The following is a 140,823-nucleotide window of genomic DNA, read 5'->3' as shown; positions in this document are numbered from 1 at the left end:
ATATTGCTGCTGCTGCTGTTGCTACTGTTGCTGCTGCTATTGCATTCAGCAGCAACACCTGCTGGCCAAGCATTTACTGATTACAGTTATTACCAAACGTGGCATTGATAAATTTATTTAAACGTTTTATGCCAGCTATGATGCGGATGCTGCTGCTGTTGCTGTTGCTGCTGCTGCTGCTACTGCTGCTGCTGCTGCTGCTATTGCTACTGCTGCTGCGGATGCACACAGACAATTTCATTAAAATGTTGCACAGAGCTTATGTTGTATTTGCTGCTGCTCCTGCTGCTGCTATTGCTACTGCTGCTGCAGCTGCAGCGACGACAGGCAAAGCAAAACCAATATCAAATATTTAAGCACTTCAAATTGCTCGTTTGCACTTACGAAAATAACTACGCAAAATTGAGGAAGGCAAAGCCGTTGGTACAGGCGATGAAGATGCTGCCGTTGCGCCCGCTGTCAGTGACAGTGGCAGATGCTGCTGCTGCTACTTCTACTGCTGCTGCTGCTGCTGCTGCTGGTTAGATAGATGGCATAGATAGAGATAGATGTGCATGCATACGCAGCATGCCATGCATTTTATATATCTTATATCTAACATATAGATAGATGTGTCTGTGCATCTTCAGATAAGAGTTGCAGCTGTATTTAACCTTTTGTATTTGGCTTTTGTTGCTGCTGCTGCTGCTGCCTCTGCTGCTGATGTTGCCGTTGCCATTGCCATTGCTGCTGCTGTTGGCGTAATCAAAATTTAAAGTTTGTCATCATTACATACATTGCCTTGACTTGCAAATTAAATGCCCATGAGAATCGAGACAGTGTTCCCTTGGCGCTGTCTATGCACACTTCAGATGCATATGTGTGTGTATGTGTGTATGTCTATTCCATAGTAGATGTATGCATGTGTGTGGCACATAGCAATTGTGCGCAGCATGGTTTATTTAACAAGAACAACAACAACAGATGAGTAGCGCACACGCACAGTGCCTTTTAGCGTACCATTGGCGACGGCGACGTCGACGTCGACGGCGACGGCACGTAAATTGACCCACTTTTGGTCTTTGGCGTGGGCCAAGCGCTGTCGCCGGCTGCTGCTGTTGCTGCTAAAAAAAGAATCAAAGAAATCAAATGGAAGAGTTGCCGCTGAAGAGCAGCTAAAAATAAGAAATAACCCAGACATACGCATACACGCACACTCACACACACGCACGCTAGGACTCGGCTCAATGGGCCCGAGTCGAGCGACAAAATGCACTCAAAGCAAAAGCGCTCAAAAGTAGGCAATAAATTCTTTGCAGCCAAAGCTCACGTCTCGTGTGTGAAGCTCGCTCTCACGCTCGCTGCGCTCTCTCCTCTCTCAGCAGTGCTCTGTCCACAAAACTCAACTCAACTCAACTTGTGTGTGTGCGGGGCGGTGCGGGGCGGAGTCGAGCCGGCGTTTCAGCTTTGGCGCGCCAAGTTAATGTCGCCTTCGTCTCGCTGCAAGCGTTTTGATACGGCTCGCCAGCGAGCCTGGACTTGGACTAGGGGACTAACGATGGGTTTAGCTCGCTAGGTATGGTGGGATACAGATTGCCTTAAGTTGTGCGTAAATACCCTAACCTAGGTCATTGTTATTCATGTCAGACTGTTGCCACTCCAGCTAGCCAGCTTCAGTCAGCGGAATACGATAAAAAAAAGAGAAAATAAATTCATATAATTAATATTTATAATTTATATAATATATACAATTTATTTAAACGTATGTTTCTCCGCCGTTTTAGATCTTTGCTTTACGAGAAACGACTATTTTCTATCGATATTGAGACTGGTTTTCCAGGGCTGCGACCTATCGATCATTCAATCCGGTGCTGCCTAAATTTAAATTCGAAGTATTTGGAATCTATAAAACAGAAAATTTGCATATGGCCTGAGGCAAAGACAACAGCGAGGTGTGCACGTGTATGAATCGAAAGTAAGCTTCGATTTCGCTATGAACTTCGTATATATATGTATGTATGTATGTATGTATCTATGTTAGGGCATTCGCATTTCGCTCTGTTGCCGTTAACTCTTGCTTTATTTTTGGGTAGGTTAAGGCACATCATAATGTATGTGAGAGTGTGCGCGTGTGTGTCTATGTGTAGCGCGTGTGTGCGTATGTGTGTGTGGCGCGTGTTGTGTTGCTAAGTTCGTTTGCTATTGCCGCTGCTGCTAACAACTCAGCGTTAAAGTTTTGCGGTAATGGCGCTCAGGGACAGCGCGCTGCCTGTCAGCCGCTGATGGACTGTCCTGGCGTCGTCCTTACGGAGGAGTTGCTGACTTTGTCGTTGGCGTCTGGGCACTGCCAGTGGCCCCTCCCCCAGCTCGGCTAGGGGGAGTCCATGACTGCGGTCCATGCAGTGCCGGACCATTAGCCGACGAGTGCGTATTACTTAGCTGTTAACTTGCCCCTCAATCGCTCCCGCTGGCTTTCGCCCCACGACGCGCCCCGCCCACTCTGTCGACGCGTTGTACTTACAAACCAGGCGCATGTAATACGGCGACTAGAATAATTTTAATTGAAATTACGAGCAGGAAGGAGAGAAAAAAATGCCGCTAAATTACATTCAGTCTAGCTTCGGGTCTGGGGCGGGGGCGTGGCTTGCATTTATTATGCTTCCTCTTCATTTCTGTTTGTTTTATTTCTATCATTTTTTTTTATCATTATTATTTTTTTCTCTTGCTTTCTCTTTCTCTCTCGCTCTCTCATTCTCTCTCTCTCTCTCTCTCTCGGTTTTCGTTGCTCTTCTCTTTTTCTTTTATTTCGTATCTTTTGTCTATATATACGCCGAAATTATCATTTTAAATCATTTTGTGGGCGCACGAAAAAAGTGTGCGAATAAAATTCGTAATACAATTGTGTTTTCGCTTTTCGCATTTGTTGTTATTATTTTCAGCGGTTATTGTTGTTGTTGCTATTATTGTTGGCATCGCAGTGTTTTAATACTCTAACATCGTAGGTAATTGAAGTATCTAGCAAATATTGCTTACACATTTTGCAAATTAATTAAATTACATAGTCAAACTGCATTTTCCATATCTCCTCAGCTCTTCTTTCAGCTGTGAATAATTTAAAAATTCGCATTTTTCGCTGAAGCACGTTTCATATAATTGCAAATTAGTTTAATTACATTTTGATAAGAAAAAAAAACACATTTAATTGCTTTGCGCCCAGTTGTCCGAGGCGTCGCGTCGGGTCATTGCAGGAACTATAAAAACTGTAAAACACGTCTTCATTTTTAGACCCCGCACACACACTGCCCACTGTTCAAGTGGTTTAATGGGGTATATCGGCTTTGTGGCAATGGCATGACCTGAGCAGCTGAGATGACACACGCCTATCTGTTGGAGTGGACTACGAACTCGAACTGGAACTTCGAGCTTCGAACTCTCTATCTTACTTTTTCCATGTGTCGACAAAGATCTCTCTTTCAGAGTTGATCTCGAGCTCGAACTGGAACTTAGAGCAGTCTAAGCTCGAACTGAGCCGACATAGATCTCTCCGTCGAATCGATCTTCAACTGGATGGCGAACTTTCAATACTAATATGTTCTGTTAGTTATTTAGCGCGAATAGAGTCCTTAAAGACCTCTCTGTCGATTTCGAACTCGAAATCGAACTCTATACTTGAGCTGAGTCGACACTGATCTCTCTATCGAATCTATCTTGAACTGGAAGTCGAACTTAGAGCACTCATGCTCGAGGTGGGTCAAGAAGATTCTCTCTATCGGAATTGATCTCGAACTCGAACTGGAACTTGAGCACTCTATGCTCGAACGGAGTCGACAAATATATCTTTACCGAATCGACCTTGAACTTTTTGTTCTGTTAGTTTTTTCATGCTCGAATTGGGTCGACAAAGATCTCCCTGTCGCTCTGTTCTGATAGTGCTTGAGATATGCTTACTTAAATCACTTAAACTAACATAAATCTAGCCACTGCAATGAAATCAATACACACATTTTCTCTGCCTATATTTCATAGCTCCAGGCTGAGCACTGCCCCGCCGTCTAGCATTTCATGTCTCAAGTATCGAGCTCTCCTTCTTTTTGCGTCACATTTATATTGCGCATTTTTTTCTGAAATTAATCTCTCGCTTTTGTCTCTAAGGGGAAATCAATTAATTCAACTTGATGCCCTACAAGGCATTACCAAAAAAAAAAAAAAAAAAAAAAAACGAATTCAAAGAAAAATCTATCTTTTGTGTCATCAAGTCGGTGTTAGGGTATTCGGGTGTCGGCGTACCTCGCTGCTGCGAACTGCGCAAACTTGTTGTTTTGACTGCTTTGCGGACTCTGCTGGCTGTTATGCTCTGTTGTATCATTGTGTAGGAGCTGGTTGGGCTTGTGTGAGTCTATGCCCGTAGTTCCGTTGTGCTAGTGTCTGTTTCAGTTTCAGTTTTTGTTGTTTTGTGTGCTCTGTTTTCTGTTTTTTGCATTTTATTTTTTATGTATACATATTTTTTTTTTTTTTTTTTGGTGTGCTTTGTTTTTATTGTAAAAATTATGCCATGCATTTGGCCCATAAAGAAGAGCGGAGCCGTAAAACCAGCGCTTAAAATGAAAATCGCATAGCAACCGTCAAGTGGAGCAACAATAATAAAATAAAATTAAAAACAAAATAGAGAAAAAAGCAAAGCAGAACCGAGAGCCCAGAAACAACTGTATTATAATATAGAAAGCAAACTGTATTAAAATATAAAACGCAAACAAAAAAATGAAAAAATAGAATCAAATTTGCAAAAAAAAAAAAAAAAAAAAACAAAAGAATATTTTTAATAAAGTCAAAACCACAGGAAGCCGGTCGCCCATCAAGTGAGGAACTACAATGGGTCCTCAATTGCAGCAGCAAATGCATAACAATCCGAATTAAATAAAATGGGACAGCAGGGCGCTTCAAACATCCTTAAATAGAGTCCACTTGAAGTTGCATCAAGCCAGTCCCAAGCCAGGCGGAATAACTGCTAAAGTTGCGATGCCTGTCAACAGTTGATTCGCTTATCAAGTGCAAAAACTTTCCAAGTGCAACTGGCCACTCAATTAGAAATTTAGCCATTTGACTATCGCCTGACTTATCAGCAGTCAAATTAAAAACACATTTAAGTTTTGCCCCCTCGAATCGATATTGAGTTGATGGCTTCAAAGTGAACGTTCGAGAGCTATGCTATCTCTCTCTCTCTCTCTCTCTCTCACTCTCTCTCACAGCTATTAATGGAAAGCTATCGATTTATAATTGCTGCTAAAAATGTATCAATTAAAAAACTTTTGATGGATAATGGATCAAGACTTACTGTTATGGGTTAGTAACCAGTGTTATCGATGTGAAGCTATCGAGTTTTAATCTCTATACATTAATACTGTTGATTATGTTAAAATAAATCAGCAGCTATCGATTAGTTGCTATCGATATATCCCAAGTGGCTAAATTCATAATTATCGGCTAGTACCAGCAGCGAAAAATAATAAAATTCTAAAATCTATAACAGCTATCGATTAACAACTATCGATCAACAGCTTTCGATGGAAAACTATATATATAGCTATCGAGAGTGACAGTTATCGATGATGATTAGGAGACATAGTTGAAAAATTCCATCAACTTTTATCGAATAAACTTCACGGACGTTACTTGCCAATTATCGATATCGATAAAAATAATAAGGTCAACAGCTATTGATGCGCAGTTATTTGTGAGTCACCAGTCATTGTTATAGCTACAGCATGAAATCTATGAGGATATCGATACACCGTTATCGACGTACAACTGTCGATAACTTTACAATAGATTGTTGCAAATGCCAGCAATGAATAAACTTTATACCCTTTACATCATGGGCACAGCTTTCGAGTAGCTACGATACAGTTGCTAGGCAAATGTCTAGTCATGGTCAAATAATTTGCCTTGCCCAATGACTGTGAAAACTAACCTTACAATTAGTTATCGATGGCACATTATCTGTTTGCAACAGGCCTGCTATTAGTGGATTTGTGTATTCAACTTGGCATTCAATCTGTCAATTCCCAGCTCACTTCACTCGGCACACCTCAGCTCGCCCCGCCTCGCCCCGCCTGAACTCGACTCCACTGCCACTGCCGACGGATGCTCGAATGCTTGAGCGACCCTCTGCTGCCGCCTGCCGCCTGCCAACTGCCAACTGCCAACTGCCAGCTACCAGCTGCCTGCCGCCTCCTGCTGCCTGCTGCCCTCTGACTTTCCGACTCTGACCCCGCTCCTCTTGAAACGGGGCTGTGCTTCTGGCCAGCCACTTGTACACATATTTGTATATAACTAACTAACTTTACAGATACTGGACGAGAGTTTCTATCACTGTGGATGTATGTGTGTGCTTGCCTGTGTGTGTGTGTGTGTGTGTGTGTGTGGATATAAAGTGCTTTGTACACATGTAGAGTAGCGTTGACCCTTGTTGCCTTTGTTTCTTGTTGTGGTACTCATTGTTGTGCTTGTTCTTGTTGTTGCTGTTTACTTAAACTATTTGCTGTGTGTGTGTGTGTGTGTACATTGTCAATCTTTGCATTTTTCCTCCTTTTTTTGTGACATTTGTTGTGTATTGCGCAAATTGATTCGTGCCATTGGCCCAGCTTAGACTAAATTCAACCCACTGTGGCCAAATCCAGTTCCTGCGCCAACTTCAGATGCAGCCCAGCCCAGCCCAGCCCAGCCCATTGGCTTTGATAGTGAGGCACTTAGGGGCACTTAGGTGAGTTAGCTTAATAAGACATAACTGCTACAACAACAACAACAACAAGTGAGCTCATCTTTTTTTATCAGAAACATTCACAGTTCCGCGTCAACTGTTTTTCTCCGTTAGCCGCCAATGCCCTTGCCACCCACGCCACCACAGTCGCCACACCCCTTCTGCCGCCCACATAACTGTCTGCAGCTGCAACTGCATCTGATTCCGCGTTGGGTGCTTGGCATTTATGGGCATGGCTCGCTGCAAAAGTTTTGTGCAACATTTCTGAGCCAAGGCAGAGCGCAGTGTCCGTCCGTTCGTCCTTCGGTCCGTCCATCCTTTCATTCGGGCCATTTTGACTGCCTCAAGCTGGCGCTGCAATTGTTGTCGGATTTAGCACGGTTCGCTTTATGGCCCGCCAGCTGCCCGGGCGCAGGTTTGCCGCCCCGGAGCCAAACATGAAAGCAGCAGCAGCAGCAGCAGGAGGAGGAGGAGGACGAGGAGGAGGAGTGGATTGCACTGGGACAAACGACAACGAAAGCGATAAAACGAATCGAATCGGATGTGTTTAAGTTGAAACGGATTTTGCTTTACGTCGCATCCGCCATGGCCATCACCTTTCCTTTAGCTCTCCGTCTCCGTCTCTGTCTGCGTCTGTGTCTCTGTCCCTTTCTCTGTCTCCCACTCACATCAATTTTACACTTTTCTTAATTATAACAATTTCTGATATACATATAATATTTATGCCCATCCATGTGCGTATACCGAGCCGTATTGGCTGCAGGACATGTCCCCGGTTATTGGAACATCCCTAAGTACAAACGGAAGGCGCCGCATAAAACACACAACTGAAAGTTCGAGTATATTATTTAAGGCCTCTTCCCAATTCCGTTGGCCCTTGCCCTGCATACATTAAGGGCCAAATCAAAAAAGGTTTACAACTACTCAAGCTCCTCTCCGCCAGGCCTGAAACTTGTTGTGAGGTTCATAAAAATGACTCGTCGAGACTCGTCGGGTAAAACTTTTTGTTTCATCTTTCCGGGCAAAGAGATCAGTGCTCCTTCAAAATATTAGCCGTAGGAGCGCTTAAGGTAATACACTTTATATGCGTACGACATACCCAATTTTATTTCTCTAGCTCTCAAAGTTCTTGGCAAATTTAAGCCCACTAAGACACAGCTGCTGCCTGATGAGGACTTTAAATACCTTCCTGGATTACACATGCTTGGCGCATCCTCATGCACAGCTTTATTATACCTTCTGCTCCATTTTTTCCTCTCTCTCTCTCTTTTTGTTTTTGTTTGGTTTTTTTTTTTTATACCCTGAACCCATTGAAAATGGGAAATCAGGGTATAATGGTTCTGTGAAAAAGTATGTAACGGACAGAAGGAGGCGTGGCAGACCCCATAAAGTATATATATTCTTAACCAGGGCGACGAGCTGAGTCGATATAGCCCTGTCCCTTCGTCCGTCCGTCCGTCTGTATGAGTGCGTCGATCTCAGAAGATACAAAACCTAGAGAGCTGAAATTTGACATGCATACTCGTGTATACCATACGCAGTACGAATTTATCTTATTTTTTTTCGATAAATCATCCGATAACTTTTTTATCGAGAATAATCGAAAAATGGATTTTGTTTTTCAGCCTCATTTACTGTGTATATACATACGTATGATGAATACAAACATTCTGTAATTTACAGATTTTGGATACCACGCCCCTTCGCCTCAAATTTGTAAGAAACGCATTTCAAGTACTAGAGACTTGTTCTTTGGAATGTACATACATTTGAGCAAGCAGTGCAGAATGAGTAGAATATCAGCTTAGGGGGCTTAGGGTATCTCCTAGTCGAGCAGTCTCGACTAGAGCTTTCTTACTTGTTTTTGAATGGCTTAGGGCCATTAAAATGTTGCCTGGCAAACGCTTAAGGCTAACTCCCACTGACACATGTTTAGTTCAAGAGCTAACAAAAATATCCTGCTCGGCTAAGGCGTAGGGTATATTAGTAAAGGTATCAAATTTTACTAGACCAAAAAAAAAATGAGAAGTCGACCATTTAAGTCGAAGTCAGGGACATGGAATTTCTACACATTTTGACATTACTCTCTATACTGATTTCGATACATATAACGATAATAATCAATAAACGATTGTTCTGAAAGGTATTTGTAGTTTATAAGTTCTGAACAACTTAAACATGTAAGAGTGCTCTGCTCGGAACTGCCTGACTAGGAGATTCCCTGCACTCGGCGAAGACCTGATATTCAAATCAGTGTACGCTTCTTTGATATATCGATAACAAGAACAAGGATAAGGGTTGTTTATCGATCAAAACTGATTGGCTGGCATTGCGTTTGGTATAGCCGAGTAGCCGAGTACGAACGGGCAGGCATATTTAGCTGAATCGACTTAGCGCTTCATTCCGATCGAACCACGCCTCCATCTGAAAGTTACATATATTTATATATATTATATATTATAGATTTATACAAAGCCATTGTATGCTGAAATTGCATTTAATAAGTAAAATAAAAGGCTTGCGTTTATGAAAATCTTATACAAAATATTTTATAATTTCGAATTACATTCAAAAGTATTTAATATACATGTATGTCTATAAAATTACGTAAAGTGTTCAGGGTACTTACAGGTTGGTATATTCTTTGAACCGTTTTGGGGCAGTTGCTCCTTGATTTTCTGTGGCTCATTTGCATTTTGATGATAATCAGAATTTGTTTCGTCTAACAATATCTGTAGTGTAATTAATTAAAGCGTTATCCATAGAGCAGGCGCTATTTGAATATGTTTGTGTGTGTGAGTTTTTGATTTTTTTCTTTTTATCAGTCTGACATGAGGATGTTGCTTATTACAAATGACCACGAGCAATTTAATTACAGTATTTATTGAATAAAAACAATATTATTTGTGTGCAAAGGGGGTCAGAGTCTGAGCCAGAGCCGGAACCAGGGCCAACAACATTGATGCATCTCTGTATGCCCTCTGGCAGCTCTATGTGTGTGTATATCTGTGTGTGTGTGTGCCTGTATGTGTGTGTGTTTGTGTTTGGGGTGAAAATTCCTAACGGCAATTGCTTTTAACTTGTTCACTGCTCAGCCATTTAAATATATTGGCACATTGTGAGAGCGCTAACAACAAAGAGGAGGAATGCTAATGTGGCAGGTGGCGAGGCGCCCCGGCAGGCTGTGGCAGCTATTGACCCTATTACGGTTACACATTGTGGCATTTAAAGCTTAATCTATTTCCGAAATACCAGTGGCTTGGGCAGCAAAAGGGCGTGGCTAAATAAAAAAATAAAAATAAAAAACAATGAGGAAAGGAAAAGTGCTGCCATTTAGGTCGCTATCTCTGATCTATGGGAATCTTCATGGCGCATGGCTCGACCCTGAAGCCATTTCCTTTTTCTCGCTTTCTCTCACTCTCTTTTCTTTTCTTTTTTGCTGTGTTGCTTTGCTCGATCTTTCTTCTTTTTCTTTTCATTTTTTGCTGGTGTTGCTTGTTTTGTTATTTGAACTTTGCGCCAACTCGCATTATTACAACAGCCATATAATTATGTATTTTAGCTTGGCCAGCAGCGCAATGCAGGAGCCGTGTGGAAGAGGGAGGGTGAGGGGGAGGGGGTCGCCTCATTTCTAAAGTCACGCTAGGGGTCAGAAGTGTCGTCGTCTTTTTAGCAAAATGCTTATTATATTCTCTGTAGTTTTTAAGTGTAACACCCACACACACACACACACACACACACACACACACACACACACGCTCATGACTCCACAGCTGGTACGTGCTCTGTGCAATGGAATTTTTGCGCTTTGCTGGCTTTGGAAGCCAACGAAACTTTAACTGCAATGCTCGTTGAGTGTTGGGCATACAGGATACCAGAAATGGGGCAGCCAAAGGGGGCAACGAGCTGTGCGCCGCGAGCAACGGGCGCCACGGACTACGGGCAACGGACTACGGGCTACCTTAAGCCGGAGTGCCAGTTGAAGCGCATACGGAAATGGCTGCGTAGACTGCCTGGCGCTTAATGCCGCTTGTGTATATGGCTTGGCTATTAAATTTCCAGTTCAATGATTAACGAAATTTATGGTTCGGCTTATACCAACACACATACACACACATACCTATATGTGTAAGCGTGTGCGTGCGAGTGCGTGCCGCTGCCAAGGTGCGGTTGCGTCTACGACTGCGATAGCGGCAGCAGCGCTAACGATGCCATGTTGTCGGACGCGAATGAAGCTGTGGAGCAACTGGAACCACTTGCCTCCAGTCATAAGCAGCGTCTGCCACTCCAAGTCCAACTCCGACTCCATAACCAACAGCAGCAGCAGCAGCAGCAGCAGCGGCAGTGGCAGGGGCAGCAGGAGGCTGTGAGCCTGTCGCAAGACGTGTCGAGGCTCATTAAATATGTATGTCTTGTGCCGAGCAGCAGCTGGCTTGGGTTGGACTGGTCTGGGTGGGGTTTGGGTTGGGGGCTGGGGCTTGGGGCTTGAGGTCTGGGCTGGGTTCGACGGCTTGTGGCATTCAATTAAGGCGCATTTTGTTGCTCTCCTAATCTGTTTGAAATATTGACCAAGCGCAAAATGGTGTCAGGCAGGCGCCGAAAAGTGCCAAGCAGCAGCAGCGACTAAAGGCTAAAACGGCAAAGCCAGAGCCAAAGCGAAAGCCAAAGCTAAAGCCGGGCCAACAGGCATGCTCAGGCATGCAAAATAATGAAGTTGAAGCGCAATTAATTTGAAGTTGACGCACCCAGGCCTAACCAGGCACAGCAGCAGCCGTAGCCGCAGCCGGAGCAGCTGCCAAATCAACAACAACGTAAGCGCAAACGTAAGCGTAAACGTTTACGTTAACGTTAACGCTCACGTCACGTCAATGTCGACCTGCTGCCAGGCACAAGCTCGCTCAATCTCGGCCCCAGGCAGTTCCGTAGGCCACACTCACACACACACTTACACACACACGCACACATACACACACCGACACGCCTTCGCTCTTTGCTATTTTTTGTAGCTGACCAACTGTGCTGGCCCATTCACAGGGCCATGATGTGCCTTTGGCCAGTCAACTGACTTACTTTACGTTGCTCAAATGGCTAAAAGAATTTTCTTGCCAGTCGTTTTGCCGTCATCTGCTGCTTCTTTTACTGCCACCTTTTGTTGTTTTTGCTGTTGCATTGTGTGCAGAAAGAAAGCAAAAAAAAAAAAAAAAAAAAAAGAAAAGAAACCTAAGCAAAACGGAGCCAGAGACTTTATATTGAGCTGAAACCAGCTCAGGCACACTTTGTCTATATGTAAGTAACTGCCACACACACACACACACGCACACACACATGCGTGTATGTATGTATATTTATATGTATATATACATGTATTTATATTTGTGTGTGTGCTTGGCCATATAAAAAGCCGTTTTTCTATGTCAGTTGCATTTTTGTGCTACGCCTCAGTTACAGTTGTGTGTGTGTGTGTGTGTGTGTGTGTGCTTGAGAGGGGTCGCCCTTTTGGCTGGGGTCTGTCCCTGTTCCTCCATCTCCTCCTGCTGCCCGCTGCTGGCAATGTCGCCGTTTGCTGCTGGCTTGCAGCAGCCGCAACGCGATGGGAAAAGCTTTTTTCAATTGTTTCCGTTTCGAGGTCATGACAAATGCATTCATTTCTCTTTATTTTCTGGTTTTTGTGTCTCGCCCCCTCTCCCTTTGTCGCTCACTCTGTGTGTGTCTCTCTCTCACTCTGTGTATTTTGGAGCAAACAAGAAACTGGCGGCAATGAACTGTTGCCCCCGTGCTGCCCACCCACCCAACACACAATCCAACATCAACAGCAACTGCCATTTCAACCCAACGCCCCGATGCCGCCACTCGCCCCCCCTTCGCAACTGCCCTCCCCACACGTTGTAAGCTGTATGTCATTTTTGCGTTTAATGTCGAGAGCTCAACGAAAATTGCTTACCTTTGGTTGGGCGAGACGATAACAGCGCCCAACGCAAACAACAACAAACCCAAAAGCAACAATAGCAACAACAACAATATGCAATAAAAACAATAAGCAAGCTGACAAAAAAACCCCCAAAAAAACAACAAACTAAACTTAGAGTATGCAGCCTCAAGATACTCAAAATACCCAGCAAAAACAGAAGAGCAAAATTCGAAGCCCGTCAGAGCTTCATAAAATGTAAAACGTTTGCTCGAAACAGGCAAAAGTTATTGATGCTCAACGGCCCAAAACTATAAAATATTTGCCAACGATAATAATGCAAGAATTTATTTTTACTTTTATTATTTATGGTTTCGATTGAAATGCCTGTGCTTGATATGAAATACGCATGAATATTTCTCAATGAACCACAAATTTTTGGCTGTTGTAATTTTAAAAATTTCATCATAAAGAATTTTTGTTAAAACAAATAACGTGCGCGTCTAGTCGATGTTTACCTGTCTGCTCTTTAATTACAGAGTGTATAACAATAGCTAACGGCATATGGCGGCAAGTCGCCGCTCTAATACTCTAACTTGAAGCACTTTATCAACTTTGAATTCTTTCAGCTGGAGTTTCCGAGCAGGCAGTTTCACAGCAGGCAGCCGCCAGCTGTAAGCCAGACAAAAGCTGCACGCTACAAAGTTCATTCACACAAGCCGCTACAGAATGTGTAAAGAATGCCGCGACGCGGCTCAACTGCATCACTTAGCTGACATGGCCGTCTGCCAGGTTGTTCACAGACCCCTGTAACAAAATCAGGCGACGGCTGCCGGCGACGGCGACGGCGACAGCGACAGCGACAGCGATGCCAACGATGACGGTGACTATTGCAAAGTGCTTTGACTTTGGGTCTGGCTGATGCTCCTCCTCCTACTCCTACTCCTGCGCCTGCTGCTGGTGCTGCTGGTGCCGCTGCTGGTTTCTGGCTGTTGGCAGTCGTAAAAAATGTAGTTTATATTCAAAATAAATGAGGTTGACTTTATTTACGCGCTTATGCTTTTTATGCGCTTTGCAACAAATACTCGTAACAACGACAACAAAAATCATCAGCGCTGATGCTGCTTCTGTTCCCTGCTCTCCACTCACCACTCTCCACTCTCTTCTCTCTGCTGTCGGCTGCAACCGGGTGGACGTACAAATCAGCAAATGCCTTCGGTGCGGACTGAGCGTAGAGGCGCTTTGCTATTGAGCAGGACTTGCTAGGTGCTGCTGGCATGGTCGAAGTATTCTCTTTTACTTTTTGGATAAACGTAGCGTAAGTGATTTACCAACATTGTTGTTGTTGTTGCTGCTGCTGCTGCTGCTGCTGCTGCTGTGCACGCAAATCAGAGCGCTGATAATTATTTCAGTGTGCTTCAATGCAGGCGAATGGGCGACAAGCAGGAAGGGTGCCATGGAAGTGGCTCCCACTGTCAGGCCACGCCCAGCACAGTCATAGCCAACAGAGAATAGTCAAATAATAATTGTACAGTCAAAATGTTGGTGCTGCTGTTGTTGGCACAACAGATGAAACCAAAACTTTCGCTGTTTGGTTTTTGAATATTTTTCCGAAAATTAATAGCGGGCTAAAATGTGTAACGGTCTGTCATTGTCCGGATTTGTAGCAGGCGGTTCGGCGGTACAAAGCGATGTGGGACGGATAATGTGGGATGCCAGCCAGCCAGCCAGTCAGCCGGCAATTGTTTTTGGTGAGGCGCACGAATTGTCGGCCACTTTATTGTTGTTGGGCCACTCTGTCAGCAGTGGCCGGACGCATTTGTTTGTGATTAAACCGAGCATCGGGAGCCTGTTTAGTTTTTGCGGTGTGCGGCAGACGTGGCGGGCGGCTTTGTCGCCAAAACGTATCAATGGCGCGTTGTTTCCCATGAGTTATTGTAACTGTAACTGTAACTGTAGCTGTAGCAATGGCAGTAAACAGTTGCTCTTGTTGCCGCCGTCAGTGCTGCTGCTCCCGCTGCTGTCGTCGCTGCCACCGCCGTCGCCGCTGCGGTGTGAGGCGACTGAAAGGATTGCGGCGTTTATTCCTCCGCAATACAATTAGCAATGGCCGTTGTGCTGGCGGTGGGGGCAATACCATGGTCATGTGCTGGGCGTGGCGTTGCGGCTTTAACTTTATTGAATTGCGAGTGAGGGGGCCCGAGCTCTGATGGTGATGGATGGTTAAGTGGATAAGTGGACAAACTGGTGCCGTTTGTTCGGTAAGAATCCAATCAATCATTCTGGGTTGGCCAACGGCAACGGCATGTATACGCATGTACAGTGCTCCATGGTGCGGTCTGCAAAATGCTAATCAAAGTTAAAAACTTGAATTAGCGGCGAAGAATCAGGCCCCCTGATGACTCTTATCAATTGATGAGCAGCGGGTTGAAAGCACTTGACATGAATCAGTCAGCAGCATCAATATTAATCATCTTAAGCTAGTCCAAGTCACGCATTGATCATTGCATCAATGAGGACTAGGCGCGTAATTATAATCACAAATCAGACTAATCTAATGAATTAAATACAATAAATTAAGAAAATTGTCCATTTATTGAACGTGGTTAAGAATACGGTTATAAAGCCTGAAAGTCTTATATGTGTGAGGTAATACCACGAGTGGTAAAGTTGTTGAATTCAAGTTATTTGTATGTTTAAGCACATGTCATAGACATTCAAATATAAAAAATAAAAATGTTTTCCTTGAGGACTTCAAACTGAGATACTTGAGCTATGCAAGTATTGAATGAAATATATATGTTTTGATGAACTTCGAATACAGTTGACCCATTAGTTATTTTTCAATTTATCGAAGGCACTCAAATCGTTAGCAGATTTATTCTTGTTCGAAGCCTTTGAACGACTCATTTTCTTCTGTAATAGTAAAGAAATTCGTTACAAAATTGTACATTATTTATGTTATGGAAACATACCATCTTGGGAGCTGTGTCATTACGGCCTGTGTCGTTGTCTGCGTCATCTTCGGATTCAGTGTTAAAGTCAGAATTGTAGCATCTAGCATGAGTACGTTTAATTTGCCTGCGGCGTGCAGGTGTGGCTTCGTCTTTTGAAATCTCAGTGGTTCCAACTGAATTTACAGCTATTGCGTTTAATTGAGGGTTTTTGTTAGTAATCGGTTGGGTCTGGTTAGTAGTTAGCATAGCGCTCTTTACTGGAAGAACAGAAAGATTCTTAATTTGGTTGACTTTATAGGTAAGTTCCGCTATGGTGTTCTGCTAGAAGAGAGCTTTCAATTATAAAGAGTCTTCAATGTTTGCCTGCCCAATTATTGCACTCACATTTTTTTGACGTTCCAGTTCGGCAACTTTTTGTTCAAACTCCAAACGGAGCTCCTCCTTTTGCTGTATCTCGGACTCCAGAGCTATGATGTTTGACTGTAAATTCAAAAGCATTAATTTAATACCTTTGCCCATGCTGATTGGCATTTACCGCATGGAGTTCCTTCAGCGCCTGCAATTTTTCGGCCAGATCGGCCTTTTCGGCTAACAAGGTTTTGGTTGTATCCATATGCTCCTGCTGAAGTTGTTCGAACTTTTTCTTCAGATCACTGGATTCCTGGTTAACCCTAGCTACCTCATTTGCCAAGGCAGCATTAGCCTCGTTATTCATATCCTTTAAAGAGTTGTTTGCCTCAACAAGCTTGGCAATGTCGAATTGATAACGCTTTGTTTCAGACACCAATTCCATAATCTGCATATTTAATTCCCTTATCTTCTTGTTATGATCCTCTATTTCAACTTTCAGACGGTGAGAAATGTCAGACACCTCCGACGACAACTGACTATTACGATTTGACAGCTCAGTGCCAAACTCCTCAGCATGTTTCATATTAGATACGGCTAACTGCAACTCAACGTCACGCACTTCGCTGTTTTCTATAAGCTCACGAATTGTAGCCGCCTGCTCCTTCACCTCTTCCTTCAGCTGGGCGGTCTCGCGCTATAATACAAGAGTTTTGGTTTTTTATTTCTTAGAATTGTGGCCACACCCATTTGATTTCTCTCACCTCGTGTTTCTGGGACACATTCTCCTTATACTCCTCAAAAACCTCCTTCAGTTCGACATTATAGGCCTGCAGTTGATCTGCCTTCAGTTTTAGTTCGGTCAATTGTTTATCCTTCTCCGCCGACACGGCTTGGAGTTGGGCCACCACCTGCCTTTGCTGGAAGTTCTCACTCTTCAGCTAAAGAGATAAGATGATGATGATGATGAAATGATGTTCGCCTTCTATGCAGTCTGTTGGCCATTTACTCACCTGTTCATTTAGTCTGTCAACCTGTTCTAATTCACCTTTTTGTTTGATCATGTTTGCATTCAATATGGTGAGTTCCCTATCATAGGAAAGCTCTAATTCGATATACTTCGAGTGGCAAGCCATGTACTTATCCTTCAGCTCACAGTTTTCCCTAGCTAAACCATCACATATGGCCTTCACATTTTCCAGTTGCTCCCTAATATCTTGAAGCCTGTTAGCGAATGGCAAAAAGTGTCAACAAATGTCTTACTATAAATACAAATAACAATGGTTGAAATTACTGTCTCTTCAATTGAGCATTTTCCTGGTTTCTCTCAGCAATGAAAATCTCAGTTTTTTCCATTTTCACAGATATCTCATTCGATTTCTTTTTCAGTTCCTCCAGGGACATCTTGTGATGCTTCACGAAACACTTGAGCACATTTGTGGAGCTTGTCGGATCAGATTTCAGGGAGTTGCCTTTTATTATAATGGGCCTATTCATTTTGCCTTTTCCGGTCTTCGAAGAGGTCTTCGAATTTTTACACGAATTCTCCTTGGTACTTGCCGACGACATGTTTATGGAACGGTGCGATGAAGATATATTTATGCACCTTTTTAATTAAAGGCTTTAGTCTCAAAATACACATAAACGAAGGTGTTTTCACAATTTACCTGAATTAACAAACAGTCTTCTCGAAAGTTGGCCTGTATGTGAAAATTTGCAATTGGAACGCGTCAGTGAGCTCATTTGTCATTGCCAGCACAAAGAAATATCGATTAACCGATATTTTGCACGTGTTTAATGAGATTGATATATATATATATATATATATATATATATATATATATATATTTAATAATTATGTCATGACTTGCCAATAATAGTTAAAATTGAATTGATAAATAGAAAATATGCGAGTATTGCCCAGTAAATTAAGAGCACAATAATAATATAAAATATTTATACATCTAATCAATTTGCAATATTCGATAGTGGCAGCGATATTTATGCACATGTATTTTTACTACAGATGGCTACGCTGGCAGCTCGGGCTACTAATTCCAATACAGACGAAAACATTTATCTATGAAACATTTTATATGTATGTGTAAACGGCAATAATTTAAAAAGCGCGTTCATGTAAAAAACAATGATTTTTGAATAATTTACTTGATTAAAAGCAAGGAGACGATGAACATTTACATATGTGTGTATGTACGTACATACATACATACATATGAGTGTGCACATTTACGTAAATCTTTTATTAAAGGCTTTGCTATCTAAACACAAATTGCAGAGAGATTTCTGAATAACTTACCAAAAGTCGTTTTCGAAAGTTCCTTAGAACGTTGGGAAGATGATGTATTTGTGTATGTCGATTGCAATAGGTTCCAATATGATACCACAAGAAATTTGTCACGGCAGGTTTGTTGAAAGCGGAAGTGTGCAATAAGAACACGACAGTCCACTGACTTCGACAGCTATTGGTAACTGCAAGCAACAGAAAGTATCGATACTTAAGTTTTTCAGCGAAAAAATAAAGAATGTTTGTACGGGTGGCTACACTGGTCTGCAAAAACTCATACATACATGCATATGTACAGACATCTATGTATTAGATTAAAAAGTTACCTATCAAATAATGACTACTCATAAATAAAAATGCTCTTAGGTTTTACCAATGAAGCCTTTATCGGACAACATGATGAAAATATACATATTTGAGTACCTATAACATAAAAATACATACTACTAATATTAGCGAAAAATTTCCCCCCTTTTAAACAATAAATTCTTCTCGAAGGTTTCCTTGCATTTCACTTTTATTAAATATTCTTTATGTGAATAACTTACTTAATTCAAAGGGAAATAGTTCTCGAAAGCTTAATTGCACGATGCGCTGATGATATATTGACGTAGTTTGATTGTTAAAGGCTAAATAATTTCACAAGTAATCTCCCACGTGCGTTTGTCGCTCGAAAATGAGAACGTGCGATGACTAGCTGAACCAGCTTTTAGTCATTGCCAGCACAATAAAGTATCGATAGTCCCAAACTATTCACGAGCTTAGCTATTAATACTTTGATTTTAAAATGCTCTAGTATACAAATATGTCCATACATACTATGTATATACATATGTACATATTATAAAAGTTTGTGAACTTCTTTTATTAAAAAAAAAAAAAGTTCTAGAATGTCATGGAATTTCTCTATTCAAGGCTATAGCATCAAGTTACACTTTACAAAGTTTTGTGAAAAACTTACCCGATTTAACAAGAAATATGTCTCTATATGTTTTAACCAATGAAATTACGATACTTATTTATTATTATTTATTAATTATGGTATTCACGAATATTGAATAAGTTGTAGTCTGATTTTAAAATAAATTTTTCACGTCCGTTTGTTCGGAAGCTAAAATGAACAATAAGAACACGTCAGTGGACTAAATAGCTAAACTAGCTATTCATCATTGCCAGCACAGGAAAGTATCGATAGTCCCAAACTATTCACGAGCTTAGCTATCGATACTTTGAATTTTGTGCATATTTTGTACATGTGGCTACGCTAGCAGCTTCGGCCTGCGAAAAGTCTTATATGTACATACTACAAACAGGGACTTTGAAAGAAAATTAAGCCTCTTCTAGGAGATAAACACGTTCCCACATACGGACAGACGGACAGGGCTAAGTCGACTCAGCTCGTCGTCCCTATCAAGAATATATGCACTTAATGGGGTTCATTACGCCGCTTTCTGACTCTTAAATACATATGATATCCCAAAATTTACTTATTTACAAAATAATTACTATTCGTTAATGCTTACGTACCCTGACTATAAAAGGCTCTAGTATACAAATATGTCCATACATACTATGTATATACATATGTACATATTATAAAAGTTTGTGAGCTTACTTTATTAAAAAAAAACCTAAAATGTCATGGAACGATGGAAAAACATTTACGCTTTTCTCTTTTCAAGGCTATAGCATCAAGTTACACTTTACAAAGTTTTGTGAACAACTTACCCGATTTAACAAGAAATATGTCTCTATATGCTTTAACCAATGAAATTACGATACTTATTTATTATTATTTATTAATTATGGTATTCACGAATGTTGAATAGGCTATAGTCTGATTTTAAAATAAATTTTTCACGTCCGTTTGCTCGAAAGCTAAAATGAACAATAAGAACACGTCAGTGCACTAAATAGCTAAACTAGCTATTCATCATTGCCAGCACAGGAAAGTATCGATAGTCCCAAACTATTCACGAGCTTAGCTATTGATACTTTGATTTTAATGCATATTTTGTACATGTGGCTACCCTAGAAGCTTCGGCCTGCGAAAAGTCTTATAGGTACATACTACAAACAGGGACCTTGAAAGAAAATTAAGCCTCTAACTGTTTTGTTTTAGGAGATAAAAACGTTCCCACATACGGACAGACGGGTAGGGCTGAATCGACTCAGCTCGTCGTCCTTATCAAGAATACATGCACTTAATGGGGTCTATTATGCCGCTTTCTGACTCTTAAGTACATATGATATCCCAAAATTTACTTATGTACAAAATAATTACTATTCGTAAATTTTTACGTACCCTGACTATAAAATGCTCTAGTATACAAATATGTACATACATACTATGTATATATGTACATATGTACATACTATAAAAGTTTGCGAACTTACTTTATTAAAAAAAAAAAAAGTTCTAGAATGTCATGAAACGATGGAGAAACATTTACGCATTTCTCTATTCAAGGTTCTAGCATCAAGGTACACTTTACAAAGATTTGTGAAAAACTTACCCGATTTAACAAGATATATGTCTCTATATGTTTTAACCAATGGAATTACGATACTTATTTATTATTATTTATTAATTATGGTATTCACAAATATTGAATAGGTTGTAATTTGATTTTAAAATAAATTTTTCACGTCCGTTTGCTCGAAAGCTAAAATGAACAATAAGAACACGTCAGTGCACTAAATAGCTAAACTAGCTATTCATCATTGCCAGCACAATAAAGTATCGATAGTCCCAAACTATTCACGAGCTTAGCTATCGATATTTTGAATTTAGTGCATATTTTGTACATGTGGCTACGCTAGCAGCTTCGACCTGCCAAAAGTCTTATACATATGTACATACTACAAACAGGGACTTTGAACGAAAATTAAGCCTCTTTTAGGAGATAAACACGTTCCCACATACGGACAGACGAATAGGGCTAAATCGACTCAGCTCGTCGTCCTTATCAAGAATACATGCACTTAATGGGGTTCATTACGCCGCTTTCTGACTCTTAAATACATATGATATCCCAAAATTTACTTATGTACAAAATAATTACTATTCGTTAATGCTTACGTACCCTGACTATAAAATGCTCTAGTATGCAAATATGTACATACATACTATGTATGTATATGTGCATATTATAAAAGTTTGTGAACTTACTTTATTAAAAAAAAAATTCTAGAATGTCATGGAACGATGGAGAAACATTTACGCTTTTCTCTTTTCAAGGCTATAGCATCAAGTTACACTTTACAAAGTTTTGTGAACAACTTACCTGATTTAACAAGAAATGTGTCTCTGCTTTAACCAATAAAATTATGATACTTATTTATTATTAATTATTAATTATGATATTCACGAATATTGAAAAGGTTGTAATCTGATTTTAAAAGAAATTTTTCACGTCTGTTTGCTCGAAAGCTAAAATGAGCAATAAGAACACGTCAGTGGACTAAATAGCTAAACCAGCTATTGATCATTGCCAGCACAGGAAAGTATCGATAAGCCGATATTTTGCATACGTTTACTGTGAATGGCATATTGCAATAATTGTCTCGAATGCTTGGAAGTTTGAAATATTACGCTTCAATATGTTTAATTAAAAGTAAAAGGATTACATAATATATTGATACATCTATTCACATCTATTATTTACAATATCCGATAGCATAGCGATATTTGACCAAAATATTTACAGGTGGCTACGCTGGCAGCTTTGCTTGTCAAAATGTATTGGAAAACAATAAGAATTTGTAAATGGAAATCGTTAAGAATCGCCAATTAAGTACTTCGCGCCCCCTGATCGATCAGTGTATTTATGGAACTGGAAGTGAGTTGATCAAACGATGTGAGATGTGTCACACCCACGAATCAGAAATGCATCAATCAAAATTGCATTTCAATCATCAGCGACGGTCAGCTAATTTCACTGAACAGTGGTAAATCTGAATTACAAACTTGTTTTGACAATCATTAATACTTCTATATATATTTAATTAGGCTGCCAATCAAACAATTAATCACAAGGCCATTCAGTCACTGCCAAAGCAATTAAAATTAATCAACAATCAATCAAAATGTCACCGAGCGCACGCAAAAGCCCCAACTGCAGCTATTTATATACATATGTACATATATACATACACATATAGGTGTATACATATATGCATGTATGTATGTATGTGCAATCTTTGTCAGGCAATCAATTAGTTCCCGCTCAGGACCTGCTCCAAATCATCAGCATCACCAGCAACAATCGTGGGATGTATGTACATACATATGTATGTATGTATGTATGTATATTCAATCAGCTGACCTCGATGTCTGGGCTGCTCTTTGGCCATGGCCATTGCCAATATGTGCTCGTATAATCAAAAAACAAAAAGCAAACACACACACACACACACACACACACACACATACGCACCCAATCTACGCCATTAGCCATATAACCTATAAGCTCATACAGCCCATAACCCGTAACCCCAAAGCTGTAACCCAGTTTCAATTGAACGCGTTTTCACATGCCAATGCACCAGCCGCCCGCCCACTTACCTCCGCCCCCTGCCCGCCTAGCCCACGCTCCACTGCTCATCAGGATCATCATCAATTGGCATGCAATGTGTGACCGCGACCGAGACTAGGCAAATGCTTGCCGAATGCGAGGTTTTATTTTCGGCCGGATTTCCAGGGTAATTGAAGCAGAGAGAGAGAGAGAGAGGGAGACAGAGGCATGTACTCGGTCTACTTTATGCCTATTTGGCTTATATTTTTTTCCTTTTTATTTTTTGTTGTGGTAGACCAAGCAAGGCAATAGCACAACTAAATTGAAATCAAACCCAGACGCACCAGCACACGCACACACCCACACGCACGCACGCACGTGCGTGTCACGAGTCGGGCGCTAGGCTAGGCTTTACGTGGCGACTTTAATTGCTGAGGTCAGGAGCGGCAATCAAAAGGCACTGCAAAGAGCACCATCAAATCGAGCTGAAAACGCGCGCATCAAGCGTCGCTCGCCAAAAACGCCATCAATTCTGTCGCTGGGCGGGCGGGATGGAGATGGATGGAGATTAAGCTGAGTGTTAAGTGCGCCGCCATTGCGTTAACAAATCTTCACTACTCTCGCTTTAACTCTCCCCTCATACGCTCTATTCTCTTTGTGTGCGTGAGTGCGTGTTTGTGCTTGTGTATGTGTGTGCTTATGTGCTGCACTTTGTAAAAGTGTTTTGCCCATTTACGAGCCAGCGAGCTCGTCGAGCGTCGGCGCTGATTTTTATGCCATGTTTGGCGCTGACTGTCAAGCAAACGCCTGCCGCTAGCCGCCAGACGCCACCTAGTGGCAGAAGCAGTCCCTTCGCTGCCCCGCCATCTGCTTTGCCTTTGTCAATCAGTGAGCGGGAGCGTGAGTTAGTGTGCGTGTGTGTGTTCATCTCTGTCCCTGTGTATGTGTGTGTGTGTGTGTACAGTCATTTTCATATGTGAGTGGGCGTGGCCATGGCATGAGCGCACTTGCTACAAGTCTTGTTTGCCGTTTGCCACTGCCACTGCAACTGCCACTGCCGTTGCCTGCCGCAGCAACAGTGCTGCCAGAAATGCACACGCAGCAGCAGCAGCAGCAGCAGGAGCCGCCGTCAACAGTGGCGCCACCTACACGGCCCCCACCCACAACAAGATATATGTTGACAGCTTGTGAAAATATGAGCAACGTTTTGCTGCTACCAGCCAAATGTGTTGAAAAATTGAAAAATATTTCGCCATCGATGCACTAAAATATGGTCCATGACGAGAGGAGGGAGGCGAGAGAAGGCAGGCGAGAGGCGAACGCCAAATCGCAGGCGAGAAATGCAAAGCAACAACAAAAAAGCCAAAGAAAACCCAACACAGCAAAGCGAAGAAGAAGAAGAAGATGAAGCACAACGTGTTGGGTTTTGTGTGCCAAAAAAGCAACGGGAAAAAATTGTATTTGGCGGCGCGCCAGACTATAACAAGAAAAATAACAACAACAACAACAACAGCAACAACAACAACAACATGAAGCAGAAACAACACCAGCCACGCCTATAGCCAGCCATAGTCCTGATCGAGTCCTCTGAAAGTCTTCTGGCCGCGTTTACTCTTTTGTTATTTAAAAGTTTTTTTTTTTGCCTCCACTTTTTCGCTTTATTTTCTCCAGCTCCATCTTGGTCTTCTTCTTCTTGACTGCTTTTTTTTTTTGGCTGGGGGCTTTTATTTTGATTAACTGACAAGCGGCTGGCAATTGGCACAATTGAAGGCAACTCCTTGGTCCTAAGTCCTTGTTGCAGGCATTGTTGATTTAGGATAACGCCAGCCAGCTGCCAAAAGGTTAACGTTAACGAATTTATATTAAGGCCACCAACAAAACGCCCGAAATAAAAAGACAAAATATGCCAAAAAGACGAGAAAGGCTATTGTGCGGGGATCCGGGGAGCCGACGGGCCGAGGAGTCGAGGAGTGCAGGAGTCGAGGAGTCCAGGAGTCGGGTAGTCGAGGGGCCGAAAGATGAGATGAGCTCAAAAATTTGCTTGCTCGCCATTTACCGGTCGCGGCAACAAAGAGATAACAGAAATCTGCACATCGCTCCATAACTCTAAAGCCACATTGAAATGTATATATAGTAAGTACACACACCAGCACACTAACACACACACACACACTCACACAGACACACATAAATATACATACTTTATGCGTAGCACAAAAGGCAACAACTTGTTAACTTTGCTTTTTATTTTAGGGACACTCTAAGTTGGGGCAGCTTGGCCTGCGAAGTTCGGGTTTGGCTTTCATTTGCTATACGCTGTGCGTGAGGTTCAAATGGGGCATATTGGTTGCCAGCCAGCTGCGTGCGTATGAGTGATACTTAATACTGAAGCCCATGTCTGCATGTGTGTGTGTGTGTGTGCGTGTGTGTGTGACAGCAACTCCTGCACAAACTTGAGACTGACTTCGCTGCCAAGTGCAACTCAGCTCGGCATATGACGGATGAAGGTTTTTGTACTCGACTTGCCAACGTATACGTCATCATCGCACGCCCAGCTGGCTCTGGCTCTGGCTCTGGCTTTGGCTGAGGCGCTGTGCCCTTCACTCGGGACTGGGTGTTCTACAGTCGCTGCGACTCTTTGGCTGCTCGTCGGTAGCAGCTGCTTCGTCGCACAGACAAATACGAGGGCTTTGACTTGGCTGGGGAGGATGCTGCTCCCGCTGCGCCCGTTGCTCCCCCTCTGCTGCTGCTGCTGCTGTTGCTTGGCGCCTACTATGCCGGGGGGCCATAAAATTGGCGTCGGCACCGCGTGATTAGGAGCCGCGACGCGTTTCATTTAGCTTGTCCTCAAGGCTCCCGCAAACATTCAAATACACACACACACACACACACACACACACACACGCATAAACACTGAGTACTTACATCTTGTATAAGTAACGTAAATTGTTGAGGCTCTGCGCCAAATTGAGAGGCATTCTTAAAGGCCAATCTCAGGAGATGGCCATTTCTGTATGTGAAACGATACCCACCGGAGTTGTTCATTGAAAGCCTTTGCCCCCACCACGGCCCCACCACTACATCATTTATTAAAAAAAAAAAAAAAAAAACAAACAAAGCTCTTTGGCCATGGAATACATTAGAAATTAGTAATTGGTTTAACGAGAAATTATTTTAAAATTTCATAATCAATTCTTGAAAAAAAAAAACTTTAATTTTACATTTATATAAAAGCACAGATTTTGTATACACTTGTGAATATATACATTGGAAATTAAAGTTATTTTTAAGAGCTATATATGTATATGTACTATATATGTATATGTCTGACTTTAGGTTGAAGCGTATCAAGACTGCGGTGAGGAACAGCGGGCGGAACGACTACATCATCAGGAGATGCGAGCACCTACTTTCGGGCATCTGGCAGAATATTAAAGCATGATGGCCCTGTCACAAGCTCCCAAATATCCAATTTACAACTTGCGGCTTCCACGTTGTCGGAAACACCAGCACACAGCATAAGTGTTCGCGTTTGGCTTCAATTTAACAATGTATTTTTTCTTCATTTGCCCAGCTGCAGGCGGGCACAGGCAGAGCGCGCATATGGAGATCGAGTACGTGAGTGAGAGACAGGGAGAGAGAGAGACAGAAAGACAGAGAGAGAGAGAGAGAGAGAGAGAGAGACAGAGAGAGAGAGAGAGAGGCAGAGAGAGAGAGAGAGAGAGAGAGATGGAGAGAGAGAAAGAGACTCAGAGAAAGACATTTCTGTTCCACCTTTAAATGCTGTTTTAATTACTTTTAATTATTATAATATGTATAATATATAATTACTCAATAATTACCTTCACCTCCACCCTCAAAAGAACCCATCTTTAAATGCCATTTTAATTACATATAATTATAATATATATTTTCTAAATAATTACTTTTAATTACTTATAATTACTTAATAATTTATGTATACAAATCTAAAATTACTAAATAATATTCGATAACCTAAACATATATCTAGCTCTTAAGCATAATACTAAGTAATAATAAAAATATCATTCCTTCTTATATGCATAACTCTAAGTAATAATGCAAATATTATACCTCAGCTGAAATTCTCTCAAGTCGTCTCCCAATGTAAAGTGTAAGCATGTATGCCAATGAATGACTATTGTGGGGCTTCTACTTTCTGAAGGTAGTTTGAAACTGCTCCACCTACGTATATAAAAGACTAAGAAATTGGGTGAACAAATCTGTTCAAACTTTAAAGTCAATACAGCTGTAGGTGTGCACATTGGGGCTCGCTTGCAATCTTTATTAGTCACTTCCAAGAAGTGTGCGTGTATTGTTTAAGAAATCCTATAAAAATAAGCTCAACAGAGATCGAAAATTACCCAAATAAGAAAGCAGTCAACGAACCTATTGTTCTAGAGAGAAGCGTAAGACTTTTCATGCAATCGACGGTTACTTTGACATACAGCATACATACATACATACATACATGCATGCATACGTATATGTAAATACTTTTTGATTTTGTAGACGTCGCACAGTGGGGCCTTTGCTCATTTTGCGTTGCAAAAATCATAACTTTTGAATCAAGCAAGATATTTCAAAAATTTAAAAAGCATTCGACAGAGAATTCTTCAAGCTATAAATAGGCCAAAATACAGGGTGATGCGTTAACAGGGTGCTTCACAGTTTTACCTCAAACCTGAAAAATGTGATTTTTGTCCTAAAATGTATGTTTTTCTATGAAAAACTAGCATTTTTTTTGTTGAAATTGATTTTATTTAAATTATATGCAATAAATATAACAAAACAAATAAAAAAAAAATATTAAAAAATAAATTTAAAAAAATTTTTTTTTTCATTTTCTGTAAAGTAGTCATCTGCATGCAAATTTGACCTTTTTTAGTACATTTTGTGCGTTTTTATGCCGACTTTGGGTTAGTTTTTTGCTATAGAAACCCGGGGGGACACCTCGGGGCAGCAAAAGTTTTATTTATATTAAAGAGGACATATTCAGCAACACGTGTGTATAAATCGATGCTCGGAACTCGGCGGAACTCAAAAGATATAGACTACTTTAGGTAAAAAAAATGGTCAAATTTAGAGGTTTAGTAAATTTAAATCAGCTCCGCAATGAAAAGGCGTATTAACATAATTTTTTTTGTATTCTATTAGTAATAGTCCATTCTTTAAATCGCAACCAACACTGCAAAAATTGGTGCAAGATTTTTCCTACAATTCAATTGACAAGTGGGATATTTTTCACAAAAACTCGCTGCTTTTCACAACTTTGCGACTTTCCCAAATTTTGAAGGGCTATAACTACCCTAAAAATTGACCGATTTTCAAAAATCTTTCGGCTACAAACCAGTAGATCGATTTATTTTCATATGACATCAACTTTTTAAAAATCGCTTAAAGTACCTTTTTTGATTTTTGCCACGCTCTGCCGGCAGAGGCCCCACTGTGCGTCGTCTTATGTGCAGTCAAACAATTCTTGATAAAATTATAATACCCGCAACAAGGACACGCACAGCGAGGCCCAGCCACAGAGGCAGACAGGCAGACAGAGAGAGAGAGACAGACAGACAGCCGATAGGAGTGAACGACAACAGAGTCCGCAGCATATGTTCCCAAAAAAAGAGACACGCATCAGCGCTGTATGAAATATCAGCATCAAAAGCAAAGGAGGCGAGGACACCCATATGCTCGCTCCATAAATGAGGACAACAACAGTCTCGCAGAATGCATATATGTATTTACACATGAATGTATTTATGCTTAAAATCTTGTACAAGGTACCAACAAAAGAGACAGACACGCACAGAGAAAGAGAGAGAGAGAGAGAGCAAGAGAGAGAGAGAGAGTGGGTGGGACAGATTACATTACTTGAAATTTGATAATAAGCTGAAATGCGAACAGAGTTCGCTTTGATGTTCGAATTGTCGATGAATTTGTGTACGCTATTATCTGCGGTTGCTTGGCGCCACCTGTTGGCCGTCGTGGCAACTAATATGATTATTGTGCTTCATTTGCAAATTTGCCGCTATCTCACAGCACTTAAGACTCTCATCTGCTCGGCTTAGTAATTGATATTCGTAATTGTTCCAACCAACTTAGTCATTGTATTAAAATATTTGCAAGTCTTAGACACAAACTTGAGGCTTAAAAGCCGGCTTAATACTATCATTGTCTGGCCATCGGCCTGCTCTCTCGTATTGATGAATAAATGCGCCCATCTGTGGGCGTGGCATGGGCTGCTATGGTGATAATTAAAATACAAATTTGCAGCTAAATATGAGTTGAGCTAAGGCTGAAGCAAAGCCTGCATACGACACTAGCAACAAGCAGCTGCACAAGGAGCTGCAACAAACACAGCAACAACAACAACAACGACAACATCAACATGATGAGGCCAGCAACTAACTTATTGCCACATTTTAGTCTCAGCTTCTTTGCAAGGATTTGAGTTCCGTTGTCCGTTCGCATCGACTGCTTCTACCTATTTTCCTGCATTGTTGTTGCTGCTGCTGTTGTTGTTGTTGTCGTTGTTGCTGTTGTTGTTGCTCTTCGGGGTGTCATGTTCACAAATTGCTGCTTATTAATGTCAGAAATTTCTAATTGCAACGCTGCATACAAATTGTTGTGCAGCCCCGCCCACTGCCTGCTCCCTCCACACTCCGCCCATGGCTTTCTATCTGCGGCGCTCAAACTTGGCTGTGAAATATTTGCACTAATTTGAACAATAAATTTTGATTATTTGTGTGGTATGTGTGCGTGTGCATGTGTGCGCGCATGTGTGCGTGAGTGTGTGTGTGTGTGTGTGCGTGTGCGTGTGTGTGTGAAGTGATTTGCCTGGCTGGCCATAACGAGGCAAGCGAAACCAAAATTTAGCTTCAAGTTTAGCCTGACAGCAGCCGTTAGACTTGGTTGGAGAAACGGCATCCGAATCGCCGCAATTCAAACAAACGCAAACTTTCAGCCAAGCAGCCAGCCAGCTGCCCCGCCCACACAGTCACAGTCAGAGCAAGTCAAGCCCAAAATACTCATAATCAAAGCAAAAATTTGCATAGTTTTGAATACACTTTTGTCAGTCCAAATGAGAGGGAGAGCGAGCATTATGTGCTTAGAGCCGGGCTTACTCTTTCACTCACTGAGAGTGAGGTAGAAGGGGGGGGAGAGAGTATTATAGATAGGCAACAGCAGCAGCAGCAGCAGCAGCAGCTGTCGATAATGGTGGATTTATTACAGTTCGAGGCAGCATGAAAGACAATTAAAAGGGCAATTTTATAGTAGCGAATCTCCCGTGTATATTTGCCGAGGCAGGTATGCCAAATGCACACACACTCGTTTGCTCTCTTTTCCTCTATCTCTCTCTCTCTCTCCCTTATGCACACACTTCAGCCTCATCCCGCTCTGCTGCAGTCATATAAAATATGTGGCAAGCATAAAGCCCCGTGACGGCTACAGCTGAAGCAGCGAAAATAGCAAAAATGAAATGAAATAAATAAAAAAAAATAAAATAAAAAATTATATTAAGAGCGAATTGCAACAGACAGCAGACAGCAGCAGCAGCAGCAGCAGCAACAGCAGCCAACAAAAAGCGTAACCAGAACCCAATTTTGTGGCTGTTGCCAATGCGAGAGGCAATGGACGCAATGGTTGGCGCCGGCAAGCATCAGCGAGTCACAGTGGAGCCCCAAATATGGCCAACAATAGCAGCCAGCAGCAAAACGGCTTAAACGCACAGTAGACAAAAGTGTGGGTCCATTTTGCATAATGTTACAAATGCCCGATTGGAAATTGACCAAAATACAAAGTGGCTCCACAATAGCCAAAGAAATAAAACCCATTCAACGGGCTATGCTCCTATCGTCATCATTTTTCATTCCAAGAAGATTATGACAAATATATATATGTATGGATTCGTTTATATTGTGCGCGCACACACACTCACACACACAGAGAGAGGGAGAGGCAGTCAGACTCGCTTGTAGAAGTAATTTAAGTTCGATTTCGCAAAGGTCGATCAACCGATTTTAATTGAATTTGGCATTGAATCGAAAATTCAGCTAGACAACAGAGAAGCGCAGCTCGCAGCTCAGTTGCTTGGCGGCGCCATTAAAATAAAAGTCATTCAGAGCTGAGCTAAACACCTGAAGCTAACTGTGAGGGCTATCGAATTATCTGACTTGAAGAATAGTTTGAAATTGAAATTGTTTAGTTCAAGTTGACGCCGAGCTGGCGTCAATAGTGTTGGAAAGTGACTGCAAATGAAACTTGTTAAAAGCACATGGAGATGTTATACAAAAGCTTAAAAAATGCTCATGTAATTACATAGATTTATATAGAGCTGAATAGAACTTGAGCTTAAGAATCATATAAAAGTTGTGCTATCTACATATGCAAGACATAATCATATCTAGGCAAAAATCAAATTGAAAATCATGATTATCTCATAGATCTAGCCGAGCTTTTGATTTATTAATCAAATTAATTAAAATTTTAAATTAATTAAAATTCAATTAATTTAATTCAAAATCAAATTAATCAAATTAATACTTCGCATATGTCGGCAAAGCCTATAATACTTTTTAGTAATATATAAATAATAATCAAGCTCAATCAGGCTTTTGAAATTGACCAAAAGCTCGTTGAGCTCATTCTGCATTAACTTGAGCTTTCGATTAAAAGCCTCATCTCTGCATCCATATAAGCGTAGATTGACATAAATTGATGCTTCAGCTCATAAAGCACATGAAAGCTTTTTAATGGAACCTCAATACCTGAGATTATGAGGCGCATTACGGCTCTTGTATAGATTATACTCCAAAATAATCAAACTAATTCTAATGCTATGTTTGCAGCTTACAATTAAGCGGGAAAAGCAATTGAAAACAATTGTTGTAATGCTCGTATGTGTGTCTATGTGTGTGTGTGTGTTCGTGACCATCGTAGCCATTGAAAGTTGAGCCATCTAATAGGCCACTCAATACCCATTGTGCATTGCGCTGTCCAAAATATTTGCCAGCTGCATTTTACCTGCTGATATTTTTTGTGCATTGGCTTTGCCCTGTGTGTCGCTGCTCGTCGTCATCAGCAGCACACACACACACACACAGACACACACACACACACAGACACACACACATTCGCATTCACAGCCACGTTTACATGCACACACACACACACTCACACATACACAGCTACAGCCACGTTTAGGTCCTGCTCCCATACGGACGTTAGCTCGTGCTGTAGTTTGTCGTTTCTCTGCATGTTATTGCAATTGTTGTTGTTGTTGTTGTTGTTGTTGCTGGCAGCTATGGCTTTTGTTGATACTCATGTTGCTGTTGCTGCTGTTATTTTTATTGTTGCCTACATCCATATATTTAACAATCTTTGTGTGTGCGCACATTTTGGACTCTTTCTCGTTTCTTCTCTTTTTCCTCTGCTTTCTCTCTCTATTTTTTTTTTTTTTTTGGATTTCTGGTTTGCCATTTGCCGTCGCCGTTATACCCTTTGGCAAGCATCTAGTATTAAGCTGCTGTCTAGCAACGTACCGCCCCGCCTCCCCCACCCCGTTGATGGCATTATCGTTTCACGAAATTGAATAAAATTTGTAACAAGTTTATGAAATGTTGTCTACGTCCACCATAGATCACTGAGTGGCACTGCTGAGGCAGTCTCGAGATTATAGCAATTTCTCTATCATTGCAATTTGCAGTTAGTTTATCGCAATTCTCGCAGCTTTGTTCGTGGATTTCATTTCGAGTTCAGTTCATTCATTTATTGCTCTACTTCCCTAAACATGATTATCCAAAGCATCTTCCACTTGAACTGTAAACTCTAATCAACCCGCCTGAACTTAGGGTATTCGGTGTGCGGCTCCTGATGTCACGCCTGATTCTTGTTATTTGCTAGATTCTGTTTTTACTGTTTGCTGTCAGTAGGTAAAAATTCCAATAAATAATTGAAACCGGTTCGTTGCTGTTGTAGCCTTTTCCCTTTTTACCGCTTTGCACGTTTTTGGCTACCATGATTATTATTTTATTTTATTTCGTTTTATGTTATTTTATTTTATATGACTTCGCTTAATTTTCTCCATTTTTATTTTACACGATTTTTTAAAAATTTATTTCGCAGTTGTTGCAGCAACGCTTTTGGCATTTGAATTACAATGGACCAATGGAGCAGCAGCTGCTCCACGCCCCACGCTCCACGCTCTCCTCCGATGATTATTGTTCATTTTTGGCATTGCCCGAATGCAGCCGCAGAAAATTATGAAAATTTCAATATATCCGTAACAAATTGTTCAGCAGCAACTCGTTCGAATTTCGGTTCAAGGACGAGCCCGTGCCGGGCAACATTGTTAATAAAGCAAACATTTCCCGTCCATCTTCAAGGATCAGCTCCACTTTGTTCGCAGCGCTCTTGGCAGCTGTCGCTCCAGGCGGACTCGAGTCGAGCGCAAATACTCACTCGCACGTCGAATGGAATTGTCTGTCAATAAATAGTTCTCTCCATTTACATATTATTCAGATTCGAGCCTTCAGATACAACCAAACATGTTGTCCACACACACATATACATATATGTATATATATATATATATATATGTATATATAAATATATGAGGCTGCAGGCATAATTCTTTCATGAGCTGAGATAACTGGATTTATACAACTCAAAAGGCGGGAAGTAGTTTAGAGTCCTTAGTCAACACCGAATTTAAAGTATATTCCTTAAAATACTACTATTACTGCAATAACTACTCCTAAGTGACGTGAAATCGTTGTAGCTCCTACTAATATTAGGACTACTACTACTACTACTAGATATACTCCAACTAATACTACTACTTTTAAAACAACTAACACTACTACTTTTACTAGAAGTACTACTACTACTACTACTTTTACTACCACTACTAGTACTACTTTTACTACAAGTACTATTACTACTACTACTACTTTTACTGCCATTACTATACTACTACTACTAGAAGTACTACTACTTTTACTATAACTACTACTAGTACCGCTACTTTTACTACCTTTACTACTACTACTACTACTACTACTACTACTATTAAGACAACTAATACTACTACTTTTACTTTTTACTACTACTATTACTTGTAAGACAATTAATACTACTGCTTTTTTACTACTACTACTACTACTTTTAAGACAACTAATACTACTACTACTGCTACTTATAAGACAATTAATACTACTACTTTTACTAGAAGTACTACTACTACTACTTTTAAAGCAATTAATACTACTACTTTTACTACGACAACTACTACTACTACTCTCTCTACTACTATTTATACCCTGAACCCATTGAAAATGGGAAATCAGGGTATAATGGTTTTGTGAAAAGTATGTAACAGGCAGAAGGAATCATCGCAGACCCCATAAAGTATATATATTCTTGATCAGGACGACGAGCTGAGTCGATATAGCCCTGTCCGTCTGTCCGTCCGTCCGTCCGTCCGTCCGTCCGTCCGTTAGTCCGTCCGTCCGTCCGTCCGTCCGTCCGTCCGTCCGTATGAGCAAAAGGATCTCAGAAGATATAAGAGCTAGAGAGCTGAAATTTGGCAAGCATACTCGTGTATACCATAGGCAGTACAAGTTTGCTTTATTTTTTCGATAACTCATCCGATAACTTTTTTATCGAGAATAATCGAAAAATCGACAATGTTTTTTCAGCTTATTTTGAACACTTTTAGACCCGGAGACTTCAAATTTGCGTTGTATATAAAGTTAATGGATACAAAGATTTTGTAATTTACAGATTTTGGATACCACGCCCCCTTCGCCCCCAATTTGTAAAAAACGCATTTCAAGTACTAGAGACTTGTGCTTTGAAATGTACACACATTTAAGCCATATGATTACGCTCTAAAAGTTTCATTAAGATCGTATGTCTACAAAAGAAATTATTCAACAAATAAATTCTCGTTATATTGCCCACACTGCAGTGCAGCCCAAGCGCAGCCGCTGCTAGCTGCGCAGTTTGCAAAGCGCGTGCTTATACGTGCATGTGTATGTATGTGTGCATAAAAGAAGTCCAGAATGATTAGAATATCAGTTTGGAGGGTTCAGGGTATCTCCTAGTCGAGCAGTCTCGACTGGAGCCTTCTTACTTGTTTTACTATAATTTTTTATACCCTGAACCCATTGAAAATGGGAAATCAGGGTATAATGGTTTTGTGAAAAAGTATGTAACGGGCAGAAGGAGGCGTGGCAGACCCCACAAAGTATATATATTCTTGATCAGCGTGACGAGCTGAGTCGATATAGCCCTGTCCGTCTGTCCGTCCGTCCGTCCGTCCGTCCGTCCGTCCGTCCGTATGAGTGCGTCGATCTCAGAAGTTATAAGAGCTAGAGAGCTGAAATTTGGCATGCATACTCGTGTGTACCATACGCAGTACGAGTTTGCTTTATTTTTTCGATAAATCGTCCGATAACTTTTTTATCGAGAATAATCGAAAAATTGATTTTGTTTTTTTAGCCTAACTTGAACATTTTTAGACCTGGAGTCTTCAAATTTGTGTTGTATATAAAGTTAATCGATACAAAAATTTTGTAATTTACAGATTTTGGATACCACGCCCCCTTCTCCCCCAATTTGTAAAAAACGCATTTCAAGTACTAGAGACTTGTGCTTTGGAATGTACACCATATGATTACGCTCTAAAAGTTTCATTAAGATCGTATGTCTACAAAAGAAATTATTTAACAAATAAATTCTCATAATATTGCCCACACTGCAGCGCAGCCCAAGCGCAGTCGCTGCTTACTGCGCAGTTAGCAGAGCGCAGGCTTATGCGTGCTTATGGATGCATGTGTATGTATGTTGCATAAAAGAAGTGCAGAATGATTAGAATATCAGCTTGGAGGGTTCAGGGTATCTCCTAGTCGAGCAGTCTCGACTGGAGCTTTCTTACTTGTTTTTACTATTTTACTACAGCTACTATTACTACTACTACTACTATTCCACTACTACCATTACTATAACTATTTGTCTTTTGTTTACTTTACTACTGCCCTGTATTACAACTTCTGGGACAAATACTTTTTTTCTACTCTACTACTAAATTTTCTACTACTACCAATACAACTTTTACTACTCTTCCCTTCTGCTCTTCTTTTTATACAACTATTGTTAAAAAAGGACTCCTGCTCTTACAACTATTACTTTTACTTGCCCCACTGCCACTCCCACAGTGCCAGCTGTTTCCTTATATTTAAGCTAAAACTCCCTTATAGCCAACATTGTTGCATTGCATTGGTTGACTCCAATTTTTTTAATGCTATCTGCCACGGCGGACACAAACTTGGCAAGAGGGCCGCAGGGCGAGCGCGTTTGTTGTTTGTTAATTACGCAAAAAACTGGCCAAACAATGGCCGGCAGTGGCGAAACTGCAGCAGAGGCAACAACAACAACAACAACAACAGCTCCTGTCAGAGGAGCTGTTGTCCTGTCGTGAACGAAATTCAGCTGAATTTCGTTGCCTACTTTGTGGCAACTGCGCGAGCAGCACCTGCGGCTGAGTCAACTCACAAATGTGACTTATCTGACTGTCAGAGCATCGCACGCCACCCAACAACACTCGACACTAGACGAACTGTAAACTGCAAACTGCAAACTGCAAACTGCAAACTGCAAACTGTAAACAGCAAACTGTGAACTGTAAACTGTGAACTGTAAGCGGAAACTGTGAACAACAAACAGAATGCTCTTTCGCTTCTTCATACCCTCTACAAGCAGCCGGCGATGCATCAAGGTGGTCGCAATGGCGTCAGGGCCAATCCGATAGGTGGGGCCAATTAGGTTCGCTTGGCGCTTGGCGCTGGCCTGGCCCAGCCTGGCCGATGAGTTCCTTAAATTCGGGATCGTAATTTTGGAATGCGCTTAAAGTCGACCGCATCAAAGTTCTAATCAAAGTTTTGCGGTCAGCTACATTAAAGTCGAGTCAACTTTTAATGTAACGCTAAAGCGTGCAATTATTATTTTATAATGTAGAGCTTAAGCGAAAAGTTTTTTGAGGCCAAAAATGTAACTTAAGCTCGGAAAACTTTGGTTTTACCAAAGGTGTGTAATATGGAGCGAGTGAAAATGATTTCACGGCCGAGCGAACCAAGCCAAAATGTTGGCCAAAAACTATGCAACAATTTGCTTAAGCTGCGAGTGGAATTCCATCTCAGATAAGACTATTTTACAACAATGTGGTGTTTTACAACACTGGCTGCTGGTCTGGCTGGTATACGTCTATTCATAAGGCTTCGCATTCCGCTGCTCCACGAGTCCAGCGAGTCGTATCTAGAGGCTATCTAGCGTTCGATCAGCCGACTAGTCTCTAACAATCGCCAACAACTGGCAGAAGTCAGCCACGGCCATAAGGACAATAAGTATTTTTGATAGCCACGACCCCAGGAATTGCGTAAAGCTGAAAATGAAGAGCCGTAAAATGGGGCGAACGCGTTTTTAGTGCATAGCTTGTAGCTCGAATGATAAGTCGAAATGAAGCGGACGAAGGCCTTTGGCCCGGGCGCCAAGATGAGAGAAGGAAATGCAAACTGGAGCTGGAGAAAATAGAAAAATGAGAAAATGCGAAAACACGAGAATGCGAAAATGCGAAAGCAGCAGCCGTTGATTTATGATAGCATCCGTAAAAGTTTTCAACCAAAACTTGCAGTTTAGCGCCCGCCAAGTGATAAACTGCAATGTCTTCCATTTAGTTTTCCAGAATCGAGCTGAAATGCGAGTGGGTTCATCTAGTGCGGCAGCCAGCAGCAGGACATCTCAGCTGCTAGTGGGAGGGGTGATGGGGGGGGGGGGGGGGGTTGTGGAGCTGGTGCTGAAGCAACGCATTTGGATGTTAGCTAAACAGGCTAAGTGTATTCGCCAAGTTATCCGATTTCCGCAGTCGCTCAGCGACTCGCCCGATGCTATTTTCCTATTGCAGTCGCAGCGAAAGGCGAAGCATCAACAGCATAAAAAACAATTAGAGCAGAAACTTTGAAGAAAACAGGCAGCCAAATCAAGAATCCTCTTTGAAAGTTTAGTTCAAAGAGCTAAGTGGATATAATGCAAGCAGGTTGTGCATAGCAAATCAAATTCAATGAGGAAGAGAGCGAAAGCGAGAGAGAGAGAGAGAGAGAGAGAAAGGGAGAGGTGAAGGTGGAGATGGAGCTAAATAGAGTGTAATTTAGATAAGGTGAAACAAATTGCCATCGATGAAATAAATGGGAAAATAGAGGGACTGAGAAAAGAGGGAGAGATGTACTAAGACAAGGAAAGAGAGAGAGGGAGATAAAGAGAGAGAGAAGCATACTGAGGAATAGAGCTATAGAAAAAGAGAGAGAGAGTGGGCCCGATGGAATGATAAAAAGAGCGAGAAACCGAAGGATAGCTAAACTAAGCTTGATAGAGACAAGAATAGCCAGCAAGACTTATTTGGATAGAGTGAGCGAGAGAGATAGGAATGGAAAGAGAGAAAGGAAAATTCTGAGAGAGAGCACAGAAAAGCCTGCTAAGCACAGATCGAGAGAGAGGGAGAGAGAAACAGGGAAACACGGGAATGATTGGCACAATTTATGATACGTAAATATTAAAGATTAAGGCACGCAGAGAAAGACAGAGAGTGAGAGAGAGAGAGAAAGAAAGAAAGAGAGAGAGACGGAGGTATGGGATCAGACAGAAAAAGGTAGATAAATAGAAAGTCAGGAAATAAGGGGGAGAGAGAAGGATAGAAAGTTTGCCAAACATGTGGAGAGAGAGAGGCACTGAGAGCGAGAGAGAGAGAAAGAGTTAAAGAGAGCAACATAGAATAAAGTTTGAATAGTCAGAAAAACAGACAGCGAGACGGTGCAGTAAAAGGGAAAATCACTGCTGGTACAATAGAACAGAAAAAGAACCAAAGAAGAAAGGAATGTATAGGAGATATACATCTCAAAATAGTAATTTGCTGCAAATCAATAAATAAACAGAGACTCTGAAAAAGAAACCTGCAATCTTGCCTCGATTGCAATCGTCTTACGCATGGAATGAAAATTGATTTCTTTTTCTTTTTTTTTTTACTATCGAGTCCAAGCAGCGGGCGGCTGGACGATGATGTGAGAAGAAGTGGGAATTATAAAGCAAACTTTGAGATTTGCAGCTTGCAAATGGAATCTCAAACAGAGAAGCAAAACACAGACAATTAATTTTGGGCCGACTCGAAACTGGGCCGAAGTCCGAAATGGAAATTGAATAATTCTCTGTGCATTGAGCATGAATAAGTCACTTAAATGCCGAGACATTTGCCGTGCTAATCAGTTCTTGAGTGTGCCCTAGATTGGAAGCAAACAATTGTCTCGCCTCTTGGTTGTCCGTCGTCCGTCGTCTGTCGTCTGTCTATGGACTCCATTAATTTGGGTAACCTGGACTGGGCGTGTGCTAAAGAATCAAATGAGGCACGGCCGCAAAGTTAACGACGTTCTCTGCCCAAAAGTGTTGCGTGGCAGCAGCGAGTGCTCTGCCCGTCTCTTTGGGGACCTTTATTCAACATTTCCATAGTGCTGCCCAAGGGCGTTGTGAACGAGCACACACACAGACACACACACATTCACACACTTATCATTTGCTGTGCGTGTGTGTAGTGCGCCGACCCACACCGACCCTGAGTTGGAGTTCAATGTACGCCCGTTGCAGCTTCACTGGCGACACAGTCCCAAGTCGTGCGGATAGTTCCTGTTACTCCTGGACTCCCTGACTTTGCCCCCATCTTTGCCTAGGCCAAAATTTCTTCTACTTCTTCTTGCCTAAAAAATTTCTCTGCATTCCGCATGACTGCGTTTTGGGCTGCAGCGGCTGCTCCTGCTCCTGCTCCTGCTGCTGCTGCTGCTGCTCGTTTATGGCCGCTGTCAAATTAATTGGCTTTTCCGGTGCTCCGGTGGCCGCCTTCGTTCGCCTGACAGCTCATTTCCTCGCATCTTCGACGATGCTGCCGCGTCCCTAACTTGAATCTCTAATTTCTCAGGGCCCAATATCGGAAGTACAATAAATAAGAAAGATGAACTAGATGCTGACACCCAACTGGCCACTCCTCCCAGCCTGAGCACAGCTCGACACCTGTTCCGATCGCATCGGCCGGCTCCACGAGTTCACTCAACATTGAGCGCGTTACGATTTGTCACTCGGAGTGAGTCTAGTCCGAGTGTTGAGTGCTCTCTTTGCTATTCACCTTTCACCATGCTCTCACTCGATTTCCCTCGATTTCCCCTGTTTTTGGCACATTTGGTGAGTCTGCACATTGAGTACGAATCTGCGCGCCATCTGGTACTTTTGCAGCGCTGTGAAGCTTTCGTGTGTGATTACTCGTGTTATTTCATATATCGTACGGGACTTTTCTGAAATATCCCTGTAAGTTAGACACAATTTACGATATACAATTATCGGTTGTTTATGTCTTGACTAAAACACTGGGAAATTGATGGGATTTATGGCATATTTCCCTGTGATTTGTACACAATTTACGATATTCAATTATCCGTGACAGGGAAATTTATGAAACTCAAACAAAAGGAGGACATTCTTTACGATATGAGCAAGGAAGTTCAGCCAGTTCGAGAACCTTCAACGAAAGTGAGCTTGAAGCGAAAGCTGAGGGATATTTGAAGTTGCCTGAATTCCAATTTTATTTTTTTGATAAATAAGATTATTATTTTTTATTTTAATATACATTTTATTACCTGTCGGCAATTATTTTAGGCAATTATATTTATTATATTTATTTTAATAAAACAAACATTTATATTGGGAGCACATAAGATATGCCCGAAATACTTATATACCTTATTCTTATATTATCTAACGCCAAAAACTTGTAGAAGGAATTCAGTTTAAAGCAAGAAAAAAAAGCATGCTTAAAGGTAAACGACGTGGATGAACTTGGGAAAGCCTGATAAGAATGAGTTTGCTTTTAGTTTTTATTTTATTAACATAATCAAGTTAATCAGATTAGAGTTTGTTAAATAAATCTACAGCTTTAAGCTTCCGCCTCTGTATATAAATTCTTAATTCTTAATTCAACTAAATCTGCTATTTTTCTAAATATTTGTTGCATATTCTTCTATTTTCTCTTTATTGTGGTTGCATTTTGTGGTTTTATAAGCCAATGCGCCGGCAAATTGTGAACGCTTCATTAGAAAATCCCTCTCACCATCTACCTAACTCTGTCTCTCTCTCTCTCTTTGACCCGCCCCCTCTCTTTGTCTCTTCATCTCTAGAGCTCTCGGACCCTCCCATGTACATTTATTGTTGAACAGAATTGTGGTAAATTAGTTCGGCTTTTTGATTATTAGACATGAGAGCTGCAAGGCAACTGAAATTTAATTTAATACCCAGACCCAATTCCAACTTCACTTCTGTAGTCAAGTGTTAAGCATTCGCTCTGAAATCGTCATGGAGCATGGGGTTTATCTGACTTATGATAAGTGTGCTCAGGAAAACAATTGCAGGTGCGAGTTGAGTTTCGAGAGATTTTATAAATGAAGTGTGATTATATAGGAATTTCAAATATTTATGCAATGTATGTATTGCATGATATATTATGGGAAGGTTTAAATATTTAGTGGAATTTATGGATAATATTATATAGTTTATTATTCTAATATTTAATTAATTAAATTTAAGTAATATATATTATATCTTAAAGTATATATATATGCTTACTTCTGCACATATCTTTTGACAATCTGAAGAGTTGATGGAATACGAAATTGCTCAGCATTTCAGTTAATCTTACTTCCGTTGCTCACATCTTTTAGTCATCGTCCATCAAGCCAAATGCATGCTTAATTCATGAGCATAGGGCATATAGAGTATACTCATCTAATATATACAGTGATCAGAGTAGCGGCATTCCCTCATATTTTCATATTCTAGCTCAATTGATAGATCCCTATTCAGTCGGCCTACGTTAAACCCCACTTCAGAGTGGTTCCTTTTTTTTATTTTTATTTTTAATAAACGACATTTCCACTTAATTTTATGCGAGTTTTTGTCCCAGTAGGGGCATTCCCTTGTGCACTCGCCGCAAAGTAGGCAGCACTTTAGTTAATTTCTGCTGCAAGTGTCTCGGCTAAGCGGCCAGACAGCGCAGCCAGCTAACCTTCAAAAGTATCTCTCTCGCTCTGTGTGTGTGTGTGTGTGTGCGTCGGCTGAACTTCCGCTGCGCTGTACTGGCAGGCGTGTCCTTGCCTCCCTGCCTGCCTCTCTGCCTGCCTGCCTTAGCGGCTATGCAGCTTAATATTTTCCGTTTGCCAGCTGACAACTAACTGCAGCCAGTCCTAGTTGGCCGTCACTTTTGTTTCTCTTCTTTTATTTTTGTCTTCTTTTTTTTTTTGCACGGAAACGGAAACGGCACACACACACACAGACCCACACACATACGCACACAGACTCATGGTGCGCGTGTTACGTGAAAACAAGTTGTGCATTAATCATTCGCATTGGCATTGAGTGTGTTCCATTCGAGCATTGTCAATGCTTTACTATGCGACCTGCGCATAAATTAATTAAAGTCCATTAACAGCTGCACAGCGGACTAATTAGCCACGTGCATAAGAATTTATAATTGAAAGCGATTTTCTCTCTTTGCTGCTCTTTACCAACTGGCCGAGCACCTAAGCAAGGGCTGATGCTGATGAAAATGAAATGAAAACAAGTTCCCTTAGAGATCTCGCCTCTGATTGGCGAGAGACCTTGAAAAGTTGGGAGACATTCTGGCAAATTACACAGGGAAATTACACAGATTGCACAGTAGAACTTTCTTTTGATAGCATTTAAATGGAAATTTTATTTACTGCAATATAAATAAAATATTTCATTTTTGCTAGAGCATTTATAAAGTACAAAATTATTTAAAGACAAATTTTGCATAGTCTGAAACATGAGCAGGTAAGAACGTTGCAGACGGGCTTGACCGACTGCTGGATACTCAGTCATGGCTGCCAGATCTGTTCATTGATGTGTTGAGTGTATGCAAAATATAGCTTTACCCGAATTGCCACGCTCCCATATATTATTTAGCTTGTGTTATTAACCCGAGAATATAATCCGAATAAAATGTTCTTGGTTTCTGAGTTACCTGGAAATGAGTTTTCCGATTTCTTGACAGCCTATATTTCCAGGGTATTCATGAGTAGTATTCCAAATATAAAGTCTCTAGCTTCAATAGCGTCGGAATGGCTTACGGACAGACGGCCAGGCGGCCGCACAGTCAGACGGACTTGCCCAAAAACCAATATACTCCTTTCAATGATGGGAATGAGTGCGAGTATATATAACAAAATATTTATTCAATTCATTTGGCCAGCATGAATTTCTTAAATGAATGAAATTAAATTAAAATCTAGCTCATGCTTGATCTTAAATTTGTTGAAGCTGTTTCAGCTCATTTGCCTTTCGGTTTTCGCATGTTTTTCCTTTTATTTCTTATTTTTATTCATTTTGGCATTGCGCTCAATTTCCAGAACATCGTGTAGCAATTTAATTTGAAATATGCAAATTGGCGCCCAGAACTTGGAGCCAGCAGCCGGAGCAGCCGGAGCAGCAGTTCGTGCAGCGTGTAAATAATAAATAACAAGATGAACATGATAAACACGTTAAGAGACACGCACACGTAAGGCAAATATAGACAAGCACTGCCTGAGGGGGCGTGGCAGGGCGGATAGGCTGGTAAGCTAGGTAAGATCTGATCGCATTGTGCCTCGGCTGTCTGTCAATGTCAGTGTGGCAGGGCGGCTAAGTGGCCCCCCGGAGAGATAGAGAGGGAGAGAGGGGATGGGGGGGGAGGGAGGGAGAGATAGAGTGAGGCACAGTTGGAGCAAAGGCCAGGCCCAGATCCAAGTCAAGAGGCAAAACTCTTTGAATAGTTGAAGGCGAAATAGGCTGCAAATGCGGCTGTGGCTGTGGCTGCTGCTGCGGCTGCTCTGAGTGAAATATGAAGTGTGAACGGCAAGTCAAGTGGAAGTGGCAGGAGCCGTGGCAGTGGAACGCAACGGCCATGGCGACACACAGCGTAGCGCAAAACTTTTTCAATTATAAACGCTTTCAGATAAGCTAAGCAACAAATAAAACAGCAGCAGCAGCAGTAGCAGGAGCGGGAATAGCAGCAGCAGGAGCAGAAGGAGCAGCGTGAGCAGCAGGAGCAGGAGCAGGAGCAGCATTAACATCTGCTTTCAGTATTCTTGTCCCACAATGCCCACATTTGGCAGTTTATTATGTATTATGCAAGCGTGATGTTTAATTGAATATTATTATTTATCCTTGTGCCACACGCACACACAGGCACACACGCACACACACGCATACATGCGTGTATGTATGTATATGTGTGTGTGTGTTTGGCCTTGGCAAATGAGTTTTTATGCTTTGTTTGATTGCCCCTCGGCCTCATCATACTTTTCCATTCATCTGCAAGTCGTTAGACATTCGCCCAACAAAAAGTTCTAATTCCGATTCCATTTCACGCTGCGCAGTGGCTGCGGCTCCACTTGCTCCACTTGCATTAGAGCCAACACGAAAGTAGCTTTGACGCCCCGCATTTGTTTGAGTTAAATTCATTTAACTTTGGCAAGTTTATTTTGCAAGTTTTTATTTTCTTAACGCTGCAAAGTCTTTTATGGCCAGAAATCAGAAGAGAGAAATGGTTCCAGATCTCTTAGGGAAATTGGATTTGTCATATCCATAAATCTGAAATACCTCAAAATTGAAGTTTATATAACTACTTATGCACTTTCACAAAGTGAAGAGAGTATATTGGTTTTGAGGTTAGTTCTGCTGGCTGTTTCTCTGTTTTTCTCCTTCTGAGACTAAGAGCTGGAATTATTAACTCCTAGGGAACCTCATCTTATAAGGCAAATTATCTATATGATATAGAAGGATATTTGGCATAATACCGACTGTGCAATACTCATTCATGGTCTAATAAGAGTTAAGTCAGATTGACGTATGCTATATGCTATATGCTATATGCTATATGCTATATGCTATATGATATATGCTATATGCTATATGCTATATGCTATATGCTATAGCATTGCTATATGCTATATGCTATATGCTATATGCTATATGCTATATGCTATATGCTATGTATATGCTATAGCTATATGCTATATGCTATATGCTATATGCTATATGCTATATGCTAATATATGCTATATGCTATATGCTATATGCTATATGCTATATGCATATGCATATATGCTATGCTATATGCTATATGCTATATGCTATATGCTATATGCTATATGCTATATGCTATATGCTATATGCTATATGCTATATGCTATATGCTATATGCTATATGCTATATGCTATATGCTATATGCTATATGCTATATGCTATATGCTATATGCTATATGCTATATGCTATATGCTATATGCTATATGCTATATGCTATATGCTATATGCTATATGCTATATGCTATATGCTATATGCTATATGCTATATGCTATATGCTATATGCTATATGCTATATGCTATATGCTATATGCTATATGCTATATGCTATATGCTATATGCTATATGCTATATGTTATATGCTATATGCTATATGCTTGCTTGGCCTTGAAGGAGTATTGCACAGTCGATACTACCCGACGGCAACTCTCTTACTTGCATTTGAATCATTCGTTTTCTTGATAGTATTTGGGTTTATTAACAACATAGAATTGCAGCTAGCTAGCGCCAGTGCTTGAAGTCTCGTCTTGGCCTTTGGACTTTAATCTTGAGAAAGCAATTTACATGAATCAAGCGTAAAGTGCAATTGCTGCAAATGTAGCTCAATTTATAAAATATTTCGGTTCTGAGCTGCAAGCACATTTATTAGTTCATTTATTCATTTCTTGTTTTTTCGGTGGTGTTGGTGGTGCAGTTGGCGCGTAAGTCTTAAAGTCGCAATGCTGTCATTTATCTGTGCGAGATTTAGTTGAATGGGATTGCAGGTTTTAGTGTTGTTGGGGTGGCTGCACTTGCAACAGTCGCTGCATAGCTCTAGCTGTAGCTCCAAAGTGCCCTGTCATTCAAGGGTCACACACACACACGGATACACATACACGCATACACATTAAGCTTATAATGCCCAGCGACAAATCAAGCAGCAGGATGCAGTTGGCAGGATGCAGCTGGCAGGATGCAGGAAGCTGGACAGCAACAGCAGCACGTACGCTCCGATCTGTCAGCACGTGCATGACCACAAATGTGCCACAATGCACATACACATATACGTATGTGTAGAACTGTATATATTTTTGTTGTCTATGTATCCTTGAATAGACAGCCGGCATCAGGCTGCCCTGAGCGTAAATTGTCATGGCTTGGAATTTCGGTAGCTCCCTGCGAATCTTTTCAGTGCTCAGTTTGTTTGTATTTTTATTTTTTTTACAATTAGGCCGGTACAATACGTATTGTTTCTGGAACTTAACAATCACCCGTAAGATACTTCCATGCCAAACCAAATGTCACGCCGCACCGACCTCCCGTTCGGGCGACGCAGCGCTGGTACGGACGGCGGATGGCGATCGACGACGGCGACGGCGTCAGCGATGGCGGCTAGCAGTCGCAGCGGCAGCAGGCTAGACAGGGACAACAACAGCAGCTGCGACAGCAACAGCTCCAACGGGACGGACAGCACCAACGATAGCGGCAGCCAACGCATGTCCAAGCTGCGTCCGCTGGCCCGACTGGATCGCCTGCTGCGCCGCTGGCTGCCCGGCTACAGCTATTTGCGCGGCATCACCGCCAAGGGCAGCAGCAGCAGCAGCAGCGGCGTCAGCGGCGGCGGCGGTGCCAGGCGGTCGGCTGACAAAGCATCGATGCCGTCGCAACTGAACAACGCCATGGAGGAGCAGCAACAGCAGCAACCGCTCACCATTGACCCGCCGCTGTCAGTGCGGAAGCGTCGGGACGGCGAGGTGGTCCTCGATGCGGGCATTGCCAAGTCGGAGTTCTGCCTGAAGCTGGAGAAGCTGCTGCGGGCCAAGTTAATTGTCAAGAATTAGCGGATCGATGGAGCCAGAACTACAACCGATTTGAGATAGAAAAAAGAAAAAACACACGCCAATTCGAACGAATATAAATAAGAGTCAAAGTCGCAGTCATTGTCATGGATATCGATCTACAAATATATAGTATGTACACAAAAAAAAAAAAAAAAACTTGAAGAAAAAAATAGTGGAAAAAAACCAAAACTCCATCCTCGATCATCGCACCAAACAAAAATTGCAGTCAATAAATTTTGGATGAAAGTAAATTATGATATTGAGGCCGCAGGCAGTTTCCGCGTGTTAATTGAGCAAATACCAAAATGATATGTGAAGCGAAACAGTTCGAAACCCGTTCCAAAAACCAATTTATATTTTATATTGCATCAAGACATAAATAAAATTTACTAACTGAAAATTCAATCAGAAATAAATGTGTTTAGTATATTGAATATTCTAGAAAAGGAATTGGTCAAAGAAGCAAACAAATGTGCACATAAGGCATGCCATAGGTAAGGTACATGGTATAGATTTGTTGTCATCTTAAGGAGTGCGGGGGAAGATGAAATATATATCAACCTCATCAACAATGAGATAGGACTTGGGTACAACAGAAATATGCTTGCACTCTATGCTCAGGCTGATAAATATACAAAAAATGTTATATGAGTATTTAAAATGGAAATTTACTAATAAATATTGGTGTCCTCTGCTTATGGTAATATGTAAGGCTTATTAAATAAGAGATTAAACAAAAGGAGTTGATCTTCAGAGCGATAAACGCTTAAGCTCAGATTGCTTTAGCTCCCTCGTTCAATGGAATGCTTGATTAGTTCTTTCAGCATTATTTAGCTTTAGCATAAACTACATTAAAGCAACATTTTAATGACTGTGATTACATTAGTCGAGCCCCATAATGGCTATGAGCCTCAATGCTTCCAACAATTCAAGCTGAAACTCAACTGATTTATCGACGTTTAACCAACGACAATTTCTATTATATTAACGTAATTATGTACATATTTATGATAATGATAATGAGAATAAATAAGAGAACGAAGAGTATATACACTTCATAAATTAATGTGGGGCTGTGGCTTAATATGAATACATATGTATGTATAAATATTATATATGTTATGCGACATCTATGTGGATCCGCAATTGCTATGGGGAAATCTGTTCGAAGTTCGATGAAGTTCCTCTCAAAGATCCCTTTATATCAGAGCAATTCAACTATTTATGGGGATTATGTCGAAAAACAATATTAATTTTTCATTAGTTCTTTTATTTATTTCCCAATCCAGCCAATTTCAGACACAGGAAACAGCTGATGATTTCATTGTTTGTTAATAATCGACTCTAGTCAACTCAACAAATCCTGGATATGTTTCATTCAGTCAGCCGGTGCAAGAGCTCTCATATCCACAGACGGGCAGAGTATTTGGATGACTGCAAAAAGGGGGGGCAGAGCTTATGATTTATGTGGACCCCGCTCGGATATGGCAGACACACGCACTGGCAGTTTCAATATATCAGCATTGAAGTATTAGCTATATATCAATCAGCCGAATAACAAAGAGCACACACACAAAGGCTGAGGGGCTGACAGCAGTGAGGCGGAGTGAGTCAATGGGGCGTCCCTCTTGGGGTTAGCCTTTATGGCCGTTCAGCGCTCATTAAAATTAATTAGAAATAACGGCCGTAAATGCGGAAATTTACAGACATCAAAAACAGATATGCGAATAAATAAATAAATAAATAGGAACGAGCACATCAAAATTTGTGGATAATAAAATGGAACTGCGGCCGCCGGGCGCTCAAATTGGCCTAAAATGAGTTAGCCAAGTGCGGAGCGGAGCCGTTGGCAGCTTCCGGATCCCCAAAGGCCAGGCCACGTTGTTAATCAGTCAAAAGCCCGAGCCGAGCCTTTTAATTAAAAATAAAAAGAGAAACTTTTGCCAGTCTCAAGTGGCGCCAGGCCCCACAGCAAAGCGAGGCAAAGCAAGGTGAAAGTAACGGCAAAAGTCGAGCAAAGCAAAGCAAACGCAACCACAGCCCAACGAGCTAAACTGTCAAAGGAATTGAAGTTGAATGGAGCCCGAATAGCTTTTGGACAATAGTCGATAGCAATCAGGCATATTTTACATATATAACTAAGCGCTACACAAATATGCTTTTATATAAACATATTGTATTTAAATTGAATGGCTTCGCCTCTCGACTGAGCTGACAACAAATATTACGCATACGCTGCATAGCTCGTTAAGAGGCTCTCCCTCTCTCTATGTGTGCGTGTGTGGCCACCCCTAATAATTTGCTGGCTGAGCACTTGACTGGCTTCCGTTACATGACCATTAATGTGACTTTTGCCACCGCAGCGTCCGAGCCGAGTCGAGCCGTGCCGTGCCGGGCCGTGCCGAGCCAACGCCTAAATTTGCGCCTTGGGAACCAACTGCTGCTGACCGCAGCTCGGGGCGAGCTCGTGGCACAGAGTGAAAAGCGGCCCATAGCTGTTGCTTTCACTGATTGTTGCCTTACATTGTGTGGCATGCTAATATATATAATACATATACATACACATCCACACACACATGCTCCTCTATATATAGGAATTTCATATGGTAATTTAGTTTTTAAATTTCGCCAAATTATCTGGCTCTGCAGTGGGTGGGACCAGGCCACAGAGTGGCGCAGATTTGTGACAAAAGGTTTTCGGCTCTTTGAGCTCGCATTGATTTGCTGTCAATTGGGCAGTTCGTGTTAGAGCAACATATACCTACACATACATGTGTATATATATGTATGTATGTATAACATGAATTAGCTACAATGAAGGATTAATGAGGGCCACATTACAGCTGTAACCATATGAAATAGCAATAAGCTTAACTCGTCCTTTGATAATTAAACAGGTTAAGTATGCATGGGAAATGGGAGTGCTCGACTAGCATATACTCTGTACTTCAGCCATAGTTAAGAGTGATGACAGCTGATCCTTTTATAACCTTTCAAAGTGGATAGTTTTATTCGTATATATAGAATATACTATATATATATATGAAAAATACTGAAAGAGAGAGTAAGAAAATATGAGAAAAGGCTGCTAGAATAAATAATAAATATTATTACAATTATAATATTTATATAGCTCATAGAGCTGGTATTTCCCGTAGTCATATTTAGTATATACTGTGGCTGTTTTTAGTTTATACCCGCAGAACTAATATGCCCCAGCATTCTGATAAATATATGTATACTCAAATAACTCTTATATCAATATACTAGAATAAATATATCCCCTTACTCATATAAAACGAGATTGCTTTTCGATTTAGTTTTTAAAATTGATTTTATTTTAATTTTTTTTTTTTTTTTTTTGTATTTATTTTGTTTGATTTTGATTTCGTTTTCGATGGAATAAAAAGTTTACATTAGATTGTAATTAAAGTTTTGCCATTTGTCGGCGCAGCTGCTACAATAATTGAGCAAATATTCGTATCATTAGCTAAATAAATTTGTCATATGTATATATGTTAAGTATATAAATATGTATATATGTATGTATATATATATATATATATATTCGTAATGCGTAAATCGTAAATCGTAATTAGTATTATTTATATGCATCCCTTTTAAATGTTGAATTGTGGAAGAAAAGAATTGCTTAAATACATTTTATTATTAAGTCTTAGCCCAAAATGGATAAACGCTACAATTTGCTTTGTTTTTGCTATTCTGAATATCTATAAAAGCGCCGCAGAGCTGGGCAACAATTTGGTATTTTTGTGATATTTTCTTAGTATTGCATTGCTATTTTTTCGGTAGTTTGTGGGTATTTTCGGTACTATCTGTTATAGAATTTGTATTTCGATGAGATATAGATTTTCTTCTGTTTGGTGGTTGGTGTTTGGTGGTAGACTGTGTGATGAAAATACTTAATCAGAGGCGAATTTGATATGTTTATGTTTTTTTTTTTTTTTTGTTTTTTTTTTTTCTTGTTGACAAATCGATGTTGTGTGATGTAAACAACAGTTAATTATAACATTGTATATAGTTAAAGTCAAGTTTAAATAGAATATAAGCTAAGATTCTCGATTTAGATACCTCTTGATTCAATGTTCGAATTAAAAAGGAGATTGAGATTGATAGAGAGAGGAGACTAGAATTATCTATAATTAATTTGCTTGGAATATATATAGTTGTGTTATCATATTATTATATTAGTAAAGTAAAAGTTGTTTATTTTTATGTATTTTATGCATTAGTTTAATTATTATTGAAAGAATTTTGTATTAATTTATTCATTGCAAATTTGTTTAGCTGTGCGTTCGGAGCAAATGGCGTTTTGATATATCCCATATATCGTTGCAGAGAGTTGGAGCAAAAATCTTGAGCGTGATCGCAACGCTCACTCGTAGCTCAAGGACACCGTGGATTTGGGCGTGGGCAATGGCGATGTCTCCTCCTCATCGTCATTCTCCTGCGAGTCCTCCGGCTCACCGAGGGCGTGGACAAACTCATAGAAATCGATGCGTCCATCACCATCGACATCCACCTCCTTGATCATGTCCTCAACTGCATGGAAAAACAGGGAGTAAAGCAATACGGTATAGACTACAGGTTACGATATAAGATAGGAATTTTCTATAGAGCTAGAGGATATATATGGAAATGACTTGTATGGTCTTATCAGCAGATGGTGCTACGAATATACATATATATATGTGTATACTCACTGTCTTCCTCGTCGAGATCCTCGCCCAGGCACTGCAGCACGGCACGCAAATCGGAGGCGGTTATATAGCCACGATTGTGCTTGTCAAAGACACGAAAGGCGTCGCGCAGCTCGCGCTCCTCTTGGTCGGCTGAGGACAGGCCCGACTTGTCCTCGTATGTCATGTTCGACAGAATGTCGACGAACTCCTCGAAGCTCACATTGCCATCGCCTGCGGAGTCACAGAAATAGAAAGAGACAGAGACACATATAGAAAGAGAGAAGGAGAGAGAGAACGGGCCTACACACCATCCACATCAATTTCCTGCAGCATCTCTTGCAGCTCCTCGACACGCGCGAACTGTCCCAGGGAGCGCATCACTGTGCCCAGCTCCTCTTTGGTGATGCAGCCGTCGCCATCCTTGTCGAACAGGCGGAACGCCTCACGGAACTCTGGAAGGCAGCAAATACACTGATGACTGCCCAAGCCTACAGCTTGGCTTCACTCACCTCGCATTTGTCCCTTGGAGATGCAGCGACGCTTGTCCAGCGCTTCCGCATCCGCCTCACCATGGCCGGCGTCCACCGCATAGGAGCTGGTGCGCTGCGAGAATTGACGTGTTTTCGTTTTGCGCTTGGCCCGCACCGAACCCGTCTCGCTGCCCTGATCCCCGCCAGGTGTGCCGGCGGGCGCATGGGCTCGCACTCGTAGCGCTGTCTTCAATGGCGCACGCTGCGTGGCCAGCTGTTCGTAGTTATCGTAATCCTCCCCATCCTCGTCCTCCTCCTCCTCCTCCTCGTCCTCCTCGTCGTAGTCGTCATCGTCGTTGTACTGCTCGTAGACCACCTGGTCGCTAAGGTTCCGCTGCGCATAGCTGACTCGTGTGCTCGTCGTGCCCGCCGCCTCGCACGAGCTGGAGTCCGTGTCCGCATCCGAGAGGGCGGCCCTCTGTTGCTGTTGTTGTTGCTGTTTCTGCTGCTGGGCTATCAATTTCTTGCGTTGCCTTTGACGCCGCTGAAGTGGCTTCGCCGTCGATTGATGCCCCTGCAGCTCATTTGTATGCTGTGCCTGCTGAGCCTGCCTCTGGCCATCTACTGGCTGCTGTTCCTGCGCCTGCTCATTGTCTGTGCCCGCCGCCGTCTGCTCCTCGTCGGGTTCATCGCCACTGAGCGGCGCGTTCTTCGTCTATCGAGCAGAGTGTGTACAAAACGGTATCAAATTTTAATGGCAACGCGACGCCAAATCAATAAAAATATCTAAGAACGACTTTAAATTATAGCAAGAGACTTATATTCATTTCGAAATGCGAGCGAAATACCGGAATGACATGTAGAAGTAGTGTAGACATAGAATACTCAAGGGTTTTCTTCACATAGAATAAACAAAAATACATTCATTACATTCTTTATATACTCTATAGGCCTACGATCAGCTGTATGCTCAACGCTCTCTGATCTAAGCTCTACGTCTTATATTCCAGCTGTATGCTCTACGCTCTTTGATCTACGCTCTACGCTCTACGCTCTACGCTCTACGCTCTACGCTCTACGCTCTACGCTCTACGTTCTACGCTCTACGCTCGACGCTCGACGCTCGACGCTCTATGCTCAACGCTCTACGCTCTACGCTCTACGCTCGAAGCTCTATGCTCTACGCTCGACGCTCTTCGCTATACGCTCTACGCTCGACGCTCTACGCTCTACGCTCTACGCTCTATGCTGTACGCTATACGATCTACACTCTACAATTTTTGATTTACTCTCTACATTCCACACCCACACATTCCACATTAGAGATGTTCCCCTTACCATTAGCTGCCTCAGCTCGCGGGCAATTGTTGAACCAGTTAAAAACTTGTTAACTGCCGTGAAAAGGCGTTTTCCTTCCAATTTGACGGCCTTGCTTGCGACGGCTTAAGACTTTGAAGGTATTGCTTCCGCTATTCGCTGCCCACCTGGTTGGCCGACTGTTGGATGTGCGCGCTCTAGTTACACTGCTCCATGCTGAGTTGTGTTGATGGGACGCATTGGTGTTGCGCACTTATTGCTATTGTCCTGGCCAGAGCGGGGCTTCGGCTGGAAAATGAAAGGGAAACAGCGATATGATAATTAAGCAATTCACTCACACGCGGGTTCGGCGCGATTCAATTGGCTGCGCGTAATCGATGCCAGCCTTGTACGCCGATCAATTCCATTAGCATTAAACATTTAAATTGGCACGTTTCAAATTTGCTGCCATTGGCTAACGGCCTCGACGTGCCCGCATATGGCCCAGCCCAGCCCAAAGAGCAAGGAGGGGGCAGCCAGGAGAAGGAACACTGCCAAGGGATGGGAGTGCGTCCATCTCCCCCCACACACATACACACACGCACACATGTCTACCTGTCGAGCTAATCAGGCGCTAGTTGAAAACCATCTTGCAAATCGCATGACAGGCAGTTCACAATTACATGTCGGAATTAACCATACATAGCTGGGCAACGTGGTCGTTGGCCGTTGGTCCGGCCTGTCCAACTGCCAGCCACAAGCTCAGTGCGACAGCAGTTAATTTAACAGCTGAATGCATCGCATGCATTTAGTTCTCTTTAACTATTCCCATTCACTGACAACGCATATGCAGAGGCAGGTGCAGGCCAGCTACACATGTGTGCAACGGGAAAAAGTTTTATTATCTATACATTAGTAGAAATACTAGGTGCAGGTGGCCCAGCTGCATGATGAGTTCAAAGGTACATAATGGACCAGGTAAATAACTTTTTAATACTCTTCAAGTAAACATGGTCATGAATGTGGGGTTGTATACCCTGAACGAAAGCAGGGTATAATGGTTTCGCAGAGGAAGTGGAGGCAGATGCCAAACATGTAATAATTAATTTATATAATAATAATAATTAATAATATAATTATAAAATAAATAATTATGATATATTATTTTATTTTTGTATTTGTTCTCAAGCAGAACGGCGTCGGAGTCGGAGTCGATAAAACCGTGTCCGTCACACCGTCTATCAATACGTTTGCTTGCATGCAGAGATCTCTTTAACCACAAAAGACTTGTTTTTATTCCTAATTTCATTAATATCGATAAAAATCGATAATTTGACTTTGCTTTCCAATCGTTACTTTAATATCGTAAGAGCTAGAGTTTTTAGAGCTTTGGCAATTTTCTGACTTAGCATACCTTCCACAAACTATTAAAAACTTAGGCGTTTGTACGTACGTGAGAATATCATGATCAGGTATTAAAAGTTCATTCATGATTGGAATGTGTTCAGGTCGAGTAGTTACCTTCCTAGAACACTCTTACGTATTCAAATTACATCTAGAGCACTTGAGGCTACACCAAAATGATTGGCACATGCCCGCAATGCCCGGAGTCTGAGCAGAGCATATTAGTAGGCATCCAACATGTTCACTTTACAGCACCCAAGGCTATATAGAAACATATTGTTTTGCATGCTGCATGCTATGTTAACTTAATGTAAACTTCAGAGCACTCAAGGCTATGCAGAGAGCATGGTTACACTTGATGGAAATTTAGCTAAAAATAAAGGAAGGAAAATTTTGTACATGCTCCATGCCGATATGTTGAGGGCTGATTAGCATATTCGAACTTTTTGCTCCGACGACGAGCTCCATGGTCACTTGAGTGTAATTGAAAAGAACATGGCAGCAGCAGTGCTGGCTTGGAATGCGCATTTCATGGACTGAATGAACTGAACGATAATAATCGGCATTCAAATGAAATGGTCGCATTAGGAAGCTCTGCATTCTCTTCAGTCATCCAACAAGTTGGACGCTTGGCTGCATGACGATAATCTTTGGCTCTTTGCGGTAAGCCCTCGATGCTTAGCTGCCTTGGGGCGATGACTTAGCACGTCTTGTTAATGTCCTTAATCTACGTGACACGAGAGAGCAGGAGATGATGAAGGAGGGAGAGAGAAAGAGGAGGGAGAGGGTGGAGGCGCAAGCGATTGCTGCCGATGCGGCGCGGCTGTTTGCTGCTGTTTCCCGGGGGCGAACGGGGCGTATGTGTAATATGCCAAGGCTGACAGCCAAAGAAGCAGCTATAAATGTTGGCACAGTGATTGTGATTGATGTGCTGGCAGGACAAGTCGAGACACACAAGACAAGCACAAAGAAAGACACAGGCAGTGACAGAGAGAGCAAGAGAGAAAGAGAGAGAGAGAGAGAGAGTGACAGAGGAAGCGAAACGTGATTGGAGGAGGCTGTGACTGAATTGTGAGTGCTTTCAGCATTCAGCATTTATTATTTTCGAACGTATCAGTTCAGTCAGACTTGTGTTATTTATTTTTTCATTTTTCGATTTACATGTTCCATATTAATAGTTGTATTCATTTCTTGTTGTTTTTGTTTTTCCATTAGGACTTTTATCACTTGCAATGGATAAGAAGCACGTCTCCTGCATGAACATGCACAGCAAGCGAACCGTGAAGCTACTAATCGAGAAATTCGAGTGTATGGGTGAGTGCAAGGCTCAAATAGCTGGCAAGCAGAAGGACTGGAACATCCAGGCCGTTGCTGGCCGTGTTGCCGCTACTGTGGCCAAATTCGAGCACAGCTCCTTCCTCAGCCAGCGGTTAATGGAGGCACGCCTTCAGCACACCTGCGGCGATCAGGCCACAGAACTCTGGCTGGCCGAACTGAAACGCAAGATGCTCGAGGAAGTCATGAAATCATCGCAGGCCAAGCTCGCGCTCGCGGACAATGCGATACAATCGGAACGCGACAACGAGTCGGTGTTAGCGGATTTGCGGCATCAGGACATCTTGCTAGATCCGTCAATGATGCCGCCAGTACCGCCTCCGTCCGCCGCCGACGAATTGAGTGGCGACAAATCAAAGCATCTACTGACTGCACAAGGCTCGAACACCAGTGTCTACAACACAAACAATGACCTGCCACCGGTACCCAGTTTCAACGGATTCGACTTCTGTAAATATCTATCGCTTATCGCTTCACTCTGCTGGCCTCCAGTTGATTTGCGTTTCTCTCACATGAAGCAACTAGCCAAGTGCTGATATGTTCCCTATCTCGCCAGGTGATGAGGAGTGTCTATACTTGCGGCCAAGCCATAGCTGCAATTGGTAAATGGTTCGCTCACGCCTGGTGCCGCATTCTGCCCATCAACCGACGCGTCGACGTGTGCTCCACCTCCATGCAAGTGCTATATCAAAATTCTCAGCATCGTACATAGTCCGCGTTTTGGCAGCTTGCCTCATAGTTCGATGAGATGCAAAAGGTCACGACTGGAGGGCGATAAATCAATTCTATGTACGTCTTGTATGACCATTTAAATTCCAAGTGTATATATTGATAAATTTATGATAGCATTAATTGGTCTCTGCTCTTATCATTTCTATTTCAAATGGACCTCTCTCCCCCACCCTCTCCCACTCTCTCACGCTTTTAAGCTGAGATAAATTATAGCAAATTAGGAGTTTGATGACGCCCCAGCTCCTGCTGCTAATTGGGCCGGGCTGGGGTCAGGCGTCCTAATCGAAATGTTCAAAGTAGAAATATCAAAAGCAAAAATGAGATAAATGAAAGGCAATTAAGAGCCAATTGGAAGTAATTAGCGGAAATAGCCAGGGGAAGATATATACATTCATATATAAGTAAAATTGACCGAAATAAGTCGAGCAGCAACAGCTAAAAACTTAAATAAAAATTAAAGGTAAGCAGAAGAAGGGGTTAAAGGTAGATACAGGTGGGGTGGTCAAATCGAAATTGAGCTCAGTCCCCAGGAGTGAAATTTATTTGGGGCAAAAATTTAAATTGGATTTCAATTGCTGGATGTGCACAGTGTTGCAACATATTTCATTCCATGCACACTTTGCCACCTCATAAGGCTGCCCGAGGACATCATCAGCACCATTATCATCATCATCATCATCATCATCATCATCAGTATCAGCATCAGCATCAGCATCAGCATCAGCATCAGTAACATTATCATTATCACTATCATTATCAGCAGCTGCAGTTCTGCCTGAACAATAAAATGCCTGCATGCGTCCAAAGCGGAAGGATGTGACCAACATGGCCCACATGCAGCTGCTGGCAGTCCGTAGTCTGTATTCCGTAGTCCTGGCTGCTTGGCTGGCAGACCGCAAAATAAATGGCCAAAAGGAAGTGCCAAGGCGAGAACAAGAGAGAGACGAGGTCATTGCACGAGGACAACTAGCATGCCCGGCCCACGCCCACGCCCACGCCCATGGCCCATGGCCATGTCCATGCATCGATGCCTGTCGTGCTCCGCCCATCGCTGTCGACTAGCATATAAACTATCTTCAGCTTCAGCTCTGGTGGCAACATATGGCTGTTCGCTTAACACAGCACAGCTGCACAGCATGCATTCACGCTGATGGATTTCTACGTGGCAGCCACACACACACACACACACACACACATACATATATATAATTACCGTTAAACTGCTCGTTAAGCCGTTAAAACGTGCCATCAACTCAATTTGTGGACCTTGGCATTTGCATTTGAGCGACGAGCGATTCTCAGTCAGCTCAAATCATTCTCAGCTGTCTCGCAACATCATTATCGTCAGCATCATCATGGTTATTATATGTGCAACAACTTTGTGCCATCTCGATTTGCATTACACACAGCACACACAGCACACACTCACACACAAACCTTTGGCTAGCTGTTTGACAACAGCTAAAAACAACAAAAGTGTTAATTGTTAACTGCTGGTCGTCAAGAGCCATGCACCCATACATTCACACACCCACCTACAGACTCACCCACAGACCCACCCACAGACCCACACACACACTCTCACCTTCAAAGACAGTCTATCAAAATTGTCCGCAACTGACGTGAAATAAATGAAGGCAGCGTCACTCCACTGCACCACTGCACCGCCACTGCTCCACCACGCCACCACGCCACCAACCAAGTGGCACGTCACTAATGCGCTTTACATAACTTAGTCAGCCGGCAGTTGATTTGTTTATTAGCGCCGCCACCGCCACAGCCGCTGTCAAGTTGCAACTGGAAGTTGCACGTTGAAAGTTGAAGCCAGCTGCTACAAGTCATGTCGCAGCAGGAGCAGGAGCACCGTCAGCAGCTACCATAGCTAAGTGATGAGCCCTTGATAAATGAAACAAAGTTGAGATGTGAAAAGTTCGAAAGTGACTGAAGTGGAGCTCCCAAAAGCCTCGTCAACTGCCAGCGAGCGCAGCTCAATCAGCTGATTTCCAATTAGCAACTTTTGTGTGATGGCATGAGGCATAAGGACAGCAATATGTGTGTGACTAACTGTGTGTGTGTGTGAGGCAAAGGACTCGCAAAGCTGCACAACATTTCTAAAATGCATTTAACAGGCAAAAGGAGGCATCGCAGATCCCCTAAGCTATATCTATTCCAGATCAGCATGGCGAGCAGAGTTCATATAGTCATGTACGCCAGTCCGTCTGAGTGTCTGTCTAGTCTGCCGTCTGTCCATCCGTGTGAAAGCCCCGATCTCACACAAAACCCAAAGACTTGATATTTGAAATATATGCTCGTGTATATCTTATGCAGCTTATCATATACATATATACGGCGCTCAAGGAACCGTCGGTATACCCGGAAGACACTTTAACCGTATTTGCTCATATAAGTTTATCCGGGGACCGTACGGACGCTATAAGCGGATTCTACTGTATATATTATATGTATATATACAGTCGAGTATCGATAATTTGTACCCCGCTAAATCGAAAATCATGAAAAATCGAAAAACAAACTATATTTCCTTGAAAGAAATTCGTTCTCAATAATTCTCGATAACTTGAATTTCTGTGCTAATCGCAAAAAACTGATCGCTTTGCGATTTCGAATTATCGGGATTCTACTGTATATAACCTTTATTTAGATTTATTTTTTATATTAGTACTAAATTGTTAATAAATAAATTTATATTTAAATTTTTTTGTAATGCATCCCATTTCCTTATTATTTACAAAAGTTTATCAATTTATTTAGCATTAGCGAGTACTGTAGAAATTAAAATTCTTTGACTTCATGAAATCTGTGTAATGATTCCCGAGATTTCGTAATTTTAAGATTTTTAATATCCCTCGCCTTGACACACTAGAGACTTGCGCTTAGGCAAATACACACATATGAATTTCCCTAAAAGATTCTGAAAGTTTAATTACGAAATTCTCTGTGCAAGAAAAGTTGAATAAAAGTGCCCATGGTAAACCCCCTCTGTGACTGTGTATGTGTGTGTGTGTGTGTTTACTATGTATGCATGAGAGAAGCGTACAATAATGATTGGCATATAAGCTCTTCGCAGAGTTCAGGTCATATTACTTCTTGGGACTGTTTTGAACTGAAAATATAGCAAGCTTACCTTCTCTGTCATATGCTCATATATTTACTTATTCTTCTTCTTCTTTACAAAATTCCATTTTAGCGTATGCAACAATCGAGTCAATCTAGAGTATCTCGAGTCTATGGAAAGCTATAGTTGTCTATTGAAACTAATAGTTTATACTAACTTCTAGTCATAACAATAACAATATCAACTGTAATAACAATAACAATTACCTAGTAGCTGCTTTGTTGAGCTCCCTATAATGTAGCTTAAGCCATGACTATAGTCAGCTCAAAGTATAGACAGCTTTTTGAAGCCTTCTGTCAATCATGACAAAATACATTCAAATCGAAGAAATATTAATTTAAATAAATATAACATTCTTTATTTTATTCCCATCTCTATTTAGCTCTATTACACATTGAGCATTCTCATGCATAAATTATGCTCTCTGTATATATATATGTGTGTGTGTGTGTGTGTGGATATATTTACATCGAACTTAGTCAATTTTAAGATGGAATAAATTGTATACATTTTTTGTAGCATACTTATGTGCGCGTGGGGCTGACAAGGTATTCGAGATATGCGAGGTGCTCTAGGCAATGGGCAATGGGCAATGGGCAATGGCATTTGTTAGTATATGAATAAAACACAACCAATTCACAATGGACCCAAATACAATACGTTGGCAAACCCTTAGCAAATTGGCATGCGGTTGGCCGCAATGCGACTGAGCCGCATGAATATGGTTAAGGCTGTAAAGCCTCAAAGGGTTGCGCGAACAACAACAACAACAGCAACAACAACGAGTGAAAGCCGCAAATCTTTTTTTGGCGCCCATTTTATTGTTTAATTTGAATTTCTTGCTGCCGCATGACGCTGAGCTGCGGCTTGTGGCTCGCGGTTCGCGGCTTGTGGGCGTGACCACAGTGTGTAGTAGTAAATCAGTTGGAATAGTTTTTGTTTTTTTATTAGTTTACACACGTTCGCTGTTGTTTAACTGGCGCGTAGCGGCGGGCGAGTCAACTTCTGATGCTGATGCTGTTTGGCTGTCCAACATTCCGCATACGCAATATTTCATCTGTGGAAAGTTGGCGAAGAGGAAGAATGCGACTGGGATAAACCAATAATGGAAATATGAACGCAGCTAAAGTTTACACATTGCCAACGCATAAATCACATGGTGCACACAAATAAACAAACAAACGGAGCAAACAAATAAATGAATAAACATACACACACACAGTCGCATATACACCCATGTGGGCCAAATAAACAGTATAAACACACACACACACACATTGTGGGTGTATATACACAGATATATATGTGTGTATGTATTGGAGCAGCGGCACGCCCCTTAACGCCCATAGCCGCCCATTCAGTGTGCAACACGTAAATTTTGGCACATAAAATTTTAACAGCTCAAGCGTAACGCAAAACAAAGCCACGCAAATAAAACATTGTTCAACTTGGCAGACAAGGAACCATATATATATATATACATACATATACATATGTGTACAAGTGTGTGTGTGCGAATCCTCGTGCATGTGTGCAATATTTGGCCAGATTTTTATGAGCATGGCTTTACGCTGAATGGGATGCAGCCAGGCTTTAGGGAAAACCTTCCAAGCATATAGCTTACAAAGGCAGCTTGAAAAGTGTTATAGTAAAAACTATAAAATAGAAGCGGCATGCTCAGCTGTAACTTATCCTGCAGGCGTCATAAATCCTACAAGAAAATAGAACAAAACTAGGCGCGATTGGCAAAGAGATAGGCGAATAGACTGGCAATGCGGCCAAAGCAGCTCGCACCGAAACTAACGAGAGGAGAAGGCTGAGATGAACCACAGGGGAATCTGATGAACTTGAAAGAGTGTCGAACAGAATAGAATGAGGAATAACTGAGTGTAGATGTGAGATAAGTGTGTAGTTAAGATTTAGAGTCATGGCTGCTAAGACAATAAGCTGCAACAGTTGGACCACAATATGATGATGGGAGTTACTTGGGGGAAAAATATATATATGTAGAGACATGAAGATAAATACATCATGCCTGAAACCCTTTGGTCTGGGTTTAAACTTTTTATTTAGAATTAATTCCTTGTAACAATAAATAATAAATAAATAAATACATCATTTTTGTTTTTAAATGTACACAATTCGTTATGCTTTTACAGAAGGAATAATGTTTTTATTAAAATTTTGTTATATATTTTTTTTTATTATTGCATTTTATTATATTTTATTAATTGTTATATTTTTATTATTAAAATTTATTCTGATTATTAATTATTCAAGTTATAAATTTTAAAAAATTTATTAGAATATGGTATTTTAATTATTGTATTATATATACTTTTAGTGATATTATTTAACATTTATGTTATGATTTATTTTACTATACTTTTTATTACAATTTTTTGTATTATCAATTGTAAAAAATATAAATTATAAGCCGAACTTTTCCTAAAATTTTTACATTATAAGCAACATTTATTTATTTATTTATTTTGAATATTTTGAATATTATTTTTATTAATATTTGTTGTGATTATAATCTGTATATTAATCTTTTGTATTACAATACTTGTTACTTATATTTTTTTTTTTTACTATTCAAATATATTGTAGTTTTATTAAATTAATTTGTAATTCAATTAAAAATATATATACTTAATAATTATACAGCATAGTCATAATTAATTGCAGCCTAATTCGAATTATGCAAGCGCTTTTAATGAATTCTATTTTGTGGTATATGTGCAGAGACCAACATATAACAATTACTAATACTCTCTCGGCAAGCGAAGAGAGAATATTGGCATACTGAATGTCTATACAAATGCAAAGTCTGAGACACAAAATCTGAGATATAAAATCAAATATACAGCCAACATATGCAAATATACATATATGGAGTCTATACATAATACATGCATACGTACAGTACATATATATATATATAATATATATATATCTTTGACAGTTTTCGCACTAGAATAGGATTATTTGACATGACTGACCTCGTTTATGCAGTATATCGATTGATTTCTAAATAAATTAAGCTGCTGGAGCATGAACGAGTATTGTGCAGTCAGTTGGACATCACGACAATATTTGTTTGATTATCGTCCATTGCCCATATATGTATTACATCCGCTTTTGCTCTCTGTGCAGGTTGTGCAATAGCATAACAACATAAAGCGGCTTCTAATTAGTTTAAACAAAGCAACTAATGATCAAACTAATCAAATGCAAATACATGTGTAACTATATATATATATATATGTGTGTGTGTGTGTGTGCTTGTGTGTGACATGTTGATTTCATGGTATGCTCAGCATTTAGCCAGGCCTATTTGTTGTAAATAATGCAAACGGATAGGCGACAATGCGCTCTGCGTGCTTCTGTTTCTGACAGCCACCTACTCGATGATAATTTGCCGTGCTCTGACAAGGGCTGGCCGGAGTTGTGGAGGGGTAATTGAATTTCACTGAAATGCCAATAACGACGATAAATAAAATAATAAAATATGCAAATGGCCATTAAAACAAATGCAAAGATGTAATCTCAACTGCAGATATCCATGTAGAGCAGAGGCAGTCCGTGCAGCAGTCTGGGCAGCCGGACAAAAAATCCGGTTGGAAGGAAGTCCGTTGGGCAAAGAATTTCATTCAAGCGGAATGCACAAACAATTAGCCAATTGAAAAGTTCTGACCAAACTTCTGACCAGACCAAGAGCTCGAGCTCAAACTCGAACTCGAACTCGGGCTGAAGAAAGGCATCGAGTGAATGCGCCTTGAATGTGCAATCAGCGTGGGCATTGTGCGGCACTTGCAACAGCATTCGACCACAAAAGAGTCGAGTGGGACACTTGAGTGGACTCTGGTTACACAACGTCTTTCAATTGGCATTCAAGGGCAAAGTTTTGAGTGCCAGTTAGCGGAGTCGCAAGAGCTATTCACGTTTTTGCACTCAGGCACTTATCGGTCAAGTGAAACAAAGATTATCGATAAAAAAAATAGTGTTCGAATCACTTAAGCTTGAACGATAAGTTTCGATATAATCGAAAAATTTAAAAGTACCATCGATTGATACATTTTAATATAGTACAATCAATTTTTCTACCTTGAATCTCAATGTGATTACGATAAATCAAGAGTACTATCGATTTACGCATATATCGATTATAATTTGAGCAAGGTAGTCAAAACCTATAAGTATTTATCTATTTTGTGAACATCGATTATTGGGTTTTACCTTGACTTTACTTTTATTGATACGACATTTAGCTGGACTAAGTTTACACTGGGGATTGACTTTGAATATTCGCAGGTTCAGGTTTGTTTCTTACAACACAGCAAACACATCAGGTCGACGTCTATGACTGGCTGAGATCAATCGATTACACTGATCGATTAGAAATCCCTTGCTCCATCGCAGTTGCTTATTGTTTATCGGAACATCGATTTTGCTACACAAAATAGGTCATCACTAAAATTTCGAACATGGCAACATTTCACGGGCTCGCATCCAGTCCTTATCTCGTCTGCTCGACACTCTCATGCCTGGTCTGAGCAACGCGTCGTCCATTCACCAGCAAGGTGAGCGTCTTCACAGTTCTCGGCGCCTGTTGCGGCGGCTCAGCTCGGAGCACAGGTGGCGGCGCCGACTGCACACCGTAGACGGTTAGCTGCTCGAACATTTGGATCAGTTTTCGCACATTGCTGGCTCGTGGCACAGGACTGGACGCCGTACAGGCTTCGCCCTTGACATTCGCACTGGACATGACTTCACTAGAAAATTTTGCCCAATTCCTAAATTCAGAGTGTGAATGAAACTAAGAAATTCAGTGTTGCCTTCTCTACGGAATTTAAAAAATTTGTGTATAATTTTGTGTCCGAATTGAATTCACTTCACTGTTTACAATGTGTTTATTTCGAGATCTGAAAACCGAATTTCCATCGCACAACAACAAATGATTCGCCTGCCCAGTTCCCAAACGAAGTATCAAAGTGGATATCAAACATTAAGTAGGCGAATCGAGCTGTGTGTTTGTGTACTAGGCCTATGTGTGTGGTAAAGACAAACTTTTAGCACTTGGAAATGCTAAATTTTCAGCTATATTATCCGGAAAAGTGTCAAGAAAAGTTTTCTAATTCGAAACACTGCCCAAGATAAAAGAGAGAGAGAGAGAGGTACATATGGATACCTCTCATTATAATCGGGCCTCAGTAACTTCTTTGCATGGATAATAACACAGAAACCAAGCCTACACTACACTACTTAAAGCCTACACTACTACAATAGTCTAACCGATACACTAAATGCATAACAATATAAGCTAATGGATTGGCTGTCATCTGACATTCAAACGAAATCAAATTACATGCAATGTGGATTACGACCTTTATAAATAATTGAGTGCATTCGATTGGCATTGAGTTTATTATTTAATTAAACAAGAGCTTTTGACACTTTTATTTTGCGGCCCATAATTGGGCATAATCCAATCAAATGCAATTTAAACTGAAATCAATTTATTACAATTCTGCAATCCACCAAAGTGTTCTCACTTGATACGTGAAAACTGTTAATCTATAATAAAATAATAAAAAAAATTCAAACGTTTTTTTTTATACATATATGAATGAATATTGAATGAATGAATGAATATACATATGTTGGTGAAAAAAAAAAATAAATAAATAAAATAAAATCAAATATATAAAAATGAAAACAAATTTTAATTTTTTTTTAGCTTCTATAGTGATTACAAATATTAAATATTGGCAGAGCAACAGAGCCATGGTAAACCAACTTGATCCGAAAGGCTTTATGGGGCAAAGCAGACTCAACACGTTCGTCTGGCAGCTTCAGTCCTTATGGCTTTATAAGCCCGGCTATCGGGCAGTCGTTTGACTTGAGGCACGCCTAGCACTTGATTTGGTGTCGACTCCAAACGCTTCAAACTTTCGTCAATACACCATTGAGATGTCTCTTTGCACCTGCCCACTTGTGCGATGCCATTGAGCCTAATGAATGAGGCTTTGAAAGTTTTCATTGCTGTTATGGCTCAGGTAGTCTGAAGAGGCAGCTCTTTTGGACAGTTTAAGAGAATGAATCAACTACGAATTCAACGACTTCGAGTGATTGCCTCTTAAGAGGAAACTTTATGATTGCCAAAAGAAAATATGAAATCAAAAATGTTGGTTTCATTGTCATAAATCACTTAACATTAATATATATGTGTAAAATATTTATTTGGGCGAAGTCATAAAAGTTACTTAACTTTTGAATCCATAAGAACTAATTGGAATTCATTTTCATTACAAAACTTTAGATGAAATTAATTTGGATGCTCAGACATGTATATACTAAAAATATATATGTATTACCACCTCAGCTCAACCTGCGTAATGACAATAAACTTAATAAATCCCCAGACACTTGAATTGAGATACAATTTCTGCTCTGCTGGCAAACAAACATTTTTCCAGCTAAGCACGAGGCATTAATTTATAATAAATTTTACTTAAATGTTGACTTAATGCAGTCAACAAATGGCGAATCGGGGGGAAGCACGGAGGGGGCGGCTCGTGCGGTCGACATGAGCTGGGGATGGACAGTAAAAAAAACAAAAGAGGACCAAAAAGGCAGTTACAGCTCGACACGAATGTGGCTTAAACGACTTACAAAAAGGCAACACGAAAATGGCGAAACTACACAAAAACTTTGTGAATGTGTAAATGAAGGAGGGTATGAGCGACCCTGAGATACCCTGCATAGTGTAATGAAAAGGAAAAGTGAATGAAATGAAATGGAATTTATTCAGAATGCAAGAGTAAGTTCTTCTATGGGAGATTGCTTTGGTTTAAGTCAAAGGGTTTGAGGGGCGATTCCAATCAACAACCCAGTCCCCCAATTCGGTTCATTACAGGGTATGCTGGCAAGTGGGCCTATTGAACGTGTTCGCTCCTGTTGAGGTGGCTTTACATATGTTAGGACATATGTACGCATATGCATATGCCACATTTGTAGTCATGTATGTAGTGCGTGCGTGTCTGTGTGAGCGTGTCTTTGAATGTGTGTGTGTGTGTGGCTCAAATTTAAATGTTTGTCTGTGTGTTTGTTGAGCTTGTTGTCCCTTTTATGGTTGCTTCGCGTTGCCTTTAAGCCTTTTATTTGCTGACGTCATCACACACGCACACACGCACACACACACACTCTCATTTTTCACACACTCCACGCACACACGCAGTAGTAGTAGCTGTCTGTGGATTTGCATTTTGCGCGCCTCATCTATTTTACGTATTCATCGCCATATTTGCATGCGTTTTATTTTCTTGCTCGTTATTTGCTGTGCACACACACACACAAACCATCCGCCCACACACAGAGAGAGACACGTGGTCGTCCCTTCTTTTTGTGGCATCCGAGTCACTTTTATTACACTTTTGCAAAACTGACAATTTTTCTGGCAAGTAGATTTGTCGCACCAGCACAGCAGAGCTCAGCTCAGCTCAGCTCAGCTCAGCTCGCTTTGGTACGTACTTGTTGAGGAGCAGCGTGAAAAGCGAGGGGTAAGGGAAGTACGAGGCTGGGGCCAACGAGATCTCAGAGATCAAAAGGGTGTATGTAGGGCGACTTGTTGGCTTTGGATGTCAACAAATTTAACATGTTAAATCTAATCGACTGTTGACGGTTTCACGCTCGCACACCAAATACATACACATGTACATGTATGCGTATATCATTTATATTCCTTTACAACAGACTTTTACGCGTTGCAAACGTATCAGGATATTCATGTGACATCTGATAAAAGAACCGCACATAATACTTGAGTTTTTAATCAAAAATAAAAACTTGTACATAACACCAGATTCCACACACAAGCCATGAAGTAGATCCATTTGACATGATTTGTCGTTAGGCAAGGGCATAAAGGTATGAAGGATATGAATAATGTATAATGGAAACTTCAACAATTGAAATGAGAATCGGGCACATTGTGAGCCTTATAAAGTATGCCTTGATGCCATAGACTAATTCTATTTTGACTGCCTTTCGCAACCTTTCAGTTTCCGTGCCAAACATTATCCAAAGGTTTTGGAAATTACATATTTAAATCTAAAAAGTCGGGCTTTCTCTCACTGATAAGTATATATTCTAAGTATATACTTCTTCATGAATATCTTTTAGGTGATTCCTTTAAAGTAATCTCCAGCACATATGGGTTTTCCTTTTGTGATCATATGCCATCTATAGCATCCTCAGTTTGCTCAGTTTCGGGAGCAAGGAAAAGTCCCAGGGGATGATTACATTGAGTATATACATAGCTCTTGGCCAAAAGCATTGGATGAAAATCAAAGACTAACCAAGAAATTGAAAATTAATGTTTGTAATGTATTTGTTTGTAATTTTTTTTGTAAGTAGAACAAAAGCGAATCATGCTCGAGGACATCCAGTGCACAAACATGCGTGGCGAATAAAAAAACATCACTTGAAGTCTACATGCGTCAATAATCTATTGGGTAGTGGGTGGGTTGACTCAGCTGTGGGCTCTACTTGGTCTCTCGCATGAGTCGCTTGCTGTAGGTGAGAGAGACCACCTTGAGGGAGTCCATGAATCGATCCATGCACTGCACCAAGCAGCGCTCCTCGGCTCTGGCCAGCGATGTGCCCGGCCTGTCGATGCATTTCCTAAAGCAGTTCACCGTTATCTTGCCCAGCATCTGCTGTGCGTTGGCCAGCGCGATCTGCTGCCGCATGCTCCGAAGTGTTTCGGCACAGTTTTGGGGCTCATTCTGCTCCATGCCTCTCACATCACCTTTGCACTCTCCTATCCGTCCTGTCCTTTGTCTGTGTCTACCCGCTTTCTTGCGCTCTCGTGGGAGCTATTTAAAAGAATTTCCTTATATTTTTCAGTGCAGCCAAAAATGTGTGTATTATTCTGTGTGAGTATTTTAGTTTGGAGTGAATTCTCCGTGTAGTAGGCAGAGTACATTCACAATACGGCATGCCTAGAGCCTGACTGAATTTCATACTGAGATTGGGGAGGGCAGAGACAGAGAGAGAGAGAGGGAGAAAGGGGAAGAGGGAGAGGTGAGAGGGGGAGAGTACGTTTGACAGCACTTAGGTTGCAGTTAACTGTAATTTACGGCCCGCCCCATTCGCCCCAGCCGACCAATTTCAATCATATCTTATGTATGCAAATCTGAAAAGCTCAAAGTGCAGTCATTTGCATCCGCCCGCTTAGCACCGCCCTTTGATTCACAATGGTTGCAGTGGGTGGCCCGCAAGGCCGTTTGCCTGCCCTTTCGGCTTCGAGAGAAATTGCACAGTTTGAGGTGGAAAGCAAAATTGAGTGAGGAATGCATTTTGGGTGCAACTCACAACTGACTTACCATAGATGGACAGCAGCAGGAGTTAGTGACCAGCAGGAGAAGGTAGTGCTCACACCTGAGCACTGCCTGAGTAATGGAGGGAGACGTCAATCAGCACAGAGATTTAATTACTATGCAATAAATTCAATTGTAGGTCACACCTCACTCACTCATAATTATCACTAGTTTGCTTAAATTTCGGTCAATTAATCAATTCACGGTGCAAGGTGCGAGCTGTGAGTGCATTAGTATGACGAATTAATATCGATAATTGAAAATCAATCAAGTCAACTAGAATCACACTAGAGAAGTCAGTATAGTATTCTATATAATGTATGTATGTATATAGTATGTATGTTTAGCAATTCAATTTCAATTTAATCATTCTCATATTTGCAAAGTAAATCGATCAGTTGTCGATAATTTATCGAAAGACTACATCACTCTCAATAAGCTAAATAAGTGAAAATTCAGGTAAAACATTGAAATTTTGAGAAACAAAGATAAGTAGTACATTATAATCGATAAATTATCGATATACAAACGAATTTATACCGAAATTTAAATACAATTTAATAATTGAATATAAGAAAAATGGGTAATGTATACATAGAAATTTGAATGTTATTTAGAGTTGAGTCGATAAAGTCTCTCAGTTATAAGTATACAATTGATCGAATATCGATAAATTCAACAATAGCATGCTATTGTTTTACACAGTTAGAGCTCTACACAGTTCATTTGCATACTGTATGCAAGAAATATCTTTTCATTTATCGAACAAGTCATAATGTCTATCGATTTCGCATGGAATCTGTGTAATTGAAGAGAGAATCTAATTGGGGCATAGTCGCACCGTCTCACTGTCTCACCATCTCACCGTCGACCAGTCGTCAATTCCGCTTCCGCTATCGTTAACCGTGTCATGTCCTTGCTGCTGGACGAACTGGCTGGCTGTTTGGGGCAGATGTAGCGCTACCCACTTGGATTACACTTGGCCAAAAATTTTCGTATGTTTCTCTTTCATTTTTGCTGAATGGCATTCGTTTTTGTTGTGCTCGCTGTTATTTTTATTGTTGTTGCTCCTGCTGCTATTCTTGTGCCCAAACGACGCCCAAACAATGACAGGCGACATTGTGGCACACGGGGGTGCAACATTGTGCACGGGTAGCGGCGGCGGCGGGACGGGATGCCACACGGACATGCAAGGCCATCCGCAATTCCAGCAGCACACCCCCGCTTGACTCTCAGCCCGCCGGTGGCCATTGTGTTGCAGCTTTTGCGCTTTTGTATACGTAACTGCCTGCTGCCTGCTGCCTGCTGCATAGCTGCACTGCCGCCTCACCTGGACAGGCGACAGCTTACAGGCCACAGGCGATGGCGATGGCGAGATGGTGAGATGGTGAGATGGCGAGATGGGCGCTGGAAGCGATGGCCACTGGTGGGGCGACAGTTGACAGTTACCGTATTGCATAATCAGCAGCAGCAGCAACCATAAGCCGAGCTCGGGATTAGCCAGAGCCAGAGCAGCACAGCTCGATCGGGACCATCAGCATCGAAATGAATGCTTGCCGTCGTGGCCGTGCCAGTTGCAATTGGCAAAACTTTCTGACAGATTCCAAACTATTCATATTTGCAGCAAACATCGATGCAAAGTTATGCACTTAATCAACTTGATGATGCCAACAGTAGCGATAAAGTGCTTTTTGAGGGGACGGCCCGGGGCAAAGGACGATGTGAAAATTTCTTATGTGAAAAGTTTTGCAGTCATTTTGTTGCTGCTGCTGTTGCTGCTGCTGCTGTTGCTGTTGCTACAACAATTTTCTTCTCTGTTGCCGTCTTTGAGTCAGTCATGTAAAATATTTGTTGCACGTCAGCGATGCTATATGTATGTGTGTGTGTGTGTTTCATACAGCACGTAGACACATGAGCAGGCAGCTCAAGGAACTTGCTGCATGATCCAATTCATTAAATAAAAATTATATTTATGATTTAAATTACATTTTCGCCAGCTTCCCAGCCCAATGACAGCCAGCATACTCAACTTGTATGTGTGTGTATATGTGTGTGCGTCAGTAAGTGTCTGTGTGTGTGTGTGTGTGTGCCTTTACGCGTGCACTGCAACATTCCAGATTTTTTCGTTGCACTGCAATTTGGGCTAAGTGAAATTTTCGTAAGCTGAAACTTGTTTTGAATAACCAAGTTCTCTCTTGATACTTTTATCTTAATTGAAAACAAACAGCTCTGCCTGACTACAAAACACCCTGCATGTGTGTGAATGTACATAGCTAGACAATTTTAAATTAGTTTCTTTGTTTTTTAGATTGAATAATCGAATGTTATTACAAAGAGCAAATACAAGTGTTAAGGTAACTTCGGCTGCACTTAGAGAGAAGACGAAAGAGACATAAGGAACATGATGGGTGGCAGTGAAACGGGACAAGAGATAAGAAAAGAAGTGAAGAGAGAAGACGAGAGGAAATAAGAGGGAAGTAAAAGTTCTGAGGGGACGAAAGCTGATGAGAAAAATGGAACAGTGATAAGAGAATCAAGAGATAAGAAGCTAGCCAACGTGAGCGAAACGAAACGGACAGGAGAAAGAAGAGGAGGACATGAAATCGTATGTTGGTAAGAGGAGGGAGGAGAGGGCAGGATATGAAAAGAGGCGGTATGACGATAAGAGAATAATCAAATTGGATGCCAAAGATTACAATAAGTAATACTGTTATACATTAAAATGGTATATAGAGTAAAATGCGGTTATAGCGATGCCCGGAATAACCCGCTATAACCGTATAAGTTTGCTCATATAAATTTGTCCGGTGACCAGAATTCGTCGTCGAAATAAACGTACGGACTACAAGCGGAGCTATTATAACTGGATTCTACTGCATTTATACGTGTAAGTAGATATTATTATACATTAAAAATTTTAAAAGTGAAATTTCATTGTAAGCTCTAACAACCACTCTAACTTTTTAAAAAATTCTAAAATATTTATAATCATTCGCAATTATGTAATTATTGCTGTAAGAATTTGAAAAGTTCCGAACGTGCCAGTTTATTTAATAATATGAGAGCGGAAAAAGTTAGCGTTCATAAGCTCGTCATATGACGCCCGACGTCAATGGCTTTGACCGACTGCCAATTAACTTTAATCAAATCTAAAGAGCTTAACGGTACACGACATGCTCTCCGTATACAGACATACATATCTACATGTATGTATATAGGTAAAAAATTAAATGAGAAAACAACAAACTGAAGCAACGAGCGCCTGTTTTCAGGTTGAAAGCATTTCCCGGCAGTGTTTTGGGACAGCATTTACATCAAGATCCGAGCTGAAAGTTTTGAGCAGGAGGTGGAGGTGGAGGTGGAGAAGGAGACGGAGTGGAACTGGGATGAGACGTGGAGTGGGTGCTGCTGTTGCTGCCTTCAGGTTTACGAGCAGCAGCAGCATCCCCAAAAAAACAGAGCAAACAAATTTAATAAGCGTAGCAGCTACAAACGACAACAAACAGCAACAGCAACAGCAACAACAATAACAATAACAACAACGACAATAAGAGTTGGCAAAGTTTCAAGTGCGACCACGCCCAGTGTGCCAAGTGCACAGTGCAAGCCCCAGTTCCAGCCCCATATCCAGCCCCATACCCAGCTCCCCTGCAATGCCCCAAGTCCCCAATCGACCGCCACGTGCGTCATTTCATAATCAAAAACATTCGTAAATTTTGGCGGAAATTGTTTTCACTTTGTTTTTGTTTTTATTTATTTCTGTTGTTGCTTGCCTTCGCTTTGCTTTGTTTTATTTTTTATTTTAGTTTATGTTTTTTTATGCGTTAGCAAGTCAAGACGCAGCAAAAGCCAAAGGAGACGAAATCAGCTTAAAAAGGTTGCCAGCCAGGCGAAAGGATGTCGAGTGCCGGCCTCGGTGCTCCCAAAACGCTGTGAGCAGCAATAGAGTCTTCATGTTGTTATCTCTTGCAAATTGCAAAATGAATCACGCAAAGTGGCCCCAAAGCCGCTTACTGCACAACAGATTGGCATCCTCTCTTACATTCCTTTTTTTTCACTTTTACTTTTTCATTTTCCTCTCCTTTTTTTTTTTTTTTTTTTTTGTAGGGCTAACCACGTTTCCGTTTCCGCTTCTTCTTGCGCTCGCCGTTTTCATTTAGCTGACGACTGAGAACGACCCGCCATTATGCTGCATGACCTGCAGCTATGCCTATTTGTCACTTGGCACCCGGACACCCGGGCACCCGAACAGCCAGGCAGTCAGGCATACTGGCACCCTGACACCCTGGCACCCTGGCACCCTGGCACCTAGACACCCACGCTTCGTTTGCCCTCCTGGCCTGCTCACTTGATTAATGTTACGTCCATTTCAGTTTGGCTTAATTGTTGTGACCAAAACAATTTCCCGAACCCTACACACCTCGGCACACATAGCTCTCTGCACAGATTACCAACTGACATACGCTATAAACCCGATCTCTGCAATCTCCGCGCCCCACTCGACACTCCCACATTTCCGCTCGCTGTTTCTATTTCCTAATTGTTTCCGTTTCCATTGCAAATTGTAGCCATTTATTATTATGCATTTGCACCAAAAAAAACACGCCCACTCGCCCCCACCCTCTTTGGTTTCTTGCAAATATTTTGGCATATTTATATACGATGCACATGTTCATATACGTATATAGGTATCTCCACACACACCCAGCTAGAGAATATATTTTTCTATAGAGCAAACCTTGACAAATGTCTGTGGCCTCCTTTTGAGAGCCTTGGCAAAGTTCAAGCACAAGTTGAATTGCACTAAAAGTAAATAGAAAGAAAAGTGCCCAGAGAGCAGCGCCCAAATGATGAAATGCTTCATATTATTTTTCTTTTATATCAATTCAGTCAAATGTACTGCGGGCTATTTAGCCTGCTTTGATAGCCAATCAAGTCAATGTTGTCTGCTCACGAAAGGAACTTTCAAAAGTTTCATTTTCCTTTTTTTTTTTTTTTCTTTTTGTCTAACAATTAACGCAAGGCCTAACAATTCAGCTTACCGTTATTCCTTGAGTTAATTGTTTATTTTATTTTGGGTTTATTTTTTAATTAGAGATTTTCCTTTGTGGCCGCTATTTCGACCATTGTTGGCTATTAACTACCTTTCAGGACAATATTCTAAGAATGAAGGAAAGGAAGCAAACGGAAACGCAAAGGACAATAAAAAAATAAAAAAGATTTGTTTGGTTTTGACAGCAGCTGGGCAAAACGAAAGATTTACAAAGATTTGCAAATAATTACATTTTTTAGATGAAGCCCAAAGAATCACAAGCTCTTTGATATCTTAACTTTTCAAATTTGGATCTTGAGGCTTAAGCTTACCCCTTTCATTTCCTGTTTACTTTTAGTATCAGCTTTAATTCAGCACATAAATTTCGTTGATTCAATTTGAATTTCTAAATATGCCCGTTAAGGCGCGCCAACCATAACCTCAAACAAGAATTTGACTGCATTCGACTTGATCAACAGTTTCGGCCATAACCTCAATTTCTGTTTACACGATTTTGGATAGAAGCTTAAAGTTGAGCTTACCTTTTGTATTGACTGATGCACGATGCAGCTGATACGCTGGTAACTGTCAATCAAACTTTACGATACCAACAGCTGTACGAGTGGCGCTCTAAAAGGAATTACAAACATTAAATATAAGAGATATGCAAGTTCAAATTACAAGTATAGGGCCGCACTCTACTTGTATTTCACACGATTCTTTCGACCAATCACATACCCAAGCACTCGAAAAAAATATATGTATATTTGGCAAGGTGTTTTAATAATCTACATATGTATGTGCACGCACTTCGAAAACTCAGAAACTCGTTGAACTTCTGAAAACACACAAAATCAAACTTTGCACGGAATCTCGCTGCAGGCGAACGCGACAAAGACGACGAATGAACTAACTGTAAATACGGCATATGGAGCCACAGCCTGCGGCAGTGTAACCACCCGGTGCAAAGCAAAAGAATACCAAAAGTAACGGTATTTAACAAATATACATGGGGCGTTCCAAAAAGAACAAAGCTTGCATCCTTTATACGTGAGGAAAGCACAAACGAAAATATTTTTGACTGCTTTCGAATCAGAATAAAAACAGTCCATGCGATAGATTTATGAATGTAGCTCATTAACATGACAAAGCAACATCAGTAGTTGCAGGTTTATAATTAACATATTTACAAAACAATATAATTAGTACAAATTTATATTTTCTAATAAGCGTTTCATTGATGTAAGTAAATGGCATTACTAAAGTTTATATTATTTTATCAATATAGTTTTCTATACATTTTCAAATTTAAGAACAATTCGGGAATATCACAAAAAATACTAGCCTGCATTGTCGTTGGCATATTGACTCCGAAAAATACTGCTTTGGCCAGCGTGGTCACACTCGAAACAGAAACAGTCGAATGTAAAAATACGTTTGGAGCGAGTAAAATAAACAGGTGGAATGCTGGATGTTTCATAATGATACGCAATGTTGTGGTGGGCATATCCGGGGGCGTGGATAGTGCAGTCAGCGCCCATCTGCTCAAGGAGCGCGGGTTTAATGTGCTCGGCGTATTTATGCGCAACTGGGATGAGCACGACGAGGCCGGTCGTTGCAGTGGCGAGCAGGACTTAAAGGATGCGGAATGGGCTTGCCGGAGATTAAATATTGAATTACGCCAGGTCAATTATGTGAAGCAATACTGGACATCGGTATTTAGCCAGTTCTTGGACGACTATCAACAGGGCCTGACACCCAATCCGGACATATTGTGCAACAAGCATATCAAATTCGACCTGTTCCATCAGCACGCTCTTCAGACGCTGCAATACGATGCCATAGCCACTGGCCATTATGCTCGCAATAGTCTGGGTGACTTTCTGGAGCATGCCGGCAGCCAGACGACGGAAGATGTTCGCCTGCTCATACCCGCCGACACGTTCAAGGATCAGACCTTCTTTCTAGCCGGCATAGCACAGGCGGCACTCCGACGCACAATGTTCCCGCTGGGCGGACTGAAGAAGACTGCCGTAAAGGAATTAGCGCGTCGCATCGGCCTGCAGCGGCTAGCCGAAAAGCGTGAGAGCACTGGCATCTGCTTTGTGGGCAAGCGCGACTTCAAGGCATTTATACGGGAGGTAAATATATACTCAAATGGTTCCCAATCAACCACTCACAATTCCTATTCTCTGCAAATAGTACATTACCTCCAAGCCAGGCAACTTTGTGGACATCGATAGTGGCCGCATTGTGGGCACCCACGAGGGCGTTCACCAGTGGACCGTGGGTCAGCGCTGTCGCCTCAGTTCCTATCTCCAGCCGTACTTTGTGGCCCGCAAAGATGCAGCCAGCAATATCATCTACGTAGCCGCCGGCCATGAGCATCCCGCGCTGCACAGCTCCCGCATTCACATTGACGCAGTCAATTGGCTGTGCAGCCGGGCACGGCAGCAGCTGGCCACAGAAGGCAGTCTGCGTTGCCGCTTCCGCTTCCAGCACACCAAGCCTCTCGTCGACTGCCAGCTGCGACCCTTCGAGGTGCAGCTGGATGCACCACTTCGCGCCATCACACCTGGTCAATACGCTGTCTTCTATGACGATGTGGCTTGCCTGGGAGCTGCGCGCATTCTGCATGGCGAACCGTTGCAGTGCCTGGAGCAGCAAGTGGCCATGGAGAGATAGTAGTTAGTTAAATAACTGATGTATATATGTTTTATATAAATATATTTGTATTCTATATGAATGTTATAACTTTCGGGTAACTGCCAGGCGAAAGAGATGAAAATCTCCTCTGAGACACAAGCAATACATATACACATATACATATAAGAAAACACCCAATTTGTATAGTAAACACATGTGCTATTATTATTATATATTTGTTGTCTGTTTTACACAATTTCAAATCGGATGCCACAAACGCATAACTTAAGTCTACTTCCATATATTCAATTTGTAGGTCGGCTTAACATAGTTTACATAGTCTTATTGACAATCGCTTGATTAGTTTATCGATGTACATTTTTATAATTATTTTCTATGAGTAGTCTTAAATGCAATGTCGAACAAAATTGCTAGGCTAGTAAAAAAAAAAAAAAAGAAAACAATTGTTTATAAATTAGATTATCTTAAGTTAGATCTGGTCTGGGGTTGCCTAAGGGTCGTTGGATGAATATACTGTCTTAGGGGCTAAACTAGACTATATTTGTGGGGTGGGCATTTGAGCCTAGGTTAGAAGCACGGTCAACGCATCTAGAAATCGGGTCAAGTCACTCTGGCGCAGTTGCACAATGGACGGTTCAAAGAAATCCTGGAGTAGGTTAGTCTTGCTCTTCTGCGCCGCCTGATCGAAAGCCTTGCCAAAGAAGTTCTTTGGCGAATCCTCGCGCACCGGCGCAATGCCCACCAGCAGGCACATGCCCTGCGACGCATCCAGTGGGCAGGTGGCAATCAGTGGCAGATCCGGAGCCTGACGCACCCTCGTCGTGGCCACATGGCCATGCAGCACGAATTTGGCCAGCAGCGCCAGTGCATAGGGATACGAGAAGAACGCATGCTCCTCCTGCAGCACATAGTAAAAGAAGGAGCCAGTCGAGTGTACCTGATGCGCCTCCAGGCAGCTCTGCACCTGCCGGAAGATGGCCGCATGCAGCAGCTTGGCATTGTCAATGCCCACGTTGAGCAGCTGCTTGTGCTGGCGCGACAGTGCGTCCGATGCCTCCATAAAGCAATCCTCTGGCGTCTTATGCTTCTTCACCGACTGCAGAATGGCCAGCAGTGCGTAGACATAGTCGGCCGCTGCATACCGACTGCGATAGCCATAGCTGAGCGTAAAGGTGCCATAGACGATGTCGGGTATGCCATATTTTTCGGCCAGCTGCTCCACCATAGAGTAGAACTCCTTGCGCAAGATCAGGTCCATGGCGCTATACGTTTGCCGCGCATGCACCAATGGCAGGCCCATCTCCACCAGCAGCTCATGGAGACGCTTCTCACCCCTCAGGGTCCACAGCTTGAGCTTACAAGCGGAATAGCGCGAGTAGCTGGCAATCAAAGGAATACTTAAGTCCAATCGAGGATTTCATGACTCTCTACTAGCTATACTTACCGCATGGACTCGGTTACCGTCCAGTGTCTGTAGAGCACCAGGTGCAAGTCGTTCTCGAAGTTGATCTTCGATGCACTCATTGTGTTCTGATCGTTCGTCTTGTTGGTGAGGCGCGACACGTGCGACTGTATGTTCTCTAGCTCGAGTGTATAGGCGGCGCTCTCGATCTTGCCCAGCAGCAGCTGCTCGCTGATGCCGACTATCGCCCACCAGAGCAGATCCATATTGTCCTTGGACAGCTTCCAGGCCAGCTCAAAGATGTAAAGCGCCGTCGATCGGCCGTAGTAGCTGAATTGTGTGTAGTCGAACATGATGCGATCCCGCTCCGATTCCCATTGACGTCTGGCTCTCTGGCGCAGAATGCGTTGCTCATGTTTCTGCATGCGGCTGAGCTTGGGAGCGCGTACCCTCTCGGAGCTATCGCCGTCGCCGTTGCCGTCATCAGATTCGCCTGCGCCGCTATCACCATTCTCACCCCCGTCCTCATCCTCATCGTCGTCGTCGTCGCCATCCTCACCCTCCGAATCGTAAAATATGCTTTCGAATCCTGGTATGTTTTCCTCCAGAGCTGGATCGCCCAGAATGCACACTTGCCGATCGCTGTAAACATTGCAAACGTCCAGCGGTCGATGGGAGTCGCAGATGTAGAAGGTGACATCTTCCGCTGGCTGCAGCAGCTCCACAATGTCTACACATCCGCCGCAATTGATCAGCAGCACGTACTTAACATCGCCCTGGTGCTCCGAGTAGGCGCGCTTCAATCCCGTCACGCCCATGATGGGCACCACAGTGTAGAGCATGTGATCATATTTGAAGAGCGACTGAAGAATTTTGCTGGCGCAGATCGCGTCGACGTCATAGTTGACAATAATCAAAATACGCTTGCCTATCAGTTGTCTGTAAAAGTCATTCTTCAAGTCCTGTATGAACATGTTTGCTGCGCGCACAATATACCCCAAAGCGCGGGGCTTTAGTAACAAATCGATCGGTACAGACACAAAAAAAAATAATAATAATAATAATAACAAATTGTACAAATAAATAATTAAAAAGGCCGAATCGCGCTACGCGTCGGTGCTAAGCGTCGTTTCACTTTATTGCTGTTGCTTTTACGGCACTTAGTTGGCCTTTATTGCGCGTTGCATTTTGCTGAATTAGCTTTTGGTTGCTCTTTCGCACAGAGTTTCGCATTCAGGTCTTTGTGGACTGCATGCCCCACAGCTGCGGGATCGAATTAAGGCGGGAAACTTACAGCTGTTTACTGTGTCGGCGCACCCCTGTGAATGGCAACTTCGTATTGCGGGCTGCCATTTCTGGGAGGCGTTTCTAAGTTGTGTATTTATTATTTTGTAGGCCGTTTACTTGTTATAAAAATGAGTCCTACAATAAATTGCACTTCAGACTAATTGATACTCAACATTGTATATAATTTATATTAAAAGTTTATTTCGACGATTATTCTCTTATTGATCGATTACTCAATGTATCGAAAGTGACCACGATTAATAGTTCGAATATCCAATATCGTCTCGTGTGCCCTAAGGTTAAATATTAAGTTCGCTTCTTTTGAATCAGGAAATTAACAGTTCATAAGTTATATGAATTAAAGTACATTCAGCCATGGGAAACAACAAGGGTAATCGGAAATCTCTGTCGCAGCAACACGTTTGCTCCAGAATGAATTTCTTGTACCAGGCCTCCAATTTAATGGCGCATAGCAACAACAACACGCTGGCCGCTTATTATGGCAAGCTTTGCCGCAACGTGGGCACCAAGGCGTTGATTAAGATGTGAGTTCCGAGTCAATATTGTGTACGTATACATAATAACATTTTCATTCTTGAGGTAGATCACCGGCACTGAAACGCACGCTATGCAGGCGCTGTTCCTTGCCGCTGCTGCCAGGCATCAACACCACGTTAGAGGTGGAACAACAGCAGACGACTCCCAAAGAGGTGGTGAGGCCAACAAACACTTCCAGTAAACGACGCCATCGCCGGTTGCGTGGCAAGCGCAACAAGTGCCACAACAAAGATGCGAACGCCATTAGTTCAAAGGACGCCGCATCCGCTGTCAGCATAGATGAGAAAACCCAGTTGAACATGGAGTGTGGTCTGTGCGGTGCGAATCGTCGGTTTCATGTTGACACACGCAATGAGTGCTGGCCGGAACGTGCTGAGGCGATTGTCCATGTAATACAACTGGGCAATCAAACGGACTCAGATGGCAATAAGGGAGAGAGCGAAGCAATTCAAGAGCAGCGATAAGCGGGTTACACGTGCAGCAACACTTGTTGATAAGCGATGAACACTATCACCCATCGGCTGTTCCCGGTTCATTGTTCACTCTTTAGTATTTGTCAACATGCTGAGTTGCAAGCATTTGATTGGTCCGCTGCTAAATCGACAATTTCAGCGGCACGCCAGCGGCATTACGGCCCAGCTGCTGGAGCAGCGATACGTGGAGCTGGCGCAGCCAGATGGACAAAGGCTGAAGTACCCAAGCATTTGGCTGCGAGACAATTGTCAGTGCCCGGAGTGCTTCCATGCAGAGACTAGAGCACGCAAAAGCCACTGGGAACGCGGCCCGCTGCACGTTCAGGCGAAACGCGTGAACTACGACGAGAAGAGCCAACAGCTGATTGTCAACTGGGAGGACGCGCACAACTCCAGCTACGATTTGGAGTGGTTACAGGAGCGCGACTTTGGCCAGCAGTCGAGGCAGCGATATCTGAATGAGGTTTATAAGCCGCCGGTTCAGCTGTGGGGCAAGTCACAGTTTGGCGAGGTCACACGCGAGTTTTCCTATGACGATGTGCTCAAGCAGGATTCAGTTTTGCGCGACTGGCTCGAGGCATTGGCCGTCCAGGGCTTCGCGCTATTACATGGTGCGCCCCACGACACGGAAGTCGCACGCCATCTGGCGGAACGCATAGGCCATATAAAGCGCACCACCTACGGGTAAAACTCTGCATTTAAATTCAATATTCTCTAAACTAATTGCAATTTGTTTGTTGCCTGTGCTAGGGATGTGTTTGAGGTGAAGTCGAAGCCCAATGCCAAGAACTATGCGTATCTGATGACCCCGCTACCGCTCCACACGGACATGCCCTACTATGAGTACAAGGCGGGCATCAATATTTTGCATACACTGGTTCAATCGTCGTCACCGGGTGGAGCCAATATGATGACCGACGGATTCTTCATAGCCGACAAGATGCGTCGCGAGCATCCAGACTATTACGAGGTGTTGCGCACTGTTCCTGTGAATTGGTTCGACATTGGACACGATGGCGACGCGGGCAAACCGTTCCATAGCCTGTGGCGTGCGCCCGTCATCTGCTTGGACGTTGATGGCCAGTTTGCGCGAATCAATCAGAACACTACTAAGCGCGACAGTCGCTTTACTGTGCCGTTGGACCAGGCCATGTCGTGGTACGAGGCCTACGATAAGTTTCTTCAACTGGCCCAAGCTGAAGCTGTGGAGTTCAAGACGCGTGCGGGCGATGTGTTTGTGTTTAACAATCTTCGCATGCTGCACGGTCGTACGGCGTACGAAGACTCACCAGACAACAAGCGGCATCTCATAGGAGCCTATGTTGACTGGGATATTATTTACTCCAAGCTACGTACGCTTAAGTTTCCAAACGCAAGCAATTAGACACCACATACTGATTGACTGTTCAGTAAAAGACTTCTTGATAAAATAAAGTTTTGTATTTATCTACATGTATATGACTATGAAAGGTTTCCTTTGCTTGGTATTTCAGTATATATTTTTTAGATTTCAAAAAGAAAACCCGCCTTGACATAGCCTAGAAATTTATTATCGATATCGATATTTCTCGGCCGTAAATATACAGACCATTCTGTGCCATTGCCAAGAACTGCTTTGGAAACTATCGACAACGCGAATACATCGATATATTTCCATTTAACCCTTGTCTGGCACATGCATATCAACATCAACAAGAAAAACACATTTGGTGGCAAAAATAAAATGAAAATTGCAACAAATAAAAGTGCTTAAGCCAAATCGAAGTGGGAGTGCTTGTGTGTGTATATATCTATAAGAGTGTAGGCACATTGCGAATTCCAAAGAAATGATGCCCTACAATATGCGTGCCTGCGGCAGCAACGCAATGGTACGTGAGTACGCTGGCGGCAGCATCAATGGCATTCTGCGCAAAACGGGTGGCGTTGCAGCAGCATCGGCAACCGCATTGGGCATGGGCCCAAATGGCGTGGCGGCCGATCCCCGCCAGCCCCCGCTGGAGCTGTTGGTTTTTGGCTATGCGTGCAAAATTTTTCGGGACGATGAAAAGGCGCGTGAGATGGACCATGGCAAACAGCTGATACCCTGGATGGGCGATGTAAATCTCAAAATAGACAGGTTAATAATTGTTGCCTGCCGGCGGCGCTAAGCTTAAATATACCTAATATAATACCACTATACAACCATACATATTCTACTTGTATGTGTGTATATATATATATATACATATATGTATGTTACATCTGGATCCCATATGTTTATGTAGCCGAAGAGTGAAACAAAGTGACTGGCATAGTTCACTAGCCGTCTATAACTATCATACTTACTCAACAATATACACACACCTAGTTATGAAGCAACCCACGACTGCAAAGTTCATAGCCGGAAATGAGCGCGGCCCAACCGAAACCCCGACAGAGACGCTGACCGAGACCCGAACCGTAGAGCTCCAACAGAACGAACAATTTGTGACAGTTTCTCTTCTTTTTACTTCGGGTAGAGTCGAGAACCCTTTTCGTAGACGATGAACCTTAGCTGACCTCTGAACGTATATAAATAATATATTGTAGTAGGAAGGGAGACCTGACTGACCTAGCCCTAGACCCTGCAACTGTAAAAGCTTTCTCATTGTAATAACAGCTCTTTTCAGTGCTTCTCAAACTGTAATATAATTATAAACAAATTCTTGAACTGTAATCGTCAAACAATTAACTTTTTTTTAGCAACCGGAGCGGTATGTATGAATGATTAAGACCTACCTAATAATTGATAAAAATATATATATACATATACATAATTATAGACATTTAATTTAACCAATACCAATTTATTTAACAACTGTGTGAAGCAATTTGATCGAGATGCAAATTTCTTTTCGGTTCCGAAAGATCGACAGATCTTTTGATTTTTTGATTTGATTTCAACTGTGTCTATGCGTGCGTGCGTGCGTGTATGTATGTGCGTGTGTGTGTGTGCTTCTATGTATGCGTGTGTACGTGTGATTGAGAGTGATAAGCGCCTTCTCATCGATGTCGATGCTGTCATCTAACAACGTTCTTTTTCCCGTTTATATTTCTCTTATTCTTTTCTTTGGACACCCACCCACACACATTCACACATGCACGCACACACTTACACACACACATCTATATATATGTGTATATAGATATGACGTGCGTGGAGCGTTGTGCGAATTATCGACATACGAGGCGCCACCTGGGGGCTACGGCAATCGACTTGAATACCTGAGCGCCGACGAGCAGCGAGCGGAGCAGCTGTGCGAAGAGGAGCGCTACCTGTTCCTGTACAACAACGAAGAAGAGCTACGGCTGCAGCAAGGTAAGTACAGCCACCGGCAATGCGTACGCAAAGCTTACTCTCAATGCGAATTGAATGTACTACTGTTTAAATTCTAAGTGCCAAGAAATACCGATATCTAAACAAAAAAAAGGTCAAAATCAAGTAAAAATAGAAAAAAAAAAAACACACAAAAAATTCAAGACCAAAATATTAAAAAGAATACGATCGAGTTAGAAGAATAGAAATCATATGAAAAGCAAGTAGCGCCAATATTCAAATATCCATCAACGACAACAGCCGCCTCAATGAATCAATGTAATTAATGCGTATATCAACGTAAGTTTCGACCAATGCCCTGTGGGTGATACCGCCGTGGTTCAGGTAAATAGCAACCACTTGACATTTAACAAATTAAACCATTTTTTACAGATTCCGCAACTTGGGATTCTACATCTCTCTCTATCTCTATCTAATAAGTTCCACTGTTTGGAGCCTCCATATACTGAAATGAAACTCTCAAAGAATGCAAAAAATGCGAAAGTCAAGAGAAAAAAAAAAAAAAAACACAAAAATAAGTTTTAAATCAAAATCCAGAAACTTAATCTATGAATTTCATGCGTTTTTGAATCAGAGTATTCCGTTATCTTTGCCCTAGTGGCTCGCGCTTTTTGATATTCGCTGGTATTGTTGTACTAAAGTCGCTACGTTTGTCTTGTGTTTTCTTATTTTTGCCAACACTCATATGCTCATATTGCCACACTGACACACACTCACGCAACCGCAATTCAACTCGCACTCCATCATCGACATACACTCACCTACAGAGGAGGATCTGAAGCGCCTGCAGCAGGAGACGTCGGGCGGCAACTATAGCCAAGTAGACTTCCATTACGATGGCCAGTCCACATGCAGCTCATCCGGTGCTGACAATACAACATCGCCGACATCGGAGTCCTCGACACTCACTGAGGAATCCGAGTTGCCCTACACGCTGCCACCCACTCTTCTCGTCGCGCCCGCTCCGGGCATGCAGCTGGTAAGTTGGCAATAGTCGGATATGATGACAATATATTCTAACCTGTCTCCTCTCGTCTGGCAGCCGGAGACAATGAAACAGCATGCGATTATTGAGAAGACGGCGCGATTCATTGCCACCCAGGGTGCTCAGATGGAGATCCTAATTAAAGCCAAGCAGGCCAACAATGCACAGTTTGACTTCCTGTCGCAGGGCAGTCAGCTGCAGCCATATTATCGCCATCTGCTGGCCGCCATCAAGCAGGGCAAGTTCGCGGCTTCTGTGCAGGCGCCATTGGACAAAGGCAACGGCACAAGCGACGCCATCGCGGCATCCGAGAGTCCGAAGCCCAGCCAGCAAGTTATTACGGTGCCCACCATCAAATACAAACCGTCGGCCAATTGCGCCTACACACAACTCATTAGCAAGATCAAGGGGGTGCCGCTTCAGACAGTTCTAGACGATGACGCCGCATCACAGCATTCCGCCGGAACCGCCTCTCCGACGCCCAGCGCGAAGTCAGAGTGCCACAGCCAAAGCAGCACTACCGCCACTGCGTCCAATGGCGAGTTTACGCCTGTCCTGCTGCAGTACAATGGGAGCACATTTGCCCACGAAGCGGAGGAGGACAACGCCAACGATGCTCCGCCCAAGGTGGAGCTATTGAAGAACACCAGCGCACTGGCCCTAGCCCAAAACTACAGTTCGGACAGTGACGAAGAGGAGGATGAGAACGCTGAGCAACAGTCACAACGATCCACACAATCAGACGCAACGAACAGCAGCAGCGGCACCACCACCACTACCACCAGCACCACTACAACCAACCCCACTGCGAAACCCGCTGCTGTGCTGGCACCACCACCGTTGCTAACATTTCCAATGCCCGAAGAGACGCTGCGTCATATCATAGACAAGACGGCCACCTATGTCATTAAGAATGGCCGCCAGTTCGAGGAGACGCTGCGCACCAAGAGCGTGGAACGCTTCAATTTCTTGCTTCCAGAGCACAAGTACTATGCGTATTATATGTACAAAATAACTGGCGATGTGGACGCCGCTTCCAAGGAGGAGAAGACTCGCAAGGCGGCTGCTGTGGCCGCCGCCTTGATCAGCAAAAAGGGACTGGGCGGCGGCACAGCTGCTACCGCTAATGTCAGTGAGAAGGGTGCGTATATTGCTCTATATAGCAGATGTAAAAATCCATAACTCATTTGCATAATTTTTGTCTTGCAGCGCACGTTAGTTTTGCTATACGTGCCCGAGATGAGAACACAGCCTTGCACCCGGCACTGCCGCAGGAAGTCAGCGATGAGGATGAGCAAAAGGCCAAGTCAAATGCCGAGCAAGTGCGGCCGGGCATGCCGGACAGCGTGCAACGTGCCATCAAGCAAGTGGAGACGCAATTGTTAGCTAGAACGGGCGGCCCGAAAAGCGCAACGGCAGGCTCACCAGCAACAACGACGTCTCCACTCAAAGAGCAACGCCAAGGTGTGTATGGGCTATCGAATCAATTAGAAAGAGATGGCGAGAGTGAGAGAGGGACAGAGTGTAATGATTTGTGATTTAATTTGTCCTCCACTGCAGCCGAGGAGCGTGTCAAGGATAAGCTGGCGCAGATCGCGCGGGACAAGCTGAATGGCATGGTCTCGCGCGAGAAGCAATTGCAGCTGGAGCGCAAGCGCAAGGCCATGGCATTTCTCAATCAAATTAAATGTAAGTTAGCAATTGAAAAATTAATACACACATCCATAACTCTGTATTCACGTTTAGCTGAGAGCACTACCGTTGGCACAGCAATGGGATCGGAGGCGACGGCTGCATCAAACAGCGAATCGGTTGTGACAGCTGACAGCGTAAATAGTGACTCCAACGACTCGGTGCGCTCCATACCAATCACCTACTTTGGACCTGATGATGATGATGACGACGATGACGAAAATGATGGCGGCGTGCAAAGGAATTCGCGCGTGCCCGACGATGATGAGGACAATGGTGGGGATCTGGAGAAATACAATCTGCTAAACGATGATAGCACCAATACCTTCACCAGCAAAGCAGCGCCAACTGCTAGTGCAGTAACAGCGTCCGTTCTGTTGTCCGATGACGATGATGTGCAGCTGGTGTCATCATCATTGGCTGTGCGACATCGTAAGACTGGCCGTCGGAGTCGCAGTCGCAGTCGCAGCAGCCGCAGCAGGCACAGCAGCAGCAGCAGCTCCACAACCCATGATGCTTCAGTGACCTCATCCAGCAGCAGTGCCAGCTGCCGACGCAGTCGTAGTCGTAGCCTGCATCGGCAGCGGCACAGCCGCAAAGCTAGCTCCATAGCAAAACATAAACGTCGCCGTCACAGTCGAAGTCGCAGTCGCAGTCACAGTCGCAGTCGCAGTCGCAGTTTGACGCGCAGTCGTAGTCGTAGTCGTAGTCGCAGTCGCAGCCGTAGCAGCAGCCATTCGGACTCACGCCGTCATCGTGATCATCATCATCGGGATAAAGAGGAAAGCTCATCTCGGCGAAGAAATCATCAGCGCCATCCGGCCAAAAAGAGTCACAAGCGGCACAAACGGCGTCGCCGCAGCAGCTGTGGCTCCGCTTCCCAATGAACCGTGTCATTGTCTTAAGTATACTAGGGTCTAAGTTCTAAAGAGTGTACATTTCCTTCTTTTTTTTTAATGTTCAGCAAATGTTTTGAAGGCGGTATTGGTCGTCAACAATAAATTTTGAGTGTAAGAAAAAACAACTTGTTCAGATGAGTCCAGATATTTGTTAAGTTGTAAAGCAACCCATTGAAGGGTCTTAATGTCTCTGGATATAAGTACTTGCTCGAGGTCTGTCACATCATTTCGTTGATTTTAAAAAAGTCCTTTAGGAAGAAAATCGATATGTTATAATAGTTGTTCTACGCATGTAGCTAAGGTATGTATTTTTTCAATGTTTAGATTAGTACAATGCATTGCATTATTATAAGCAACATTCTTTGTAAATTTGGTGTTACAGGTTTGGTTAATAAAGCTATATAGTATATGAGGGCTTTCCCATGAAAGTAATAGTAGGGGAAAATTATATAGTAGCTAATATAGTTAATAGTAATAGTAGGTTGTATATATGTATATCTAAGTGGATATATGATTGGCTGTAGGGAGAGCTCTAAAACTCTAGAACGCCAGGCAAATATTTATCAATAAGCGTTTGGTAGTAGGGCCACAGAGCTTCAATATCGGGCACCACTTCGCTCTTTGTGTAGAGATCGTAGCGGCTGTAGGCAGAGCAAATTTCACCAATATAGTATTACAAATATATTAATAGGCTAATCTAACTCTTCAACTCACTTGAAAATCAAGACCCATTTCCTGGTCTCTTCGTCCTTTGGCGCCTCCAGGTGCTTGTAGTCGCCTCCGTTGTGCCAGGGATAGAATGAATGGAAGCGTATTATATTGCAGGCCACATCGGGCAACTTGGTCTTGTTGTGCTTGAGCACTGAGTACATGTACTCATCGTGGCCCCAGGACATGAGCAGATTGTCGATTCCACAGTTCGGCTCGTACATGCCGTACTCAGTGTTGTACTTGGGATTGTCGCCATCGGGATTGCCCACAAAGCTGTCGTTGCGATAGACAATGCTGTCGCCCCAGCGACAGCCCACCACAAAGGTGTCGCCCACAACGGCCCATTGGGGCTCATTGTAGAAGGCCATGATCTTGCCCAGGTCGTGGATCAGCGCCGTCAAGTGAAGCCAGTCGTGTTCGGGGAACTCGGAGCGTGCCCGCTCGGCTGCCTGGAAGGCGTGAATGATGTTGGGCAGATCCAAATCGGGATCGGACTCGTCCACCAAATCATTGAGCTTCTCCAATGCCTCACGCACCGTCATCTTAATGGTGTTGAATTTCAGCCAATGCTCACGGCGTCCTGCGTAAGGAAACAATACTTGAATAATGACGGACGATGCAGCTGAGGATCGCAATTACCCTTGACAAAGTCCACAGTTTGGTTTAGGTGCATCTCCCGGTAGGTGCGGCGCACACGTTCCTTGAGCGGGTCCTCGGTATCGACGCTGTAGTCTCGAAACTGCGATGGACTCTTATCGGCAAATGTGGGCTCCGGCCGCAGCAGCTCCGAAGGATCCAGAAAGAAGATTTCATGCTAAGCAAGCACAGAGAGAGAAAAAAGGGAGATACAATTATTTCAATAGAAGCAAACACTATTCCGACTCTAACTGTTACCTCTTTTAAGATTCTCATTTTCGAAACACAAGAAACTGCTCGAGAAACTAAGAAAGTTCAAATTGTCGGCTCCAAGTACCGTACGGCTGGCCGAACAAGATGCTATTGAATCGCCAGCTAGTCCGGGCGCACACTTTTATAGATCACCGAGCTATAAGTTCTCGCTCTCATCTGGGGTACATACAGTACTTCTATGGTATACTATATGATTTATAGCACTTTTGTTGTTATTCAAAGCAAATACACTCACATAAATTTATATACACATATAATATATATACCTAATCAGTTATCAATGTGGGACCCCACTTAAGTCATCGCACATAGAAGTTGTGGCTGTAGGAAATACGTCTGATTCGGGCTCACTTAACGTTCCGGCTGCATGAAATCCCGTAAGTGCATGCCCAAAGTTATATATCTGAAGCCCAAGTCTGAGCCATATCCGCGACTCGAGCATTGCCTTAACACGTGCTCGCTTATCTGTCTCCATATAAACACATATATAATTTATATATATAATATTTATGTGCATATATTATTTTTTATACACTATATTCAACTAAAGGCTGCACTTGACCGATAAGAATTTTAACTGGAGCAAGTGCAAGTCCGTTGAAATTTAAACACACATATCAAATTTCATTGCGCAAAACTGTGCTAAGCATATTGAGAGACTTTCTTTTGAGAGAGTTACTTTACTTTAAGGGAATATATATAAAATATATTTATAAACAAATATTTATTATTTACAAAAATTCAATTTTTTTGTGTTTTTTTATTTATTTATTTTATTTTTATTTCTAGTTTTATTGTTTTTTGTTTGTCTGCCTTTAAATTACGTTGATTTGCAAATAAAATTACGTCGTAATTTCTATTTTATGTATAGTATAGATATGGTATGAGCTAAGAACTTAAGTTTAGTAGAGGTAACACAATTGCATAAGGGCTTACAAGATTAGGTAAGCCTGGTTTGCGTTAATTCCAATTGAACGGAATCTTACAAGATCGGAATCAACTTTAGGTAGTGGATCTAAAAATTGATAAGCTTCTCACATTTTGTTTTTATAGGTATATTTTCTTCATATCTAATTATTATAGTTCTATATAGTTTAGTATTATCTCAAAGTCTTTTGTATAATTCTGAGATGTTCCGGTTTCGCTTAAATTTATTTATTTTTGTTTTCTGTTATTATGAGCCTTGAATGCCATGGACTACGATAGCTTTTGGCGTCACCTTGAGCAAATCGCAGGCAAGGGCAAGCGCTCCAGATTCGAGCGCTCCGGCGTACCGCCAAAATCGCCATAATGCCGTCTAATCTGGGTACATCGTCATCGAACGCTAAATTAATGTGCCATCAAGGGGGGGATTGCCCAGAGAAAAGTTATCAGTCAGCCGGAGCGACGCACACCACATATTAAATGACGTCGATGTCCGTCTCCGGATTCTGTGCGTGATTCCGTGCTGTTCCACGGCCTGGGGCTGCCTGGGCGAGGGGCTCGTTGTTACCCTGCGACGCAGTACGACGCTGCCACGATTGTGATCATAAAAAAAGGTCAAGTTGTAACGATCGAGTGCTGGGCGTCAATAAATCTTATCAATTAATATACACGTGCCCCCAGCCACCGAGTACACTGGACTACAGAATATCGTAACGAAATTATTAATTCAACTCGTAATTAATATGAAATCAGAATGAAATTCATAGTTTGTAAGAATAAATATTTATTTGTATTCAGTTAATTAATATAGTATTGCGTACTCTTTAGAATGCCCATTTTCTTATCGTTTGTTGTGCTGTGTTGCTGCAAACAATACGAAGTGTGTCCGAGCATTTTATAGAGGTACATATTTGGGGTGTTAAAGTCAATGGAAATGTTTCATAATATTTGTATACGCTGTTGTTGTTGTTCATCATTGAAACGCAATGGCACTGAATATAGCTCGGGATGCGAGCTCAAATAGCGTCCATTAAATGCCCAAGTATGAATCGATCGACTGCAATAAGAGTGTATAAATAATAGTTTTTATACCCTAAAGACATTGTAAGTGGGATTTCATGGTTTTTCAGTAAATGTATGTATGTAAAAGGCAGGAGACGTTACAGGTCCTATAGAGTATATATATATATATATATATATATATATATATATATATATATATATATATATATATATATATATATATATATATATATATATATGTATATACATATATTAGGATAGCGAACTGAGTATATCCGCTTGTCCACATCTGAATATCATCCTAACGGCCCAACAATTATATTCTCGATATCTATTGCTCTTTCTATTACTTCATGCAGTATGCAGAAGAAGGGTTAGGGTATCATCCAGTAGGGAATTTTCAGCTAGAAGAGAACTATTTTTATATTGATTACTCAACTGCCTGCCAAGGTACAATAATAGACAAGTTATTGAAGCAATCGATTCAATTGACTGCCAAAGATCTATATTTGTAATTTCCAGCTCAAATATATGTAATGTAATATAATTACATAAATAATATGGTATAGATATTTCTGTAGTCTGGTAATCAGTATTAAAAAGTAAACAGATTAAAATGAATAAAATAGGGAATTAATTAATTAATAATCAAGTTAACACTCAAAGACAAAAACATCTATTTATAAGTTCGTATAACAGTTTCGATTGTTGAGTCTATAAATGAGTTTTGCTAATTTTCGGGTTCGTTTCGCTGCCATAGCCATATCAATCACTTTAATGAATGCGGCATGCCTAATTAAATGGCCATAAATTCGTGCGCGCTGATATTAACGAGAGATCACACGCACGGGTCAAAGGCCAGCATCGCACGCGGCTCACTCACAGGCGGAGCAGCAAAGCGAGAATCATGATGTTGATGCAATTCGAGAAGCGTCAATCGGTTTGCCGGCAGCTGCGTCAGGGTCAACGCCAGATATTTGGCAGGCACGCACAGTGTGCCCTGGCTGGCAAGAGCTTCGCGTGTCGGTGTTGAGCTCGGTGTGTCATAGCCACGCTCCACTGTGCTAATCAAGGTTCATGCAAGGCACCAACATACTTAGTATATTATCAATAAATCATACTCGTCTGCCTTCATTCTGCTGGTCGCTCGCCGAACTCTTCGACTCTGCTTGTTTGTGTGGAATGTATTTTTAATTTTTTCGATGTTTTTCTCGGAGAGATTTTTGCACATGCTTGCAATAATTCATGCCAGGGCTCTGTCTGACAGCTGAGGTCGCCGCCTGGTCAGTGATAGTTGTACGCGACTGAAAGTTAGATCTGTATTTCCGCTGTATAACAGCTGTATGACAGTTGTATAACATACTGTTATACATTGCTAAATCATATGTTGGGCATTTGATTTTGCTTTCAATGTATATCAGAGGCAGCAGGCTCTATAATTCTGTATAACAGAATTCAAGTGTATTTTATCATCGTTTCAAAGGGCTATTTGAGGAATACCTTCATACTATTAATTTATAACAATCATATGTTTTCTATAAGAACTTAGGAGCATATTTGATATTAGAGAACCACGCTATTAGCTCGAATATAAGTATAACAGTTGCTTGGCAGTTGTATGAGAGTAGTATTAGAGAATTCAGTTGTGCCTTTTCGACTGTTATACATGGAAGGCATAAGCGTATTCCTCTCAACAAAATCATTTACTTTTACTTGCAGTATATAACAGTTATATATCAGTTGTATAAGAGCTGTATAACAGAATTTAATTGTCTTTTTATTTCAAACACTTCTAGCCTTGTTCTATTTGAGTACACCACCTAGTCTTGCCATGTGTAATAGTCGAAAGTTTGTATAACCTATTTGAAAAGTGTTATACGATAATTGCTATTCGTCGAATTCCCTAATAGTTTCATTCAACGTATAACAATCACTCGTTAGTCAAGCGAGAGCTGTATAACATTGGTATGCCAATCGTATAACAGTTGATTAACAGTATAACAGCTTCCATGAAAATTCATATTTATTTGCACTTATTCATAGATATCTCCGCAAAACTATACAAATGGATTCTAAATGCATACAATTTAATCTGTGGCTTCATTGAAACATTACAAATTACAAATGCAAGCACGTACGTGTGTGTGTGTGTGTGTGTGTGTGTGTGTGTGTGTGTCTAAACATGCCCTAGTAATCTAATGCTGACGCATATTCTGTATAAATAAATAAATAAAATGCAATAACTAATGCTACGATGATCAGTACAGGGTGTCTCCGATTAAGCCTATAAATAGATGTACGCTAAAATCTAATATCAATCGAAGAGCGGAGTGTGGCATGTGGAATGTGGCAAGTGGTGGGTTGGGGTATATCAGGCAACTCAGACGAGTCGCGCCGCCGAGCAGGTGGCCGGAGATGTCGTGTTCTGGGCCTCCGCATCGCCAGCGCCGATGCCAACCACCAGGCCGACGGCGCCGGCGGTGGCCAGGACGCGTTTGTAGTTGCTGCTGCATTGGGAGTCGGCCACGGAGCGACCGTCGCCCTCGTCGCGGCGACAGAGCTCGGCGGTGAATGGGGCAGCACTGGTGGCGGCCACCGTCTCCAGACGTCGCTCCAGTATGTCCGCGGTGGTCAGCTCGCTGGCCTGGACCAGGCTGCTGGCGGGCACATTGCTCAGCCAGGGCTTCAGGGTGGACTTCTTCTGCATGGTGGCCGCCTTGCAGCGGCAGACAACGTCCGCGTGCTCGCCGCAGATGGAGCAGAAGCGTTCGGTGTCGACGACGCCGGAGACCGGATTGGTTTCTGATTCGCCACCGCCGACGCCGCCGCCGACCACGGTTGGTATTGTGGCGCCGGAGGAGCTGCCGCTCAGCTCCAGCTCGTTAACTGCATCCACGAGGGTTTTGATGGCTGCCGCATTGCCAGCGGATGAATTGTTGGCCTCGACCATGGCGGTCACCTCCTGCTCCTCATAGTTGGGATTGAGCAGCAGCTTGGAGAGCGGCGGCGCCAGGCCCAGGCCCAAGTTGCGCTCATGGTACAGCTCCGAGATGCTGGGCGTCAGCTCGCGATTCATGTGCCGCATGATGCTGTCCTGGATGCACTTGGCGCTCGGCTTCACCGGCGTCTCCTCCATCGGCTGCTTGGGCTCGCCCAGCAGCTCGCTGTCGGCCGGCGAGAAGTACAGGCTGGCCGGATTGAAGGCCACGCTGGCAGCCTCCTCCTCCGTCAGTGTCAGCGTCTTGCGCTGCCCCCCACCGACCACTGCGGCGCCGCTGCCGGCGACGCCTCCCACTCCACCCGCTGCTCCATTCGCCACCGCTGGAGCATTCAGCTCGGTGCGCACGCTCAGTCTGTCCATGAATAGAGCGTGCTCCTTGTTCACTCGTGCCGCCAGCGAGCTCTGTGCGCTGCCCAGCTTGATCTTCGGTTTGCTGCGTCCGCCCGCGCCCAAATTGTGATAGACGGGTGGGCGTGGCGGCGGCAGTGGCGGCTGCTGCTGCTGCTGTTGCGTCGTCAGTTGCTGCTGTTGCTGCTGCTGCTGGGCGCCAGCAGCGGCTCCACGGCGCAGCACTGTTGCATGCCCGGAGCCCTCCCAGTCCGTGGTCGTGCTGCTGGCTGAGCTGGAGCTGTCGGGTCGCCGGCTCGTGTTCGGCAACGGCGCAGCCGAGGGAGCAACTGAGCTCGGCTGGGCGTACAGGCAGCGGATGCGCGTCTGGTGGGCCAGGGCCAGCGATAGGCTGGGATCGGTCACCGGCGGACTGGGCGTGAAGGCCGCATCGCTCTCGCCTCCGCCGCCGGGCCGCGAGACGCGCACCGGGCCGCGCAGGCTGGCATAGCCCAGGCGCGGAGCCGGCTGCCCGTTGCCCGCCTGCGTGGCATAGCCGTCGGAGAGCGAGTGCTCGCTGTCCGTGGTGTTGGCCAGGCTGGAGTCCAGGCCGCCGCCGCCATCCGGCTCGCCGCGGCGCCGCACGTACGAGATGAAGGCGCTGCGCGGATGCAGCGGCAGTGGCGACTGTGTGGAGCTGGTGGCCGTGGCCGGCGTGGAGCTGTTCCCATTCGAGGCGGCTGGCTGCACGGGTGGCGTGGTGAGCTCCGGCTCGGCCAGGGATTCGCAGCTGCTGCTGCTGCTGTGAGCAGACGAGTCCAGGCTGAGGCTCTTGGGCGCCTCATGGGTATCTGCAATGGATGGGGAAAAGCATTTGAGTGTCAGCTGAGTGGCGCCAGTGCCCGATCCGCTTAGCTTACCGAAGAGCGCCAGCAGCGCCTGCAGCACGAACTGGCAGTGACGGCGATTGGCCTGCTTGCCGGTGCGCAAGATGACCTGGTCCGCGCCCACCTCCGTCAGGTCGAAGCCCACCGAGGCGAGCAGCTCGTGGCAGCCGGCCACGCGCCACAGCCGCACGCTCAACGGCATCTCGATGCAGGCCTCGGCCTCCGGCTTGGCCGGGAACTGGGCGAGGATGTTGCGCACGACAGCTATTATGTCATCCGCGTGCTCCGCACTGTTCACCAGCTTGGCCAGCGCCTGCAGCGTGGCGGGTGTCAGGGCCAGCAGCGCCTGCAGGCTGGCCGAGCACTGCGAGAGTCGCTCCTCCGGGTCCGTTTGCGGGAAGAACACGCTGGAGGGTATCCCATTCGCGGCCGGCTCAAAGCGAAAGCCCACCGCCATTAGCAGATCCTTCCAGCCGGCCACCGGCCCGGCTTTGTTCTCAATGCTCTGCTGGGTGGTGTACATGGCGTTCTTCTGCCCCCGATGTATCCGCTGCAGGCTCTTCTCCACCAGATGCAGGCACACGCGCAGCGCATCCCGGCAGCGCTCCGGCGTGCGCAGCAGCTCGCACAGAGCGTGGCCCAGCAGGGCCACCTTGTTCGACAGCCGCACATTGGCGCCCACCAGCAGGAAGCCGGCCCAGTTGGCAGGGTGTGCGAAGTGCTTCGTGTGCTGCACCGTCTGCATGGCCTCGGCCAAAGCGCTGTGAGGGCGACAGAAGGTCAAGTTCAAGGTCAAGTTCAAGTTTAAATGTCATTTAAATAAATGAAATATTTAACATAAATAATAAAAACATAATAATACAATATAACAAATAAATAAAATATTAGAAAATAAAATATTTAAATAAATATAAATAATAGATTTGAAGTCAAACATAAGAATATGGAAAAAAAAATAGATATTGAACATAAATATTTAAATAAACAAAATAGTAGGCTATACATAATAATAACAGAAATAACATATTAGAAATAAATAAATTAAATAAATAAAATAATAAACTAAACGCAACAAATGCGGAATAAATGAAAAATAACAAAATAAAATGAAAATATATAAAATTAAAAAAAAAAAGTTTTCAGCAAAACGTAAGAATATGGGAAATATTGTAGATTAGATATTTAAAATAAATAAAATATTAAAAAATAATATGATGGATAAATAAAAAACAATTTTTGTAAGTAAATAAAATTATTGGTTATAAGCAAAACGTTATTATGTTATGACGAATAAATGAAATATTAATATATAAATTATTTAATATATAAAAAGCATTAAATAAAACATAAAAATACAGGAAATAAATCTGGTATTTAAAATAATTACTAAATTAAATAAAATAAGGAACTATAAGCTAAACATAATATGGCGAATAAATAAAATATTATAAAATTAACTATTTAAATAAAATAGAATATTATTAATAGAATTATTATCTGAAATAATCAGACATAATAAATAAATTTAAAAAATAGTAAATTAATATATATTAAAAATAAATATAATATATAATATATTAATATATAATAAATAATATATTAATATATAATAAAAAAAATTAAAACATAAGAATAATATATATAAAAATAAAAATTTATATGTTGAAAATAATAAGCTACAAGCAAACCATAATAATATGAGAATTAATAAATCAAATATTGAAACTAAATAATTAAATAGTTACAGACTAAAAACATAATATTGTAATAGGAGGAATAAATAAAGTATTAAATATTTTATGTAAGTAAATAAATAATTTAGCTTACCGTGCCGCTCGTGCACCTTGCAGCAGGGCCGAGTAGAAGGCGCGCAGCAGGATTTTGGCCGCCGTCTCGGGCACGGGCCAGAGCGAGATGAGGACTGCGCCGGCGCCGGCCAGGAGCCAGCCGCCGGCCAGTTGGGCAACGCCGCTGCCCGTTATGGGCTCCACTGATTGGTAGGAGCTGAGCACGACCAGGCGGGCGCCGAGGCGCAGGTGTCGCAGCTCCGAAGCGGCCAGTGTGAAGTCCGAGAGCTGCGGCTCGTGCGGCTCCTTCTGCTGCTGCTGCTCGGCGGTGACCACATCGCCCGGACTGAGCACCACAGCGCCCAGCTTCCAGCTGAGATTGGCGGCAAAGTGCACGCACTCGGCGCTGGGCAGCTCGGCCAGCACCGACTCCTTGGTGGCATTGCATCCGGCCAGAGCATTGGCCTGCAGCATGTCCGCCACCATGGCGGCCTCCTGCAATGCCGCTGGCGACTCGGCGGCGGCCCAGCCCCAGCGCTCCGCCAGGGCGGCGGGCACCCTTGGGCCGCCGACGACCAACGCCGTGGGCGGGCGTCCACGATCGCGCCGGCTCCTGGAACGGCCGCGCAGCGCCTGCAGCGAGGGCGCCGTTAGCAGGGCGCAGCGCTCCGACAGGTACTCGCCGTCGTCGCCGGCTGCGCGCAATATGGCGAATGGCACCAGGTAGAGGGCGCTGTCCAGCACTAGGATGAGCTCGCGCCTGCCCTGCCGCGAGACGCTGGCGCCACTGGGCAGCAGATCGTCGAAGGGCGCCAGCAGCAGGTTGTAGAGCGTGTGCAGGCAGGCGGGGCCGCGCCAGGCGGGCGGCGCGGGCGCTCGCCGGGAGCTGCGGCTGCCCACCGAGCGTGTGGAGCCTTGGAGGCTGGCCACGGAGCCCAGCGAGAAGAGCGAGCTGAGCGAGTAGTTGGACGAGTTCAGCAGCTGATTGCGGCTGACCATGCGCAGAAAGCCGCCGCCGCCGGCCCCAGCTCCGGGCAGATCCTCCAGCAGCTGCTCGCTGCTGGCGCGCCATCCACTGCCGTCGCCCTCGTGCAGCAGGTTCTGCGAGTTGACGCCCAGATTGTCGCGCACCATGTTCACATAGCGCTCCAGCAGCTGCTGGCCGGCTGGCTCGGGTTCGTCCTCACGCTGCTGCTTCTGTTGCTCCGGCTGCTGTTCGTCCTCCTCCTCCTCCTCATGGCACTCGCTGAGCGACAGCGGCAGCTGCAGCGTCTGCGCATCAATGCGCGCCGCGTGGAAGCGCACAATGCCCGCCTGCGGCTGCAGCAGCCACGCGTAGAGCTGCTCCCCGGCCAGGCTGTAGTAGAGCACGGGCATGCGGCTCCGATTCACTGCCTCCAGAATGGCCTCGATGTCCGCCGTACCGTTCGCCGTTGTCCCAGTGGCTTTGCCATCACAGCCGACTGTGGCGTCGGCGCCGTTGCGCGCCTTGCAGCGCTCGGCAGCGACCAGTGCGTCCTCGCTGCGCTGCAGCGCCACCAGCAGCTGCTGCAGCAGATGGTAGCAGCTCGTCTGCAGCTCGTAGAGTGCGAGACGCGCCTCCGGGCTGCGCTGCTCCTGCCGCACGGACTCCAGCAGCTGGGCGGCCGTTTCCAGTTGTATGCGAGCGCCTTCAGCGTCGCCAGAGGAACGCAGAGCAAGACCTGTAGAAGAGGAGAATATGATAGAGATTGAGTGAGAGAGTGAGTGAGAGAGAGAGAGAGAGAGAGAGAGAGTTGGCACAGAGAACGGTAAGTGATCACTATATAGTTGAGACTGCCCTGAGACTGAGAGAGTGAGTGAGAGAGAGAGTTAGCACAGAGAACGGTAAGTGATCACTATATAGTTGAGACTGCCCTGAAGAGCTTACATATACTCCAATAGTCTAACGCTTCTTCTATGTATGGGGGTCTACTATGGGCAATTATTTGCTCAACAAAGTTTCTTAAGTATGGAATTGCCTTATCAGGCTTTAAGAATGTTATGAAGCCCTTGAGGAAAATAAGCTCGATGTGCGCGTGTTATATACAAGGAGCTTCAAAAAAACATTCAAGTCTCTAATTCTTATGGATGCTGAGATCGACGCATTCACACATTCGACGTACGGGAATTAACGAGTAGGCAGAGGTAGCTGCCTGGAGCTCCCCATTATAGAAATGAAATATTCTTTGAAAATGAATTATAGAAGAGAACGAACGTGAAAAAAGGTGCCCACAATTTGATGGTTGTCTAGAAGGGTTAATCCGGCACTGGAGCTATGTTCCTAGAGCAACTCAACTCGTCCTTATCCACTATATGCTATGTAATCATACGCCAAAGTTCTACATTCAATGGATTCAGGGTATTATGGATGGGAGAATAAGCGTGAGAGAGAGCGCGGAGCGAGGGGGAGAAAGATCTCAACAGAATCACTTACCCAGTTGATGTCTTATCTTGGCCTCCTCCTCTGACTTGCCAATGGACTGCGCACTGGCTAAGCCCTGCCGCAGATACTCCACTGCCTGCGCGTGCTGCTCCAGCTGGTGATGCACACGGCCCAGGGCGCCGCAGGCCAGCGCCTTACCCAGTCGATCGGTGCTGAGCGCCAGCTGGCGCTCGTAGCACTTGAGCGCCTCCTGCTGCTGTCCCAGCGCCTCGTGAACGGCGCCCAGATTGCCGACGGCGCGCGCTTGCAAGGCCGGCGCCGCCAGCTCTGTGCAGAGCTGCAGATCCTGTTCGTGCAGCTGCAGCGCCTCCGCGTAGTGTCCCATGCGCTGCTGCACTTGTCCCAGGGCGCACATCGCATCCGATTCGAGGGCGCGATCCTGCAGGCCGCGCGCCAGCTCCCGTTGATGCTCCAAGCAGTTCAGCGCCTGGGCATGATTGCCGAGCGCTGCGTGGACATGGCCCAGGTCGCCATAGGCGAGCGCCTTGATCTCGGCGCTGTGCAGCTCGTGGGCGACGACCAGACGCTTCTCCAGGCAGACCAGCGCCGCCGAGAGCTGGCCGAGTGCGCGTCGCGCCTGTCCGAGGCCACGGTAGGCGCGCTCCTGATCCCGATGACTGCCCAGGCCCAGCGCCAGCTGCAGCTGCCGCTCGTGGCACTTCAGCGCCTCCTCGTAGTCGCCCAGGGCGGCATAGCAATCGCCCAGGTGGCCTAGCGCCCGGGCGCGATCCGCCTGCGTCGAGGGCAGCGAGACGCGCTCCAAGGTGCCCAGCTGCGCCTCCAGGCAGCCGATGGCCGCCTCATAGTGTGCCATGTTGAGTCGAGCAATGCCCAGATTCCCGTGCGCCTGTGCCTCGACAGCTGCGTCCCGTTGCTCCTGGGCGCGCTCCAGCTGCTCCTGGTAGCACTTGACGGCGTGCGTCCAGCTGCAGAGCGCCATGTGCACGGCGCCCAGATGTCCATGGGCGCGACACTCGCCAGCCAGATCGCCCAGCTCCTGGCGCAGCGTCAGCTCCTGCGTGTGATGGCCCAGCGCCTTGTCCCAGCGCCGCAGGAGGCGGTGCGCCAAGCCCAGAGCTCCACAGGCGGCCGCCTCCATGGCTCGCTCGCCGGCCGCCCTGGCCAGCGACAACTGGCGCTGGTAGAGCTTGATGGCCTCCTCGTGGGCCCCGGTGCGGATGAGGATGTCGCCAATGTTGCCCAGCGCCCGGAACTTGGCCGGCAGCTGGCCCGTGGCGTGGGCCACGGCCAGGAAGAGCTGTTGGCACTCCAGGGCGGCGGCTGTGTGGCCCAGCGCGAGGTGGGCCAGGCCCAGATTGCAGTAGGCGCGCCCCATGTGCGGCCGGTGCTGCGCGTCCTTGGCCAGGGCCAGATCCTGATCGTAGTAGCGCACGGCGGCCCGGTAGTTGCCCAGGCAGTAGTGGGCATAGCCCAGCAGGTGGCAGGCCTTGCCCTCCGCAGCGACGTCGCCCAGCTCCTGGGCGAGCATCAGGTAGCTCTCGTAGTGCGGCACCGCCTCGGCGTACATCTGCCGTGCGCTGAGGCAGTTGCCGAGATTGAGCAGCGCGCAGGCCTCGCCCGCCGCATCCTTCAGCGAGCGGGCGGTGGCCAGGTGGGCGCGGTAGTGCGCCAGCGCCGCGTCGTGGGCGCCCAGCGCCTGGTAGGCCACCGCCAGATTGCCGTGGGTGGCCGCCTCGGCGCTGCGGTCGTTGACGGCCTGGCTGATGGCCAGCTCCTGCTTGTGGTACTTGACGGCCGCTTCGTAGGCGCCGGCCGCCGCATGGGCGTTGCCCATGTTGCCATAGGCCCGCCCCATGCCCGCCCGGTCGCCCAGGGCGCGCGCAATGCCCAGATGCGCCTGGTGCAGCTTCAGCGCCGCGTCGTGGGCGCCCAGCAGCTGGTAGACGATGCCCAGGTTGGAGCAGGCGCGTCCCTCGCCGAGCTTGTCGCGCGCCGCCAGCGCCATGGCCAGCTGGCGCTCGTGCCAGCGCTTCGAGGCGGCCGCATCGCCGGCACAGCGCGCCGCATGTCCCAATCCCGCGTAGGCGCGCGCCTCGATGCTCCGGTCGCCCAGGGCCTGGGCTATGCGCAGCACCTGCTCGTGGCAGGCGGCCGCCTGGCCGAACTGCCGCCGCTGATGGTGGGCGGAGCCGAGGTTGGAGTAGGCGCGCGCCTCCTCCACCTGGTCGTGGAGCTTGCGCGCCAGCCGCAGGTGCTGCGTGTGGCAGTCGAGTGCCGCTTCGCACTCGCCCAGCGCCAGGTAGACGGCGCCCACGTTGCCGATCTCGCGCGCCTCCTGCAGCCGGTCGCCGAGCTGCTTGAACAGCTGCACGCACTGCTTGTGGGAGGCCAGGGCGTTGGGGTAGTCGCCGCTGGCCGTGTACACGTGGCCGAGGGAGGTGAGGGCCGAGGCGGCCGCCTGCGTGTCCTTGCACTTCATGGCCAGCACCAGCTGGTAGCGGTGCGCGGTGAGGGCCTCCTTGTAGGCGCCCTGGCTGAAGTAGGCGGAGCCGAGGTTGCCGTGGGCGCGGCACTCGCCGGCGGTGTCGCCCAGGGACTTGGCCACGGCCAGATCCTGCTGCATGTAGCCAATGGCCTGGTCTAGCTGATTGAGCGCCCAGTGCGCCGAGCTCAATGCACTGAAGACGGAGCCACGCAGCTTCAGCGAGCAGCTGCCAATGCGCAGGGCCGCCTCCAGGACGGCCACCGCCGCCTGGTACTGCGAGGCCTGCAACAGCTCCTGCCCCACGACGGAGCTGACCACGAACGGCGACTCGTGCAGCTGCATGGCGCGCAGCTGCTGCAGCGTCGGCTCCAGAGCGGCACGCAGCGGACTCTTCAGCGAGGCCTCCACCAGGCCCGCCAGCAGCTGCTTGTTGGTCGGCTCCTGGGCCAGGCCGGCGGCAAAGGAGGCCAACGCCTCGCCATACCTGCCCAGGCACTGCAGCGCCACGCCCTGCCGGAAGTACGCCTTGGGCCACTGTGGGCACAGCTCACGCGCCTGCGTCGCATCCTGCAGCGCCGCCGCGAACTGCCCCTGCTTGAGGCGCGCCGCCGAGCGGTTGCTGTAGAGTATATGATTGCCCGGATCCAGCTGCAGTGCGTCCGTATAAAGCAGCACCGCGGTGGCAAAGTCGCCGCTCTGGCAGGCGGCGTTCGACTGGCGCACCTTCTCCAAGAAGAGCGCCCGGTTCGCAGCGGGCAGCTCCGGCGTGCACTCCGGCTCGTTCTGTAAGCGAAACATGGTACGTGTTGTTAGTATATGTGTTTTATGTTGATTGAAATTGTAGCTAAGCTGGGAGTAGATCTAAATAGTTTTGAGCGCCTGCTATATATATGTATATAGAAACTCCATGAGATTTTCAGGAATTCCTAGGGGACATCCCTCCCATATGCTTTGCATATTTCGCTTTGCTTAGATGTGCTCCACTGCGCATTGTCTACTTGCCACACGGCTCCCGCCTCTACCCCTGCCTCTGCCTTCGCCTCTACCCCTGCCTCTGCCCCTGCCTCTACCTCCGCCTCCGCATGCATGCGCTGAGCTGTAATTACGTTAAATTGCCGCCACTGTAATCACCATCGCAGTCGTCGTCGCAGTTCCACTTCAAATCCATGGCTACAGGTATGCGAGCACTGAGTCACGTTTCCCGGCGAACTGCCAACTGGTGACTGCCAACTGGCGACTGGCGACTGGCGAATGCTGAGCAGGCAACATCGAATTGCTGTTCCGCCGCAGCAGCTCGGCTCGTCAAATGCGGAAGCAATTCCACGAATTCGTGGCCCAAGAGCTGCGCAGCCAGCGGAGGGAGCCACTGGCCAGGCAAAGTGTTGACTCTCTGAGCCTTTTTTGGCATAAGCCAGGCTAAGACAAGAAGGCTGGCTAGCCTTTGCGAAAACAACACGGCAACGGGACCGGCGAGGCTGCAGCTAAGGCTGCAGCTAAGGCTGAGGTTGAGGACGAGGACGAGGCCGTGACAAGAGCGTAGAATTTTTACATATTTTTAAAGCAATTAAATGGAATGAGTATGCAAATGCATTAGGCCAGCTTCACAGACACAAAAGCTACTGGCACTGCCGCAGCCTCTGCCGCAGTCGCAGCAGCTGCCAGAGGCGAATCCAAAACCAAGCAAGAGCAAAGCGTTGAGCTCTTTCCTAGAAAACGTGCACAGCAAGTGCCAAGTGCCAAGTGCCAAGTGCCGTTGTCGAAGAGTGAAGCGTGTAGCAGGAGGCGGTGGCAGCAAGGGGGCAGGGGGTAGTTGGGGCGTGGGCTACGGATAACGTGCTTAGATTAGCCTGCTGGCTTGCGCTGTCCGTTCTTCATCTTCTTCTTATGATTGTTGTTGCTAGTTCCTTTCATTTGTTTGTTTGTTTTTTTTTTTTTTTTTTTTTTTTTTTGGGTCCAGCTAATGCGAATAAATTAACTCGTCGATACATGCAGCTATTCAGATGTACGTGCACATAGATACTCACACAAGTGGCAGCCACAAAGTGTATCTGACAGATGCAGAACGAAATTTATGTTTTATGCAGCCATTAAAGCCCGTGTTCGTGCCCGTCCCGTTCCCTGCCCCTGCCCCTGCCCCTGCCCCTGCCACCGTCCGCTGCTAGGCGATAAGCCAAATGGAGTGGGCGTTACAATGAACAACAAGAAGAAGATGAAGCGGAATATAACAAAACAATCAAAAGCGAAAAACAAAAGCAAATACACGCAAACCGAGAGAGAGAGAGAGAGAGTGGAGCAGAGAGAGAGTTAATGTGTGTGTGAAAGAGAGAGAGAGAGAAATGGAGGGAAACGTCGAACAACTTTAAAAACCACTCGCATAACTTAGCAAAATGAAATTTTTGCACAGCGTTGGCGTTGCTGGCGCAGATCACAGCAAGCAGATTGGCCCAAGACAGCCAGCCCCAATGGTCAAAGTCAAATAAACACGCATCCAACATGCTCAGGCTAACCCAAAGGCAGACGAACGAACGGATGGACGGATGGACGGATGGACTGAGCGGGCTAGCGAACAGAGATCAGTCGTCTAAGGCCAAGCTGAGCGGAAGGGAGCGCCGTTTCATATTAGCTGATATTATCGTTCCAGCTAAAAATAATAACTGGCAGCGCGCTGCGAGCGTACCTAACAGCTACGAGTTGGGCTTTAGCCTTTATCCGAGGCAAACGAAGTGTCCCGGATAACTTTGGATAAGCGGCAAATGCTTCAGATTACAATCGAGCCAGACAACTGGCTATGAATCGGTTAGACTTTTATTGTTCTGCTTACTGCTACAGCAAACCTTAAACAAAATCAGCCAACCTTAGTCTAAGCTGAATCTCCAAAGAAATCTCCTAAGCCAAACGGACCAAAACTAAAAAAGATTTTCATAATTTTTATGTTTCATGCCAAATACTTTCCAACGAATCTTAGCTACATTAACTTGAAAGTAGTCTTAGCTGCCTAGATTCTGCTTTCTAGGCCAACGTTGGGGATCTTAGTTAAGTATTTCTATAGGATTAAGAGGGACCTAATGGCCACTGCTAGGCTTGGATAAGTGATATCCATTGCAATCTATAATTCTTAATAAGTTAGCCTATTTCACTGATCTAAGTAATTGACACATACATATACATATATGTGTATATATTTCATATGCTTGTAGCCCTGAGTCTGGCATACTTTTGAATGGTTCTTCTATTCTATTCTTGTCCTCGGCTGATTGAACACCTTTCAGCATTTACTGTGCGGATAAACATTTTGCTGGCTTGGTAAATCGCTTGGCTTGTCAAAGGGACAGTTGCGAGTCCATTGCATTCAACTGTGCTGCGTATCAATTTAGGGATTGGCGCCCAAATGCCACATAGAGCAGTCATGTAAGCTGATACGTTTGCTGTCCTGCTCCAACAATTCCAGCTAAAGCAACAACAAGAGCAGCAACACCAGTCCAAGAGGCTCCTCTGTTTAGAAAAATAGTCAAGAATCTTGTAGCAAGAGACTGCCAGATGTAGAGACACAGAAAGAGAGAGAGAGAGAGAGAGAGAGCGAGATTAAGGAGAGAGGCAGCCAGAGAGCAGGAATGCTTGCAGAAAATGAAACAGCATCAACTGGAGAACTGGTCGTGCTTTGGCTGCCTGGGCGGACAACAGTGTACAAGCAGGGGGTGGGGCGTGGCACCCAAAGCTGCAACCGCAGCAGATCAGGCTTCAGGTTGTTGCCTGCCATGCCACATGCACCACATGTCGATGTTAATGTGCGTGAAGTGGTGGAGTGATGTGGCGTGGTGCGGGGTGGTGCGGGGCGGCGCCGGGCGGGCTGTGGCAGGCGGCAAGTGCCAACTGGCCCGGGCAATATGTGAGCCAGTAGCACGCCGCGCTCACCCCATCCCATTCCCGCTCCATCGCTGCATCCCCGTTCCCGTGCCATGCCCGTGCCATCCCCCGTCCCATCGATAAAGTCGCCGCATTGGAATGCTAACAATTTCACGATTGCTTGTGGCGCACATTGGCATGTTTTGCGCTCAAGTCAAGAATTTTATTGTAATTTAACGCGTAATAAAATAATTTGCTGTTGCTCTTGCGTTCGAGGCCTGCCCGAACGGGGCCAATCGTGCTATCCGTGCTGTCGTTATCCGGCTGCTGTCGCCTGAGCTTAGGGCGAGATGTAGATATTATCCACTGAGCTGAGCTGAGCTGAACTGAGCTGAGCCCAAAATGAACAGATTCAGTTTCTGTCATCTAGCAGCTCGGCTGCCAGCCCAGGCGGATCAGCCAGCCAGGCAGAGGGACAGACGAACAGACGGACGCAATGGACAGCTAGTGAGACAGCAGCGGGCAGCATCTAAACATGCGCCACAAACTTATCCAACATTGTTGACGTTGTCGTCCTCAGTTTCAATCCCAGTCCCAGTCCAAGTCGCAGTTCAAGTCTCGACATTGTCGTCGTTGTTGCCCATGACATGACAGCGCGGAATATGATGAAAGGGCCTAGGGTGTAGTCGGAGCTGAAAAAGGGTTTGTGTGTTTGGCGTTTTTATCTCTGCGCTTTGTTTAATTTGGCGTGTGTTTCATTGTTGTTGTTGTTGCTGCTGTTGTTGCTGTTACTGTTGTTGCTGTTGTTGCTTAACCCTTTTGTTGTCTCGCCGCTCAGTTAATCAACATTGAAATCATTTTGCCATCTTTTTGATTATTAGCGCTGGCTTCGTTGATTGTTTCTTCTTCATTTTTTTTTTATAGCCACTTCTTTTTTTTTTTATACCCTGAACCCATTGAAAATGGGAAATCAGGGTATAATGGTTTTGTGAAAAAGTATGTAACGGGCAGAAGGAGGCGTGGCAGACCCCACAAAGTATATATATTCTTGATCAGCGCGACGAGCTGAGTCGATATAGCCCTGTCCGTCTGTCCGTCCGTCCGTCCGTCCGTCCGTCCGTATGAGTGCGTCGATCTCAGAAGTTATAAGAGCTAGAGAGCTGAAATTTGGCATGCATACTCGTGAGTACCATACGCAGTACGAGTTTGCTTTATTTTTTCGATAAATCGTCCGATAACTTTTTTATCGAGAATAATCGAAAAATTGATTTTGTTTTTTCAGCCTAATTTGAACATTTTTGGACCTGGAGTCTTCAAATTTGTGTTGTGTATAAAGTTAATCGATACAAAGATTTTGGAATTTACAGATTTTGGATACCACGCCCCCTTCGCCCCCAATTTGTAAAAAACGCATTTCAAATACTAGAGACTTGTGCTTTGGAATGTACACACATATATACCATATGATTACACTCAAAAAGTTTCATTAAGATCGTATGTTTACAAAAGAAATTATTGGACAAATAAATTCTCATAATATTGCCCACACTGCAGCGCAGCCCAAGCGCAGTCGCTGCTTACTGCGCAGTTAGCAGAGCGCAGGCTTATGCGTGCGTGTGGATGCATGTGTATGTATGTGTGCATAAAAGAACTGCAGAATGATTAGAATATCAGCTTGGAGGGTTCAGGGTATCTCCTAGTCGAGCAGTCTCGACTGGAGCTTTCTTACTTGTTTTTTTTGCTGTTGCTGCATTTCGTTTTCTTGTTCATTTTAGCTGTTGCAGTTGTTATCCGTCTTCATTTTCAAGCGCACTCGATGATTAAGTTTCCATGAAGGCCATAAATAATTGTCATGATGCATAAATTGGGAACTTGAAATGCATGCAAACATGATCAGCGCTCGGTGAATGGCCATAGAGATAAAGGCAGAGCGACGTTTATGTTATTGCCCACTGCAGTGCTTGACTGATAGCACTCTTAATTGCCTTTATCCGGCTTTAGTTGCATACATTTTAAATCATATCTATCTACGTATGTATCGTATATAGATATGTATGTATACATATTAATCCACCTACTTTTCTCATTTCTATTCTTTGAATTGTATTCACACCCGCCTCCAATTCCCATGCCCAGACTCACCTCGGAGAAGTCCCGCTGCGACATCTTATTCAATAGCTGCTCGCCAACAGCCACTTTGCCATTGTTCTCATTATTATTTGCATGATTATTTGCATTAAAATTTAATGGCAAATTTATAAGATTCTCATAATTCGTCATTTGTATGCAAGAACCATCAATGCGCCTTCAGCATGCCGATCTGTAAGCAAACAATAAGAAGACCAGAGTTAAACAAAAATGAAACAAAGACATATACAGAGAGAGAGAAAGAGAGAAGGAGAGAGAGAGGGAGAGAGAGAGACGCTGCAGCTAGATATGTGAAACAAAAGTTTCAAATGCCTCAACGAGAGAATTCTAGAGAAGTTCGCCTGCTGCTGCGGTTGCTGCTGCCTGTTGTTGTTGTTGTTGTTGCTGTTGCTGCTGCTGTTGACCAACGGCTCTTATGCAAATTTAGACCTGGCCGCAGTCACATAAACTTGACAATTGAATGTGGCCATAAATTTCCCAGAGCTGAGACGTGTCGTCCGCACCAGCAGCGGCACAGTGGCCGCAGCCGAGCGGTGCGAATTCTGCCGCTTTGCTCGCCAGCGGCGCCTCAGTATCGCAAGCATCGAGCCAGGGCGCAGTCCTCGACTCGACTCGATTCGATTCCAGTTTCCCATTCATTCTCAATGTCCGATCGAGCCGGTGCTGCGGCTGCGGCTGCGGCTGCGGCTGCGGCTGTGCATTGTATATTTAATTTGTTATCATTTAATTGGGTTCGGCAGTAGCTATCGACGTTTTTAGAGAAAGTTTACATTAGCCAATTTAATTAAAAAGAAAAAGAAGGAAAAAAAACTCAGCCCAGCAGCCGCAATGTAAAATTGGCCAAATCAATTCCATCTCCATTGTCATAATCAGCGGAAATTGATGCTGCCAGCTGCTTGGCTTCGGTTTCACGCTCACCATGCCGCAGCCCGAGCTGAAGCCGAAGCCATATGCCGGCTTGGTGAATGTGTGCGCATTCTTGCTGTGCATTAACATTAGCATTAGCATTAACATTAATTGAAATGTTACGCTATTACGATGACAAAAGACTTAGGCGACAAACCTGAAATGCCGCAAGCCGCACAAAGAAGCTGGCGACACAAAACTCGTTGCGGTTAGCTCGTAGTGCCATGCCCCAGAAGGGCTTGGCATCGATATTCTAATTCCACATTATGTCATAGAGAATCCATTTGCATATACACATTCACATATGCTAACAGCCATTCGAATGACATTCAGATTCCAGTTCTCTAAATGCTATCTAATGGTCCATTTCTTTGACTTTTGCTGCTTCTCTTGCGCTCCGGCCATTTCCGCTGGAGAATCGCAATCACGGCAGATATTAAACGTTGCCGCCTTTGTTTGTTCCGCCTTTATGGGATCGGCGTAAAGTGCTTATCAATTGCGCCTTTATTGCTTTGATTGTTTTTTTTTCTTCTTCTTCTCTTTTACCTCTCTGTGTGTGTGCGGCCGCCTTTTGGCATTTATTCTGTTTTTTTTTTTTTTTTTAATATTTGTCTCATTATTTTTACATATACATTTTTTAACGATTATGAAGCCCGGTTTCATTACAAATGAGCTAATTTAGCCACATTAATGGCTTTATAATTGTGCCCCGGCCGCTCGTTTTTATGGCCCTGCTCTCATATTAACCCAAGTCGCTGTGACGATTGCGGAGCGTTCTTTGATTGCCTCCGCCAGAGAGCTGATCGAGTTCGAGTCTCTGATGCTCTTTTTGCTCGCCCGCTTCACGTGCAGAAATGAAGTCATACGGGAAATGGCGGCTCTTAGGCCCAAACAACGATGCCATAAATCTCACTTTCAATGCTTCATTTAATGTTATTTTGTTTGTTTTATTTTGTTTTGGCATTGCCATTGTTAAACACTGGAATCGAAGTCGCAAACACAATGCAGATAATTATAATATATGGAATTCCTCGGCACTGAAACTTAAGCATGTGAATTAAACTTTGCCTTAAACATAATAGTCATTTATGCTCAAAGCAAGGTTTAGTTCTCATGTTAACGAATTCAAATGTATGTATGTATGTATATAAACAGAGTTTCCTTCATGTTTTCCATTGATGTCGACTATTCATTATTATATTATGTAGTATTATTATTATATCATATTATTCGAGACAATGTCTAAAGACTAATGTCTGCTAATCTAGAGATTTCGATTTTCGATTGGGTGTGTGTGAGAAAACAAATAAAAGTTTCGCTATGTTTGTCAGATTTTATACAGTCGAGAAACGAAATAAACTTTAATCTTGAATTTGTCCCACATAATTTCCTTTAATAAAGGTTTTCTTTAAGAAGATTAATTTTGGTGCATTCGTCAATATTTTTGATACTCTAGTTACCAAATATTCAGAATGGAACTTTTAGCAAAAAGGTTACATTTTTTTTTTATTTTTTATTACAGTAGGATTCGCTCATAAGGACGCTCAAGGGACCGTCATTATACCTGGAAGAAGCTAAAGCCATATACGTTTACTTATAAAAGTATGTTTAGGGACCAGAAGTTTTGTCGCAATAACCGTACGGACGTTATAAGTGGAGTCGTTATAAACGACTTCTACTGTATTTATTAAATTTTAATTTTTTTTTCAAAATAGTTTCTGAACTTAGATTCAATTTAAAGGAAATTACAACAGAATGTAATAGAAAAAAATGTTCAAGACATTAACTTAAACTCATTCGAAAATATTCAAAATTAACGGAGAATATGAAGAGAACGTTAACCTGATGACACACAGTGTATATATGTATATGTGTATACATACAGCATACTTACACTGTGCGTCATCAGAGCAAAGCGTTCTTCATATCAACATATGTATATGCCCGAAATATAATGCCCAATGCATTTCACTCAAATTAAATTTGTTGCAGCCCTGGCAACTATCACGAGAATATGACGCGGACTCTTTGCTTTGCTACGATAGAAGCCGTCCACCCTCATAAACTTATAGCCGAGTCTCGCGGAGAGTCTGAGGATGGTGGCAACAGTGCTGCGCATTGGCTGCTTCGTTGGCGGTCGTCCAACGAGCACAAGAGACAGCCCTGGGCAACGGCGGCAGCGGAGAACCTCAAAACATGGAATTGGTTGGCGCAAGCAGAGCCGGGCGAACGATCTGGGTCTTTATTACAACATCTATAAATGATTTCCGCTATTAAAATAAAACACTTTTGCATAATTTTTCACTTAGAGAGGACAGCAACAACAAGAACCACAACAATGAGGAGAACAACGATTGAGGCGGAGGCAACAGCAAACGACGAAAAAGAAATTCCTCACGCTTCAGACGCCCGTGAGGCATGCCCGAAAATTCCGCAAGACAACGCCTACCCCGACCCAGGCTGGACAGAGAGACAGCCCCATCCCCAGCATGGGCAGCCCCATCGCAAGCTGGAGCTAAGTCCCTGCCTGCAGGAGGCTCGTTGATCGTCTTCGTCATCGTCATCGTCGTCATCGCCGTTCGCTTTTTGATGATGCCTGCGCGCAACCTGTTGAAATGTGTGACAAATTGGGCGTAAAGAGTCGAAGTGAAAAGGATGCCCCTGCCTCTGCCCCTGCTCCAGCTTCTCGAGCGCTGTCCTTTGCCGCCCAGCCCAGGCTCATTAAGTCTGAAACGTGGGCGTGACGTGAAGCGATTTTGTTACGTTCTCCCTCTTGTTGCCCATTTCTTTTTTTTTTTTTTTCGCAACAATTTCTTCTGCAAGCCACAAAAAATTTGCTTAAGCACAGCCAAAAAATTGAGCCATAAATTTCAAGTTGATTAACATGAAGCGCACTGCGGATGCACCGTGGCAGCAGCAGCAGCGCGGGGGCCACGCTGAGGGGGGACAAATTGTTTATGTGCGGCTACTTATGTTTAAGTGCTTAAGTATTTGGTGATATTTTTCAAAGCGCACTATTTGATAAGCACTTGAAGAGGCAGAAACGAACAAACTTTAACAAAGCAATCAATTTGTTGAGCATCAAGTATGTGTGTAAATGTGTGTGTGTGTGTGTGTGTTGCCCCAAGGCAATTGAAATTGTAGCTCGGTTCGCGCTGTGCTCGTTCTGTGCATGAAAGAGCAATGGATTTGTTCAAGTTCGTTGCCTAAGTCTTTTGTTTGTGTCTGTGGCGGGCCAAACCGAACCGAACCGAACTAAAATGAACTGAGCTGAAATGAAATGAAATCTTTGCTTGCGGTTATTGCTGCGATTGGTCACTGCGGCCTTTACTTGGCAACTTGTCTATGGCCGGCCACACGCTCGCTCGTACAATTTCATTAAATCTCATTAAAATTTTTTGGCCATTTTGCTGTTGGTGGCTGCAGAGCCAACAAACCGTGCAAGAAAACCCAAAACGTATCTGTGTGTGAGACGTGGACCAAAATGAAAAGCAATTTTAATGAAGCCAAACGTCGCTGTAGTTGTGGCCACCGAGGCCGACTCCGAGACACTTGTTGCTAGTTGTTGCGGCTGCTGCTGCTGCTGCTGTTGGCCACATTGTTGCTGCCATATAAGCTGGCATGCATTTGCTGTTGCCCACAATGCGAGTGGCACGATGTAATTGACATCATTAGACTAAAGCGCGAGCAGCGAGCAGCGACCAGCTCAGCCAAAAGGAGCGCTAGAAAGTGGCCTGCCCCACCGAGGGGGCTGGCGGGCCAGCGGGCCAGCGCGCAAGACCCGTTATCAACGTTAACCGTTCTCATATGCCAGGCCATGGCAATGACCCACCACATCGGCCACTAACCGGGCGAGATTTTCAATTTTCAATTCCCGATTCCCGATGCCCAGCTTCCAGTGCCCTTAATCTATGCAAATCGTCTGAGAAGCCAGGCCATACCCATATATATATATATTAACATATATATGTTTGTATCTATTTAGTTTTATTGATGCTGTGCGTTTGGGTTTTCTCCCATTTGATTTATGCGCCGCACCGGCTCGGCGCATATTAATTTTGGTTCTTTTCGTTTTTAGTTCTTTGCTCTTTTAATTTTCCTGGCTTTGTCTAATAAATTTCATGTTTAAGCATTTTCGGGCTACAAATTTTCACTGACAATTTATGGCCTCCACTTGCCGTGGAATGTGGCGACAGCGTCCCGAACTGGAGTCGCTGACGCCTCGTCGTAAATTGCTGTCTAAGGTATGTGTGCAGTGTGTGTGTGTGTGTATGTGTGTGTGTGTGTATGCACATATATACATATGTTTATATATGTATTGGTATTTAATTTGTTTAGGTTTCTGGGTTGCGATCAGCTCGAGACTTGCCATGAGATTTTACAGTTGCTTTTTATAATATATAGATGTATATCTATGTATATACGTATATAAAACTGAGCAGTGTAAGGCAGAGCTTGCAATTTACTTTAGCTACATATATGTATATAAATATATATGAATATATATATTCGATTCTGTGTCCAATTCACAGCTGATGACTTTTTAATGCCTCGCATCCATTTGTTGTGCTCTTTGTCTGCTGTACGTCCAGCTGCGTGGGGATTTGGTTTGATTAACTGCAGTCGTTGCTGCTTGGCTTATTATCATACAAATGACTTAGGCAACGAACTTGTTGTATACACATACACACACACGCGCGCACAGAAAGAAATAGAAAGAGGGAGAGAGAGAGAGAGAGAGAGAGAAAGAGGCGCTCTAATGGCCGCATTAATTTCACTAATTTCAAATATTCGATTGGCTTTTCAATGCTTTTGCATAATAATAAATAATTGCCTCAAATTGTTGTTGACTTTTTAAATTGTTATTGGGCAAATATTTAAATAGTTTATTGTTGATTTTTATTGGCATTTAAGTTGCTTAAGATTCTGTCGATGTCGAATTTCGTTTTAGCCTTTGAGCTGGCCACAAAGGCATTTGGGCATGCCCAGAGCCAACCGCCTTAAACCAATGCACACACACAGACACACATGTGGTATTTCACTCTCTTTACACACACACACACTCGCACACACTCTCACAATCGTGGCTGAAACAAGTCAGGCAACTTTTTTATTTTTTCCTCATTTTATTGGAAGCGGCCGCCGCTTTGGATTGCCTTCCTTTTTCTCTTTACTACAACTACTACCACTATGCAGTTGTTGTTGCTGTTGTTGTTGCCTTTTTGTTATTAGTAGCATTTACTTTGGAATGCAACAAAGCGAGAACGTTTCGAAAAATGACGACGACGACGACGACGGCGACGACGATGCTGGCAGCGCCTTTGGCCATTGACGTCTTGTTGCGAAAACAGAAAAATGCATGGCCTGGTTAGCACTCCACTGAGTGACAGAGAAGGACTTAGCTAGCGACACAGAGGGAGCGAGTGAGCGAGAGACAGATGGAGAGAAAGAGCAAGGGAGTGTGTGAATGAGCAGCGAGCCAAAGAAGTGGAAGAAGAAGAATCGCAAAGAGTGGGCGACCAAAGCTCTGAACATATGTCAAAAGCTGTCAGAGTTCAAAGGCCGCAAAGGTCCGTTGATCGCTTCTTTAGCACTATCGACCGTTTACATCGGCCATGCCAGAGATTTGGCTTGGCAAGGGCAACTCACGCTTTGGCACACAGATCACGGCACAATCAAATAAATATTCACTTTATATACCGTTGTTGTTGTTGTTGTCGAGATGCCCGAACACAAATATAAAAAAAATATTAAGTAAATAAATAAACAACAACAAAAATCAATGAAAAAAAAAAAAGAACCGAATCGCGTTACGCTTTTTGCCTCGTTGTTGAACGCGCCGCATGCAAAACTCAACTAAGGCGAACGCGAAGAAGGAGACGGCGACTCGCGAACAGAGCGAGAGAGCGCCACAAAACGAAACGAAAAACAGGTACAGAGCTATAACAAGTATTGCGACCCGTTTACCTGTTCGAGTCGCTCAGCTGACGCTGCCAGATGCGTGCGATTTGGCGCTGATCTGGCAGCACGCAGTGTAGCCAGATTGCTAGAGAGAAATGACGATCGATAAGACTCAATATTCGATTTCCAGTGGAGGGAAATATATGTGAAGCAGTAAGAATAGAATTGAGCAGCGAACAGGTCAAAATTTAAGATGCTTATGCTAACTTACCGGCTCACACACTAGTTAAGGTTTGGAGCAATGATCCGCCGTAGAGCCTAAGACTAGAAGTTGTAATAAATTAAGCTGAAAAAATTTGAATAAATCAATAAAAATATATTATTTATTATAAAGTTCATGAATATTATATATAATAGTAAAAATGAAAATTCAATTATAAAATTTATAAAAGTAAATAAGGTTTTATATATATGTAGTCAGGCAGTTAGATGGGATATTAAATACTAATCTGTTGATATGAAAAATGTTAATTAACTCTCCACATAATGTTCTATATACAATAAAATTAGTCAAACATCTTAAGGGGAATTTGTTGCAGATGGAACAATATAGTATATCAGAACCAGAGTTATCTAAAAGGATCTAGAGGTTTCTAGATTAGGCGATGTTATGCAGCTATCATCCTAAGATCCTAAACCTAGCCTTACATCTGACTACCAAGCTAAGGAAGAGCAGTCAGTCTGCTGACCTAAAAGAGTCCTGGTAGGATATATAGAACATATTTAGCAAATATTGTAAAAGTAATTCTCTTCTATATATATAAAACTAATTTGATATACATATGTATATAAATATATATCTCATCTTGGATCATTTCCTTATTCCACTAAATGCAAAGCTGAAAGTAATATATAAAATTTTTTACAGACATATAGATACATATATATCTATATATTTATGTATATTATATTTATATATATTTAAATGTTTTATATTTACACATATTTCAATATCATGCCTATTTCTCAGACTTTGTAGCATACTTTGTGGGCTCAGCACAATAAAAATGTTTATATGACTCATTGTCTGGTCAGGTGCTTCCCCAGCGAGCAACTCAATACTATCTTGGTTAAACATCTTGATTAAAGCACGCTCGACTCATGCAAATCAGTTCAGTTCCCAACGAGTGCTGCGACTGGAAACATTTCAGGAAATCAAGAGAAGCCCGAAAGATGTCTGCGTGCAAAGTGCTCAGTGCTCAGTGCCTGCTGCTTGGTGTCTGCCTTTTGGCCTTGGTAGCTGCCCAGGTGGCCATCAGTAAGTGTTGGAAGGGCGCGGCGCTTGGCCTAATGCTAATGCAAGCTGCTTGCTAATCCTTTGCAGCGCCTCGCGCATGTCCGGCCAATGAGACATTTCTGCCCTGCGGTCCCAGTTGCCAGACGGAGTGCGCTACGCTGAACCAGCCCTGCCTGATCAGGCATATTCGCTGCCCCGACGGCTGCTACTGCAACAAAGGCTTTGCCCGCGACTCCGCTGGCACCTGCATACCCATCGCTCAGTGCAGCAGACGTGGCTCCCACTCCAATTAAACACAATTCAATTGATGACAAAAGATTCCCAAGTCGATAAACAGCTGTCGAGTTTTATTTACTTGACCGTGTTATTGTTTTTATTGCCGCGTTTTAAATTATGAGTCTAAACAGTGCTCCATAGGCTCTTAAATGGGGCTTAATTACAATCAACATCTGAGTAATCACAAATGCATTTTAAGTATATGTAGATATAGGTATATGTATATGTATATGTACATATGTATTTGTATAGAAGTTTTTTAGTTAGCATTTTTGTTTCCAGTAAGAATATTCTGATTTGATAACTAGTTTGTGAAGAGCACAGCTTTATAGAGGAAGCTTTATAAGGGGAAGATAAGAATAGCAAAAGTTTGAGCATTATTTTTGATACCTTCGTTGATGCGAGCCACAGTTTGACATGCTCTGCGCGGAATCCACTCTTTTGGCCTTGCTCTGATCAGTGGGCTCGTGTCTTAGCTGTGGTTCGTGCACAGGCTTAAGCGTTGACGCCCTTTATTTCTGCAGCTAGATCGAACTGAGCTCATGTCATGGCTGTGGTTTGTGCATAGGCTTAAGCTTTGCTACTTGCCTAAGATCGAAAACGGCGTGTGTCTTGACTATTGAGCTGCAGTAGAATGACTGTTATATAAACTATAATGGTATTCTAGGTGAAAGACATTTAGACCGAGAAAGATCATAATAAATTCGGCCTTTTAAGTTAATTTTACGCAAGATTAAACTCAATTAAGTTTTTATTTCTAGTTTAATTTTTTCTGCCTCACTTAATAATGAAAATGCACAAGACAATTTCATTTAGTCTTCGAAGTCAAGAGATGTCAATTGGATTGTGAAAAACGAAAAACTTTATTTTTTGTTCACATAAAGTTGCCGCTTGACTAGACCTGAATAAATATTGGCTGGCTTTGAAATACAAATATACAGTGGGTCTTATCAATTGACAGCCCAGCAGCAGCAGCAGCAGCATAGCAGCAAGAAAGGTGCAAAAGTAACGAAGAACTTTGATGCTAAGTAAATCCTCAGGTACAAAGGCTCTGCATTCAAAAGTGAAAAGGGGTCAGGGCAGAGACACACATAGAGAGTGAGAGAGCGTGAGAGGGTGGGTGATGGAGTGGGCAGAGTGGAAAGACTTCTCAGAATGGGCTGGCCGAAATGGGGGCGTTAGTGAATCGAGCGCTGACAACATGCAAAATGTAAATGTTTGCTGTCATTGAGTCGAAAATGTTGGCTGGCGCCCAAACCAAACGTTAATAAACTCACGTCAGCCGCCTACTGAGCGGGGTGCTCAATTTACAGGAGCAAACACGATGGCAGCCAGTCAGAGAGTCAGCCAGACATTTAGCCAGCCCCGTCTCTCCCCACCATCTGCTTTCTTTGTGATTGCGTTTATTTCGGGCCTTTTTCGCATTCGTTTTCGCATTCGTATTCGTATTCGTATTCGTATGTGGCCTCCAATTTCGCATGCTGCCTACGGTCGCTCTGAAAGGAACTGACGGTCGAATTTGAAATGCAAACATGTTTGTAGCAGCACGGCTAGCCCATATACACCATACATCAGACACCACACACCGCACACCACACACCACACACCACACACCACACACCATATACCATATACCATACACCGCATGCCATACACCATATATATACACCATATATACCGCATGCTGTGTATCATCGAGCATGCAACAGCCACGCCCTCGCCCCCACACGCTCCACCTTGTTAGTCTATTTGCGCCCGTGTGACTGTGTCAAAGACGCAGCGTGGCTGCGCGCTCTTCAGATTTGTGTATTCCTCAAATTCATTCAATTTCGCAAAAAGGAAAAACAAAATCGAGAATAAAAAAAAATGAAAAAGAAAAACATCGATGAATGGCAGGCATAGCTATATCGGAACAGCCAGCGGAAATTCAAACGCAATCAACATGAAAAACTCAAGGGAGTGGCAAAAAAAAAAAAAAAAGAGAGAGAGAGAGAGATAAAAATAACCAAAAACCAAAACTCGAATAAACCAAAAACAGCGAACCGGAAACAATTCACTACTATCAAGTGGTTCAGTATGATATACGTCGGTCCTTGGCTGCTCTTCAATCTGAGATAGATGATATATGCATGTAAGTGTGAGAAAACCTGACGAATGTACGTTAAGCTGCACTGGTTTGAGAATGATCAACGACTGGATTGGTATATGTTCTATAGATATATAAATATGTTTATCATTGATCTCTATCATATCTTTATATCGGGTATATCGTTCACTGTGCATTTATAATGTCTCTACCATTCAATCAAGGTACAGAGCAGTTTGAGTTCTATGCTCCTAGCCAGCATACGTTTGTCTTTCTTCTAGACTGCTAAATATTTTAATTTTAATTGCCTATTATATTAGACTAAAAAGTCCCTTAATGCTCCAACAAAAGCTTAAATATAATAAATTCGGTAAGCCATATATTCAACTGTTTGAAATGCTCCTCCTCTTGCCCGAATGTAATAGTCTTGCGTTTGCCATATAAGAGACATATTTACACTCTCTCACATGCACACCAACAACCCACACACACACACACATAGAAAGATACATCGACAAACATTGCCCCCTCCACCCGCACACACACGCACGCATCAAACGTATCATATCGTATTCATCGACATTCAGTCCTTGAGCATCAAGGGCCAACCTGTGCCTCTGCCTCTGCCTCTGCCTCTGCTCTGGCTAGTGAAGTGGCGGCAGGCTCTCGGTCTCGCACTCTCCTGGTGCGTGCAACGTTTCAATTCACAACTGACTGACTTCTGGGGCCCTGGCCATAAAATACTCATATAATTTCAACTTTATCTGGGAGGCTGGCAGTCAAACGATTGGCATTGAAATGGGTGCAAAATGTGCCCAATGCTAAGTTTTTAATACAATGCGATAGAATGTTGATTTATGGCCAAAACATACAAGCACAAACACAGACACACACACACACACACAGGCACACACATATGCGCATATTTTGGCCCCATTGTTGTGCGCTGCTCCAATATCTGTGTAAGCAAATATAATGCATTTGTTAATATGCTCGCAATTTTTTTGAATTTGATTTCAAATATTTTTATTACCAACAACAAACATTCGCGAAATATAGCTGTTAAGGGGGAAGCGGAAGCTGTTCGGCTATGTTTAGAAAAACATGAAGCGTACATAAAGCTATTACAGCTTTATGAGTTAGGAGCTCGTGCATAGAAAAAAATCGAAAAAAAAACAAGTTTTACTTAAATGAAAAATTGGAGATGCAAATCAAGTATGATGAATATATCAAGCCGAGTCGATTTAGAGTAAAATTTCTACTTATATATAATTAATTCTAATCTAATCTTAAATAACGAATTTAATATGAAATTTATTATATGTATACCCTGAGCCCATTTCGAATGGGAAATCAGAGTATAATGGTTTTCTTAAAGGTATGTAATAGGCGGAAGGAGGCGTGGCAGACCACACAAAGTATATATACTCCTGATCAGGGCAACGAGCTGAGTCGGTTTGGCCCTGTCCGTCCGTATGTATGAACACGTCGATCTCATAAGATATAAGAACTAGAGAGCTACGTACCTGTATATCACGCGCATATCGAGTTTTTCTCAAAAAATCGATAACTTCTCCCGATATTTTTTTATCAAATAAAATCCTTATCGAATACTAGGTTTTTTATTATCTCCTATACATTTAGAGCTAGAGCTTCCAAATCCAATGCCATTTACCCCTACCACCAATAAAGAAATTATTAAACTAGTTTCTCTCCCCCACTCTCTTCACCACTCGGATTCATCACTATCCATCAGCTTCTTTCGCCTTTCCTCTCCCACTACCATCCCGTTCCTCACCCTTCCCCTCAAGATCCCTTCCAATCAGTCTCTCTTCCTCCTCCACCCACTACATCCTATCCCTCTCTCATCCTATTCTTCTGTCAGTGACTGACCCTCAAGGTCACTGTCCTTCCATGTCCATGACTAGTTCAGTTAACGGAAGGTGTTTTGTGGACATGCTTGACTTGAATTTTATACCTGCAAATACCTATATCCAGTATAGCTTCGTATACAAGTATTTTGATTTTGATAGAAAGTGTCCCGGCTTGAGCAGCTGAAACCCTTTTATCCTGATCAGCACAAAAAGTACTCTACAAGTATCATTTGCATAGCTGCTCGTAAGCCTCATTCCAGCCGTATATATCATTGATTGTGCTGCACGTGTCAGCTGCTGGCAGTGCCACAATTGGTTTGTGCGGCAGCATCGCAGTCATTGATGTGTGTGTTTGTGTTTGCGGCAGACACCTCGCAACGGATCGGCCAGCGCATGTAAAGCATGGCGGGAGCAAGCGGCATCAATGTCCCAACCACGAGGATCAGCCGGAGGCGTGGATAATCATTCAACGATTGATGACAGCGACAATTATAATGATTGCCAAGCGCAGCAGCTTTTGTTTTCTGTCGCTGTTGTTGTTGCTGTTTCTCTTGTCGTTGCTTTTGCTGTTGCTGTTGGAAAACAGCATCAGCTAAAATCCCAGCAATTTGATAGATATCATGTTGTATGGCATTTGACACACGCCATTGTCGCACACAAAGACATCGACAGAGAGTGGGGCATGTGGATGTGATGGTTGTGGTTGAAGGGCGGCAAGGAGGAGATGTTCCACTCTACTCCACTCCACTCCACTGCGCTTCACATTGATTCTCTCATGTTGCAAGCGATTTTCAAGCTGTTGCGAGTGAAATGCAATTGTTTTTCTTTTTTTTTTTTTTTTTTTTTTTTTTTGATAGTTGTGGCACGCAGCCATTGGACACAATGTTTGGCAGTTTATTGATTTGGATTGCAATCCCCTTTCGTGTCACGCGCACTCAACTATCGTGCATAGGCGTGACCCGCTACAGCCGCCGCCTCCACTTTGCATGCTGCTCGTCTCTGTCATGCATTTATTTTTGTCTCTTTGGATGTCCTCGTGAACAGAGTGTGGATTGAAGAGGGCGTGATAGCTGGCTAAACTGCTGATGCCTTGGATATTGTTATCAATATTAATGCTGCATGTGCTTGTGCGCCTTGATGCAGCACGTTCTGGTGGGGTTAGTTCGACGGGGATGAAGAAGATGATATCTGCTATGCATGATTATCAATATTATCATAGCCGATATAAGTATATCGTATATTAAAACAAATGACATGTGCACTCATAATATATATATGTGCTGCTTTAGCATGATTTTATGGATTCTTAAGAATTAAATAAAAAAAAAAATAAATAAATAAAATATATATATATATTAAATTAATAAATATCACTAATAATATAATAATAATAATAATAATAATAATAATAATAATAATAATAATAATAATAATAATAATAATAATAATAATAATAATAATAATAATAATAATAATAATATTAATAATAATAATAATAATAATAATAATCAGAAAATCATGAAAAAACACTTGCATCTCAATCATCTAAGAGAATCGAATGCCATATTATTAATCTTAACAATTATTTTATACTAGGGAAGTTCCCTGAATGCTCTAAACTCATTACTCATACATTCTGTCAAATAAGTACCCGTAAATTTCAAATAAAACACAAACAACTTATCAATCATCTAAATTTATTATATCCCCTTTCAAATAGGCCCCTTCTGAGGCAATACACTTCTTCAAACGAAAAATCCAATCATCGAAACACTTTTTAAAGCTGTATTCCGGGATGGTCTTCAGTTCTCGTTGCGAATTAGTTTTTATGTCTTCAATGCTCTCAAAACGGGATCCATGAAGTGATAATTTTTGTTTTGGAAACAGGAAAAAGTCACACGGGGCCATATCTGGAGAGTAGGCTGGTTGTCCGATGATATTTGTTGAATTTTTGTTCAAAAACTCGTTCACGATAATCGCTTTGTGCGCTGGTGCATTACCGTGGTGCAAAATCCAACTGTTGTTCCGCCACAAATCTGGTATTTTGCGACGAACATTCTCTCTCAAACGCCTCATAATGCCAAGATAATATTCTTTATTGACGGCTCGGCCCCCCGGTAAGAATTTCGAATGAAGAACACCACGAATTCTTCAGTTGAAAAGGTCAAAGGTCGTCTTGAACGTGGTAAATCGTTCACTTCTTCTCGCCCCTCTTTGAACGATTTATACCTAACGTGAGCTTGAGTTTTTGACATGGTTGTATCACCAAATGTTTTTTTCAACATTTCCAGCATTTTTGCATAAGAAATTTTGTTTGACACACAAAATTTCACATAAACTCTTTATTCGATATTTTTGTCCATAGTAAAAATCGCAACGCACACAAAAGGTTGACATATAGCATTAAAAATTCACAGAATAGTGGCTAACAGTTGTGCCAGTATGGGAAAAATTTTGTTTAGAAATATTCTCAAAGGGAAAATTTTAAATGAGAATTTCCGGGAACTTGTTTGACAGAATGTATATTTAAATTTTTAATAATAATTAATTTAAATTTACATATTTATATTTTTAAAAAATATTTTTATAACTATAATTTTGTGTGCTACCCTTATAAGCAACTTGTTTTAACTTCAATGAATCTTTTTTGATATATTTATAATTTTTAATTTCTTTTGAATAAGGCTTTAATTACAAACTATTTTACATATATGATATCATTTATTACATCTCTAATAGCACTTGTTTCTACAGTACTTAGATTAGGCATTTAGGTTCCAGAGCTTAGCCGGGCTTTGCAGAGTATCCTGCTAGTTGACTATGCTCATCCAGCCCAAGTCAGATGGTTTTATATGCTTATTTCTGACTCTTTTTTGTTTGTTTTGATGGCAACAACAAAAAATGTGCTGCAGCTCGAATGGCGACTCTTGCTCTATCTATCCATTGATATCGATTCACTCGAAATAGTTTTCGTTTTCGTTTTCGTTTTCAGGGCAGTTGAGGCGATGAAATTTCGCTCCAGTTGTCGTTCCAGTGGCGCAGGCCTGTTTTTCGTTACGATAATCTGTGGCGCGGGCCAAGCTCGAGCATTTTGCATCCATTTGCCAAATTTGGCATTTGGCATTTGGCATTTGGAATTTGTGTTTGCGGTTTGTATTCAATTTAATTGCGATGCGTTGCCTAATGGATTTTAGCTGTTGCCGCCTGGACAGTGCGCATCGATTGCGGCCATCAATAAAAGCCACGTCATGCCCCAGCCAACTTCTTAAAATGCTGTCAACGAAATTTCATTTGGCTTTCGGCTTTCGTTCACATATGAGAGCAAAGCATGTGAAATAGATATGTATGTATGTATGTATATATGTATATAGATACATGTATAGTTGGCCATCTGCATTTCGTTCAAGTATTGGCTTAATAGCTTCAAATTTTGGGCTAATTAATTGCGCAGAGTTTGTGCTTTCGAGTACCTTAATAATCAGCATTTAATTGGCTTAATATAGGACAGGTGTATGGGTGCATAGCTGTGTGCGTGGGTGTGTGTGTTTGTGTGTGCATTTAATTATGTATATACATATGTGCACATACATATAATAGAATTTCTGCATGAGCTTCAATTTGCTGCTCAGGCGACGCTTGATTATGAAAATGAAATATTTGCTTTGAAATGCACACACAGATATACACACATACTAATACGGGTGCCATTTAGCAAACGTAAACACGCATGCACACACACACAGAGGCAGAGACAGAGCTGAGGCAAACAAGCAGCTGCTGTAATTGTGTGCGTAACAATAAAACAACTTCATTTGCCAAATGCTCATCAGCGATGATCATCATCGTAATCTTCTAAATGGCATTACACGCACTGCAAAAAACGGAAACGGAAACGTTGAAAAGGCAATTGGCAAATGGTGACGCTGACGCTGACGCCGGCGTCGACGCCGACAGCGACGGCGACGTCCACTGCCGAATCGGCTGCACAGTTGCAATTTATTGGCAGCTGCAATTAGTTGGCCGCACTTCCGATTCTGGGCAGCCGACGGATTTGCCAAACTTGCTCCACGCCAATTACAGTGCCAGTTGAGCATTAAAATTATGGCATTACGCCCGAAGGCAAACGTGATGGCCGCCGGCGGACCACTGTGCGGCCCAGGCAACAAACGAGCAGGCACTTAATTTCGGCAGCCACTGTTGAAGCTCACTTTAACTCAGGAATTGTCAATATCAGGTCGACATGTTTGATCTGAGTTGTGTGTGTGTGTGTGTGTGTGGGGGGGGGGGGGGGGGGGGTCACATCCTGATAATTGCAGCTGCAGCACAGCTCATTAAGTATGCACTTAATTGGGGCAGCCACTGTTGCTGGTCAGTTGAATGTGGGATGGCGATTGTTGGCGTCAAGTATGCAATTTATTTTGGCAGCCACTGTTGGAGCTCGCTTCAACTCAGATATTGTCAATATCAGTTCGCAATTGCAACTACAGCACAGTTGCAGCCATCATATTGATCCACTGTGCAGCCGTTGCTAATTTCAGGCTGGCATGCACTTAATTTGGGATGCCAGTGTTGCTAGTCAGTTGGATGCGGCTTAGCCATGACAAAGGTTGACGTTAGTTGATTACTACTGATGGGCTGCTGCTTAAGCTGATTGAAAGGCATGCACTTTATTTTCGCAGCCACTGTTGGAGCTCACTTTAACTCTGGCATTGTCGATATCAGCTCGACATGTTTTATCTGTGTTGTTGGTGTGTGTGGTGTGTCGGATAATGATAAATGCAGCAGCAACACAGTGGTAGCCAATACGTTGATCCAATGTGCAGCCGTTGCTGAGTTGCGGCTGGTAGGCACTTAATTTCAGCAGCCACTGTAGCTAGTCAAGCTGCTTAGCCATGGCAATGGTCGAGCTACTTTAAATAAAAGCCTTTGAGTGCTACTTGGCCTCATTGAAAGTCAAGTCAAACGTCAAGCGTGCACTTTATTTTGGCTGCTACTGTTGCTGCTAAAGCCAAGCTCAGCTTAAGTTGAGGTTTCGCGCTGAGTTTTGCTGCAATGCAAACCCCAAGTCAAGTGGAATTCGAAAGGACTTTACTTATAGCAACTGCACCGCTGCACCACTCGCACCACTCGCACCACTTGCTATTGCGGCTGTGATAAATGCAAATTTGCGCTTTCTGAGAAATGCCTGAGCGCACTAATTGCTCAGGCAACACTCGCTAAGCCCCCAACCAGTGCCACGCCCACGCCCACGCCCAGGCAGCTGCAGCAGCAGCAACAATTAATTGCCATCATTTTTTAGAGTCCTTTTCGTACGCTTCATTCACTTGCAGCGAAATCGTCTCGAGGCGCAGTTAGCTGTAATTTTGCCGTATTATTTCAGCAACCCGAAAATTCTTTGTGTAATGCAACCGAAAGTTTCCTGGCCCATTCTCGACGGCCACGCCTCCTTGGGTTACGCCTCTCGCTCACTCGCTCGCTCCTGTTGCCGTGTTGTTTATTGCGCTGCAACTTCCGTTACAAACGAAGATAAATTGTTAAATTTTGTTGTTTCTGTTTTGCCATTTGTGGTTGTTGTTTGTTTTTCTTTGTTGTTGTTAGTCAGTGTTGCGTTTCCCTATGCGAGCTCTGCCAGCAGCTGCTGCAGCTCAAATTTCAGCTAAACATCGCGCGCGCACAGTGGCCCAGCCCTGCCGGGAAATCAGAAAGCATTTCAGAATTAAGGTCGAATCGCTCGGCTCGCTTCGCCTGATAATCGATCGGAGATCGGGGGGCTGCTGGCTATCAGCTTTGATTTGGAGAGTTGAACTATGGATCAAGTTCGATCCCAAGAAAAAAAAAAAAAAAAAAAAAAAAAAAAAAACAATACAATCTACAAATGCTCGATCACGTTGACTGCTGCTTATCGCGGCTGGAGCACATTGTTTATTGCTCGATTTGCCAGAGCGGACTACATTTACGGGCTGGATTTGAAGACCCAATTAACTGCTTATCAATTTCTATTTTTGTAGCACAGAAACTCTAATTTCAACCAACTGTATTTCAGTCAACCCTCGATCTCCGATTCCCAAAATTCCAGCTCAGCTCAACTCTAATCTGCGTTGGTCCCCAAAAAACTTCCAGCTCTGCTTTGCTTAACTGTTTGACACACATATATACAGAGAATAGAGCATGGAATATGTGTGCATAGTTCTGCACTGCTCACTCGTGTTTATTTGACGCGAACAACGTGATAATCTCGTACATTGACCGCAGCGCAGCTAATCGCGAGACGCAGTCGCATTGAGGCGAAGCCTCTTAAGTGTGTCGGCTCTGGCCGCTGATAAGATAAGCGATAGCCAGAGAGACTGAGACTGAGACTGCGACTGCGACTGCGACTGCGACTGCCATTGAGATTGGGATTGGGAGTGAGAGCGCCGACTGCGCGGCTGCTAGCTGGCAGTCATGGAGACAACGTTGAATGGTTCGCGTCGGCTGCTCGCACTGTGCGTGGCGCTGATTGGCTGCTGCCTCTGCTGCTGCTCCTTGGCCGCAGCTGAGCTGCAGCTGCCGAATGCGTCCAACATCAAGGACCTGAATGAGCTGGGCGCCCACTACTTGCCCGCTGGCTATGGGCCCGCCAACGTCAGCCTGGCCGACCTGCAGCGGCTGCTGGAACAGAAGTGCGCCAAGGCGAATGCCGCGCTGCCGGCCAGCGAGGTGAATGCGACGAAGCTGAGCGACGATATCCAGCAGGCTGGCGGCCGACTGATGGAGTGCCTCAATGGGCTGGCCAACATCACGGTCGTGCTGGACGAGGTGGAGCGGGCGCGGCCACTGGGTGACCTGGACGTCGTCTTCGAGAAGTACTGCCTGCGCCTGCCCCAGGCCCGGCAGTGCCTCACGGACTTCAATGCGGTGTTGCTGCCCTGTTTGACGCGCGAGGAGCGCCAGCACAATGCCGTGATGCAGCGCATCATTGGCAAGCTGCTGGACTTTGTCTGCTACAAGAACGGCGATCAGATAGCCCTGTTCATTGCCGAGCAGGGGCCGGAGTGCCTCGAGCAGCACAAGGACAATGTGGGCCGCTGCCTGGAGAAGTCCTTTGGCCACTATATGCCCAGCCAGCTGAACATATCGACGGTGGAGCTGCCCGAGCTGGTGCTCGGCTCGCGCCAGTGCACCGAGCTGCACGACTTCGAGAACTGTGTGGTGCGCCACTTGGAGAACTGCACCAACATCACGCCCAGCAACATCGTCGAGTCGATGTTCCGCTACGTGCGCAAGGAGTCCAACTGCCAGCAGGTCGTCGATCGCGTCACCCGGGACCACAGCGAGGCGCTCACCCAGCGCGCTGGCGCAGCGCCCAGCTGGTCCCATTCAGCGGGAGCAGCTGCGGCGACGATTACCCTGGCTCTGGGCTTGGCCGTAATGTAGTGAATTTAGCTCTAGAGATTATCTCAAATGCGGTGCATTGTACAACCTTTGTTCATGCTTGTTCCCATAATATTTTTATTGTGTTTTTTTTTCGTAGTGTGTTTTTTTTTTTTATTGCATTACTCATTTTGCAGTGTATTTTATAATTATGTTTAATAAAGTCCACGCTGCGTATGCGCAATGTGCTCTTAAGCCGCTTAACGGCTTCGCTTTTAATGACCGCCAGCAAGCTGAAAGTCGCAAAGTGTTAAGTTCAAAGCTGCATAAACACGACTCTGAAATATGTATGAACAGTCCGAGCAGCAGGAGCAGCAGCAGCAGCAGCAGGAGCAGCAGCAGCAGGAAGCGACAGCAGCAGCAGCAGTCGCACATTGCAGCGCTTATCGGGTAGTTAGCAGCCGGGTCAGCTGTCTGGCTGCCTGTCTGTCCGGTGTGCGCTGTCCGCTGAGTTTGCTGACTGGGCCGGTGTCTTATCAGCGACTCGCTGGCAAAACAATGTGAATGGGATTGGGATTGACTGCCAGCACCAGCAGCAGAACAGCTGGGAAAATGTGAAAAGGTTTAGCCCAGTGAGGCGCACTATGGACTTTGACCAGCTCATCAGTCTGGCAAGCAAATTGATTTGGCAGCTAAGCTGGCCAGCTGGCCGGGCTGGCCAGCCCAAAGATTACCTTGAAATGAGCTTGTGCCTGTGGCTCAGTCCGTCTCGTAAATCATAAAAAATTGCGTATAAATCTAAGCGTAGAAGAAAAAGCGCAACTGTCATCGTTTCCCCGTCGACGGAGACAACTGCGGTACAGAAAAGTTCAATACTTGTAGCAGCTGGACAGCGAGGATACGGGATACGGATGTGGCTGCGAATAAGGATGAGGATGAGAATAGAGAAGGGCGCAGAGACGGAGATGACGCCGACATCTTTTGGGTCGGGCATTTGCTGGCAGGCGAAGCGTGAAATGAATGGAGTTTTACTTGGCTTAGTTGAGTTTATGGAAGCAGTTTTTCGCTCTTCTCTGACTGGAACGGGAATTAAAAGGTTTCGCTGTGGCATGAAATGAAATGGAATGGAATGGGTATGGGAATGCGATGGGCTGGACGGGCAAGCTATTGAAGAGAAATATCTCTTCGACTTGGAGCTGTGGAACAATGTGGAATTGCCTGGCTTAGAACGGAACGGAAGGAAATTGCTGAGCTTAGCTAGGAATGATTGAGAATGAAATGAGGGAAATAGAAAAGGTTAACTACGTTGCATTCCTCTTTTCTCAGATAGCTCATGAATAACTAATTATTAATCCAATTGGAATGAATAAGTTTGAATTTCCTTGGAACATTTTGACACGAGACAAAACGGAATGGAGCAAATTTTAATTGGAATTCTCGGAATGACGAACTGTCAATTGCATTTGGTAAATGAATTGAGTTTCTTTAGTTACATTCAACATTTCTCATTTACTCTCAGCCGAAATTGCAATCGGCCGAGGCTGTGGATGGGACTTGGTGCGGGTGCTTTTGGGGGTGCTGGTGGGGGTGCTGGTTGAGGGTTTGCCCCAGTTGCAACTGTTTCAGCTCAGTTGGTTAGTTAGCCAAGTGTTTGGGCCAATGGCTAACAAGTCATAAATGTTGCAAACTTAATTAGGCTTGTCTCTGGCAGCGCGCAGCTCTGAGCTCTCAGTTCGCAGCTCTCAGCTCTCAGCTCCCTGCATCTGCTTCTGCTGCAGTCTGCAGAGCATTTGGGAAGGGGCCACTCAATGGACATTGGCTGGCGCTTGGCGCTTGGCGCTGGTCTGGTTGCACTTTATTATTGATGTGAAAAATGCGGAAAATGAATGCGTTTCCGGTACTTTTCGCGAGTTGGCAGCTAAATTGCAGCGGCCATGAATCATTCGACTTCCACTTCGACTGCGACTTCAACTTCAGCTTCAGCTTCAGCTCCGCATTGGCCGAAGTAGACAAACTTTGTACGTGCCACGCGAGCAGTTGCCAGCAAGAATGCAGAGAAACTGCAAAACGGCAGAGGTAGAGGCAGCGGTAGAGGCAGCGGTAGAGGCAGAATTCGAGGTAGAGGCAGAGGCAGAGGCAGATGTAATGGCAGACGTAGAGGCAAAGGCAGAACCTGAGGTAGAGGCGGACGTAGAGGCAGAAGTCGAGGCAGAACCTGAGGTAGAGGCAGATGTAGAGCCAGAAGTCGAGGCAGAACCTGAGGTAGAGGCGGACGTACAGGCAGAGGCTGAGGTAGAGGCAGCGCTAGAGGTAGAGGCAGAAGTAGAGGCAGATGCAGAGGCAGAGGCTGAGGTAGAGGCAGATGTAGAGGCAGAGAGTGTTTGCTGCTGGCAGAGATGGGCTGGGTTGGACAATGACTGCGACTGCGACGGCGACGGCGATGGCGGTGTCAGAGGCTGAGTTGCCTCAAAACTTGGCTGGGCAAATAATTGCACGTCATTGGCCAAATTATTGACTGTGCCAGGGGATGGGGGCCGAGGGCAGGCCAACAAAGTTCGGATTTAACTTTCGACTGAGCTGCGCCAGCCAAATGGGAAGCAGCTCACATGAATAAAGCGCACACACACACACGCGTGCACACACACACATAGATACGGCAAAGAGTATTCGGCGTGTGGCCAACGTTTAATTAAATATCACAATTTGCCTGCAACTGGCTCTAATTGTGCACGCATTAGAAAGCGAGCGAGAATGGAAATGGCAATCCGAGCGGGCAAGGGGCGGCCAGTGGGCGTGCAGTGGGCGGGGCACCGAAGCATGCACTTCAACTGGAAGCCAGCTGATGGCACCTGAGGCATTTGCGGCGTCTGGTGTCCCACGCTTCAGCGCTCATTTGTAAATGTTTGTCTACGTGTGCGGTGTAAAATGAGCGCCAACATGTTTGTCTGCCACTGCGCGTGTGTGAGTGTGTGTGTGAGTGTATCTCTCTCTCTCTCTCTCTCTCTCTCTGTTCCTGACCGAACTGAGTGTGAAAAGAGGCTGCCAGCCGCCGCCCGCTGGGAAATTTCAGCGATGCGCGACTGGCAAATTGACAGGTTCTTAACCCACGTTTCGCCGCCAACGTCGGCCCGATGTTATCTATTTGTAATTGCTAGCAAATTAATGCTAAAAAAAACTCAAATTGATGATAATAGATGATGTAAAAGAAACATAAATACACATAATTAAATGGGCATTCTATGCAAATTTACATAGTTATTAATAGACTTTTGGCTCTGCCTAACTGTAAATCGTATTCAACTGACAGGCAGTCGTTCAGCATTGCTCAGAAAATCACCTGTCAATCGCCAGCAAATCATTAATTATCTTGAGCCCACTCATGTGTGTGTGTGTGTGTGTGTGTGTGTACTTTGAGCATCTGCAATTAATGCAAGGCTATTTATATTATATTCAACTTATTTTAACTCTGCGCGGCTGATCACAAATTCCAGCTCAATTTAATCGCATTTCTTTGGTCAATTCAATATTTTGACTGTCCTATGTGCTGCACTCTCTCTCTCTCCCTCTCTCTCTCTCTCTCTCTCCCTCTCTCTGTGTGGCTCTTGTTTCACAGCAACTTTGTTACACAGCAAAGCTGAGTATCTGTGTGTGTGTGCGTGTGAGTAAGCGCCTTTGTCTGTGTCCGTGTGAAGCGACATGCGTGTGCTTGTTGGTTTAACACATGAGTGTGCTTACACTGTATGTGTGTGTGTGTGTGTTTGTTTTTGTCTAGGTGCACGCGTGTGTGTGTGTGTGTGTGTGTGTGTGGCCATATTTGGCATCCACAAAGTACGTATACTTTGGGGTCTAATTTGCGGTTGCTGGCGCAGCTCAATTTACAAGTGAGAAATTAAGATGTCGACAAAACTTTCGCCCAAACACCTCAACTGGCCCACACACACACACACACACACACACACACTCTCGCACACACACACCAACATAGTTGGCCTGGCACACGTTCACGTTTTTGGATAGCCTCATTTAGTGAAGCATAAAAACCGCAAAGTCTCAGCATGCCACAAAGTCTGAGTGTTATTGCCACAGTAACCAATGCACTTTGCAACTTCTGCTGATTCTCTTTCGTGTTGTCGAATCGCGCTGTAGCCAAAAAAAAGAAAGCAAAGGATGAAAAAACCGTTGCAGCGGGCAGTTGACCCCGTTACACACACCACAGACACACACACATATACCTTGGTATGCCTTCAGTTTGAAGAGCGTTTAATTGCGTAAAGTTTGCAAAAGAATTTCAACACAAAGTTGTCTCAAACAAAATATTTGCAGGCCAAACCACAGACGACGCGTCGTCCATATGGCAGGTGGATGCCACGACGCGACGCGACATGGCCAGTGCTGCCAATTGTTTAATAAAACATAAGCTATAACAGCACTTTGTGTTGGCCACAACATGTGCGACATTTCTCTATAGTAATTGGCCGTTGGTTGTCGCTAGATTTCCTAATTATAATTATCGTTAACAGATATGAGGTCGTTAGCAAGGATTTATGGATATATACAAATGCAGAGTGGGAAAAAATGTGGAGGGAGGGAGGGAGAGTGAGGGAGACAGATAGAAAAGGCAATAGAGCGGGGAAACAAAATGAGAAAACTAACGTGAAAGAAATAAGTATATAGAAGGAGAGATAGAGAGAGAGAGAGAGCGAGAGAGAGGGAAGAAGAGGCAGAGGGACAGATAAGAGAAAAAGACGGTGACTGACAAAGAAGGAGAGAGAGCAAAGGGATAGGCTATGGAAAGAATGAGACAGATAGAGAGAGAGAGAGACATATGAAGAGAAAAGCAAGATAAGCAGAGAGAGGGGGAAAGCATGAAAGGCAGAGACTGAGAGAGGGAGAGTAAGAGAGCGGGAGATCGAGAGAAAGTAAAGGTGAAAGATAGAGATGGCGAATGATAAATGGTGAAAGACAGAAAAGGCGAGTGAGAGGAATCTGAGAAAACATAACAATAGTGGAAGGAATGAAAAGTCAGAGCCAAAAAAAAAAAAAAGAAAAAAGAGAGGTAACGAAATAGAGTGCTCGCAAAAAAGAGAGAGACAGAAAGAGAGATTGGAGTCTACTCAGATAGATCAAAAGCCAATGTGTTATGAAATATAAGGTATATCAAATGCTGATTGAACTGAAACAGATCGTCAAAAACTATATATTTAATATTTGTATTGAATATGTTTTCGACAGCAAATATCTCTATTACTCAGCAAATGCAAAAATGCATATTTCAATCGATTTGAGCGAGGAGAAGGGGCACTTTTTGCCGCTTTGATATGTGAAGCTTGTGTCATCTGTTTCTAGATGGCTGCTCGTAATTTGATTAAAGCTGCGTAATCAATATGTTGACAGTATTCAGATACAGCTTTCGGTAGCCCACAACATGGTGGTAAAATAATAAAAAAAATCAACAACACAATCGTGATGAGGTTATATGGCATCCCTTGTGGTCGGTGCTTGGGTGGGGTTGGCCGGCAAATGATGTATGCATAGAGGCTAGCCTCTGAGAGGGGCAGCTGGCAATTGCTTTGCCGTCATATGCGGCGTATACGCAATGTCAGCCATTTTCCCACAAATTGCAAAAATTTCCACAGCTGTTATTGTTGTTGCTGTACGCCATTTTTACTATGTAGTTGTCTCTTTCTTTTTTGTTTTCTTTGTTTTTTTTTTTTTTTTTTTTTTGCTATTGTTTTAGTGGTTTTTTGCGCTGGGGCCAAAACTTTATTAATTGCGACAGTGAAGTTTGCAGCCGCAAGCGTCCCTAATTCAATCCCAACAACCCTTGAAACTATTAAAACGCGCGATGTTTACTTTTCCCCCTTTTTCCATTTTTACTTTATTTTTACCCTGTACACTTGCAATATTTATAAAAGAGTATATAATTATGCCGGCGAATCGTACCCCAGGCGCCCAGCTGTGGATGTTGCTGTGGAAAAAATGGATCGGAAACGGAATCAGAATTGAATATCATCGAAATTTTAACTCAATTTTAAGCACATTGATTAAAACTGATTGAATTTTTGAAAAGTTTTTTTTATTATTACTCTTGATTTACTAAAAAAAATATATATATATATATATATATATATATATATATATATATATATATATAATAGTTGTTTCATTTCGAAACAAACAATAAATAAATAAATGAAGAGATGATTCAAATACATTATACATAAATGAATAAATATATTATAAATAATAAATAAATAAAAACAAATTAATGAATACAAATATTTAAAAAATTAATTAATTAAAAATATAAAATTAAAAAAAAAATCAATTACAAATTCGCTTCAATATATGCCAACTATAAATAAAAATTAATACATAGAAAAAATTTTTATAAAAAAAAATTTATACAAATTAAAGAAATAATAATAGTTGACCAAAACAAAAAATAAATAAATACGTAACAAATTAACAAATTAAAAATAGCTAAATAAATAAATAAATATTAATAAAACATTAAATAAATAAAATATAATATATATAATAAAATATAATATAATATAAAGATAAGTAAAAACATAAATTAAATACAAATAAATAAAAAAAATTACTATTTAAATAAAATAAATATTATTTCAGTACCATCATCCTAAACTAGAGTATTATATCGGCTGTAACTTATCCCAATTGACTTCTTTTTTTAGTCTAATATAAAATTTATTTTTGCATATTTAATTGAATCCCTCTCGCACACGATGATGTTCAGCTGTTTGTTGTTGCTGTTGTTGTTGTTATCTTTATGGGGCTTTGCGGGCTTTTGGTCAGCAGTCAACGAACTTTTCTAATTATTTGCGCGCTAAGCATAAAAGTTGACAGCTTTTAACCATGTGCTGGCAAATTTGCATAGTTTGCAGCCTGGCGAGAGGGGAGAGCCGGGAGCAGAGCTTCAGGGTGGCGTCTGCCAGGAATGTATGTGTGTGTGTGTGTGTGTTTTTTTTTTTTTTTTTTGTATATACATATATATATAAAATAGTTGATGAAGTGCATATATACACATATAATAAATTCTATTTGCTTGCAGCAAATATGCATATGGCATTTCACAATGAATAAATATCCATACATATAGAAGTGATTGGCGAGTAAATAGAGGCCGTGTCACGAGTAGCTCGGCTATTCATTGCATTGCTTACAGTTTACAGTTAACAGTTTACAGTTAGCAGTTAGCAGTTGCCCTATCGAATGCCAAGTGTCAATTGTGAATTGAGAAATGCGAATAAGCTGAATATTCAAATCGATTTGCGAGCAGTCAAAGCCAAGTTAATTGAGGCAAAAGTTCGATGTTTCGATCATCATCATCATCATTGGTAATCATCGAATACATTCATTCGCAATCATCTCCAGTCGAAACTTTGTCAAATAAAATCACAATTTTCGTAATTGTCAATCCAGTGACAGCTGCCAGCTGTGCTGGAGTGGGCGTGGCACGTGCAGCATTTCAGCTGTTTGCCGTTGCGTTGCCAAATATTGAATACAACATAAACGAACGCCAATGGCCAAAACAGCATTTTGGCCTGCCGAGACCTGTGGCTCAGCGCTTGATGTTTGTGGTGCGGTGGGTCCGGTGGATCTGGTGGATCTGGTGGGTCCTGTAAACGTTCTCGGCTTATGTTACAATTGAGTGCGAGGTCAGTGCCACACCCCTCGTTGTATGCTCCTCTGCACAAATTGACAAATTCATTCCGACTTATTGAGGATAAATGCCCTGCATGAATTTTTCCATTTTTCCAGCCATACGAGAATTTGGCAAGAAAATAAACCAATTTGGCTTTGTGAACAAAAATGCGGTTACAATTGTTAAACGTACCAGGGGCGGAGTGGGGCGTGGCAGGGCGAGGCGCTGCTGTTGATGAAACGGCAAAACTTTCCAATCGTACCAATTAAATGCAACAATTTAGGGTTTTGTTTGCAGTCATACCATCTCAGCTATGTGCGAGTGAGTGTGTGCGAGTGTGTGTGTGTGTGTCCGTGTGTGTGTCCTTATATTGAGCGCCCGTCTTGAGCTTTTTTCGGGTTTGCTCAGCCAGTGCAGGCTTCGGTTTTCAATTAGTTTGATATGTGGCTGCCCAGAGAGTGGTTCTAGCATTGTGGTTGATGAAAGAGCCATGCCATGATTGTGTTTAATGGACAGAGCAGAGACGTTGACAATGTCGAGTGTTGAGTGAATCAATAATTGAATTAGGTCTCATATCGATGAGAGCTCGCATTATGCAAATAATCGCTTTGTATGAGCTCGGCTGTCTTTGACAATCTCCACGACTCGCTCGAACAGATATCGATGGGAATTCTTTTGCTGAAATTGAGGTGACATTAAATGCTAAGGCTTTAGTGGCCCACTCGATGCGTCGTTTGTCGTTTAATCAAATGTCAAGCTTAGCTGGAGGCTTGCTTAATAACCGCAGTGACCGCAGGCAGCAATTACCACCTGCTCGCAGGGGCCGGGTCGGTCTCTCACCTCTCGCACAATCAAAAATCGAAATGCATTTGGGGTAAGGAGCCCATCGAGCTCTGTGGGCTCCTTTGTCAGTTCGATTGCAATTGTAATTGCATTTCACTGTAGCTGCGGTCGACTGCCTCTCGCAGCAAACCAAAAATTATTTTTGAAGTGCTAGCCAAGGTCCTATTTGGACACCAACACCACCACGCCCACTAGTCACTTGCCACCTACTATTTAATTTAAATGAAACACACACAGACACACGCACATGCACACGCACACGCACACAAGCTCGTGTATGGGTTTTTAATAAGGAAAATGCATTTGTGCTGCACACTCGTCCATAGAAGTGCGGCACTTGTTGGGAACTCAACTGCTCCAGGATTCAGCTGCCGCTCTCTAAATGTGTGTGCGTGTGCGTGTGTCTGGCTGTCTGTGTATGCAATGCTGTGGGATTTGGTAAAAAGCTTGGAAAGGAATAACTCACTGGAATACACGCTGCTCGAGTGCGGCGTTGACACCTAAGCAGCTGGCAAAGAAAGCCGGGCAAATACTTTAAAGCCGTCGACAGAAACAGTGCCAAGAACTTACTTTGCCGTATATTTTCAAGTGTGTGCTTGCACAGCCCCCCCTCTCTCTCTCTCTCTCTCTCTCACACTCTCTTACTCTCTGTTGGTGCACAAAAGGGGGGCGTGGCTGGTACATGGCTGCTGGCATTTAGCAGTTGCTGAAGCCCGGCTACACTTGGCTTCACTTTGTGCTGCTGCTGCTCCTGCTGCTCCTGCTGCCGAGCTGCCTTTTGAATTGCTTTTAGTTAAATTATGCGCCAGTTGGATAAGAGACATACTTGCCACACACAAGTGCACACACACAGAGAGAAAGAGACACATGCACACGTACCTGACTTTTGCCTGACAGCAAATGATTTAAATATTTGTCAAGTAGATGGCCAGGTAGCTGGTAACTTGGCCGACAGGGAGCAGCTGTCGCTGGCTGCAGCTGCCAACGTTGCGCATACGCCACGTGATGCCGACACGCCAACGCCAATTATCAACATAATCGTTGGCGGGGACGCAGCTCGCAGACAGCACGAAAGCAACACCCACAACTGGCAGCAGCAACAACAGCAACAACAACAGCAAAGAACAACAACAAAGAACAACAAAGCACTGCAAAAAGTGTGCGGTAATTAGTTTATAGCCGGCAGTTAGGCAAAACACGGAAAAATAGCGCCACGACATGACATGCAGCAGCAGAAGCAGCAGCAGCAGCAATAACAACACCACAACAGGCAAGGTGGTTGTAGCACCCACACAACACACACACACACACACACAAACAGCAGCAACAAAACAGACAACGTAACAAAATTAGCTTTTTGGCGCACAGACATAACACCAAAAGTTGACTGAAAATGGCGCTAAAGCAAATGAAACTCGTGTAATTGCCTGCCCCAAGCTGCAGGTCGAGCTATCCTAGCGCAATCCACACCGCGTTGACCCACTGAACTGGCTGGAACTATGCACACGCTTTAAGCTCGCCTTAATTTAATTGAATTATTGGTGAAGATGATGTGTTGTGGATGGCTAATAATATAGACCATGTACATAATTTATGTGTATAATAAAGGCCTTTATAGTCACTATAGCACATCCGATGGGTTAGGCTATCCTGAGAGCAATGCAAATAATGTTGACCCACTGAACTAAGGCTAAACTATGAATACGCTAAAATTAGTTGATGGGATTTGATGATGATACCTCTCATATAAAAATATTTATATATATTTATGAAATACAGTGAATATATAGATTATATAAGGCATATATAATATAAAGACTTAGTTGCAATAGCCGATATATCGAATGGGTTAGCCATAATCCAACAAAGGTTGATCAACAAAGCTGGGAAAAATCTGAACACAGCTTACAGCTTGCTCAATTTTAAAATAATCTACGTAGGCAATAAGCTTTTTAAGTAATATAATATAATACAGAATATTAATTATATCTAAAATCAGAATTCTGATTTCCCTGCCTGTTGCTCTGAGCAGCAAATTCGTGAAATAAATTATAAAAATTGAATAAATAAAATTAAATTAATCATTTCTAGTTCCTTTCCTAAGCCCATTGACAATCATAACGACTCTGTACGATTGACCTCGAAGGGCATCTCACTCTCACCTCAGCAACATCCGAGACTATGTTAAGCAATGCTTATTTTTGTCTCTCCCCCTCTCTCTCTCTCTCGCTCTTTTCCTCTCTCAGAGAGTGCTAATTTGAGTACCGCTAAGACGCAAGTCCACTCGATTAACATTTTTACAGCTCTACACAAGCAGACAATCTCTCACTAATACAACGTATCTCTCTCTCTCTCTCTCTCCCTCGTTGCACCGTTATCTACTTGAGACACAAACCTGAACACACCAATACCTCCGTAAGAGTAGTTCGCGAAATTACATATATAATATACCCAATATATACCATAATTATATATCGGATCAGATCAGTTTATAATTCAATTTAACTCTGGCTTCACAGTCCAAGTCAATTACTATCCAAGATATCCCTTATAACTGCATATACTGCTCTCGCCCTGTCTCACTCTCGCAACTTCTCGCTGCCCACATGATTCAGGTAAAAGCTCTTGATATGCTGTATCTTTCTATATATCTATAAACAGTCATGCAGCATTGGGAACGTGATATAATAGCTTTATTATATGCATTTGTATACTACTCAAGAATATTTAAATTTCATGGCAAATGCATTGCTTTTCTACCAACCTTAAAACATTATTTAAATAGTATTTTTGTTATCGAATTTTGGTTTTCTTTTCTTTTTTCTTGGCTTGTTTGCTTAAGTTAATTTGGATGCCCTTTTGGCCAATTATGAATATCAATGAATTGTTTGAAAATGTGCTTGGATGTCTTGTAGAAGAGAATTAAACGTTGTGGATAACCAGAATCACGAATCAGCAATGAAATTCAATCGTACATCAGTTGATAGCTTTGCGCCGCATCGTTCGGCCGTCATGGGTTGCCCGGGTGCTCACTTCTTGGGGCTGACCAGCTTCTTGCGTACCATCTCCGAGTGGAGTATGGTGCCCAGGTGGTTGGGATTGAGGGCGATCAGGGCACCGGCGGCCTTCAGGGCCTTCAGTTTGTCGGAGGCGGCGCCTTTGCCGCCGGATATGATGGCACCAGCATGACCCATGCGGCGTCCCGGCGGAGCTGTGACGCCGGCTATAAATGCCACCACTGGCTTGGCATCACAGCCCGAGTTGTTTGCCTTGAGGAAGTCAGCCGCCTCTTCCTCGGCAGAGCCGCCGATTTCGCCAATGAGGATTATGCCCTTGGTCTCCTTGTCGTAGAGGAATATGTTGAGGGCATCGATGAAGTTGGTGCCATTGAAGGGATCGCCGCCAACGCCGATGCACAAGGTCTGTCCCAGGCCCACGTTCGTTGTCTGATGCACAGCCTCATAGGTGAGGGTGCCGGAGCGCGAGACGATGCCCACGCAGCCACGCTTGTGGATGTGGCCGGGCATGATGCCGATCTTGCACTGCTCGGGCGATATGATTCCCGGGCAGTTAGGCCCCAGCAGACGCGACTTCTCCTGGCTGTGCAGCATCTGTAGAATGCGCACCATGTCCACCTGCGGAATACCCTCAGTAATGGCCACAATCAGTCCCACCTCGTTCTCAATGGCGGCGCATATGCCGATGGCTGCCGTGGACGGAGGAATAAAGATCACCGTTGCGTCCGGCTTCACTGCCTTGACGGCCTCCTTCACGTTCTTGAATACGGGCAGGTCCATGTGGGTGGTGCCGCCCTTTTTGGGCGAGGTGCCGCCCACAATCGTAGTGCCATACTTTTTGGCCTCCTCGGCGTGGAAGGTGGCCTGCTTGCCCGTGAAGCCCTGCACCAGCAGCTTTGTCTCCTTGTTGATCTTCAGATTGCAAATGGTCTTCGAGTAGTCGGACTTGAGGCGCGGCAGATGCGAGGTGCAGAGCGCCAGGCGATGGACCTTCAGGCAGGAACGAGTCCAATTGTACAGGGACATTTTTTTTGGTTTTTAATTTAAATGCTTTACGGCGTTTGATTTTCAGATTTTGTTCCAAGCTATCGAAATGAGTGTGTTCTATTGAACGAAATGCTGACACTGCTTGCCCCTGTTCCCATAGCCAACTACGATACAAGCTCGCCGTAGTCGACTACTTTGAAGTTGCTTGGATTGGGAAAAACACGACGAACAAAAAATATACAAAGTGTTTAATAATATAACACACAAGCCACAATAAACAAATTGAGTGTGGAAAGAGACAGTGATAGAGACGGCGGAAAAGGGGGGAACAGAAGCTGCATAGTGAACCAGCAAATTTGTAGCTATATACACTTATTCAATTAATCAAGAAGATAATAATAATTTTTGCTATTTTCTTCTTTTGTAAGGCTGCATCACAATCTTATTTCAATATTATTATTTTTTTTTCCATATATGTATGTACATGCATTTG

General features: G+C 43.5%; 14 protein-coding genes, 1 long non-coding RNA gene and 1 pseudogene across 24 annotated transcripts; 9 read left to right on the top strand and 7 right to left on the bottom strand.

Annotated features, from left to right (window-relative positions):
* Positions 1-15,217: 15,217 nt before the first annotated feature.
* Positions 15,218-21,699, bottom strand: c(3)G (crossover suppressor on 3 of Gowen). Of its 5 annotated transcripts, XM_018014515.2 has the most exons (11): positions 19,980-20,125; positions 19,213-19,362; positions 18,264-18,436; positions 17,614-17,646; positions 17,241-17,552; positions 16,960-17,170; positions 16,711-16,887; positions 16,134-16,643; positions 15,983-16,078; positions 15,617-15,916; positions 15,218-15,557 (listed from the first exon to the last, which is right to left on the bottom strand). In XM_018014515.2, exons 5-11 carry the CDS (start codon positions 17,513-17,515, stop codon positions 15,474-15,476), a joined length of 1,653 nt encoding a protein of 550 aa, XP_017870004.1. In that variant the 5' UTR covers positions 17,516-17,552; positions 17,614-17,646; positions 18,264-18,436; positions 19,213-19,362; positions 19,980-20,125; the 3' UTR covers positions 15,218-15,473. The 5 variants fall into 5 exon arrangements, with proteins under 5 accessions (XP_017870004.1, XP_089330473.1, XP_089330474.1 ...); XM_089474347.1 differs by lacking the exons at positions 19,213-19,362; positions 19,980-20,125 and adding an exon at positions 21,539-21,699; XM_089474348.1 differs by lacking the exons at positions 19,213-19,362; positions 19,980-20,125 and adding an exon at positions 20,768-20,920.
* Positions 21,700-21,790: 91 nt separating this feature from the next.
* LOC149267986 (uncharacterized) lies at positions 21,791-26,770 on the top strand. 2 transcript variants are annotated; one of them, XR_016271132.1, is made up of 4 exons: positions 21,791-21,868; positions 21,962-22,202; positions 22,264-24,901; positions 25,022-26,770. It is a non-coding gene; the product is annotated as an uncharacterized LOC149267986 (long non-coding RNA). The 2 variants fall into 2 exon arrangements; XR_016271131.1 differs by having other exon boundaries at positions 22,264-26,770.
* A 19,364-nt stretch (positions 26,771-46,134) lies between these two features.
* On the top strand, positions 46,135-47,239 carry LOC108619379 (uncharacterized). Its single transcript, XM_018015939.2, has one exon. It carries the CDS (start codon positions 46,285-46,287, stop codon positions 46,837-46,839), a length of 555 nt encoding a protein of 184 aa, XP_017871428.1. The 5' UTR covers positions 46,135-46,284; the 3' UTR covers positions 46,840-47,239.
* A 3,547-nt stretch (positions 47,240-50,786) lies between these two features.
* Positions 50,787-75,272, bottom strand: LOC108619372 (uncharacterized). Of its 2 annotated transcripts, none has more exons than XM_089475802.1 (7): positions 75,144-75,272; positions 74,876-74,963; positions 53,351-53,617; positions 52,052-52,727; positions 51,851-51,994; positions 51,564-51,773; positions 50,787-51,402 (listed from the first exon to the last, which is right to left on the bottom strand). In XM_089475802.1, exons 3-7 carry the CDS (start codon positions 53,351-53,353, stop codon positions 51,236-51,238), a joined length of 1,200 nt encoding a protein of 399 aa, XP_089331928.1. In that variant the 5' UTR covers positions 53,354-53,617; positions 74,876-74,963; positions 75,144-75,272; the 3' UTR covers positions 50,787-51,235. The 2 variants fall into 2 exon arrangements, with proteins under 2 accessions (XP_089331928.1, XP_017871419.1); XM_018015930.2 differs by having other exon boundaries at positions 75,072-75,259.
* LOC108619377 (uncharacterized) lies at positions 55,793-56,899 on the top strand. Of its 2 annotated transcripts, none has more exons than XM_018015937.2 (2): positions 55,793-56,497; positions 56,604-56,899. In XM_018015937.2, the coding sequence occupies exons 1-2, from the start codon at positions 55,945-55,947 to the stop codon at positions 56,651-56,653; spliced, it is 603 nt and encodes a 200-aa protein (XP_017871426.1). In that variant the 5' UTR covers positions 55,793-55,944; the 3' UTR covers positions 56,654-56,899. The 2 variants fall into 2 exon arrangements, with proteins under 2 accessions (XP_017871426.1, XP_017871425.1); XM_018015936.2 differs by having other exon boundaries at positions 56,566-56,899.
* On the bottom strand, positions 68,284-69,653 carry LOC108619381 (mitochondrial import inner membrane translocase subunit Tim13 pseudogene; annotated as a pseudogene).
* A 331-nt stretch (positions 75,273-75,603) lies between the features above and the next one.
* On the top strand, positions 75,604-79,454 carry LOC108619373 (mitochondrial tRNA-specific 2-thiouridylase 1). The gene is made up of 2 exons (XM_018015931.2): positions 75,604-76,474; positions 76,536-79,454. The coding sequence occupies exons 1-2, from the start codon at positions 75,815-75,817 to the stop codon at positions 77,016-77,018; spliced, it is 1,143 nt and encodes a 380-aa protein (XP_017871420.1). The 5' UTR covers positions 75,604-75,814; the 3' UTR covers positions 77,019-79,454.
* Positions 77,178-79,376, bottom strand: Cdc45 (cell division cycle protein 45). Its single transcript, XM_018015926.2, has 2 exons — positions 78,445-79,376; positions 77,178-78,379 (listed from the first exon to the last, which is right to left on the bottom strand). Exons 1-2 carry the CDS (start codon positions 79,374-79,376, stop codon positions 77,563-77,565), a joined length of 1,749 nt encoding a protein of 582 aa, XP_017871415.1. The 3' UTR covers positions 77,178-77,562.
* A 292-nt stretch (positions 79,455-79,746) lies between the features above and the next one.
* Rpp21 (ribonuclease P protein subunit Rpp21) lies at positions 79,747-80,830 on the top strand. The gene is made up of 2 exons (XM_018015938.2): positions 79,747-80,234; positions 80,294-80,830. Exons 1-2 carry the CDS (start codon positions 80,065-80,067, stop codon positions 80,709-80,711), a joined length of 588 nt encoding a protein of 195 aa, XP_017871427.1. The 5' UTR covers positions 79,747-80,064; the 3' UTR covers positions 80,712-80,830.
* On the top strand, positions 80,809-82,176 carry LOC108619371 (gamma-butyrobetaine dioxygenase). The gene is made up of 2 exons (XM_018015929.2): positions 80,809-81,404; positions 81,471-82,176. Exons 1-2 carry the CDS (start codon positions 80,809-80,811, stop codon positions 82,102-82,104), a joined length of 1,230 nt encoding a protein of 409 aa, XP_017871418.1. The 3' UTR covers positions 82,105-82,176.
* A 66-nt stretch (positions 82,177-82,242) lies between these two features.
* Positions 82,243-87,776, top strand: su(w[a]) (suppressor of white-apricot). The gene is made up of 7 exons (XM_018015922.2): positions 82,243-82,836; positions 83,885-84,057; positions 84,843-85,054; positions 85,118-86,201; positions 86,270-86,524; positions 86,621-86,749; positions 86,807-87,776. The coding sequence occupies exons 1-7, from the start codon at positions 82,547-82,549 to the stop codon at positions 87,637-87,639; spliced, it is 2,976 nt and encodes a 991-aa protein (XP_017871411.1). The 5' UTR covers positions 82,243-82,546; the 3' UTR covers positions 87,640-87,776.
* Positions 87,777-87,921: 145 nt separating this feature from the next.
* Miox (Myo-inositol oxygenase) lies at positions 87,922-89,416 on the bottom strand. Its single transcript, XM_018015934.2, has 4 exons — positions 89,257-89,416; positions 89,002-89,176; positions 88,366-88,942; positions 87,922-88,292 (listed from the first exon to the last, which is right to left on the bottom strand). Exons 1-4 carry the CDS (start codon positions 89,272-89,274, stop codon positions 88,184-88,186), a joined length of 879 nt encoding a protein of 292 aa, XP_017871423.1. The 5' UTR covers positions 89,275-89,416; the 3' UTR covers positions 87,922-88,183.
* Positions 89,417-93,223: 3,807 nt separating this feature from the next.
* On the bottom strand, positions 93,224-114,940 carry LOC108619366 (uncharacterized). Of its 3 annotated transcripts, XM_089473372.1 has the most exons (7): positions 114,677-114,940; positions 108,116-108,293; positions 99,676-102,913; positions 97,261-98,923; positions 95,467-96,194; positions 94,077-95,397; positions 93,224-93,698 (listed from the first exon to the last, which is right to left on the bottom strand). In XM_089473372.1, the coding sequence occupies exons 2-7, from the start codon at positions 108,251-108,253 to the stop codon at positions 93,599-93,601; spliced, it is 7,188 nt and encodes a 2,395-aa protein (XP_089329498.1). In that variant the 5' UTR covers positions 108,254-108,293; positions 114,677-114,940; the 3' UTR covers positions 93,224-93,598. The 3 variants fall into 3 exon arrangements, with proteins under 3 accessions (XP_089329498.1, XP_017871408.1, XP_017871410.1); XM_018015919.2 differs by having other exon boundaries at positions 93,224-95,397; positions 114,677-114,938; XM_018015921.2 differs by having other exon boundaries at positions 93,224-95,397; positions 114,728-114,938.
* A 1,145-nt stretch (positions 114,941-116,085) lies between these two features.
* On the top strand, positions 116,086-116,601 carry LOC108619380 (serine protease inhibitor swm-1). Its single transcript, XM_018015940.2, has 2 exons — positions 116,086-116,246; positions 116,313-116,601. Exons 1-2 carry the CDS (start codon positions 116,090-116,092, stop codon positions 116,516-116,518), a joined length of 363 nt encoding a protein of 120 aa, XP_017871429.2. The 5' UTR covers positions 116,086-116,089; the 3' UTR covers positions 116,519-116,601.
* Positions 116,602-126,853: 10,252 nt separating this feature from the next.
* On the top strand, positions 126,854-128,075 carry LOC108619375 (27 kDa hemolymph protein). Its single transcript, XM_018015933.2, has one exon. The coding sequence runs from the start codon at positions 126,903-126,905 to the stop codon at positions 127,872-127,874; it is 972 nt and encodes a 323-aa protein (XP_017871422.1). The 5' UTR covers positions 126,854-126,902; the 3' UTR covers positions 127,875-128,075.
* A 10,922-nt stretch (positions 128,076-138,997) lies between these two features.
* On the bottom strand, positions 138,998-140,498 carry Scsalpha2 (Succinyl-coenzyme A synthetase alpha subunit 2). The gene has a single exon (XM_018015932.2). The coding sequence runs from the start codon at positions 140,367-140,369 to the stop codon at positions 139,356-139,358; it is 1,014 nt and encodes a 337-aa protein (XP_017871421.1). The 5' UTR covers positions 140,370-140,498; the 3' UTR covers positions 138,998-139,355.
* Positions 140,499-140,823: the final 325 nt, after the last annotated feature.

This window comes from Drosophila arizonae, chromosome X (assembly GCF_054131065.1).
Source record: "Drosophila arizonae isolate 15081-1271.41 chromosome X, UAZ_ARI_1.0, whole genome shotgun sequence".
In the NCBI taxonomy this organism is placed as follows: Eukaryota; Metazoa; Arthropoda; class Insecta; order Diptera; family Drosophilidae; genus Drosophila; species Drosophila arizonae.
Note: the sequence above shows the minus strand (reverse complement) of the source record. Positions and strands in the feature narration are given on the sequence as shown.

What these genes read in the sequence shown, in the direction of transcription:
- LOC108619377 (XM_018015936.2), top strand. Translation starts at nt 55,945, where the DNA reads ATGGATAAGAAGCACGTCTCCTGCATGAACATGCACAGCAAGCGAACC. An exon ending in TTTCAACGGATTCGACTTCT is followed by an intron (nt 56,498 to 56,565) that starts GTAAATATCTAT and finishes TCTCACATGAAG; the next exon opens with CAACTAGCCAAGTGCTGATA.
- Miox (XM_018015934.2), bottom strand. An exon ending in AACTGTGGACTTTGTCAAGG is followed by an intron (nt 88,943 to 89,001) that starts GTAATTGCGATC and finishes TTCCTTACGCAG; the next exon opens with GACGCCGTGAGCATTGGCTG. An exon ending in AAATGGGTCTTGATTTTCAA is followed by an intron (nt 88,293 to 88,365) that starts GTGAGTTGAAGA and finishes CTCTGCCTACAG; the next exon opens with CCGCTACGATCTCTACACAA.
- LOC108619373 (XM_018015931.2), top strand. Translation starts at nt 75,815, where the DNA reads ATGATACGCAATGTTGTGGTGGGCATATCCGGGGGCGTGGATAGTGCA. An exon ending in TCAAGGCATTTATACGGGAG is followed by an intron (nt 76,475 to 76,535) that starts GTAAATATATAC and finishes CTCTGCAAATAG; the next exon opens with TACATTACCTCCAAGCCAGG.
- Rpp21 (XM_018015938.2), top strand. Translation starts at nt 80,065, where the DNA reads ATGGGAAACAACAAGGGTAATCGGAAATCTCTGTCGCAGCAACACGTT. An exon ending in ACCAAGGCGTTGATTAAGAT is followed by an intron (nt 80,235 to 80,293) that starts GTGAGTTCCGAG and finishes TTCTTGAGGTAG; the next exon opens with ATCACCGGCACTGAAACGCA.
- Scsalpha2 (XM_018015932.2), bottom strand. Translation starts at nt 140,369, where the DNA reads ATGTCCCTGTACAATTGGACTCGTTCCTGCCTGAAGGTCCATCGCCTG.
- LOC108619366 (XM_018015919.2), bottom strand. Translation starts at nt 108,253, where the DNA reads ATGACGAATTATGAGAATCTTATAAATTTGCCATTAAATTTTAATGCA. An exon ending in CAAGGTGCACGAGCGGCACG is followed by an intron (nt 96,195 to 97,260) that starts GTAAGCTAAATT and finishes TCGCCCTCACAG; the next exon opens with CGCTTTGGCCGAGGCCATGC. An exon ending in GGCGCTGCTGGCGCTCTTCG is followed by an intron (nt 95,398 to 95,466) that starts GTAAGCTAAGCG and finishes CATCCATTGCAG; the next exon opens with ATACCCATGAGGCGCCCAAG.
- Cdc45 (XM_018015926.2), bottom strand. Translation starts at nt 79,376, where the DNA reads ATGTTCATACAGGACTTGAAGAATGACTTTTACAGACAACTGATAGGC. An exon ending in ACGGTAACCGAGTCCATGCG is followed by an intron (nt 78,380 to 78,444) that starts GTAAGTATAGCT and finishes TTTGATTGCCAG; the next exon opens with CTACTCGCGCTATTCCGCTT.
- LOC108619371 (XM_018015929.2), top strand. Translation starts at nt 80,809, where the DNA reads ATGCTGAGTTGCAAGCATTTGATTGGTCCGCTGCTAAATCGACAATTT. An exon ending in ATAAAGCGCACCACCTACGG is followed by an intron (nt 81,405 to 81,470) that starts GTAAAACTCTGC and finishes TGCCTGTGCTAG; the next exon opens with GGATGTGTTTGAGGTGAAGT.
- LOC108619380 (XM_018015940.2), top strand. Translation starts at nt 116,090, where the DNA reads ATGCAAATCAGTTCAGTTCCCAACGAGTGCTGCGACTGGAAACATTTC. An exon ending in AGCTGCCCAGGTGGCCATCA is followed by an intron (nt 116,247 to 116,312) that starts GTAAGTGTTGGA and finishes AATCCTTTGCAG; the next exon opens with CGCCTCGCGCATGTCCGGCC.
- LOC108619375 (XM_018015933.2), top strand. Translation starts at nt 126,903, where the DNA reads ATGGAGACAACGTTGAATGGTTCGCGTCGGCTGCTCGCACTGTGCGTG.
- LOC108619379 (XM_018015939.2), top strand. Translation starts at nt 46,285, where the DNA reads ATGCCAAACCAAATGTCACGCCGCACCGACCTCCCGTTCGGGCGACGC.
- LOC108619372 (XM_089475802.1), bottom strand. An exon ending in CTCCAAGGGACAAATGCGAG is followed by an intron (nt 51,995 to 52,051) that starts GTGAGTGAAGCC and finishes GCTGCCTTCCAG; the next exon opens with AGTTCCGTGAGGCGTTCCGC. An exon ending in GGATCTCGACGAGGAAGACA is followed by an intron (nt 51,403 to 51,563) that starts GTGAGTATACAC and finishes TTTTCCATGCAG; the next exon opens with TTGAGGACATGATCAAGGAG.